The 144179-nt window shown below is 35.6% G+C and overlaps 11 protein-coding genes, 1 non-coding gene and 3 pseudogenes across 13 annotated transcripts; 8 read left to right on the top strand and 7 right to left on the bottom strand.

The window, feature by feature from the left end:
• Positions 1-16567: 16567 nt before the first annotated feature.
• Positions 16568-17758, top strand: LOC116135329 (annotated as a pseudogene).
• A 9767-nt stretch (positions 17759-27525) lies between these two features.
• Positions 27526-28615, top strand: LOC116137990 (LEAF RUST 10 DISEASE-RESISTANCE LOCUS RECEPTOR-LIKE PROTEIN KINASE-like 2.1). The gene has a single exon (XM_031423721.1). It carries the CDS (start codon positions 27959-27961, stop codon positions 28472-28474), a length of 516 nt encoding a protein of 171 aa, XP_031279581.1. The 5' UTR covers positions 27526-27958; the 3' UTR covers positions 28475-28615.
• Positions 28616-55477: 26862 nt separating this feature from the next.
• On the top strand, positions 55478-56445 carry LOC116135242 (LEAF RUST 10 DISEASE-RESISTANCE LOCUS RECEPTOR-LIKE PROTEIN KINASE-like 2.1). Its single transcript, XM_031420974.1, has 2 exons — positions 55478-56300; positions 56399-56445. The coding sequence occupies exons 1-2, from the start codon at positions 55478-55480 to the stop codon at positions 56443-56445; spliced, it is 870 nt and encodes a 289-aa protein (XP_031276834.1).
• A 3384-nt stretch (positions 56446-59829) lies between these two features.
• Positions 59830-61088, top strand: LOC116137086 (annotated as a pseudogene).
• A 7153-nt stretch (positions 61089-68241) lies between these two features.
• LOC116135143 lies at positions 68242-87162 on the top strand (annotated as a pseudogene).
• Positions 77208-77314, top strand: LOC116138263. The gene has a single exon (XR_004129275.1). It is a non-coding gene; the product is annotated as a small nucleolar RNA R71 (small nucleolar RNA).
• A 721-nt stretch (positions 87163-87883) lies between the features above and the next one.
• Positions 87884-90656, bottom strand: LOC116135061 (LEAF RUST 10 DISEASE-RESISTANCE LOCUS RECEPTOR-LIKE PROTEIN KINASE-like 1.2). The gene is given in 3 exon segments (XM_031420792.1): positions 87884-88863; positions 88949-89344; positions 89700-90656. Coding segments are annotated over 3 exon segments (2055 nt in total). The 5' UTR covers positions 90379-90656.
• A 1545-nt stretch (positions 90657-92201) lies between these two features.
• LOC116134972 (LEAF RUST 10 DISEASE-RESISTANCE LOCUS RECEPTOR-LIKE PROTEIN KINASE-like 2.1) lies at positions 92202-93095 on the bottom strand. Its single transcript, XM_031420696.1, has one exon. It carries the CDS (start codon positions 93093-93095, stop codon positions 92202-92204), a length of 894 nt encoding a protein of 297 aa, XP_031276556.1.
• A 2741-nt stretch (positions 93096-95836) lies between these two features.
• Positions 95837-96893, bottom strand: LOC116134883 (LEAF RUST 10 DISEASE-RESISTANCE LOCUS RECEPTOR-LIKE PROTEIN KINASE-like 2.7). Its single transcript, XM_031420598.1, has 2 exons — positions 96047-96893; positions 95837-95889 (listed from the first exon to the last, which is right to left on the bottom strand). The coding sequence occupies exons 1-2, from the start codon at positions 96891-96893 to the stop codon at positions 95837-95839; spliced, it is 900 nt and encodes a 299-aa protein (XP_031276458.1).
• Positions 96894-98035: 1142 nt separating this feature from the next.
• LOC116135971 (LEAF RUST 10 DISEASE-RESISTANCE LOCUS RECEPTOR-LIKE PROTEIN KINASE-like 2.4) lies at positions 98036-99801 on the bottom strand. The gene is made up of 2 exons (XM_031421714.1): positions 99606-99801; positions 98036-99185 (listed from the first exon to the last, which is right to left on the bottom strand). The coding sequence occupies exon 2, from the start codon at positions 98986-98988 to the stop codon at positions 98062-98064; it is 927 nt and encodes a 308-aa protein (XP_031277574.1). The 5' UTR covers positions 98989-99185; positions 99606-99801; the 3' UTR covers positions 98036-98061.
• Positions 99802-99984: 183 nt separating this feature from the next.
• LOC116134806 (LEAF RUST 10 DISEASE-RESISTANCE LOCUS RECEPTOR-LIKE PROTEIN KINASE-like 1.4) lies at positions 99985-100827 on the bottom strand. The gene has a single exon (XM_031420484.1). It carries the CDS (start codon positions 100825-100827, stop codon positions 99985-99987), a length of 843 nt encoding a protein of 280 aa, XP_031276344.1.
• Positions 100828-111693: 10866 nt separating this feature from the next.
• LOC116138077 lies at positions 111694-117213 on the top strand. The gene is made up of 6 exons (XM_031423836.1): positions 111694-112445; positions 112885-113096; positions 115248-115539; positions 115634-115719; positions 115794-115885; positions 116776-117213. Exons 1-6 carry the CDS (start codon positions 112158-112160, stop codon positions 117021-117023), a joined length of 1218 nt encoding a protein of 405 aa, XP_031279696.1. The 5' UTR covers positions 111694-112157; the 3' UTR covers positions 117024-117213.
• A 1633-nt stretch (positions 117214-118846) lies between these two features.
• LOC116136150 (kinesin-like protein NACK1) lies at positions 118847-123808 on the top strand. The gene is made up of 15 exons (XM_031421884.1): positions 118847-118983; positions 119280-119556; positions 119686-119772; positions 119864-119964; positions 120130-120246; positions 120370-120451; positions 120541-120608; positions 120698-120757; positions 120849-120973; positions 121133-121331; positions 121431-121541; positions 121635-121727; positions 121823-122776; positions 122874-123196; positions 123306-123808. Exons 2-15 carry the CDS (start codon positions 119316-119318, stop codon positions 123631-123633), a joined length of 2889 nt encoding a protein of 962 aa, XP_031277744.1. The 5' UTR covers positions 118847-118983; positions 119280-119315; the 3' UTR covers positions 123634-123808.
• A 794-nt stretch (positions 123809-124602) lies between these two features.
• On the bottom strand, positions 124603-125236 carry LOC116137667 (non-specific lipid-transfer protein 2-like). Its single transcript, XM_031423377.1, has one exon. The coding sequence runs from the start codon at positions 125191-125193 to the stop codon at positions 124912-124914; it is 282 nt and encodes a 93-aa protein (XP_031279237.1). The 5' UTR covers positions 125194-125236; the 3' UTR covers positions 124603-124911.
• Positions 125237-138496: 13260 nt separating this feature from the next.
• On the bottom strand, positions 138497-142745 carry LOC116136418 (L-Ala-D/L-amino acid epimerase). Of its 2 annotated transcripts, XM_031422204.1 has the most exons (7): positions 142240-142745; positions 141303-141413; positions 140906-141122; positions 140379-140712; positions 140181-140242; positions 139975-140047; positions 138497-139548 (listed from the first exon to the last, which is right to left on the bottom strand). In XM_031422204.1, coding segments are annotated over exons 1-7 (1248 nt in total). In that variant the 5' UTR covers positions 142690-142745; the 3' UTR covers positions 138497-139547. The 2 variants fall into 2 exon arrangements, with proteins under 2 accessions (XP_031278064.1, XP_031278013.1); XM_031422153.1 differs by lacking the exon at positions 138497-139548 and having other exon boundaries at positions 139751-140047.
• Between the last annotated feature and the right edge of the window lie 1434 nt (positions 142746-144179).

Genomic DNA, 144179 nt, shown 5'->3' with positions numbered 1-144179 from the left:
CAAAACCACCCCAACCTAACTTCATTACACTTACGTGAATAAATTTGTGCAAATTATCATCATTTTATTATATCTCTTACCCTTAATGAATAAATGACTTCTAACATCTTTGAAACTCATTGAAAATAATACCAATATATATCAAACTTTAATATGCCTATCCTTTCAAAGTCGAATTTTGATAGTTTTCCTTCTATGAGTGGAAACTTAATCTTTTTGAATTGTAAGTCACAAATATTTCTTGCAATTTTGTCATTTTGATTCAAGCAGAGACATGATAGAGATTAATTTAAATCTTGTTGGCAACATGTTTCATCCATATTTACAGGTTGTATTTTGTATAATTTATATTTTATTATTTAAATGATATCATAATGATAAGAGGACACGACTTTTTTCCCCCGCGCCAAGTTTGCCTTAGTGACACTTCCCATCCAAAAAAGTATAAAATACCACTTTCCCACCCGAGTTTCTATTCGTAATCTATAAATTACACTTCACTTTCTTAGACCGATGTTCAGTGCGTAGCTAGGAGCTAAGGTAAGAGGGTTTTGTTAGAGCGGAGGCTGTCACTAGTGGATTGAATGGTGGTGACTGATTGAATATGTCATCGGAATCAACCAAAAATCAAATAGAATAGGAAAATAGCTTTGTGGTAGCCAACAATCCGACAAGAAATTAGTGTCAGAATAAAATAGGTTTGTAGAAGAGGAGAGCAAGGTCAAATGGTGGTTACAATGAAAATTTTCACAGACAGAATTGGTCAAAATCAGCTTTAGGTAGTAACGAAATATTAACTTTTGATAGAAAAAGATATTTTGGAAACTTTAGGTGGGAAAAAGTTGTTCCTCTAATAATAATAATAATAAATATTTTATTATATTGTATTTTTAGTCAAACAATTAGTCGATAATTTTGTATATTAAATATATTTACAGGAAAGTATGTTTTTAAATATAAAGATTTAACAATAAATAAAAAACATTGAATAATATTTCTTATTAGCATGAAAGCCTAGGTTAAAGTTTTGCTTAGGCTAAAATGGTTATAAAATTACTTCAGGTGTAAGCCGGATAAACAAATAAATACAAAAAATACAAGGGGTTCAAATAAGCTTTCTGAAGATTTCGATATAGTCATAGAGGGGTGAGCAGGGTAGCGGATAGAAAACGGAACCGGGTAAGGACGGAACCAGAACCGGAACGGAACGGATCCTACCCCGAACGCTGCACTGTGCGGGTAGGTTCCGGTTCCAATTTTTGGAATCGCTACTGTGCGGTTCCGGTTCCGGTTCTTGCATGTGGGGAACCGGAACCAAACGGAAAACAAAAACCTGGTAAAAAGGGTAACCCTGTTTTGGAACCTGGTATGGGGGTACCCGGTTTGGAACCTGTTGGAACCTGTTTGGAACCTATTTTGGAACCTGTTTGGAACCTGTTTAGAGACACCTATTTTGGAACCTGGATATAATGAAATTTGTGATGTAATAATGGGGGAGTCTTCTATTATTACATATAAAAAAATTTAAAATAGAAAAAGTTAATTTTTAAATAACCTAATTAAATAAATATGAATACAATTATACTTATTACATATAAATTACACCATATAAAAGTCTTAATATATATAATACATTAATATTAAAGTTTTGATCAATTAAGTGAATAATGGAATTATGACCAATAAAGTGTTTTAATTTTAATGTATTAAAAGAATTATTTTTGAATAAAATAGTAATTTGATGAGTAACAATATATTTAGTTATTTACTCAATTATCAAGTTCTAAGTATATCTGTAAATATTAGTAATAATTAATTATATATGATAAATGGGTAAAACATAATAATTTAATTATTAGTAAAGATCATACTAATCAATTATAACATACATTATGTTAAATGATTACTTAAAAATTATAATTTTATAACATTACTTAATTGATTTATCGATAATTAATTATAGCAGTAATTAATTGATTACTACTTAATTAATTGACTAAGTTAAACATAAGTAAATAGTTCATTAATGACTTATAATTAGGAAATTTAATTAATTATAGATTACGTTATAGCATTTATAGTATAATTACTTACATCAATTATAACAGTTATTAAAACATTAGTTACACAACTTAATTAATGTTAAAATTTAATAATTATAATATTACATTAAAAATTTATAGTATCCATCTAATAGTAATTCACTATAACATACATGATAGTATGATTTATATAAGTAATTATAATTAGCAAATACATAATTACTTAATTGATTAGTACTTATATTAGAAATATTAGTAATTACTTAATTACTACATAAACATTAGATAATCCTTAATTAAAGATAAGAAAAGTAATTCTCAACATACCTTATAAACTTGTCATTATAAACATTAATTAAGCATTGCATGATACATTTAAATTACATTACTCAATTAAATTATAATTATTGATATTACATGATATATATATGATCTTTAATTATGTAAGCATACATAAGTAAATGATTACATAAGTAATTATGAATTTATAACATAAATATAAACATTAGTAATTTAATAATGTTTATATATTTAGTACATACTTAATTAAAACGATTAAAATATTAATTAATTATAACATTTACTTATACTTGATAATATATTATTTAATCAATATAACATAGCTAGTTATAAAATAGTATATTAGATCAAATGATGTGAAATTTAATTAATTTAAATATAAATATAGATTTATAGTATGATTACTAATTCATTATAAAACATAATTATACTAATTATAGTATATCAATAATTAATATAATCATACATAATAAATGCTTACTTAATGTGATTTGAGTTATGATATTAGGTTTAAACATTGCTAATATAATTACCTGCATAACATTAGCACAATACGTAATTAAATGATAAAGATTTAATAAATTATAACTTACCTTATAAACAATTTTATTATGAAACATTAGAACGCTACATTATAGTTAAATAATGACTCAATTAAATTAATATTTAGGTATATTACATATATTATGACACTCACTTAATTATAGCATTATTATAGTGTAACTGATACATAATTACTGATTAGTTATGATTTATAACAACATTTTAAACATTGAGTAATTTACGATATTATTACATTACTAATTAAACGTAATTAAAATTTAATTAATTATGAACCATTACTTTAATATTTGTAAATATGATACTAATGCAATTATAACATTCAATTATAAACATTAGTAGCTTATAATTAAATGATTTAAATTTAATTTAATTATAATATTAAATTCGAGTATTGTATAGTATGGATTACTTACTTCATTGATAACATACTTTATTATATTATAGTATGATCAAATATTAATTAAATACATAAGTAAATGATTCTTAATAGTGATTATGACATGTATATTATAAACATTAGTGAATTTAGAATTACACATACTTAATCAAATTATTATAACAGTATATTATAAACTTTATAGGCATGATTATTTAAGTAATTATACATTCTATTATAAAAATATTTAACATTATTAAATGATTAACAATTAAGTGTTGTCTAGAAGAGATTACAGGTTATGAGGTACATTGGACAAACTGATGAATAATGAAAATTGTAGGGGTTGGTATTTGTAAACTTAAGGTGTTTTTGTTATTTGTTTAAATAATAGGGGATAAATGATATTTACCGGGTACCTAGAAGACGAAAGCCTGCATTTTACGGTTCCGGTTCGATATGATTGAGAACCTGCACTGTGGGTTCTGATTACGCTATCCTTTTTTTTGGGGAACCTGTACTGTGCGCGTTCCGATCTGTTCCCCCAAAAATGTACAGGATACAGACCGCTCACCCTACTCTAGACAATAGCATGTTCCCTAAATTATTGCTATTGGGACAAAGCCCTCGAAATGCCCCAGTCAACACTCAAAGAGGGCTAGGTCAATGAGTTAACAGTCATCTCTCTTTGCCGCTATCTCCCCTATAAATTTTAGAGGAGTGTTCTTTTGTGGTTAAACTAATAACATTCATTGGCAGCAGGTAACCAATCTTTGAAATATTGATACTCCTCCTATCCAGTCTTTCCATGAACTTCACCAAATGAAGGCCATCTATTTCAATCTTCTTTCTTCCTTCACAATCACAAAAGCACTTTCTGGATCTTGATCGCATCCCTTCGTGTTTCTCTGCGGACGATTCTCGGTACTGACTTGCAGAACAACGTATACGGTGGAATCATAGGGGATATTGGTTATCCTTTCTGGGGGAAGACAGGGATCCGTTATTGCGGTCGTGAAGGGTTCAGCTCGGCTGTGAAGATGATCCAGTTCCAACTTGCGTTCTGGATATCAGAACAAAGGATTCAATGTTCAAGAAATCAATCTAATTCAACTATGACCATCTTTCGAAATGTTTCTTGTCCCTTTACTTGCTTCATGTATTTCAGGATAGACTTGCTTTCACACGAAAACTTCAACACACTCTATAGGTCAAGAAGTTAGGACCAAGCTTCGTTACTATGATTGCAGGCAATTGTCGCAATCAGAGAGAATAAGTCACTGTGTCATGAGAGGAGGAAATGAACGTGAGGAACAGGTTTTTACACATTGAGGGAAGGAATCTGCTGAAGAAACCATTAGCACACTGTAGGCAAGGTTACAGAGTCCTAATTGATTGAACTGATCAAACGAGAATCGTCTTGTAGCCGCGAGAACTGGGAGAGGCCTAAAGAGAATATTGATATGAAGTTTGAATGCAGACACAATGATAATGGTTCTGCATGTATGGATTCTGAGGGGTATGGGATCAAATCCGTCAAATTCCGACCCTTTTCTGTGCTTTTGCCGTGATGCGACCTCGCGATCGAACTCGTGCCGGAGGCAATTTTTCATTTTGGGTTTAGCAATTTTTTTTTACATCCCTTTTCGATTGGTCACTTGGTGCTTCCATCCTTCAGAATGACTGTGTGTTGAGGAGAAATATTTAGTGGTATTAGACTGGTAAGCAGGAGTCATGATTAGAGAGTCAAAACAAATGAATAGATCATCTTGGACTGAGTAAGTTAATGAGTTAAATAAATGAGGGTAGTGTGTTGATGAAGTCAAAGTCTATGAGACAATGACGCTGTAGCCAGGAGAATTGCCTTGATGGCTTTTTATTCCACCCGGCCTATAAACTAAGACACGTATTCACATGTGTTTAATATCCACGGCACCTTCTCATTGTCTCTTGAAAATTTGTACCCAACATCATTTAAGATTGGTACCTTTCCACTGGAGATAGCGTGCCAGACATTGTTAAATCAAGCAGGCATGTGTTTTGTACAACGCTGGAAAACCTTCTAGTCTCCTTTGAAATTTTACTCAATGATATTTACCTAATAGAATAATTCATGTCCAGTGTGTATCTCTGGGATCTCGCACAAAATGAACATACCATCTCATTCCACACTATCATTCTAATTGTCTTCTACAACTGATCCACCATGCCAACATCTGAATACTCCGATGAAGATGATTGGTGTCTGACATGCAGTCAGCCTTGTCAAATTCTCATGTGGGCTACTTGAATATTTGGTAGCCCTTCTGGGGGAACCATAGTGCCTTCCACCATGTTGAACAAGAATTCGAGCTCAAATGTCAGTTTTAAGTAGGATCCTATGTGGATATGAAAATGATATCGTTGAAAGAAGGAAAATAGATTGTTATTGAGAATGTAACAGGGGGGAGGAAAACAGAGTATTCTGATTTTCTTGAATTTCATAACACAAACGTTACATCCTGGAGAGCTAAAAGACATCTAGATATATTATAAAGACATCACTAAAGAGTTTACATAACATACTTGCAAGTATAAATCTGTTATGTATAGATGCTGTTAAGTTGTTAACTCTTCATAATTACAGTGGAATGATACAGGGACTGTAGCGGCCACCGGAAGAACACTAAAGGAATATTAGTATTGGTAATATATCTCCTCCAATTGTCTTTATGTTTTGTATCTAAAGTGCTTCACAGCATTTTCTATTAAATACAAAAATCTCAACGAAGAACAGTGATCATTACTTATTTCTTGTGACAGGAATTGGTGGCAATAATCCGAATAACCTCATCTGTCTACAATTTGTGACTTTTTCGTAAGGAAGAAAATCCCACATTTATTCCAAGATCCTTTTAAGCATCTGGCAAGAAGAGTCGATCAGAGATATTGAGGCCTTCATAAAGGAATACGGAACTTTAGCTCCCAAAAGTACAAACTATTCAGAAGTGTAAGAAGATGACCAACTCATTCAAAAGAAAAACTAGGCCAGGAGGTTATGGCGATGTGTACAAAGGAAGTTATCAGATGGTTCGTCGTGTTGCAGTAAAGCTCCTAAATAATCCAAGGGAATGGCCAAGAATTCATTAACGAAGTTGCAACATTAGCAAACTCCATGTTAATATTGTCACGTATTGGGTTTTTGTTAGAGGGTGACAAGAGAGCTCATCTATGAGTTCATGTCCAATGGATCACTTGAGAAATATCATATCAAGGGGAAGATCGAAGGCTTCAGATTTAGGATGTGAAAAAATGTTGAAATTGCATTAGGATAGCAGAGGTTAGAGTATTTGCATGTGGTTGTAACACAAGGATTTGCATTTTGACATAAAACCTCATAACATTCTTCTTGATGAAGATTTTGCCCTAGATCTTGATTTCGGTCTCGCAAACTGGCCTTAAAAAGGGGAGATGTATCAATGTTGGAGAGGCTCGAGGACAATTGGTATATTGCTCCGGAGTATTCAATAGGAACTTTGGAGAAGTTCACATAAGTCTGATGTCTAAGTTATGGAACGATGATTCTGGAGATGGTTGGAGGAAGGAAAAAATGAGCTAGATTAGGGTCTACGATGAAAAATTTTTCCACATTGGATTTACAGCAAGTGGAGCAGGCAACGAATTAAATGGCCTGGTGTTTGTAGCAGCGAGGGAAATGAAATTGCAAAGAGATGATATAGTTGGTTTGGTGTATACAAACTGACCAGGGATAGGCCATCCATGAGTAAGGTAATAGACAGGTTGCAGGGAAGCACTGAAGGTTACAAATTCCACCAGAGCCTTACCTTTCTCACCAGGACTAGCAATATATCTTGAAATGCGTGTCATGTATTCTTCAACTAATCCAACTCATGACATGATCCTGGAAAGCAAAATGTAGGTTTTTTGTGGTGTGTACGGTGACAGAAACTATTACTCTTCCGGTGGATGGCCATGGCATCCAAGCCATTGAGTAGTTTATATAATGACTTGTATATATTAGATTTGTATAAGCAGAAATTCTTAGTCATCCAAGGCCATCCCAAGCCATTGAGTAGTGACTGTATAATTAGATTTGTATAAGCAGAAATTCTTAGTCTTTACGTTTGATATTAATTATGTCAAGATCATGTTTAAGTGCAGATGAAAATTTGACGGTGATTCAAAATGGTCTGGTAGATTAATATCAGAACGTCTTGATTGAAGAATTTATAAAGATATGAATATATAAGATTATATAATATTTTTATTAATTGCTGCCTCAAAGTTAAACCATTGAACATATTCATATCTGGTAGTTACATTCAAGAAATAGAATCCCATTATAATGGTATCATAAAAGAGATAAATAGTTGGATTCTTTGTTAATTTAATTTGAAAGAAAATCACTTACCAGGATCTTTTAAAAAATGATTATCTAGACGGTGACTTTAGAAAATTTAATCAAACTCACCATAGAACTATTTAAAATACATCACAAACAACCCAAACTAACGTCATTACACTTACGTGAATAAATTTGTGCAAATTATCATCAAATTATTATTATATCTCTTACCATTATGAATAAATGACTTCTAACATCTTTGAAAACTCATTGAAATAATACCAAATATATATCAAACTATTATATGCTATCCTATTTCAAAGTCGAATTTTGATATTGTTTCCTCTCTAGAAGTGGAAACTTATCTTTTGAATTGTAAGTTCACAAAATTTCTTGCAATCTGTCATTTTGATTCAAGCAGAGACATGATAGAGATAATTTAAATTTTATGCAAATGTTTATCCATATTTCATTATATTGTATAATTTTATTTTTATTAAATTGATATCAGTAATGATAAGAGTACACGACTTTTCCCCCCCAAGGTTTGCCTTAATGACATTCTCCACAAAAGTATAAAATACCACTTTCCCACCGAGTTTATATTTCGTTAATATATAAAATACACTTCACTCTTAGCCGATGTTCAGTGAGTTATTAGGAGCCAAGGTAAGAAGGTTTGTAGAGCAGAGGCTAGTCACTAGTGGATTGAACTGGTGGCGATTGATTGAAAGTTTCACGGAATCAATCAAAAATCAACTAAGAATAGAAAACCATAGCTTTGTGGTAGCTAATAATCGACAGAAATTAGGTGTCAGAATAAGATAGGTTTTGTAGAGAGGAGAGCAAAGGTCAAATGGTGGTTACAATGAAAATTTTTACGGACAGAATTGGTCAAAATTAGCTTAGGTAGTAACGAAATATTAACTTTTGATAGAAAAGTGATATTTTGAAATTTTTTAGGTGGGAAAAAGTTGTTCCTCTAATAATAATAATAATAAATATTTTTATTATATTGTAATTTTTAGTCAATACAATTAGTTCGTCTAATTAATTTTATATTAAATATATTTACAGGAAAGTAGTTTTTAAATATAAAGATTTAACAATAAATAAAAAAAATGATTAATATTCTTTATTAAGCAGAAAGGCCTAGTGTAAAGTTTTTGCTTCAGGCTAAAATGTTTATAAAATTACTTCAGGACAGCGATATAAAAAATACAATAAATAATACAAGTGGGTATCAAATAAAGCTGTCTGAAGATTTCTAGACAATAGATAATTCCTTAAATTATTGCTATTTTAAGAACACACATAAATTGTCCCAGTCAACACTCAAAGAGGTCTAGGCAATAAAGTTGACAGTCATCTCTCTTTGCCCTCTCCTAAAATTTCAGAGGATGTTCCTTTTGTTTAAACTAATAACTTCATTGCGCAGGTAACCAAGTCATTTGAAATATTGATACTCTCCTAACCATCTTCCATGAAACTTTCACAAAATGAAAGGCCAATCTCTTCAATCTCTCATTCTTCCTTCACCATCACAGACTTCGTATCTTGATCGCCATCCTTCGTGTTTCTCTGCGGACGATTATCGGTACTCGACTTGCAGAACTATGTATTCCTGTGGAGTCATAACGGATATGATTATCCTTTCTGGGGAGACGACAGGTCTCCGTATTGTGGCCGTGAAGGATCCAGCTCGACTGTAAAGAAAATGAGTTCCCAACCTTACGTTCTGGATTGAAGGATTCACTGTTGCAAGGATCCATCGTAAACGTCAACTATGACCATCTTTCGAAATGTTCTTTTTCCCACTTCTTGCTCTCAATGTTTCGGGAAATGATTACTTTCAACAAAACATCTCAGTTACGGTCAGGAGTTGGAAACCTCAGCTTGTTCTATGATTGCAGTGGAAATTATCGCAATAGATGAGAATAAGTTCACTTGTCATGTAGAAGGAAATGAAGAGAGAACAGGGTTTTACACATTTGAGGGAAGGGATCTGGGAGAAATCTTAGCAACAACTGTAGCAGGTACAGAGTCCACATGTATTGGTGATCTAAACGAGAATCGCTTGTAGCCGGACGACTGGGAGAGGCCATAAATGAAGATATTGATATGAAGTATATGCAGACAAGAATCATGTTCTGCATGTATTGATCTGAAGGGGTATGCGGATCAAATCCGTCAAATTCCGATCCTTTCTGTGCTTTTGCCGTGACCGACCTCACGATCAAACCTGTGCTGGTATGCATTTCATTATCTCCTAGCAAATTTTTTCTATTACTCCATACTTTCTGATTGGTGATTGGTTTCATTTAGGCATATACTTTAACCTCATTTTTGTCTTTGTCGTTGGAAATAGAAGGGCAAGGACAACCCATTTGCTCAGACATAGTGTTGTAAGGAGAAATATTTTAGTGATATAGACTATAAGCAGCAAGTCAGTGATAAAAAGCCACAAAAGTGAATACATCATCATGACTAATGCGGTTAGCGTTTTGATGAAGAAATCAAAGTCTGCGAAAAGACCTGGCTAAGATCTGCTTTGATGGCTCTTTAGTCCGCCCGGCCTATAAAACTAATGCACCTATTCACATGTGTTTAATAAAAAATCCCATTGTTATGTAAGGGAACATAAATTCTAATGCTAGCTTATGAATATATAAAACAAGTAGTAAAGTATAAATAAATTGTCAAAATTAAATACAAAAATAAAGAATATCAGGAATTACGAGGTTCGGTATTAAAACCTAGTCCTCGGGTGCTGCAAAAGAAAAACCCATATCTCCAAACAATATTACAAATATTGGGAATATAGCAAATACCCAAAAAAGGGGAGATACAACAAAACTTGCAAACTAAAGGGTCCTTAAAGAAAGAACCCTAACAAAAGAAGTAAATGGAATTACAACTTGGGATGTTAATAACAATGATTGGGTCCTTATATAAGGCCCAAAAGTTTTTCACTTTTCAATACTAATCAATGTGGGACAAACAACCTTTTTTTGGCCTATTACATATAAGTCTAAACCTTTCTCTATATCATTTACCCCATGTGATTTGCTAAAAGCCATTTTTCAACAAATCTCCACCTTGGCGAATTAGCAAACCTCCAAAGTTTTGTATTCTGTCAAATTTTGAACACCTTCAAATGTGCCAAAAGCACAATCAAGTTGCAGGATGTTGATCAAGTTCAAACAGTTTCAACTTAATCATGTCACTACTTTCGTTAAGACATACAGGATTCCAGCAGTCCCAATCTTCTTAATGAGATTCTTCCTTCAGAAATAAATTTCCCGCACAAAGTGGTAACGAACATCTATAAGCTTGGTGCGAAAGTGGAATACTGGATTCTTTGCTAAGTGAATAGCACTCTGACTGTCAGAATAGATAGTGATTTCTTCTGACTAATTTCAATTCATCCAAGTAGCCTTGTAACCCAAATAGCTTCATCACAGCCTCTGTAACTGCCAGTATTTTGCCTCTATGGTAGACAAAGCAACTAAGACTGCAAAGAAGATTTCCAACTTACTGGAGCTCTAGTAAGAGTAAATACATATCCAGTAGTTGACCGACGCTTGTCCAAATCACCAGCGAATAATCAGAATCAACATAGCCAACAGCAAATTGACTAGATTTTCATCCCGCTCAAAAACCAACCAATTTTTACAGTACTATAATATACCGTAAAATCCACTTCACAGCTTGCCAATGTCCTTACCAGGATCATGCATATACCTGCTCACAATTCCAACTGCATGTGGAAATGTCGGGCCTAGTACACCACCTTGGATACATCAAGCTACAACCGCATTTGAATACGGAACTTTTGACATATACTCTCGTTCTTCATGCGTACTTGGAGATATGATGCACTAAGCTTTATATGAGGAGCAAGGGGAGTCACAAGTTTTGTACTTTCAGTTATGCCAAAACGTTGTAAGACCTTCTTTAGATACTGCTTTTGTGTCAAACAAACTTGCCATTTCCTATCTCTAATTATCTCCATACCGAGAATCTCTTGGCTTCCCCTAAATCCTTCATCTCAAATTCTTGATTTAGTTGAGCCTTTAACTTCTAATTTCTTCTACATTCTTTGAAGCAATCAAAATATCATCAACATATAAGAGTAGATAAATGAGAGTATCACCTTGTAGCCTTTGAAAATACACACAGTTGTCAAATTGCTTCTTGCTTACTCCTGACCCATCATAAACTTATCAAATCGCTTGTACCACTGCCTCGGAGATTGTTTCAAAACCAAAGCGATCTTTTCAGTTTACAAACCCAATCTTCCTCCTCAACTCCTAAACCCTCTGGCTGAGTCATAAGATTACTCTTCCAAATCACCTGTAGAAACGCGGTTTTACATCAAGTTGAACAAGTTCAAGATTCATCTGAGCAACCAAGGCCAACAAAATTCTAATGGAAGAATGCTTAACAACTGGAGAAAATACCTCATTGAAATCTATTCCTTCCTTCTGAGCGTAGCCTTTGCCACCAACCTTGCCTTGATCGGATGTCTTTCAAATTCGGAAATCCTTCTTCTTTGCATATACCCTTGCATCCAATTGCCTTCTTATTCTTTGTAATTGAACAACCTCCCAAGTTTCATCTTATGGAGAGACTGCATCTCTTCTTTCATGGCTTCCTCCACTACCATTTTCGGAACTGCTAGCACTTCATATAAGTGGAAGGAACTTCACCATCTTCAATTGGAGTGCATAGGCCACGTATCAACAAAACGAGCAGGCTTGCGAATTTTTCGTCTGGCCTATTAAGCAATGGATTCTTGTGTGACATTCTTGGGAAGAATCTCTTCTTCATCTCAATGAACTCCTCTATGATAGGAGTCCCATTTCCAGCTGGGCTAACTGATGTTGTTCAAACTCCACCTGTGCTTGAGTATGCTCCACCTGTTGCGGAGTAATGAAAACCTTCATCTGGCTTCCTGTTTTTTTCTAACATAGAAGACTCATCAAATGTCTATCCCTACTAAACAGTATTTTCTTGAACTTGAGACACAAAGACGGTATCCTTTCACACCTGAGGTAATCCCCATAAATAATGCTTTCTTGCTCTAGGATCTAACTTAGACTCTTTACATGATAATAAGCAGTGGAACCAAAACATGTAACGAATCATAATCAGAAAACAGGTTTCCAAACCATACCTCAATCGGCGTTTGCCTCAATTGCAGTTGATGGTAGACGATTAATGGAGTGACAACATATATAACTGCCTAGCACAAAACTCTTGTCCAACCCAAATTGGACAACATACACGAACTTCTCTAGTATAGTTCGATCATGCGTTCTGCCACCCATTCTGCTGTGGTGTATTTCTTACTGTAAAGTGACGTACTATTCCTTATCTTGGCAAACTTTCAAAAACGGATAACTACGATCCCCCACATTATCTGTACGTAGTGCTGATCTTTTGCCAGTTGAGTCTCAATCATCTTTTTCCATTTTAGGAAAACACCAAGTACGTTATCTTTAGTTTTTATCACATACACCCAAACTCTTCTGGAAAAATCATCTACAAAAGTGACAAAATAGTGCATTACCTCCCAAAGATGTGTTTGGTAGGTCCCCACATCAGAATGAACATAATCCAAAAACTCTTAGTATTATGATTGCGGTGCCGAATTTCACTTTGTCTGTTTTCCATAACAAATGCTCACAAAAATCCAGCTTATAGGTCTTTGCACTTTCAATAAGCCTTGATTCACCAAAAATAAGTAAAGCTTTTTTACCTGCATGCCCCAAACGCATATGCCAAGTTGAGCATTTCTAATCTGCGCCTACATGACTGCAGACGCTGTACGTTTCAATAACTGTACTACCATTATAGTAATACAAGTTTCTCGTGCCTTTCTACCAAGAGCCCTGAAGAAACTTTTAGAATTCCAATCTGCGATATTCATGTGAGCCTTTAGATCTCAAGGCTCCAAGAGATGAGGCTCTTTTTCAACTCGGGACATACCGAACATCTGTCAAGTTCTAGTGAGCCATCGAGTTCGATGACCATCATGATTCTTCAACCGAATTGAACCTATCCAGTGTTTACAAGCATCATCATTGCCCATTAAACAACTCACCATCAGTTCTTCAAATTAGAACCACTCCTTGTGGGGACACCTATGAGAGTAAACCTGAATCCATAATCCACTCATTTGATCCAAAGGTGGATGGTAGGCAACTGACAGAACAGATCATCTTTCCGCTCAAAACGTATGCAGAAGTAGCTTTGCCTCTTTCTTTGCAATTGGACAATCTTTCTTCCAGGCCTTTCTCACGACACAAAACACATTATCCCTATTGAGTTTTCCCTTTGAACGAGATCTTCCTCTTCTCTCCTTCTTACGACTTGATTTGACTCCGCCCTCTTGCTAAAAGAGTTCTGTTGACTCATCTCTATTCTCCTTCTGATCCTTCTTCCGAATTTCATGATTGGACAGAGCAGAACAAACTTCTTCAAAGCAATTTTCTTTCCCATGAAGAAGTGTAATACTAAGATTTCCAAATCATCTGGAAGAGATCAATTAACAACATAGCCTTATGCTCATCTTGAATGTTTCATCCAAATTTAACAAATCAGCAATTAATCTGTTAAATGTATCAATATGGCTACTGATATTGTACCGGTCTCAACTGAAGACGAAACAGTCTTCATCAAATAGAGCCGATTCTCATTACTTCTCTTCATGTATTGTTTTCCAGCGCCTCCATAACATTGGCAGACAAGTCTCTTCATGAATGGATATTTTTGCTCTCTACAAAGACATGAGCGAATCATCCACACGCTTTTACAGTTCACCTCACCAGTCTTTCTATAGACATCTTCTGGTTTTCCTCTCCAGAACGATATCTAGATCCTGCTGATACAAGCTATCTATTACCTCACTGCCACAAGCCAAAATTATTTTGGCCATCAAATTTTCAACATCAATTTTTGCATTTGAAAACCGTATCATCTTTGCTGGCGGATGGTGGTGGCCGCGGAGTGAATCCTCGAACGATGATGCCATTTATGCCTTACTCAATTGCTTGGTAAACAAATTCACAATAACCAAGCTCCACAAATTATTATATTCAATAGCTAACCAACAAATCAGCAATAGCCCTAGGGTAGTAAGTGCTGAAATGATAAATACGCACCAGGAAAATTCCCAGGAAACAATGGAGGGGTCACAAATGGTCCCACTTAAAATCCAGTCTCCTTAGACTTTATCGTCTTTTGACAGAATTTTCCTAGACAGCATTAACCATACAAATAGCTACTCACCGTCCAAACCTAGGCTCTGATACCAATTGTTAAGCAAGGAAACATAAATTCTAATGCTAGCTTATGAATATAATAATAACAAGAGTAAAGCATAATAAATTGCCAAATTATAATGCAAAAAAAAGAATACGGAATTAACAGAGTTCGGTATTAAAACCTACGTCTCGGGCGCTGCAAAAGAAAACTCCAATATCTCCAAACAAATATTACAAATATTAGGCAATACAAACAAATACCCAAAACAAGGAGAGTACAACAAAACTTGCAAACTAAAGGGTCCTTAAAGAAAGAACCCTAAACAAAAGAAGTATAATGGAATTACAACTTGGGATGTAATAACAATGATTTGGCTCTTATAATAGACCCAAAAGTTTTCTACTTTTCAATCTAATCAATGTGGGACAAAACTAACATTTTTTTGGCCTATTACATAAAGATCCTAAACCTTTCTCCATTATCATTTCCACCCATGTAACTTTGCTAAAAGCCATTTTTCAACGCCATATCACTTTTCTTCATTGTCTCCTTTGAAATTTCAACCAACATCATTTCAGATTGTGTACCTTCCAATTATAGGGTGCCACATATTGGTTTAAATCAAGCAAGGCATGTGTTTGTACACCGCTGGCAACCTTCTTAGTCTCCTTTGAAATTTTACTCAATATCATTACCCAATAGAATAATTCATAGGTCCCAAGTGTGTTATCTCCTGGGCATCTTGCACAAAATGAACAAACATCTCTTCCTACACTTATTCTAATTATCTTCTGCAACTGATCCCCATTCCAACACCTTAATTACTCCGATGAAGATGATTGGTGTCTTACATGCAGTCACCCTTCTCAAAATTCATGTGGGTTTATCCTATTGAATATTTGTATCCTTTCTGGGGAAACAATAGGCCTCCCCACCGCGGTGAACAAGAATTCGGGCTAAAATGTCGAGACAGTCTGGATGCTATAATAGAATTGCGCACTCAACCGTTTCAAGTAGGCATCAGTATGTTGGATATAGGAATGACATTTTGAAAGAAGAAAATAGAATTGTTATTGCAGATTACAGAGGAGAAAATAGAGTATTTTGATTTTCTTGAATTCATAACACAAACGTTACATCCTTTATGGAAATTAATTTTCGTGGAGATGCTGAAAGACATCTAGATATATTATAAGACATCACTAAAAGATTTTACATAAATTTACCTGCGATAATAAATGTACTTTTGCAAGGTATAAAACTGTTTAATATATATGTTGTTAACTTTATCATATTACATTGAATGATACAGGTACTGTAGTGACCATCGGAAGGAACATACGAGGAATGTTAGTATTGGAATATATCTCCTCCAGTTGTCTTTATGTTTGTATCTAAAGTACTTCACAGCATTTTCTATTCAAATATACAAAGTCTCAACAAAAGTAACAGCTGATTATTACTTATTTCTTGTGACAGGAATTGGTGCTGCAATAATCGGAATAATAATCATTTGTACAATTTTTTACTTTTCGTAAGGAAGAAAATCTCGTCATTTATGCAAGATGCTTTTAAGTAATCTAGCGAAGAGTGATCGAGATATTGAGGCCTTCATTAGAGATTTTGGACCTTACTCCCCCCAAGGTACAACTTTCAGAAGTGAAGAAGATGACCAACTCATTCAAAGATAAACTAGGCCAAGGAGGTTATGGCGGTGTGTACAAAAGGAAGTATCAGATGGTCATGTGTGCAGTTAAAGCTTCTGAATACATCAAAGGGAATGGCCAAGAATTCATTAACGAAGTTGCAACCATCAGGAAAACATCTATGTTAATATTGTCACGTTATTGGGTTTTGTTTAGAGGGTGACAAGAGAGCTCTTATCTATGAGTTCATGTGCAATGGATCACTTGAGAAATTCATATGCAACGAGGAAGATCTTAAGGCTACTCAGTTTTAGGATGGGAAAAAATGTTTGAAATTGCATTAGGAATAGCTCAGGGTTAGAGTATTGCATCGTGGGTTGTAACATAAGGATTTTGCATTTTGATATAAAACTCAAACATTCTTCTTGATAAAGATTTTTGTCCCAGATCTCTGATTTCGGTCTCGCAAAACTATGCCTTAAAAAGGAGAGGCATTGTATCAATGTTGGAGGCTCGAGGGAAATTGGGTATATTGCTCCGGAAGTATTCAATAGGAACTTTGAGAAGTTTCGCATAAGTCTGATGTCTATAGTTATGGAACGATGATTCTGGAGATGGTTGGAGGAAGGAAAAAAATTGTGGCTAGAGAGGGTCATACCGATGAAACATCTTTTCCACATTGGTACATGCAAGTGGAGCAGGGCAACGAATTAAATTGGCTGGTGTTGTAGCAGCAGAGGAAAATGAAATCAAGAAGAGATTATAGTTGGTTTGTGGTGTATACAAACTCGACCATGGGATAGGCCATCCATGAGTAAGGTAATAGACATGTTGCAGGGAAGCACTGAAGGCTTACAAATTCCACCAGAGCCTTACCTTTCTTCACCAGGACTAGCAAATATCTTCAAATGCGCCATGTATTCTTCAAATATATCAAATCATGACATGACCTTAGAAAACAAAATATGTAGGTTTCTTTTGTGGTGTGTACGGTGACAGAACTACTACTTTCCGGCTGGATGACCATGGCCATCCCAAGCCATTGAGTGTTTATATAATGACTTGTATATATTAGATTTGTATAAGCAGAAATTTCTAGTCATTACGTCCTGATATTAATATGTTAGACCATGTTTAATTATAGATGAAAATCTGATGGTGATTCAACATGGACTGATATGATTATATCAGAACGCCTTGACTGAAGAATTTTATAAAGATATGATATATAAGATTATATAATATTTTATAATTGCTGCCTCAAAGTTAAACCATCAATAGCACATTCATATCTTTGTAGTTACAGTAAAAAATTAGAATCCCATTATAATGGTATCAAAAAGAGATAGATAGCTGGATTCTATGTTAATTAAATTTGAAAGAAAATCACTTACCAGGATCCTTTAAAAATGATTATTTAGGGGTGACTTTGAAAATTTAATCAAACTTTACCAGAACTATTTAAATACATCACTAACCACCCAAACTCTAATTCACTTACATTAACGTAATAAATTTGTGCAAATTACATCAAATTATTATATATCTCTACCATAAGGATAAAGGACTTCTAACATCTTTGAAAACTCATGAAATAATAAGAATATATTATCAAACTATTAATATGCCTATGCCATTTCAAGTCGAATTTTGATATTGTTTCCTCTCTATGAAGTAGAAACTTAATCTTTTTGAATTGTAAGTTCACAAATTTATTTGCAATTCTTGTCATTTTGATTCAAGTAGAGACATGATAGAGATTAATTTAAATCTTTGTATGCAAAAGCAAATGTTTCATCATATTTCATATATTGATTATGTACCAAGGTTTGCCTCAATGATGTTTCCATCCAAAAAGTTTTAAAATACCACTTTTCCACCACCGTTTATATTTCGTATATCTAAAGTACACTTCACTTTCTCAGTCGATGTTCGGCGAGATACCAGGAGCCAAGGTAAGAAGGATTGTGATCGAAGGCTGGAGGATTAAATGTGGGTAACGATTGAATATTTGCTTCTTTTGTGTTTGTTCGGTTTTGTGGGACTGACTAATAGAATTTTTCGGTGGGTCTGATTCTACTAATAAGACCTTGTTGAAATAGAAGGATTATCTTTCTTAAAACCAGTAGGCTTGAGCGTGCTAGTCAGTGTGGGACTCCAACACTTTCCTTCCTATTCAAGTCATAGTTGGGTCATATATTTGAGGAAGGTAGTTAGTTATTGGCTCACTCTTTACAGCTGGTCAAACACTTAGCTCAACTGGGTCAACTCTAGTATTATGATATAATTTGAAGTGAGCTTGACTCACCCAATAAGAACTTGTTGAATGGGAGGATTACCTCTTTTTATAAATCAGTAGGCTGAGCGCACGGGACTTTAACATCAACCATTGTTAAAATTGTCAATCAAAATGAAAAGACAGTTACCCCTTTGAAAACGAATGAAAGTTGGCGGAGTTAGGGTTAGGGTTGTTAATGATATTTTTAAATAGTTATGGAATGAGTTTGAGTTAAAATGTTAAAATCCTAGTGATCTTTTCAGAAAGATTAAGGCTGGTGAGTGATTTTCCATTTAAATTTTAACAGTTTTCTCATTTAATTATAATATTTTTAATTGTTTTTTTCATATTTATAGATGAATAATTTATCAATTTATTATCTCTTCCCATTATAATTACGTGTCTTAGATTGCTTAATTTTAATCATTTAAATAAAAAAAGGCCCAGGTCAATAAAGTCAACAGTAATCTCTCTTGCTTTCTCCCCTGAAATTTAGTGGATGTTCCATTTTGATTAAAACAAATAAACTAGCAACTTCATTACGCAAGTAACCAAATCTTGAAATATTGATACTCCTCTAATCCATCTTTCCATGAACTTCCACAAAATGAAGGCCAATCTCTTCAATCTCTCATTCTTCCCTTCACCATCACAACCTTCGTATCTTGATCGCATCCCTCGTGTTTCTCTGCGGACGATTATCGGTACTCGACTTGCAGAACTATGTATTCCTGTGGAGTCATAGGGGATATTGATTATCTTCGGGAGACGATAGGTCTCCGTATTGCGGTCGTGAAGGATTCCAGCTCGACTGTCAAGATAATCAGTTCCAACCTTACGTTCTGGATTCAAAGGATTCAATGTTTCAAGAATCAATCGTAAACTACAACTAATGACCATCTTCGAAATGTTCTTTTTCCCTCTTCTTGCTCTCAGTTGTTTCGGGAAAGGATTGCTTTCAACGAAACACTTTTCAGTTACGGTCAAGAAGTTAGGAACCTCAGCTGTCTATGATTGCAGCGGAAATTTATCGCAATCAGATGAGAATAAGTCACTTGTCATGTAGAAGGAAATGAAGAGAGAACGGGTTTACACATTTGAGGGAGGGATCTGCTGAGAAATCTTAGCAACAACTGTAGCAAGGTTATCAGAGTCCCAATTGTATTTGATGATCTAAACGAGAATCCTGTAGCCGGACAACTGGGGGAGGCCATAAATGAAGATGTTGATATGAAGGATAAGCAGACAATGAATCATGTTCTGCATGTATTGATTCTGAAGGGTATGCGGATCAAATCCGTCAAATTCCGATCCTTTTCTGTGCTTTTGCCGTGACCGACCTCACGATCAAACTGTCCTGGTATGCATTTCATTATCTTCCTAGAAATTTTTTTCTATTAGTCCAACTCTGATGGTGATTGGTTTCATTTAGGCTATACATTTAAGTCATTTTTTGTCTTGTTGTTGGAAATAGAAGGGCAAGATAAACCATTTGCTCAGACATACTGTGTGTTAAGGAGAAATGTTTTAGTGATATTAGACCATAAGCAGTAAGTCATTTGATAAAAGTCAAAAAGTGAATACATCATCATGACTAATGAGGTTAGGTGTTGATGAAGAAATCAAGGCCTGCGAAAATGACCTTGGCTAGGAATCTGCCTTTTGATGGCTCTTTATTCCGCCCGGCCATAAAACAATGCACGTATTTACATGTGTTAATAAAAAATCCCATATCACTTTTCTTCATTGTCTCCTTTGAAATTTCAACCCAACATCATTTCCGATTGTGTCCCTTTCCATATAGGGTGCCACATATTTGTTAAATCAAGCAAGGCATGTGTGTTGTACACCGCTGGAAACCTTCTAGTCTCCTTTGAAATTTTACTCAATATTATTTACCTAATAGAGTAATTCATAGGTCCCAAGTGTGTTATCTCTGGTGCATCTTGCACAAAATGAACAACCATCTTTCCTACACTTCATTCTAATTATCTTCTGCAACTTGATCCCCATTCCAACACCTTAATTTCCCGGTGAAGATGATTGGTGTCTGACATGCAGTCACCCTTCTCAAATCTCATGTGGGTCTATCCTATTGAATATTTGTATCCTTTCTGGGGAAACAATAGGCCTCCCCACGCAGTGAACAGAATTCGGGCTAAAATGTCGAGACAGTCTGGATGCTATAATAGAATTTGCAACTCAACCGTTTAAGTAGGCATCAGTATGTTGGATATAGGAATGACATTTTTGAAAGAAGAAAATAGAAATGTTATTGCAGATCTACAGAGGAGAAAACAGAGTATTTCTGATTTTCTTGAATTTCATAACAAAAACTACATCCTTTTATGGAAATTAATTTCGTGGAGATGCTGAAAGACACTAGATATAAGACATGGCTAAAAGATTTTACATAAATTTTACCGCGATAATAAATGCTACTGTTGCAAGTATAAAACTGTATATATAGATGTCGTTAACTTTATCATATTACATTGAATGATACAGGTACTGCAGTGGCCATCGAAAGGAACACTATAAGGAATGTTAGTATTGGTAATATATCTCCTCCAATTGTCTATGTTTGTATCTAAAGTACTTCACAGCATTTCTATTCAAATATAAAAAGTCTCAACAGAAGAAGTAACAGCTGATTTATTACTTATTTCTTGTGACAGGAATAGTGCTGCAATAATCGGATAATCATCATTTGTACAATTTTTCACTTTTTCGTAAGGAAGAAAATCTCATCATTTATGCCAAGATTTTTTAAGAACCTAGCGAAGGTGATCGAGATATGGAGGCCTTCATTAGAGATTTTGGACCTTTACCTCCCAAAGGTACAACTTTTCAGAAGTGAAGAAGATGACCAACTCATTCAAAGATAACTAGGCCAAGGAGGTTATGGCGGTGGGTACAAAGGATGTTATCAGATGGCATCTTGTGCAGTAAAGCTCGAATACATCCAAAGGGAATGGCCAAGATTCATTAACGAAGTTGCAACCATCAGTAAACATCTCATGTTAATATTGTCACTATTGGGTTTTTGTTTAGAGGGTGACAAGAGAGCTCTTATCTATGAGTTCTGTGCAATGGATCACTTGAGAAAATTCATATGCAACGAGGAAGATCTAAAGGCTACTCAGTTTTTAGGATGGGAAAAAATGTTTGAAATTGCATTAGGAATAGCTCGAGGGTTAGAGTATTGCATCGTGGTTGTAACACAAGGATTTTGCATTTGATATAAAAACTCATAACATTCTTCTTGATAAGATTTTTGTCCCAAGATCTCTGATTTCGGTCTCGCAAAACTATGCCTTAAAAAGGAGAGCTTGTATCGATGTGGAGGCTCGAGGGACAATTGGGTATATTGCTCCGGAGTATTCAATAGGAACTTTGGAGAAGTTTCACATAAGTCTGATGTCTATAGTTAGGAACGATGATTTGGAGAGGTTGGAGGAAGGAAAAATTGAGGTAGAGAGGGTCATACCGATGAAACTCTTTTCCACATGGGGTTACAGCAGTGGAGCAGGGCAAACGAATTAAATTGGCCTGGTGTTTGTAGCAGCGAGGAAAATGAAATTGCAAAGAAGATGATTATAGTTGGTTTGTGGTGTATACCGACTCGGCCACGGATAGGCCATCCATGATAAGGTAATAGAATGTTGCAGGGAAGCACTGGAGCCTTACAAAATCACCAGAGCTTACCTATCTTCAACTTACCACTATGACATGATCCCGGAAAATAAAATGTGTAGGTTTCTTTGTGGTGTATACGGTGACAGAACTACTACTCTTCCAGCCCTGGATGGCCATGGCCATCCCAAGCCATTGAGTAGTTTTATAATGCTTGATATATATAGTTTTGTATATACAGAAATTCTCTAGTCATTACATCCTATATTAATTATGTCAAGGTCATGTTTAAAATGAAAATCTAACGGTGATTCATCATAGTCTTGATATGATTAATATAAGATGTCCTGACTAAAAAATTACTCTTTGTATAATGATATGAATATATAAGATATATAATATTTTATTAATTGCCGCCTCAAAGTTAAAACATTAATAACATATCACATCCTTGTAAATACATTTAAGGAATCAAAACCCATATATGGTATCATAAAAGAGATGGATCGTTAATTTAAATTTGAGAGAAAATCACTTACCAGGACTTTTAAAAAGGATTTTTAGACGGGGACTTTAGAAAATTAATCAAACTCACCATAGAACTATTAAAAACACATCACTAACCACCAAACTCTAACTCATTACACTTACGTAGATAAATTTGTGCAAATTATCATCAAATTATTATTATTATCTCTTACCATTAATGAATAAATGACTTTAACATCTTTGAAAACTCATTGAAAAATACCAATATATTATCAAACTATTAATATGCCTATCATTTCAAAGTCGAATTTTGATATTGTTCCTCTCTACGAAGTAGAAACTTGATCTTTTTGAATTGTAAGTTCATAATATTTCTTGCAATTCTGTCATTTTGTTCAAGAAGAGACATGATAGCGATTAATTTAAATCTTTGATGCAAAAGTTTCATCCATATTCACGTTGTATTATTGTATAATTTTATTTTTATATAATTTTAAATTGATATCATTAATGATAAGAGTACACGACTTTTTCCCACCCAAGGTTTGCCTTAATGACACTCTCATACAAAAAGTTCAAAATACCACTTTCCCACCAATGTTTATATTTCGTTAATACCCAAAATATACTTCATTCTCAGGCGAGTTTAGCGAGTTATCAGGAACTAAAGTAAAAAATTTTGTAGAGAGAGGAACGAGGTTTAAATGGTGGTGACAGTGAAAATTTTCATTGCCTGAATGATCGGAATCGGCCTTGAGTAGTAACTAATATTAACTTTCGATAAAAGTGGTATTTTGAAACTTTTTGAGTGGAAAAAGTCGTTTACTCAATAATAAAATAAATATTTTTATTTTATTGTATTTTTAGTCAATACAATTTAGTTCGTAATTAACTTTATATTAAATATATTTACAAGAAAGTATGTTTTAAATATAAAATTTAACAATATTAAAAACATGAATAATTTCTTTGTTAAGCATGAAAGGCCTAGTACAAGGTTTTGCTTTAGGCCTTAAATGTCGTTGGGCCGCACTGTTCTACTTGAAGCACACCCACCCTAATGAACAAATCCGCACGCCCATCCCCTCCCACCTATCGCAGATCCACATGGAACAACACCAAAGAACCAAACCCCAACTCATCGCAAAATTTAGCTCCAGTTTTCTCAAATCCATTGCTGGGTTGTTGGACTTGGATTTGCTTCTTTAGTGTTTATTTGGTTTGTGTGACTTGATTATAGAATTTGAGGTGGATCTAACTTCTCACCCAATAAAGTCTTTTTGAATAGAATGATTCACTTTTATAAACAGTAGACTTGAACGTGCTTAGCTGGTGTGAGAATCTAACTATTCCCTTCCTAGTCAAGCTCATAGTGTAGGTCATACCTGTTGATGAAGGTAATATTGGCTTAACTCCTCACTGACTGGTCAAACACTTAGCTCAATTGGACACAACTTTGGTACTATGATAGAATTTTGAGGTGGGTGACTCCTCACCCAATAAGACTTTGTTGAATAGGAGGAATACCCTCTCTTATAAACTAGTAGACTTGAATGCGCGGGATATCAACATCAACCATTGTTAAAATTGTCGATCAAAATGAAAAGACTAAGTTACCCCTTTGAAGACGAATGAAGTTTGATGGATTAGGGTTTAGGGTCGTTAATGATATATTTTAAATAGTTATGAACGAGTTTGATTAAAATTGCTAAACTAGTGATCTTTTCGAAAGATCAAGGGTGGTGAGTGATTTTCTCTCATTTAAATTTTAACAGTTTTCATTTATATAATTATTTTAATTATTTTTCATATCATGATGTAATAATTTATCATTTATATCTCTTCCTATTTATATATATATCAATTTATCTCCCTTCTAAATGGTAATTATACGTGTCTTAGAGCTTGATTTTTATCGTTTAAAATAAAAAAGGCCCAGGTCAATAAAGTCAACAGTAATCTCTCTTTTCTCTCTCCCTGAAATTTTAGTGGATGTTCCATTTTTGATTAAAACAAATTAAACTAGCAACTTCATTACGCAAGAACCAACTCATTGAAATATTGATACTCCTCCTAATCCATCTTTCCATGAACTTTCACAAAATGAGGCAATGTTTTCAGTCTCTCATTCTTCACTTCATCATCACAGCCTTCTGTATCTTGATCGCCATCCCTTTGTGTTCTCTGCGGATGATGATCGGTACTTGACTTGCAGAACTCCGTATTCTGTGGAGTCATAGGCGATAGATTATCCTTTCTGGGGAGACGATGGGTCTCCGTATTGCGGTCGTAAAGGATTCAGCTCGGCTGTCAAGATAATCAGTTCCCAACCTTACGTTCTGGATTCAAAGGATTCAATGTTTCAAGAATCAATCGTAAACTTCAACTAATGACCATCTTTCGAAAGTTCTTTTCCCCTCTTCTTGCTCTCAGTTATTGGGAAATGATTTCTTTCAACGAAACACTCTTCAGTACGGTCAAGAAGTTAGGAACCTCAGCTTGTTCTATGATTGCAGTGGAAATCTATCGCAATCAGATGAGAATAAGTTGATCACTTGTCATGTAGATGGAAATGAAGTGAGAACAGGGTTTACACATTGAGGGAAGGAAGCTACTGAGAATCTTAGCAACAATTGTAGCAAGGTTATCAGAGTCCCAATTGTATTAAATGATCTAGACGAGAATCGTCTTGTAGCGGACAACTGGAAGAGGCCTTAAATGAAGATGTTAATGTGAAGTACAATGCAGACAGTGAATCATGTTCTTCATGTATGAATTCTCAAGGGGTATGCGGATCAAATTCGTCAAATTCCACTCCTTTTCTATGCTTTGCCTGATCGACCTCACGATCAAACCTATCCTGGTATGCTCATCTTCTTAGCAATTTTTTTTTCATTACTCCATACTTTCTGGTCATTGGTTTCACTTAGGCATATACATTTAAGTCATTTTGTCTTCTTTTGTTGGTTACAGAAGGGAAGAAACAACCATTTACTCAGACTAAAGTTGTTTTTAGGAGAAACATTTAGTGGCATTAGACTCTGAGCAGTGAGTTTTAATAAACGAGTCAAAACATGAATACATTATCATGAGCAAAGAGGTTAGTGTTTTGATGACATCTTTCTTAGCTATCCGGGAAAATTCTTAAGTATGTCCCTTTCTTACATAAAACAAAAATAATCTCTTGTTTACGTAATTAGATTATAAGGTCCGCTTCTAGAAGGCAGAGTCTTTATTTGGATTCAGGATATATATATGTATGATGTCGGTGTGTGTGTCCAAACTTCCTTTTCTCGATATTAAATATTATTTATGCAAATGGTTTATGTTTTGGGTATCATGATAATGAATTCGTAACCCTAAAGGGTAGTCTGACGGTCAAAAAAGTTTGCTCCTTCATTAACTTACTGGGTTCGAACCTTGATGCCATCTATCATATACATTTATGATTTACCTTAGAACATTGAGTTATTGAGTATTCAATGGATTTAGGGATTAATTGAGATAACGCACAAACTGGCTTAGACACCCAGTTATTAAAAAAAAAAAAAAAAAAGATAATGTATTCATTTGTTTTCGCCAACATAGACATTATCTTAAAGCATGTGATCAAAATTTTCCTAGTTCTTCGATTTGTTTAATTTTTTACTATCGACCAAACCAAAATCAGATTCACTTGTTTTAAGTCTTAAGTTCAAACTTACAATTTGCATGTAGGTTAATCCCTCAATCCAAACGAGGCTTTACTGTTAATTTTTTATTTCCCCTGTTCTATATGATTTTGTAAATTCTGACTTGTTATTAAAGCACATTATTACAATTGCAAAGTTATATACATGTTACACAAGAAGTTTTTTATATAGATTTTGTAAAGTTCTAACTATGCCATTACCTTGCATGATACAGGGACTGCAAGAATATTTACCAACGGATTGAAGATTGGTATAGGTAATATATCTCCTCATATTACTTTTATTTTTATGTCTATAGTTTCCTATTCAAATAGGAAAATGCTAACTTTACTATCTTTTCTCACAAACATTCCTTTACAATCTCAATGTGACAGCTCGTAATTGGTCAGTTTCCAATGAGTCCTACTTGATAAATTACAGTTGACTAATTACAAACTATCAAATCAAGATTGTAAGAGAAAGTTTGTGAGAAATATTGTGGGGTGTAACATTACTTATTCAAATATAAAATCTTTTACGGAAAACATGTTCTAAAAGACACTGGCAGTAAAAATCTTTTTTTTTACCACCTGATTCATCACTTATTTCTTGTGACGGCCTTGAATAACAGTCACTTCACTTCGTACAATTATTTGCTTAGATAGAAGGAAGAAAATATCATCAATTATGTCCAAATCCCTTTTAAGAAATCTCACAAAGAAGGATCAAAATTTATCTATTGTTTTTACTGTTCAAAATATCAAAATTTCATCAGACTTTGCTTGCCTTTTCTATGTTCCTACTAGACTGACTCGGAACTAATTTCTTTTGACAGGCACTGCTCTTGCAATAATCGCAATAACCATCATCTGTGTAATTATCTGCTTATGCAGAAGGAACAAAATCTCATCTTTTATGCCAAAATCCCTTTTAAGGAATCTAACAAAGAACGATCAAGATATTGAGGCCTTCATAAGAGACTATGGAACTCTAGTTCCCAAAAGGTTCAACTTTTCAGACATTAAGAAGATGACCAACTCATTCAAACAAAAACTAGGCCAGGGAGGTTATGGTGGTGTCTACAAAGGCAAGTTATTGGATGGCCATCGTTGTAGCAGTGAAGCTCCTAAATACATCCGAAGGGAATGGCCAAGAATTCATCAACGAAGTTGCAAGCATTAGTAGAACATCTCATAATAATGTTGTCACACTATTGGGATTTTGTTTAGAGGGTGACAAGAGAGCTCTTATCTATAAATTCATGCCCAATGGATCACTTAAGAAGTTCATATACAATGAGCATAATCTTAAGGCTGGTCAATAATTAGGATGGGAAAAAATGTACAAAATTGCAGTTGGAGTTGCTAGAGGGCTAGAGTACTTGCATCGTGGTTGCAACACAAGGATTTTGCATTTTGATATAAAACCTCATAATATCCTTCTTGATGAAGGATTTTGTCCCAAGATCTCCGATTTTGGTCTTGCGAAACTATGCTTTAAAAAGGAGAGTATCGTATCGATGTTGGAGGCTAAAGGAACAATTGGGTATATTGCTCCAGAAGTATTTAGTAGAAACTTTGGAGAAGTTTCACCTAAGTCTAATGTCTACAGCTACGGAATGATTATTCTAGAGGTGGTTGGAGGAAGAGAAAATAAAGATGTTAGAGAGTTTAATACTAGTGAAAAATATTTTCCACATTGGATTTACAAGCATGTTGAGCAAGACAAAGAATTAAAATGGCATGGTGTGAATAGCAGCGAGGAAAATGAAATTGCAAAGAAGATGATTATTGTAGGTTTGTGGTGCATACAAATTCGCCCATTAGATAGGCCATCCATGAACAAGGTAGCATAAATGTTGCAAGGGAGCGTTGAAGCCTTGCATATTCCACCGGAGCCTTTCTTTTCTTCTCCTTCAAGACTACAGATATATTCTTCAACCACATCCATGTCCTAACAGAAATTAGTAATTATTTCCATGACCGAATTTAACTATTTTGTGGTGGCTTGTATATATTGACACAATTATCTATTTTCACATGCGAAAGAGAGAGATAACTACTGTTTCTTTCACCAGTACTGTAACTAACAAAGTTGTTTCAAACTTGAAACAATAAAGTTGTGTTGCAAGTACCTTGAAATTTGTTTGGTAGTTGGCTAAACATTATTTTCAACAAAATACTAGGAGAAGCCCTTCCACAGTTTCACAATACTACACGGTCTCTTTGGAATTGTTTTGTTCAATTTCTGGTGGGATGTTTAATGGTAAATAGTGATACCGACAATGTTAAAATAAAAGTAAATGAAATACATATATACCTCCTATGTCAGAATAGACGTAAACGATAATTGCCATTCGATTCATAGCATATAACTCATAATGTGCGCTATATCATTTTCTTCTTCCATGTATTTCAAAATGTAGTGAAATAGGATGAATTGTTTAGAATATATGATTTGACTAGAGTATGAATAAGTGGCTAATTGACGCCCCATTGATCAACGGGCCAACATACCAATATACCTAGGTATGTGTAATTCTCCCTTTTTTTTTTTTTTTTTTTTACTAGAACTGAGAATTTAAGATCACAAAACTCGTATCTAATATCATGCTCACTCTAATCAATCTCCATGCCCGTGCACAAAATGAACCACCACTTTCTTCAGTTCATCTTCAATATCTTCTATATCTTGATCGTCATCCCTACATCTTAGTGCGATGATGATGAGCAATACGTGGAATGCAGTAAGCCTTAATCCTTTCTGAGGTCAGAATAGGACTCAAAATTGCTGTCATGATCCATGGCTCGAGCTCAAATGTCAGGAAGATCAGCATACCACCATACAATTTGGATCTCAAGAGTTTAAAGTTTCAGAAATTGATTGTCCCCATCTAATAATGACCGTCTTTCGAGATGCTAAATTCCTAGATGGTTCTTGTTCAGAAGTATTTCCGGAATTCACTTTCGACCAAACTCTCTTTATGTCCGGTCAAGACGTTCGAAACCTCAGCTTCTTCTTTAATTGCATCTATGTGTCCTCTCCAGGGCAGATAACCCATATAGAAAATATAGCTGTGATCAATAAAGTAAAGAGTGGAAAGGCTTTTACACAGTAAACGAAATTGACGAAATTAGTCTTGAAAATCTTAACAAAACATGTAAAAATGTTACAAAAATCTCCATGTCATTGACTCCAATTACGATCATCTTGAGGCCAGACTCTTGAAAGACGCATTAAGTCTGAGTTTTGGAGTGCGGTATTATGCAGAAAGAGAATCATGTTCTGCATATGTGTTGATTCTAAAGAAATATGTGGATCTGATTTGTCAAATTCAGAGCCATTTGTGTTCCTTTGCCGTGATAAACCTCACACCGTCACACGCGAACATGTCCTTCCGGTATGCAAATATGCCACTCTTGAATTAGTCATATATTTGGGCTGTGGGTTGCTACTGTTACATTTGCAACTTCTAAATTTTCTCTTCTTTATTGTTGTAACTTCTACGACCCGCTAATAATTAATAATTCTCACAGAAGATCGGTGAGTCTACTGATTTGAACAAGTCAAAAGTCTTTGAAAGGGGCTAGGAACTTGCCTTCGATGGTTCAGTACTATTACTTCCCCTTATCAGAATTTAATAATGAACCATATTTTTCCATTTCTCTTATCTCTCAATGCACCTTCCAAAAAATGAACAACCATCTCTTCCTACACTTCATTTTAACTATCTTCTGCATCTTTGCCACAATCCCAACACATTACTCTGGTGAAGATGATCAGTACTTGTCATGCAGTTGCCCTTTCTCATGTGGGCCGATTTTAATGAATGTATCGTATCCTTTGTGGGGGAAAGACATGCCTCTCCGTTGTGGTCGACAAGAATTCGAGCTCCATTGTCAAGACAGTCTGCATCCTATAATCGAATCTGCAACGGTTGAAACTCAGCCTTTTCGAGGTTTAGGCATCAATAAACCTAATCAAACAATGACAATAGCAAAAAATGATATTAATTATGCGGACAGTGATTGTTTTGGTAGCCCGGAGTGCACCACTTTCAACCAGCTTCTTTTCAATTACAGTCCAAACGTTCGGACCTCAGTTTATTCTATTGTTGCACTATCGAATCGCCACCGGGTACAAATAATTATAGTTGTCAAACTAGGAAGTGAAGAGAGGATAGGTTTTTACACAGTTGAAGAGGAGCCAGACGACTTTCTAAATCTTACCAACACATGTAGTGAGGTTATTAAAGTCCCCATTCCATTGACTACTTCTGATTGGATTGGACAGCGTCAAAAAGGAGAATGGTTGAGAGAGGCTTTAGATCTGGGGTTTGATGTAAAGTATCAGGCAGAGAACGTACTCTGTTCCGAATGTCAATCTTCCCGTGGGATATGCAGATCTAATCAGTCAAACATATATGGAGCTATTTTTGCCTAATCAGTCAAACATATATGGAGCTATTTGTGTCTTTGTCGTGATAAATCTTACGCTCAAACCTGTCCTCGTGGAATGCATGCCCTTCTTTATTATATTTCTCTTCTTCTCATCATCTGACCCATATATTTAATGAACAATTTGTATTTGAGAGAATAGAAATTTTATTCAGCTTGAAAAATTATATAAGACGTTTATTACAGTTTATATATACAAGTAACCATGGTTGGCTAACCATAGTTAATTAACCACAACAACTAACTAACTATTTAACTAATTGACTAACTAACTAATTGATTAATTAACTAACTAAAACTGATTATACTAATAAGCCAATATCCCCCCTCAAGTTGATGGGTGATAAATGTCAAGCACCCCCAACTTGGATAGCAAATGATGATGAAGAGCGGAGGAAGCTGATTTAGTGAACAAATCGACTGCTGATCCTTAGTGGGGACATGAACAGGTTGCACTAGGCTTTCTTTAAGTTTGTTACGAACTATATGATAGTCGATGTTGATGTGTTTAGTTTGTTCATGGAAGATAGGGTTGTAAGCAATTTGGAGGGCAAACTTATTGTCACAGTCGAGAGGGATAGGTAGTTGAGTTGAAAAGCTAGAACACGAAGAAGTTGAGTAAGCCAAATCAGCTCACAAACAGTGGATGCCATAGCTCGGTACTCAACTTTAGAAGAGGACTTAGAAACTGTAGCTTGACGTTTTGATTTCCAAGATATCAAAGAATCCCCCAAGAAGATGCAAAAGCCAGTGACTGATTTGCAAGTCATGAAGCAAGATGCCTAATCAGAATCACAAAATGCTTTAAGATGAAAGGAACCATGAGCAGGAAATAATAGCCCCAAGCCTGGAGAACCTTTTACATATTTGACAATGCGCAAGGCAGCATGAAGATAAGAGTGCTTAGGCTTATGCATGAATTGGCTAAGTAAGTTTACACCAAAACTAATATATGGACGTGTGAGACACAAGTAGAGTAACTTGCCAACCAATCTTTGATAGACTGTAGGATCATCCAATGGTAAATCTTGCTGAGGTGAAACTTGTGTTGCTGGGAAGGCTTTATCAAAGTCCACAGTAGTGAACTTGAACTGTGGATTAAGAGGGACAGAAACTGGTTTGGCAGCAGCTAATCCAGAGTCTACAATTAACTCCAAAGCATATTTCCGTTTACAAAGGTAAATCCCCTTAGAAGAGCGAGCAACCTCAAAGCCTAAAAAGTATCTTAGAGAACCTAAATCTTTAAGTTTAAAGTAAGAATGCAGGAGAGCCTTAGTTTCCGCAATCAACACACTGTCACTGCCAGTGATGACTAGGTCATCAACATACACAAGAAGGAGTACAATCTGACTGTTATGTCTCTTAAAAAAGAAGGAATGATCTGCCAGAGATTGATGGAAACCATCAAACAATAAGGCATTGGTGAGCTTAGTGTTCCAGGCCTTGGAAGCTTGCTTCAAGCCATACAATGACTTATGGAGTTTGCACACTAAGGATTATTATAAGGATTGGAGAAGCCTTGTGGTATATGCATGTAAATGTCCTCTTGAAGGTCTCCTTGGAGGAATGCGTTGTGAACGTCTAGGTGAAATAATGGCCAGTTTTTCATAGAAGCAATGGCCAAAATCAGCCTTACAATCACCATCTTCACAACAGGAGAGAATGTCTCATCATAGTCGATTCCAGCTTGTTGTGTAAAACCTTTGGCCACCAACCTGACCTTATATCTAGGGGTGAGCACAGGTAACAGGTAGAATCGAAACAGGAACCAGAACCTACCCGGAACTGACACTGTGTGGGTAGGTTCTGATTCCATTTTTTTGGAACCGATACTATGCAGTTCCGATTCCGGTTCCAGTTCCTACATGTGGAGGAACCTAGAAAAAGAACTTGTAACGGGTACCTGGCTTGGAACCTGCAGCAGGTACCCTGTTTTGGAACTTGTTTTGGAACTTAGCCTGAAATGAAATATCTGTGAAGAATGGGGGGTCTAATAATTTTACATATAAAAAAATTAAAATGGAAAAAGTTATATTTTTAAATAACCTAATTAAATAAATATACAATTATACTTATTACATATAAACTACACAATATAAAAAACTTTAATATATTATAATATATTAATATTAAAGTTTTGATTAATTAAGTATATAATTGGAATTAAAACAAATTAAAAGTATTTTAATGTTATTAAAAGAATTATTTTTTAATAGAAGAATATATTTGATTAAATAATAATATAATATTTATTTATTTACTTCAATTATTAAGTTTTAAGTATATATGTAATAAATTAGTAATTAATTAATTATATAAAATAAATTGATAAACATTAATACATTACTAGTTAAATGATTACTTAATCAATTATAACATTACATTATAGTTAAATGATTACTTAATTAATTATAACATTCCATTATAAACATTAGTACAATACTTAATTAAACGATTAAAAATTTAATTAATTATAATATTACATTAAAGATTTATAGTATGATTACTTAATTCATTATAACATTACATTATAGTATGATCACATAATTAATTATAACATTACATAATGAAATGATTATTTAATTAATTATGACATTATATTATAAACATTAGTAATTTACTACATTAGTACAATACTTAATTAAATGATTAGAAATTTAATTAATCATAACATCACATTATATATTTATAGTATGATTACTTAATTAATTATAACATTACATTATAAATAAATGATTACTTAATTAATTATAACATTCTATTATAAACATTAGTACAATACTTAATTAAATGATTAGAAATTTGATTAATTATAATATTATATTAAAGATATATAGTATGATTACTTAATGCATTATAACATTATATTACTGTAAAACCCCATTCTAATTATATATATATTCTCTTTGGTTTTGTTTATAAGAAGGGGCTTTTCTATCAAATTTTAAAGTTTGGTTGCGGATGAAAACGAAGAAATGGAAACTGTTGGGTTTGCATGTAGCAAGGGCACAAAATCTGGAGGTTTTTGCAAGGAAAAGATGATGTGGCAGGGTTATATAGAATTAAGGGAATTTGGGGGGTTGTTGTGAAAAAAATATTGTTTTATATAAATTTGGGCTTCTCGCCCAAATGAAGAAGAAAAAAGTTGAGAGAAGGAAAAGAAGGGAGAGAGAAGCAAGGAAATGAGGGAGAGAAAGCGAGGTGGAGAAGAGAGGGATGATGCTTGAGGCAGCTGGGCATTTTGGGTTGAGCTGAAATTTTTGTGAGTGGATTTCCAAATACTTGTTTTAAAAACTCAATTTCATTTGCATGTCAAGTGATGAACTTCTATTAAAATGTTTGGTGCAAAAATTGTTAGTTAATTGTGATATTTGCTAAATCCATTTTGCATGTTTCCCCTGAATTAATTGTTGGATGATTTTGCACTAGATTTGGTTCTAAAGTATGTGATTACATGCTGCATGTTACATGTATATTTATGTACTGTTCACATGGAATTAAATGACAGTGAAAATGCTTGTAAGAGGTGTTGGTTGTGTTTGGTTGCCAGAATCTTTTTGTAAGCATGACATTTTGCTAGTTTATGCTGCTGCATGTTGAATTTGAGTTTAAATTAGCTATATGGTGTTTGGCTGGGTATATTTCTTTGTCTGATTGTGCTATGTTTTGAAATTTGGTTGTTTATGTGAAAATTTATGGTTATGGGGTTGCTTTACTATGACCGAATGCATAAAAAGAAGTAGGTGAAGTGAACATGAAATGGAGGTGGTTTATTTTGCTGCATGTGGCTTCTATTCATGATTTATTTGGGTTTTCAATTGTTATGTTTGTTGGTTGCATTTTTGGCCGATTAAAGCAAATGGAGGTTGGGATTACATGCGTTTTGTGGACTGCATTTTTGGCCAATTTATGCATGTAATGGTGGCTGGATTCATATGTGTTTATGGTTGCATTTTTGGTCGATTTATGCATGTGATTGTGGCTGGAATGTTGTTGAGAAAATATGCTCTTGACTTATATGTTACTTGAGATTATGCATGAGATAGTTGTGGTGCTACAACCACCCTACGAAGTACCCATCCCCTAGTTTGGGGCTCTGCCCATGCGATGCAGGATTCGCTGGGTATTGAGATATTCAGTCTTCAGGCTCTGCTCATGCGTATTGAGATATTTAGTGCTCTGCCTAGGCGTTGAGTTTGTCCGCTAGGTATTGAGATGGTTTTCTTCAGGCTTTGCCCGCGCGATGATAGATCTTGCCGGGTATTGATATATTTCTCCAAGCTTTGCCTGTGTGTGGGACGCCCACCAAGAATCGGGATTTTTTTTTCCCAGGGTACTAGTTGTGGCGAGAACATTCAGTATTAGTTTACTATTTCGGAGCAGGATATCAGTTTATAGTTTTCAAATACCGGCCTACAGTTTTCTATATCAGTTAATAGTTTCAGTAACAGTATCAGAATCAGCTTTCAGTTTTAGAATGTTCAAAATCAGATTCAGTTTTCAGTATCAGAACAGTTATGGATAATTTGCATTAGTTATATGAAACATTCGATGTTTGTAGCATAATTTATAGAAAAACATTGTTTTCAGAAGCATAAGCATTTATAGCTATACTTTAAGTTCTCATAAAAGAGTTTTTAGCATTTAGTGATAAGCTAGGATTCAAAAATTGTTTTTAGTTTAAATGATCAGATTATAGTACTTAGAACAATTAGAAACGAGTTATGCATGCATAGATGAATGATTAGTTGCTTCCATAACATGTTCATAGAATTATGTTGGTTTCAGAATTTCATAAGAACTATTGCATGCCATAACTATTGTTGAAGATATGTTTTGCAAACCCCTTTTTCCCCACTCACTGAGTATTTCAACTCACACCTTTTCAAAAAATGTTTTCCTCCCCCCCAAGGTTTACAAGGAGATCATGTCGAGCAGTGAGTCATTGCTCAAGGTTGTGCCACGCGTCGACGTCTTCTCATGTGTGTATTATGGTTTATATTCCAAAAATGGACTTCTGTTTTCTGTAATAGTCTTATGTTTTTGCTGTAATTACACAAGACTTGACACTTTGTTTCCAGATTTTTCATGGATTATGCATTTATGTTTTCCAAACTTCCTAAATATGTTTATGCACCTATTCATACTTGTATTTCTAATTACATTTTCGTACGGATTATTTATGCATAGTATATTAAGAAAAACAGGATTTCAGGTTTCACAGTTTTCCCACACGACACATCTCAGTATCCAAATCTTGTGGGACCGCCCAGATCCTATGGGATGAGGAAGGTAGGGATGGGTCGTGTCAATTACAGTATGATCATATAATTAATTATAGCATTACATAATGAAATAATTACTTAATTAATTATGACATTATATTATAAACATCAGTATTTACTACATTAGCAAAATACCTAATTAAATGATTAGAAATTTAATTAATTATAGCATTAAATTATAAATTTTTAGTATGATTACTTAATTAAATGATTGTTAGAGTCATGAAAGTGACTCTATTTTGATGATAAAAACACCCTTTTGTGCTTAAAGATCAATTTATATTGAGAAAATTAAGAGAAATTATGAATTTATGTATAAAAGTCATATTTTGAGATTTTCTTACTAATTTGGCATGTTTGGATTGAAATTTGAAATTGAGTAAGTTGATATTAAGATGTAATTTTATTTCTAGGGTTGATGTTGTCTCATTTATGTTGTTAAGGGGTCAAATTGTCATAAACACTTGGGGTTGATTTTATCATTTTTCAATATGCAAGGACCAAATGGATATTTGCCGCAATGTGTATAAATTGCAGGTGAAAGGTCGCACGAAGGAGGGAGCCGCCAAACCCAAAACCCTAGCCTCTTCATCAGACTTTGGTCATCGGTCAGCAACCCTTCATCTTCCAGGCCGGTGACCCTTCACCTTCTCACGTCGATCGGCCACCATCCACCGTCGTTCAACCCACGCCAGCAATGTTACGCTTCCCACCATCATGCCTCTTCATTTTCCAGTGACCTTGGAGCTTCTCCGACGTTAATCCAGCTTCTCCAAGTGCCGACCATCCTTCCCACGATCAGATCCACCTTCCTCCAAGCTACATTGCCGTCGTTTAGTCGCTATCTCGCCAAATCATCGTCGTGACCGTTCAGCTTCCTCATCGTTTTTCGTGCATTTTCTGGCGACGTCTCATCTTCCAACCAGCAGATCCATCATCTTCATCACCTAATCTATCTTCCCGTACCCTTGGATCTCCTATTCACAGATTGCAGCCGTGAGCCATCGTGACCTGCTGCTGGATTCTGGCGAGTTGCATCTGTTCGTCTTCCAGGAGTTCCCTTGGTCATTTTCATCCCTTCTTTGCTTCATCTCGTTGTCGGTTACGTCCTCTTCTCCATGAGCAGCTCTGTTCCCGATGTTCCAGCCTCCGTCGAACCCACCATGAGCTGCTGAGCTCTCGGTTGCCTGTTACGGTGTAGGCGAGATCAGGATTGACACTCACAGATCTTCTCGATAGTTCTCGACTAGTTGGATGAGCCTGAATGTTGGACATTTGATAAAGTTTCTTGTATTTAGATTATATTTGCTTTCGTTTTAATTTGTTTGCGATGCTTTAATATTATTCGGATACTTGACATGCTGAATTGAAAATGTCCATTGAGAACGTTGATATACAACTTTTTGCACTATCAAATGTTGGTTTGAGATTATTGGATGTTGATTATGACTTTAAATTGCTTCGGTACTGATTACAATCAAGTTGTATTAGCGTTTAATATCATTTCTACTAGGAATGCATTTGTTGTGTAATTGGTTGATTGGATGATACAAGTTGATAGGTTGTACTTGTTAGTGTTGTACCAACTAGTGGTGTTTAAGGGTTTAGCATTTTTCGGTTAGTTGATAATAGTTTAACCAAACGATCTGTAACTAAAACGACGGGGAGATAGGATAAATTATACCTAGATTGCCGGGAGATGTTTTTATTGATTTGCCTATCCTTGTAGGTTTAGGAAATCGAAGAGCGAAGAGAGGAATTGTGAGAGTTGGTCTTGAGTTGAACCGAATCCGTAGTGGCAACGCTTTTAATATTGTGTTTTAGTTAGCAATTTATTTGATGCTTTTAATTTCTTGCAATTAATTAGTTTCTTTAGTTTTAATCAATCAATATGCTAATTTCCCTTTCATTAACTCAAATATACATTAGGTCTGTAGTCTTTCTCCCTGTGGATTCAACCCTATTTATCACTAACTACGGTATTTAGGATTAATTTTGTGGCTGTAACGACCGGTTCGACAATGATTACTTAATTAATTATAACATTCTATTACAAACATTAGTACAATGCTTAATTAAATGATTAGAAATTTAATTAATTAAAATATTACATTATAATTAAATAATTACTTAATTAATAATAACATTACATTATATTATAATCACTTAATTAATTATAACATTACATAGTTAAATGATTACTTAATTAATTATAAATTTATAGTATTATATTATAAACATTAGTAATTTACTACATTAGTATATTACTTAATTAAATGATTAAAAATTTAATTAATTATAACATTACATTATAGATTTATAGTATGATTACTTAATTAATTATAATATTCCATTATAAACATTAGTACAATACTTAATTAAATTATTAGAAATTTAATTAATTATAATATTAAATTATAGATTTATAGTATGATTGTTTAATTAATTTAATTAATTGTTTGTGATTTGGTTTTGAATGAAGAATTTTATGTGAATTGTGATGAATCAATTGAATTCAAGTGTTGCCTAGAGATTGGAGGATTTATAAGTCACATTTGACACAAATGAATAGGTAATCAAAATTTTTTAGGGGTGTATTTGTAAAATTTTAGGGTATTTTTGTCAATTTTAAACTAATAGGGGGGTAATTAATTTTTTATAGGGTACCTGGGAAAGGAACCGGAACCTGCATTTTAGGTTCCGGTTCCAGTTCCGGTTCCTTTTTTTTGGAACCTGCACTATGCGGTTCCGGTTCCCTCAAAAAATGCAGGGTACCCGGAACTGCTCACCCCTACTTATATCTCTCTAGAGTTCCATCAGCATGATATTTGAGTTTGTAAACCCATTTGCACCCTATTGGAGTCTTTCCCAAGGGTAGAGGAATAAGGGACCAAGTACCATTTCTCTCCAGGGCCTGACGTTCTTGCTGCATGGCTGCAATTCAGTTAGGATCGTTGGATGCTTGAGTAAAGTAAGTAGGCTCAGAAAGAGCTGAAATACTGGACAAGCAGGTCTGATATGTTGGTGACAGATTGGCATATGTGAGATAATTGTGAATAGGGTATTTTAAGAGGCTAATCTGATTGGTGTTGGGCAAAGTAGTACACACAAAGTCAATGGTCCAAATGGGAGGCCTAGTAGGTCTGCTAGATCTCCATGATGGAGGTGTAGGAGATATATTCTGGACAGAGGAAGGTGCAGGAGGTGCAGGAGAGACTGAGGAGCTAGGTAAAGTTGAATCTATGTCAGGCAAATTATGATTAGTAATATGTGAAGTGGAGTATAAGGAAGGTTCTTCTTCCATAAACGTAGCATCAGAAATGTCAGCAGGAAAAGCAGTTTTAGGGGGTTGTTGTAATGAGAAAGGGAAAACATGCTCATGAAATAAAACATCTCTATTAACACAAACAGTTTGAGAAGCAAAATCATACATAATATAACCCTTTTTTGTGGATGAATACCTAAGGAAAACATAGGGTATTGATCTGGGAGCAAACTTGTCTTGAATAAGCAGATTGGAAGCATAGGCCAAGCAGCCAAAACTCTTAAATGATCCAAATTGGGCTTATGACCATAAAACTTCTCAAAAGGAGATAAGCCATGTAAAACTTTGGTAGGTAATCAATTGATTATATACACAATAGCTTTGACAACATATCCCAACAAGTAATCAGGGATGTGAGATTGAAATTTGAAGGCCTAGCGATGTTAAGAATGTGTCTGTGCTTGTGTTCTACCACTCCATTTTGCTGTGGAGTGTAGACACAAGTGCTTTGGTGTATAATCCTTAAGCTAGACAATAATTCATGACATTGATTATTGAAGAATTATGTGCCATTATCAGTTCTAACATACTGAGGAGTGTGATGATATTAGTTCTGAACCATTTGTAAAAAATTCTTCAAAGTCCGGAATACATCATACTTGAACTATAGCAAAAAAAGCTATGTGGTTCTAGTGAAGTCATCTACCACGATGAGAAAGAATAGTGCATTACCTTGAGTGGCAACCTAGTGAGGGCCTCAAACATCCAGATGCAACAGTTCAAAGGCATGAGATGTGGCTATGTTACTAGTAGGAAAGGGTAATCTAGTATGTTTGGCTAAAGGATAGGTTTCACAATAGAACTTGTGATGACTGTTAAAACCATGATGCGATTCCTGCAAAATTGATAAAGGAGCATGTCCTAATCTCCTATGCCAAAGAACAACATCCTTACTTTGAGACAATGTGTTTATTGAAGAAGCAGTAGCTACATTGAGAGATTTGCACGTCGTTTCTTTATTACAATCAGAAACATTGATTCCAAATTTTTACATAAAGCTGAAACAAAACCAGGAAAAAAAGAGTTGATTTTCAAGATTGGCATGCAGTGATATAGCCCCTGGTATTGCTTACCAATCCCCTTCAGTTTGCCACTCCAAAGAGCTTGGATCACACAAAAATCCGAATAAAATGTGACAGAATACTGATTATCAAAGGCTAACTTAGAAAGTGACAGCAAATTGTACTGAAAATCTGGTATGTATAGGACATTCTACAGTGACAAATTTTCTTGTAGGCTGACAGGACCAACATGTTGAATTGATGTTTTTGTTCCATTTGGGAGACTAACATAATCAGGTATAGATGATTTATTATCAACACAAGATGCAAAATTTCGAGTATTATGAGTCATATGGTCAGTGGGCCCCAAATCAAGAATCTAATCATCAATAACACCACAGTTTGAATATAGGGAAACAATTTTACCTGCCAGATTAGCTGATGGTGTTCCCAAGTTCTCCTTGCCCAGCAACTGATTACTGCTATTCGTAATTTCAGTCGAGTAATTTAAGTCAAACCTTAAGCAGACGTTAAGGCTAGAAATATAAACTTGATGGCATTCGTAATTTCAATTAATGCCACTCTGGCCCTCTGGTGTAGATTATTCTGATGGGTTCACCTTTCTTCGTCAAACCAACTGGTGTCTCCGTTTACGATATAAAATTTCTACCATCACATTCGTCTCTTTCTTAATGTTACTCTGTTAACTATTAATCATTGTTAACAGATGAAACCAGAGGATTTGCGGGAAATAATGCTTCTGTTTATTACTTTCTCACTCACTGTTCTACATCGATTCCTTGACAATTATATACTGCGGTAGCTAACTCAAGCAAAACAACTAACTAATCTTCAGATAACTCTAGCTGTAAACTAACTGTTTAAGCCAACTCTGCTAACTGTACCAATATACTGTAGTATTCTACTACTGCTTATTACAAATATGCATACATTGCTACACATATACAGATTATATTGCTAATAATCATCTTATCAGAATTTGACATAATATACAATCCATATCTTGCCGACTCTCTCTTATCTCTGCATCCAGTAAATTAAGTTAAACCTTAAGCATACGTCAAGGTTAGAAATACATACAACTTGATGGGAACTGATTTCTGCCATTCTTAGTTTCATAAATTAATGCAACTGTGGCCCTCTTTTGTTCGCTGTTTCGCCCGCCTTACCTATTTGATCACATTTTCTCCTGCGAAAGTCGAAGTCAACAGCCATCTTTCTCTATGTGTCGGATGTGGATTATTGTGATGGCTCGCCTTTCTTCGTCAAATCAATTAGTCTCCCCCTTTACATCATAAAATTTCCACCACCTCTTTCGTGTCTATTTCTTCTCAATTATGTTACTCTACCGTTAACTATGAATCATCTTATGAGAATTTGAGATAATATACCGACTCTCTCTTATCTCTGTATCCCCTCCATCGCTTCCCACAGAACCCCTTGTTCTTCACTACATGATTTTCATACTCTTCTGCATCTTGATCGCCATCCCTTCATCTTACTGTGAGGATGAGCTGTACGAGGCATGCAGTCAACTCTACCCTTTCTCATGCGGGTCGTTTGCATCGAATATATCGTATCCTTTCTGGGGAAAGGAAAGGCGGCCGGAGTATGGTAAAAAAGAATTCAAGCTCACTTGTATAGAAAATGTGGATACTATAATAGAATTTCCATCTCAATCGTTTCGAGTTTTAGGCATCAACACAACTGATCAAACAGTGACAATAAAATACTATCCCCCTTGGGACAGTAATCTTTGTCCTGAAAGACCCGCCGCGAGCGCTATTGTCAACCAATTTCTCTCCAATTACAGCTCAAACGTTCGAAACCTCAGTTTATTTTATAATTGCACTAAGGTATCGCTATCGGGTTCAAATACTTATACCTGTCAACAAGTAACAGAAAATGACGAAAGGAAGGGCTTTTATGTAAAACTTACGTTACATGAGTAACGTAAATAACGTTTTGATTTTCATCCGTTTTAAAGTTGATGGTCCACGTTCTTTGTTCAGTTTTCAAATGCTTCAGTTTCCAAGCGTTTGGGATTTATGGCAGCCATTAAACAATGCCATTATGAGCTTGATGGAAGCTTGGCTATGTATATTATTTTGGTCCTTAAGCTCAAGAACTCGAATATACTGAAAAATACACCATCAATAGAGTGTCTTGAGAGCTTAGAAGATCCAAAATACTGCTCGTGAGTTTGTTTCAATGGCTGGAGGTAATTCTTGATTCCTAGTTATAGTTTAAGAATATTATATTCTTTGTATTTCTGTTTAGATTACAGATGAAATGTCTTACAGTTGGTATCAGAGCCACTATAATACCTCTGCCTTGATGTTTTGCAAAAGAATTTGAATTTTTTTTTAAAATCAAAGTTTGTCTTTTAGCTGTTTTTTAATGAAAATAAATGTTATAAACATTAGGAAATTGATTTCTATCATTTCTGGGCTTTGAAACAATTATTTTGGAGTTTAAATAGTGGATTTCCACCCGGGTTTGGCTATTGGGTCGTTTTCGGGTCGGGTATCCGATTTAGATCCGATCAAAGGTTGAAGACACTATAGATGACATGTCATTTTTCCTTCAATTTTGAAAACGACATGTCGTTTTCTTGTCAATTAAAAAAAAAAAATTTGTTTAGATCTGGCACTGGGGACTTGAACCCGTGATTTCATGAAAAGATATCTGCTACTGGGCCAAACAAGCCACTTTACGTTTCTGTCATGTAATTGGTAAAATAGAATCTATACTTTCTAATTCTGCTCATTTTAATTATGCCATTATATTAATTTTGGTTTAATTATATGCATTTTTTGGATAAGTTAAATTGTGCAGAATCCTAAATTAATTATGCTCATATTTATCTTTCATGAATTGATTATATCTTTCTACTTGCAATTTTGAATGAGTTATATGGATAAAGGCATAATATTAAATGTTAGCATAATATTATAGTTTTCATATGCAAATTTTTTATGCTTATGAGAATATTTTGTGCATATATAACATATTAGTATTTGATTATGTAATCGTAATATTAAGCTAGTCTTTAGAGATTTAATGTCTAGTGATCCATATATTTTAATAATTGGAGAATAGCCACAGCATCTTTAATTAAATAAAATTATATATTATGATTAATTAGGATCACATAAAGAATATTAGACATTAATTGTAATTAATTATACTTAATATAATAATTTTTTTCCACAGGAATTTTTATATATTTATATTATTAATTAGGATAAAATATCAGTTATTCATAATTTACCCATAGGAATTATGAATTTAGTAAATAATTGATAGTTTTATCATAAAGTTTAATCATAAAGAATAAATGAATATGCTTGAATTAAAAAATTTAGCTCACAGGCAATTTTATGTCAGTAGATTCAATTTTTAAGCATGATTTACATTGGTAAAGTATGATATTTTGTTTAGGCCTCAGTTTTAACATAAGCATGTAATCTATAATTTTATGCAGTCGTACAACCTGCAAATTTCTCTGATATTCGTTTTGATATCCCTGAACTAGGGAGATAACTATAAGGTCTGGAAGGAGAGAGTTCTTCTTAATTTGGGGTGGATGGACATAGACTATGCTATTAGGAAAGACGAACCACCAACACTCACGATACTAGTACTGCAGCAGACATCACGCTTTATGAACGATGGGAGCGATCTAATCGTCTCAGTGATGTTCATTAAGACTAGAATCTCTGCTAGTATCCGTGGTTCTGTTGATCAGCATGAAAAGGTCAAAGACTTGCTAAAAGCCATTGATGATCAATTTGTCACTTCAGACAAGGCACTAGCAAGACCCTGATCATGAAGCTCTCATCCCTAAGGCTCACCGTGTGGAGAGGTGTGCGCGAGCACATCATGAAATGAGGGATATTGTGGCTCAATTGAGAAACTTGAGGTTGAAATGTCGGATTCCTTCCTGGTGCACTATCTTGACACCCTTCCACATCAATATGGACCCTTCAAAATCTCATACAACACACATAAGGATAAATGGTCAATTAATGAACTTATGACCATGTGTGTTCAGAGGAGGGAGACTGATGATGGAACAGGAGAAGTCAATGCTTGCAACGCATGGAAAGGGAAAATATCAAGCTGATAGAAAGGGAAAGGTAAAATGCCTCCCCAAAGTGGTATCAAGAAAGATTCCAAGTGTTTCTTTTGTAAAAGAAGGGACACATGAAGAAGGAATGCGCCAAATTTCAGAAATGGCTTGCGGACAAAGGTAATCCAACCTCATTTGTTTGTTATGAATCTAATATGGTTAATGTCAAATTAACACATGGTGGATTGATTCTGGATCAACAATCCACATTTCAAATTCCTTGCAGGGTTTGCAAAATCTAAGGAAGCCAGTGGGAGTGAGAAAGCATCTTATCAGGAAACAAGATGGGCTCGCATGTGGAAGCTGTAGGAACTTGCTATTTAATTTTAAGTAGTGGCTTTGTTTTAATGTTAGAAAAGGCCTTTATGTTCCAAGTTTTTCTAGAAACTTGATTTCAGTTTCAAGGCTTGTACCCTTTGGTATTCCTTTAATTTTTCAGATTCATCTTTCAATTATTTTATAAATCTGATTGTGTGGGAATGGTACTTTGTCTGATGGCTTTACTGCATTAATTTACAAAACAATGCACTTATGATTCAATGCATGTTCACATTGGCACTAAAAGATGTGTTATTAATGAGGACTCCTCAATTATGGCATCGGAGTTAGGACATATCTCATAGATAAAATTAAAAGATTAGTAAATGAAGGAGTACTTAATACTCTGGATTTTACTGATTTTAAGACTTGTTGGACTGCATAAAGGGAAAGCAGACCAACAGGTCAAAGAAAGGTGCCAATAGAAGTTCGGACATATTAGAGATCATACATACTGATATATGTAGTCAGACATGGACTCACACGGTCAGAAATATTTAATCTCTTTATAGATGATTACTCACGATATATGATCTCTACATGCTTCATAACAAGTACGAAGCATTAGATGCCTTTAAAATCTTTAGGCTGAAGTAGAGAAACAATGTGGTAAGCAAATTAAGATCGTAAGATCAGATAGAGGTGGAGAATATTATGGTAGATACACAAGGATGGACAAGCCCCGGACCATTTGCAAAGTTTCTTCAAGATATGGGATTGTTGCTAATACATCATGCCTGGTTCACAGACCAGAATGGTGTAGCAAAAAGAAGAAACCGAACATTGTTGGACATGGTGCGAAGTAGTTAGCAGCTCCAATCTTCCTAATCCTTGTGGGCTGAAACACTTAAGACGGCAGTGTATATATTGAACCGAGTTCCAACAAGGCTGTTCCTAAAACACCATTTGAATTATGGAAATGTTGGAAACCGAGTTTGCGACATATGCGCGTTTGGGGTGCCGTCTGAGGTGAGAATTTATAATCCACAGAGAGAAGCTGGACCCAAGGACCATTACTGGGTATTTCATTGGATATGCTGAAAGGTCTAACGGTTACAGATTTTATTGTCCATCTCATAGCACTGGATGTGGAATCAAGAAATGCAAAGTTTCTTGAAAATGACTTGATCAGTGGGAGCGATCAAACCATGAACATAGTTTCTGAGAATGATCATTCAGAATCTCAACCTCCACCTCAAGTGATAAATTGGTCATTGTTATAGCACCCCTTAAGTACAAACTGGTGTTTGAACAACCAATCATTGAAGTTCCACAAGCTGCTGCAAATTCCAGTAGATCAGTTAGTTCAAGAGTTGCCAAGAACTTTTGAACAACGAGTTGAACCACATACTTCTCGGATAAGTGGTACAACATTAAGAAGATCTACTAGACCAAGGAGATCAACAATTCCTATGATTATTGTGTATCTGCAAGAATCTGACAATAACATTGGAGCCGAAAATGATCCCGAGTTCTTTCACAAGGCATGAGTTGCAAAGAATCAGAATTATGGTACAATGCATGAAGGAAGAGATGAATTCTATGAAGAGTAATGGCGTCTGGGATCTTGTTGAGTGCACTATGGTGTAAAGCCATTGGATGTAAATGGGTCTTTAAGACAAAGAGGACTCATGGGCAACATTGAGAGATACAAGGCAAGACCGTTGCTAAGGGATTCACTCAGAAAGAGAATTGATTACATGGAGACTTTCTCTCCTGTATCTAAGAAAGATTCTTTGCGTGTGATTTTGCATAGTAGCCCATTTAACCTAGAGTTGCAACAAATGGAGTGAAAACGGCATTTCTCAATGGAGACCTAGAGGAGAAGGTTTATATGAACAACCTGAAGGATTTCCTCTAGTGATGGTGAGACCTTGGTTTGTAAGCTCAAGAAATCTATATACGGTCTAAAACAAGCATCCGCCAATGGTATTTTAAATTCCATGGGGTAATACTTCATTCGGTTTTGTTGAAAACCCCATGGATCATGTATATACCAGAAGGTTAGTGGAGTAGATAAGATATGCTTTCTTATTATATGTAGATGATATTTTGCTTGCAACCAATGATAAGGGTTTACTGCATGAGTTGAAACAATTCCTCTCTAAGAATTTTGATATGAAGGATATGGGTGATGCATTAGTCATTGGCATTAAGATCCATAGAGACAGATTCGAGGTATTTTGGGCCTGTCTCAAAAACCTATCAAAAGGTTTTAGAGAGATTTCGAATGAAAGATTGTTCACCAAGTGGGCTCCCATTGTGAAGGGCGATAAGTTCAATTTGAACCATGCCCAAAGAACGATTTTGAAAGGGAACAAATGAAGAACATTCCATATGCTTCTGTTGTTGGAAGCCTGAGTATGTCAGGTCTGTACAAGGCCTGACATTGCATTTATTGTTGGAATATGGGACAATATCAGAGTAATCCAGGTTTAGACCACTGGGAGCTGCAAAGAAAGTGATGAGGTACCTTCAAGGAACCAAAAACTACATGCTTATGTTATAGAGGACGGACAATCTGGAAGTAATCGGTTATTCAGTTCAGACTTGCTGGCTGTGTTGATTCACGCAATACACATCATGATGTTTTCATATGGCTGGTGGAGCTGTATCTTGGAGAAGTGTAAAGCAGTCCTTGACTGCTACTTCCACTATGGAAGCTGAGTTTGTTTCTTGTTTTGAGGCTACTTCACATGGTGTATGGTTAAAGAGTTTCATAGCTGGACTTAAAATTATAGATTCCATTTCTAAACCATTGAGAATATACTGCGATAATTCAGCTGTATTATGGCTAAGAACAATAAAAGTCGAAGTCGAAGTAAACACATTAACTTAAGTACTTAGCCATAAGAGAGCGTATAAGGAAAAGAAAGGGTCATTGAGCACATAAGTACTGAATTGATGATCGCTGATCCTTTGACCAAGGCATGCCACCATTGAAATTCAAGGATCATGTAGAGGAACTGGGACTTCATTCCACTAGTAGTTTATATATAAATGTTTGAATAAAACTCTTATTTACTGTGATGTTTTCTCATATTCATGTGCACCTTAATTTCATTTGAGAAAATCATCTGTAGGACCAAGAATAAACATAGGGTTTATCATAAGTAAGGTTGTCATATATAAAGTAAACTGAGAAATCAAATACATTGTAATACATGGAAGATAATACTCGTTTTATTTTGAGGACTTGTCACCATGATTCGTGTATTGTTTCTTAATGAAATAATGGTTAAAAATGTGGACCAAGTGGAAGAATGTAAAACTTAGTTACATGAGTAACGTAAATAACGTTTTGATTTTCATCAGTTTAAAGTTGATGGTCCACGTCTTTGTTCAGTTTTCAAATGCTTCAGTTTCCAAGCGTTTGGGATTTATGGCAGCCATTAAACATGTCATTATGAGCTTGATGGAAGCTTGGCTAGTATTATTTTGCCCTAAGCTCAAGAAACTCGATATACAGAAAAATACACATCAATAGAGTGTCTTGAGAGCTTAGAAGATCCAAATACTGCTCGTGAGTTTGTTTCAATGGCTGGAGGAATTTTGATTCCTGGTTATAGTTTAAGAATATATATTCTTTGTATTTCTGTTTAGATTACAGATGAAATGTCTTACATTTTACACAATTGATGAAGAGCCAAAGTATTTCCAAACTTACCGATACATGTAGCAATGCTACAAAGCCCCCATTCTATTCACTGTGCTTTCAATAAGAATAAGAATGAACCTAAAGAAGACCTGGGAGGCTGAGAGAAATTTTAGATATGGGGTTACAAGTGAAGTATGAGGCAGAGAACCGGCTCTGTTCTGCAGTCAATCTTCTCGTGGGATATGCGGATCTAATGATTCAAACTAGGGAATTGTTTGCTTTTGCCGTGACAAACCTTACCCTCAGCCTGTCCTAGTGGTATGCATGCTCTTCCCACGCTCTTCCTTACTGATATTTCTTTACGTTGCTATACTCTAATTTCTATTTGGTTTAACTATTGCAACATGTTTAATTAGTTTTAACCTTTTCAAAGCGGGGAAAGATGGAAGAACGCAGCATTTATTAATTAGGGACAGTTAGTGCTGGTTCTCTGGAGTGTGTGCTAGAAATTTCTTCGATATATTTTCAGTTTTCCCAAGGTTTAGGGGTCTAGATTACAAATGATTCAACTAATAAAGACATATACTACTAGATATTTTTGGATGTTATTTGATTTCTTCTCACAATAATTTTTTGAGAAATCTCTTAATTTTCGCCGTTGGTAGTTAGAAAGGATTAATCAAACTCAAATATTCATTTATAATAATTAGATGGATGGAATTCTGGATTAGAATATTTTAATTACACCAACTCATGAATTTCTTTTGTTTTTTTTTTTTTTTTTTTTTTTTTGTTAGACTAAAAAAAGTCTATGCAACTCTGGAATATCTATATTGTTTATAAATTGTGACAGGATGTTTGCCAAAAATATTTAATTTATGTAGGTGATGTCATGGACCATAATGTTGGATTAGAAATTTTCTATAGATATTTGGTTGTTTATTCGTTGTGAATTTTCTTTTCTTCAATTATTAACTTGTATATTATAATGTCTGTTTGTTTCCTGGGCCATAATCTAATTCACAATAATCAATTTTTTTGACGAGAAAAAGCATATCCACTGGCATTCATAATCATCTATCCAGTTGACTTGACTTTATGATTCCTTTGGTGAGCATCATAGAAGGTGAGCTTGGTGAATCTGAGTCAAACCTTAAGAGACGTTAAGGCTAGAAATATAAACTTGATGGCATTCGTAATTCAATTAATGCCACTCTGGCCCTCTGGTGTAGATTATTCTGATGGGTTACCTTTCTTCGTCAAACCAATAGTCTCGCCGTTTACGGATAAAATTTCCACCATCACATTCGTCTCTTTCTTAATGTTACTCTGTTAACTATTAATCATTGTTAACAGATGAAACCAGAGGATTTGCGGGAAATAATGCTTCTGTTTATTACTTTCTCACCACTGTTCTACATCGATTCCTTTACAATTATATACTGCGGTAGCTAACTCAAGCAAAACAACTAACTAATCTTCAGATAACTCTAGCTGAACTAACTGTTTAAGCTAACTCTGCTAACTGTACCAATAATACTGTGTATTCTACTACTGCCTATTACAAATATGCATACATTGCTACAACATATACAGATTATATTGCTAATAATCATCTTATCAGAATTTGACATAATATACATTGCTACATGATTTTCACGCTCTTCTGCATCTTGATCGCCATCCCTTCATCTTACTGTGAGGATGAGCTGTACGAGGCATGCAGTAACTCTACCCTTCTCATGTGGCGGGTCGACCGTATTGAATTTATCGTATCATTTCTGGGTAGACGAAATTGTACAACAGGGCTACAAAAAATTTGACTTTCCGACGGAAATGAATTACTAGGAAAATTCGATTTTAAGTCAACTCCCATTGGATTTAGGTCAACCCTTTATAAATATTTTTAAGACATGTTTCCAATCATGAAAGCTTCCATTCATTACAAAATTTTCTTGCCAAGCATTTCTCAAATCCTCTTGATGAGACTTTCTCTATCCTCCAAATTTCCTTCTCTTCTTCTTCAAAACCAGCATCGTAATCTCAATTATACGTACCAAGATATGTTCATGGATATATGAAGGATATTTCAAATGTTCTTCACATTCAACTGTGGAAATTTCACAGGGATGGTTACCCTTTCTGGGGTAACCACCAACCGGATATTGTGGGCATCCAGGCTTCAAGCTAGATTGCCAGGGAAAAAATCACAATAGAAATCATGTCTTTGAAGTATACAATCCTGATATCAACCTCGAATTCAACTCCTACACATCGCAAGAACGGATTTTTTGCGAACAACATTTGTCCTTCAAGCTTTTAATAGTTCCTTAAATGCCAGTCTCTTCAGTTACACAATCAACGATGGTTATGCCACCTTGTTATACGATTGCGATCCAACGGCCAAAGCTCATGAGAAACCAATGAGTTTTCTTGTCCAATAAACAACCACCCGCGGTGCTCTTTATTATGCCGACAAATTTTTCAAGTAATTATAAACCTGCAAGGGGATGCAATATCAGTCTCTTGATGCCGGTGTTGGCGATTTCTGTTCAAAGATATATGAATCTTTCTTTAACCGTTGAGAAGTTATAAAGGAAGGTTTCGAAGTTAGGTGGATTATGGAACAAGTGCATGCAAGAATTGTATAATTCAGGTGGGAAATGTGGATATAACTTGAGTCAGAAGGAATTAGCTGTTTTTGCCGCGATGATGAAGCTTACGCATGGACCTGTCCAAGTCCCCAACCGCCACCCTTTACAGCAGCATTCCTGCAACTCTCCTGGGATGATAATGGACAAGGTATGTTTCATTACTTCACTCTCTTTAATATGGATAAATAATATGAGGCATCATTTATATAGTATAATCTTACTAAGTTAAAGTATTTTTTTTGTTGTATATAGATGACAGCATATTTTTATCATTAATTTCTTTATACGTACTTATGGCATTGGTTACTTGGCTACATATTCTTGGGGTTTGGGAAAATAGCCACTTGATGGGTGTTTCTCGGAAAATAACCTTTCCGAAGTTTATTCAAATAGCCAAAATTATTGGAATTTGATTAAATACCCTGAGTAATGTTATGTTTACTCACGAACTTATTAACCACTTTACTCACCTTTGTTAAAATTACATATGGTACTCGTACTATGTTTATGATACCGTACTATGCTTATATTTACAAAGGTTAGTAAGATGGTTAGTAAGTTCGTGAGTAAGCATAACATTATTGAAATACCCTAGTTCAACTCTCACTAATGTTGTATGCTTTAGACTCTACTAACAAATCAGTAACATCTGTTTGTTTGAGGAACAATTTTGCCACTGAAAAATCAATGACCCTGTTTGTTTCACTCTTAAATTTTTTTTTTTTTTTTTTTTTTGTTATCCTATTTAAATTAAAAAATAGAATATGTATTTGTTTACTTATTGAGATCATTATTCTGAAAAATTAATACGAATCAAATAAGATTTTTTTCTATTGAAAATGAAAAGAGGAGGGGACTTGTTTTCTATTATCCTATTTTATTTAACTCAAAACATTTTTCAAATTCTATTCAAATAAAAACAATTACCTTTCACTCCTCCCAATTTGAAAATTACTCCACCCAAGACCACCACCGCTTGCCAGCAATCACCACCGGCCGTCGGCATCGAAACGATGCACGACCGGTCGTGCGTCGATCTGACTGTTAATGACGGCTAGATCTATCTACCCGTTGAAGACGACCATATTTTGGCCGTCATTATGGCCGTAGATTTGATCGTTTCTAGTCAGATCCACGGTGGATCTCGCAAAAATGGCCAGATTGGTGCACGATCGACCAGATCCAACTGATCGTGCATCGTTACGGTGACTGTTAGTTACCGTCCGGCGGTGGTGGCCAATGGCCGACAATGGCTTGGGTAGGTGAGGGTATTTTTGTTATTTTTTAAGCTTTTATTGTGAGGGTTGTTTAGCTAAATTAACGAAAATTGGGGATTAAAATAATCTAAATATTTTCAAAAAAATATATCAAACAACTTTTTAGCATTTTATTCAACTTTGATATAATTTTCAAATATTATACCAAACACATTTTTAGAATTCTATCCTATTTGATTTAATCAAACTTAACTTAACTTGAAATAGTTTTTCAGAATAACATTTTTCAAATAATCTATCAAACAAGCCCACTGTGTCCTGAATTGTTAGTAAGAATATAGCCCAAGGACGTTTGAAATTTGAATATTTACCTACCAATAATACTTTGCGTACTAACCGATTTTACTAACCAGTATACTAACCTAAAGCATAGTAGGGTACCATACGCATAGTACAGGTACCATATGTAATTTTAACAAAAGGTTAGTAAGATAGTTAGTACAATCCGTGAGTATGCATAGCATTACCCATTTACCTACACTAAGTAATTCCAAAGGTTAATACTTGTGGGGTATTGACGGGTTTTTGGTAGGAATAACCAGGTGAAAATATCTCACTTCAAAGGTTATTGCATATGTAGCTAAAAACCATTATAATTTGACTATTATACCCTTCAATTCAACTCTCACCAAAAGCAATTTTCAAACTTTTAGTTTTTAAAAGACTCTCATACACGAGTGTTGGGCATCGTCAAGCATTAATCCACACAATGTTTGTTTGAGAATTAGTGGTCAAGCACTATGGATGAAGGATTAGACTAATGATTTTTGACCTTTTGAAGTAGGTGACATTAGCCAATTCACTTCAACATTTGGCCAAACCCTTCCCCAAGTGGCTATATATTTGCGAAAAGTCCTACATACTTGGGTCAAATAGTTACAATCTTTCTGAGACATTTGTAATATTGGAAATATGTCAAGATTATTTGGAGTTGGACTATGAACAGATAAAGTTTGAGTGGAGACATTTAGAGTTGGGCCCAAACCCAGAAGCTAATTAATGAGCCCATGCAATAAGAAGTTCGTTAGATTGAGGCTACAGCTAGCGTGCAGAAAAATCTTGAATAGCTGTTTTAGCTTTCAAACACTCTAAAAGTCTTGAACGAGCAAGGGCTGGTCAAGACCAAGGAAATGCCGCAACTTGAAAATAGATCTTTGACCTTTCAAAGGCAGACAGCTAAAGGATTAATATTTTTCTTCTTAATTTTTTTTTTCAAAATCCTTTAATACATTTAAAATAGCTTTATTATTTGATTAATTCAAAATATTTTGGGAAGTTGATAAATTGTTTTAGTCGCACTATTTGCACACAAATCTCAATACACATCATTAGAATTTTTAAAATTATTTTTGTATTTTAATCATATTTTTATTCAATTAGACATAAAATATATTGATTTTATGTTTTAATTTTGAAATATATGAAATAGAAATCGAAATTTAATCAACTTCTAGTAAATGTATTCAGATAATGGATTTAATTAAAAGTAGATTTTTGGGTATAATATAAATAGAATAATGCTACAACCATAGAAGGTTGTACACCGAATCTGTGCACCGGATGACGTGACAAAATCCTAATCATTGATTTATTATCAGTTAAATAGTTAATATTAATCAACGGTAAAGATTTTGTCATGTCATTCGGTGTACAGATTCGGTGTGCAACCTTCGATGACTTTATCATTTTCGATATAAATAACCTCAACCTAGTTGTCATATCACAACATTTATTAATGTGGGGTTTTAGGTATAGTTTAGTGAAAGATTAAATTAGGGGACATGGAAATGAAGTGTTAATTAATTAAGAGGCTGCTGGTCTTTTCAACTACAATGCTTTGCTAGATTTAAAATGCTAGTTCTTAAGTTCAATTATATATAAATTTAACAAACCCTGTAAGCATGTATTTGCTGAAAAGGAATGTTTCACAAGGCACCTATTAAAAATGCAAAATTGTATATAAATAAAAATTCAATATAATGCAAATTTGACTTTTTATTAATATATGTGCTTTAAAACCAATTTCTTGCTGGTCGAGTGATTCGATAGGGATTCTTTAGGGTATTATTTAAAAAGTCATGAGTTCGAATCACTCTTCGGTTGCTAATAGGAGTGATTACTAGAGTTCTTATCCGAGTGGTAGTTCTAGAGTTTTAAAGGATTAGTTAAGGTACGCATAATATATACATATACCCTAAGAATTAGTTGAGATACGTGCAAATTAACCCAAACACTCTGGTTATCCAAAAAAAAAAAAAAATTATAGGAAAAATCCCTTTTTAAAATAATAATCTTCTCTTTCGATTTTCTATCTTACTCTGTTTTTTAATTAAATATTTAAATTTGAAATTGAAGGTGTTAGTCAATCCAGTAAATTAAGTTAAACCTTAAGCATACGTTAAGGTTAGAAATACATAAAACTTGATGGGACTGATTTCTGCCATTGGTAGTTTCATAAATTAATGCAACTGTGGCCCTCTTTTGTTCGCTGTTTCTCCCGCCTTTCCTATTTGATCACATTTTCTCCTGCGAAAGTCGAAGTCAACAGCCATCTCTTTCCATGTGTTGGATGTGGATTATTGTGATGGGCTTGCCTTTCTTCGTCAAATCAACTAGTCTCCCCCTTTACATTATACAATTTCCACCATCTCTTTCGTGTCTATTTCTTCTTAATTATGTTACTCTACCGTTAACTATGAATCATCTTATGAGAATTTGACATAATATACAACCCATATCTTACCGATTCTCTCTTATCTCTGCATCACCTCCATCGCTTCCCACAGAATGAACAATAATCTCTTCCCACCACTTGTTCTTCACTACATGATTTTCACACTCTTCTGCATCTTGATCGCCATCCCTTCATCTTACTGTGATGACGAGCGATACGAGGCATGCAGTCAACCCTACAATTTCTCATGTGGTAGGTCGTCGACTGTATTGAATTTGTCGTATCCTTTCTGGGTAGATGAATGGCTGCCGGAGTGTGGTAAAAATGAATTCAAGCTCACTTGTGAAGACGATCAGCATCCTATAATAAACTTTCCACCTCAAAAGTTTCGAGTTTTGCGCATCAACACAACTGATCAAACAGTGACACTAAGAAAAGATCCCCCTTGGGACGGTACTTCTTTGGACGACACTGTTTGTCCTGAAATACCCGCCGTGAGCGTTAATTTCAACCAATTTCTCTCCAATTACAGCCAAAACGTTCGAAACCTAAGTTTATTCTATGAATGCACTGATGAATCCCAACTGGGTTTACATAATTATAGTTGTAAACAAGGAGCGGAACATAGGAAAGGCTTCTACACAATTGATGACGGAAAATCAAAGGATTTTCCAAATCTTACCGATACTGTAACTTGTAGAAAGGTTGAAGAAGTCCCCATTCTATCCATTGATGCTCTCCATGAGACTGAATATTATGAGAACCTGGTTTGGCTAAGCGAGGTGTTATTGAAGGGGTTAGAAGTGAAGTATGAGGCAGAGAACGGACTCTGTTCTGCATGTAAATCTTCTGGTGGGATATGCGGATCTAATGACCTAAATCCGGGGAAATTTGCGTGCCTTTGCCGTGATAAATCTCACCCTCATACCTGTCGCGGTATGCATGCTCTTCCCACGCTCTTCCTTATTCATATTTCTTTACGTTGGATACACTCTAATTTCTCTTTGGTTAACTATTGCAACATGTTTAATTAGTTTTAACCTTTTCAAAGCTGGGAAAGATTGAAGAACTCAGCATTTAGCAATTAGTAATAACCAGTTAGTGCTGGTTCTCCTGGAGTGTGTGCTAGAAATTTCTTCGATATATTTTCAGTTTTCCCAAGGTTTAGGGATCTAGATTACTAAATGATTCAACTAATGGAAGACATATACTACTAGATATTTTTCTGGATGTTATTTTGATTTCTTCTTCACAATAATTTTTTGAGAAATCTCTTAATTTTCGCCGTTGGTAGTTAGAAAGGATTAATCAAACTCAAATATTCATTTATAATAGTTAGATGGATGGAATTCTGGATTAGAATATTTTAATTACACCAACTCATGAATTTCTCTTTTGTATTTTTGTTGGACTATAAAATAGTCTATGCAACTCTGGAATATCATAATATTGTTTTAATTAAGTTGTGACAGAACTCGTTTGCCAAAAATATTTAATTTATTTAGGTGATGTCATGGATCCATAATATTGGATTAGAAATTTATAACTGTTAGATGGACGGAATTCCGGATTAGATTAGTAAAGACCACTCTAGTATTTTAATCAAACTCAAATGTTTTCAACTTATGAATTTCTCTCTCTTTTTTTAGTTAAGACTATAAAATAGCCTATGCAACTCTGAAATATCATAATATTTTTTTAATTAGGAGAGATTATTTGGTGTCTTTAGTTAGATTGTGACATCGTTTGCTAAAAATATTTAATTTATTTAGGTGAGGTCATGAATCCATAATGTTGGATTATAAATTTTCTAAGATATTTGGTTGTTTATTTGTTTTAAATTTCATTTTCTTCAATTATTTAACTTGTATATTATAATGTCTGTTTTCTTATCTTATTTTGTTTTCCGGGTCATATTCTAATTCACAAATAATCCATTTTTTTACGAGAAAAAGCATATCCACTGGCCATTCATAATCATCTACTCTAGTTGACTTGACTTTATGATAAGGTGAGCTTGGTAGTCTGAGTCAACTATTCAAACTAGTCAAAGTCTCTGAGCGAAGGAGCTAGGAATTTGCCTTGGCTTTAATGGTTCAGTACTCCTGCCTCACATGCTCAATAAAGGGTTGGGTGTTTGTCAGCTTATGTTAGTTTGTAAGCTGAAATTTTAAGTAATTATCAATTGGATTAAAATAATTATAAGTGATTAATAAATAGTTAATGTGTGTTTAATAAAATATAATTTATAAGTATATTTTATTATAAAATAATTAAAAATTGTACTATATTAAATAAAGGTATATTATGAAACTTTAAAATTAAATAAGAATAATGCGGTAATATATTTGGTTAAACTAGAGTGCTTATAAAAAAAAAAAAAAAAAAAAAAAGAGTGTCTTCTCCCAATTTTTTTTTTTTTTCTTATAAACCCACTTTGTAAGCTCAAAAAAGTTATAAGCATAGAGATTAGCTTAATTTTAAAGTTTATAAGCTTAGTCAAACAACCTAAAAACTGTTCAAATCAAAATCATACAGTTGAGTTCTGTTTATCTTTCACCTATTTCATTTTTCCTCCATTTCCACACCTTTATCTCTTCTCCTCTTTTCCCATTTCTCAATTTTATTTCCTTCAATCTTCCATCCCAAATGGATTCTCCCAATTTCTTCATCAATGTATTTTTGTCTTTATCATCATCTTCTTCACCTTAGCCCACCGGACAGTCTCTGATTACTCAAAATTTGAGGCATGTTGTGAACCGAAAACTTGTGGCCGTACCTCACAATACCGTACCCTTTTTGGATTTCTGGTGAACAAGAATCTTACTGTGGCCCCCCTAACTTTGAGATCACCAGCAATGACCAGAAACCTGTACTCAACATTTCATATGAAGATTATATCATCAAAGATATCTTCTATGAAAACAGTTCTCTTCGTCTGGCAAACTCCGCAGCCTATGAGAACTCATGTCCAACTCCTCTTCACAACTTTACTCTTACCTGCACTCTGTTACTGTTAGTGTGAAGCGCAAAAACGATGTCGTTGAACCTCTTAGTGCAACGCTGTCGTTTTACGCAGTTGACTACAAAGGAAAAAATCCTGACCATTGAAATCATAGAGCATCTAACGGCCAGATTCACCTCTCCTCAAAACAGAATGAAATGCATTACTTACTCTGCTACAGAACGAGTTTTTTACATACTGTGGTTTTTTAGATCTTTTTGCTCTTAGTTAGGGTTTCCTCTGTATCTCATTCTCTGATTGTAATCTTGGGTGGTTGTTTGTAGTCACGTTTTAAAGGTTGTGTTTCCCTTGAGTCTTGAGGATCTGAGTATAGAATTCTCATAGGAAAGATTGCTGGTTATCGTGAGAGAGAGATTCACAGTGTATGGGTGATTGGGTGTTGGATCTGTTTGTATTTGTGTTGGATTAATCTTTAGTGCAGTGAGCCCTGAGTTTCTGGAGCTCAACGTGGATGTAGCTTATCCTATATTGGATAAGTGAACCATGAGTTTCTAGAGCTCAACGTGGATGTAGCTTATCCTATATTGGATAAGTGAACCATGGTAAAATCCGTTTTCTTGTTTCTTGATTTCCTTTACAGTTTTGATTGTGTGTTGAGTGTGGAATTGTGGATTGTTAGGCTGTTAGAATTGCAGATTTTCTCTACACACTCCATTCAATTCTGTTCCTAGTGATAAAGATTTTTTCTTCTGGTACAATTGCTCCGACAAGCCTCCTGAGGATGGTACATATTCTATAAGTTGTGGTAACGAGTATTCACACTACTATTCTTTTGCTGCTTTTCAAAGGGAAATGCTTGTGAATTATTCTCTCGAGGCGTGCCAGTCTTCTGTTTAGGCACCTCTGAATGTAGAAACCAGGCGCTAATTTGTGGCAGACGAATTATACTGAAATTTTGAAGATCGGGTTCGTCTTGAATTGGACTGCACGTAGTTGCAGCAATTGTGAGGCAAGTGGTGGGCGGTGTGGATTGATAATAATGAATTCGTTTGTTTTTGCAGAGATAAAACTCATCATAAAACATGCGATGACGGTAATTTTATAGGAAGTTTAATCATTTTTCTTGTTTCCTCTATTAATGTTCTTGATTACTAACCGAACCAGACCCAGATTAACTGATTATTTGCCTCGAGTGTTCTTCCTCTGTTAATGTACTGACTTCTAAAGTGGCCCAAATGCCAAACGCGCTTTCATAAAAAATCTTATTTAGTTGTCATTCAAATTGATAGCTGTTCTGTTCTAACTTTTTCTTCACTGCGAATGATTCAGGCAATTCTCTTAATTTGGGACGGAAGCTTGCCATGGGTAATACAGATTTATCTATTGTTTTCATCAGACTTTGCTTGCCTTTTCTATGTTCCAACTAGACTGACTCGGAACTAATTTCTTTTGACAGGCTTTGGTGCTGCATTACTTGGAATAACAATCACTTGTATAATTATCTGCTTATGCAGAAGGAAGAAAATCTCATCTTTTATGTCAAAATCCCTTTTAAGGAATCTAACAAAGAACCATCAAGATATTGAGGCCTTCATAAGAGATTATGGAACTCTAGTTCCCAAAAGGTACAACTTTTCAGACGTTAAGAAGATGACCAACTCGTTCAAAGAAAAACTAGGCCAGGGAGGTTATGGTGGTGTCTACAAAGGCAAGTTATCGGATGGTCATCTTGTAGCAGTGAAGCTCCTAAATACATCCAAAGGGAATGGCCAAGAATTCATTAATGAAGTTGCAAGCATTAGTAGAACATCTCATGTTAATGTTGTCACACTATTGGGATTTTGTTTAGAGGGTGACAAGAGAGCTCTTATCTATGAATTCATGCTCAATGGATCACTTGAGAAGTTCATAAACAACAAGCATAATCTTAAGGCTGGTCAGTATTTAGGATGGGAAAAAATGTACGAAATTGCAGTTGGAGTTGCTAGAGGGCTAGAGTACTTGCATCGTGGTTGCAACACAAGGATTTTGCATTTTGATATAAAACCTCATAATATCCTTCTTGATGAAGATTTTTGTCCCAAGATCTCTGATTTCGGTCTCGCGAAACTATGCCTTAACAAGGAGAGTATCGTATCGATGTTGGAGGCTAAAGGAACAATTGGGTATATTGCTCCATAAGTATTTAGTAGATTCTTTGGAGAAGTTTCACATAAATCTGATGTCTACAGCTACGGAATGATGATTCTAGAGGTGGTTGGAGGAAGAGAAAATCAAGATGATGGAGAGGTTAATACTAGTGAAAAGTATTTTCCACATTGGATTTACAAACATGTTGAGCAAGACAAAGAATTAAAATGGCATGGTGTGAATAGCAACGAGGAAAATGAAATTGCAAAGAAGATGATTATTGTAGGTTTGTGGTGCATACAAATTCGCCCATCGGATAGGCCATCCATGAACAAGGTAGTAGAAATGTTGCAAGGGAGCGTTGAAGCCTTGCATATTCCACCGGAGCCTTTCTTTTCTTCTCCTGCAAGACTGCCGATATATTCTTCAACCACATCCATGTCCTAACAAATTTGTGGTGGATTTGCAATTGTTAACGACCTTTCATTCCTGGTCTTTGGAACAAAATGGCATGTATATATTGACATATTTTTCTACTTTCACATACGAAAGAGAGAGATAACTACTGTTTCTTTCGCCAGTACTGCAACTAACAAAGTTGTGTCGAACTTTAAACAATAAAGTTGTGTTGCAAGTTCCTTGAAATTTGTTTGGTAGTTGGCTAAACATTATTTCAACAAAATAGTAGGAGAAGCCGTTCCACAGTTTCACAATATTACACGGTCTCTTTGGAATTGTTTTGCTCAATTTCTGGTGGCAAATTTAATGGTAAATGGTGATACCGACAATATTAAAATAAAAGTGAACTAAATACATATACAATAATGCTAGATGTATAAACAAATCACACAAAGATTTGTGTATAAACTGATATAGCACAAACTGAATAGAATAGTAAATACAAAAAGTCAAAATCATTATATTCACTCTTCTATTCATTTTGTGTCACATCAGTGTGTACACAAATCTTTGTAAGATTTGTTTGTACATATAGCATTACTCATATCACTCAAAACTTGAGTAAGGGGTAGTTGTTTTGGGGGTTTTCTAGACTTTGAAAGGGAGAACCCCTTTCTTTATCCTTATTTGGGATAACTACTTAAGCAAGATGAGAGCAAACGTTCATGTCCGATTTTGAAGAGGGGAGATCTGATAGAATCCTATCCCAATTTTTCTTTTGCTAGGCCTATAGTGACATTGACAACAGTGTATCGAACAAATGTAATTTGATCGTAGCTAAATGGATTTTTTTATCTCCATCCCATAGGTTTGTTTTTTTTTTTTTTTTCTAGACTTGATTGAAATGACAGATTCGTTGTATTCTCTGTTATACAGGAAGTATTTTTTTAGTGAAAAATTTTTTTAATGAAAAAAATATACCTCCTATTATAGAATAGCCGTTGTTGATAACAAAAAAGGTACCAACTACAAGGATCTGATTGATTGACCGTGTTGGAATCGAAACAGATGTGTGCATAATTAATTAAAATCAGCAATGAAATGTGAAACGAGTCAAAAGAAAATGGAAATGGCACAAAATATTTTTAAAGCGGTTCGGTGAGTTATTTCTCAAACCTACATCATCTATTTTCTATTGCTTTTCTTTGATGGAATACAAAATACGCTCTCTCACTCTCTAAAATCTCAACCCCTTTACACTGTTTCTTGGGGATATTTATACATAAATTTCGAAATGGTAAGTGAGATAAATCTGGGATTGCAATCATATCTTATATATATCCCGTAACTTCCATGATTGTGCGCCAAAATTGAGCTAAATGGATACTAGCAATATCTCCTCCAAGATATTAGGAGATCTAGGCTTATCTTTTGATCCGTCAAACAGTTGTTATGGCGAGCTTCGTTTGAATCGAGCTCTATCTTCTTGCGAGCTTTATGTTTCACGAGCTATGACATCTTTGAGTTTACAGCAAAATTCATGCACAATAGATGTGAATGATAATCGTCATTCAATTCATAGCGTATAACTCATAATGTGCGCTATAACATTTTCTTCTTCCATGTATTTCAAAATGTAGTGAAATAGGAGAAGTTGTTTAGGATATATGATATGACTTGAGAATCAACTAGTGGCTAATTGATGCCCAATTGGCCAACGGGCCAACATACCAATATAACTAGATGTGTGTAATTCTTTCTTTTATTTTTATCACCGCAAGTATCTGGGTCAGCTTGACTGCACATTAACTAATCTCCTAGGATTCTAAAACTCTTAACCAGGTAAAAGCTCCAGTGATCACTCCTATTAGTGTTTAGAGGGACTTAAACTCAAGAATTCATGAAACTTTTTTTTACTCTTTTACTGTCAGACCACCCGATGGTGGTGAACTCTACCTATTTTTTCTTGGTATTATTTTGCAATTTCTATGAAACTCCAAACTAACTAAATATTTAATTTAATACTTTGCTTAACACGTAGTTGGTTCTTCGGAATTTTTCTAGGATTTCTTTTCCATTGGATTTATTTGGACTTCTTTGATTCTATCTCTTGGTAAGCTTCACGTGGAAGGTTGCTTAGAGTCAACTTAAAACATTTCAAAATTCAAAGTCTACCAGAGAGAAGACAGGAATTAAAAATGGTGTCCAGGTAAGGAGGGGCGGAAACACGTTTTGGATGACCCGGGCCACCGAGTCAAAATATTTGGAAAATTTTCTTAAGGTAGGTCCGGTAGGATGTGTTTTAATCAAATTTATTGGAAAAAAAAAGTAATAAATTAGGATAAGTTACTAAAAGATTGAGTTTTTATGGGGTTTCACATTTCATGTGGCTTAATTATTTAAACAAAACTACCATCATAATCTTTAAATAATTAATGACTTATTATTTTTACAACTTCAATACAATAAGACAAAATCAATTTATTTTTATGTATAAATTAATATAAATATTTATTTATAGTCAATTTTGTATATCAATCTTTATTAAAATAATATTTTTTTAGTTCATTAATCCTAATTAAAAAAATCATTTTTTTTTCACATCATTCCTCATTGAAAAAGATTTCCCAATTCTAATTAAAAATAAATTTATTTTCTTATTATTATTTATTGCATAATAAAGTCATCTATAGGTGTCCACCGGTCCACCCCTTTCACTAGTATTATTCACATTTTTTTTTTAAATTATTATCATATACAACTACTGCTTTTATATTTAAAAAAATAAAAAATAAAAAATCCAAAGCTAAGACTCATTTTACACCCCTAAAAGCAGGATCATTCTTAATCTATTAATAAATGTTTCTTGTACCAACAATATTTGCATAAAGGTTTAAATGTTCATAAATATTATTAAAAAATAAATTTTCAACCCCAAAATAAATTCCTGATTTTACCCCTATAAGTGATTCTGTTTAATCTCACAAGACAGCATCGTTTCTGTCACAAGCGAGTGAGACACCGCCACCACTGCTATTAAGCTCCTCACTCAATACTATTATTGTAATCGTCACCACCACCTATTAAAAGAAGAACGAAGATGTAAAAGAGTTTGAGAAAAAACGAGATGATGTTCTTGTTGAATCATTTCGGTAAACTGATTAGAATACCTGTTAACGCAAGTAATATCATGCTAGAAACATAAGAAAGCGATCTAAAAGCTACGCGATCCGAAGCTTGTGATTTAATGTGCAAAGTTAAGATGGACACGAGCTAAAGTAGATATGATCGAAAATGATCTAAAGAGCATATGACTCAAAGGGCATGCGATTTGAAAGATGCGACCAGGAGGTAATGTGTCCCGGAAGCGACGCAAGAAAGTATCCATGCGATCAAAAGCATTATGTGACCTGAAAAAGGTTGATGATGATTCAGAGCTGATCTAGAAGGTGTCAGAGTTGGTCAACTACCCGGAGTGGTTTAGCTGACTTTTAACAATGTTTAATCTGACTAATTTTATATTAATTGTGAATGTATGACTATGTAATAATAGATTATAAATATCTCTGTAGATTAGAAATATAATTAATGCTCCGTGGAGTATGTCCATGATATATAGGATATGTCATATGCCTGTATATAACCTTTGTTTATGATTAATGAAAATGAGACAAGACAAGAAAAACAATTTGTTGATGTGTGATTTTGACACCAACAAAACGCACGTGTGAAATGCTGAACTGGCCTAGAAGACACACGTGAATGTATGAAATAATGAGAGTAAATGCAGTGAGAAAGGAGTTTTAAAATGGTTCGGATGCTAAGGAAGCAAGTCCTACGTCGACTGATGTTTGTATTAATGATAAGGGTCAGGTCGCGTTAGCTGATTGACTTAACAATGATAATACAAGGTATCAAATGTTGTATATTCTAGAGAGAGAGTAGCTAATCCCTCAAATGAGAGGACAGCTCCCAATTTATAGTAGGATGGATTAAGGTTATCATTACTGAATCTGTGAGTTAGTGGGATTATCCGTGCAAATCCTTCTTTATGTCACATTGCCCACCTTCTAGAGTGATTCATGCGATTTGCTACAGGGATTGGACACGTGGACATCTCCCAATGTTTCTTCAGTATGGCGCGCACCCACTGTACTGACAGAAGTGTGCTGCTTGCATCATCACATGATGCGGCTGTGCCAGGATATCAGCAGACTCTTCCCGAGGTCTAATCATTCGCACTTAATTGGGTGCCATGTCAACCCTATTTTCCCAAGCATAACAGAAGTCCCCTAGTTTTTAAGGTTTGAGAATCGAACCTTGGAAACTATAAATGCCTCGATTTGGTGTGTTTGAAGAGATGCTAGTCGCTATGACCTATTTGTAAGGGAGATCGGGACATTCTCAGGTACCTGAGGATTTGCGACCTCATGGCCAGCGACTTGGCCTCAGGTACTCGACGCTAGTGGTCACCTCGACTTGAGGGGATTCTCGACCTGTTCTCACTTAGCAACTTTTTGGGACGAATGGCCATGCTGCTTCGCAGCAGGCGTCACATCGCTTAGTGATTGTCGCGACCCGAACAATCAGGTCGCTTTACAATTGTCGCGAGGTAGGGTAAAACAATCAGGTCGCTTCGCGGCCGATGAGGTTCGAAGAGTCACGTCGCCTCACGACTAGTGACGAAGAGTGTTGCTGGTAACGACCTCTTTAGATATCTGTTGCATCTTTAGCAGTGAGCGCATTAAATGAAATGCTCTTTGTTCTAACATACGTGTCTTTTGCGCAATAAGTGCCAGCTATACGCATTAAATGTGAAACATACTGAAACAACATTCCTTATCAGGGCATTGAATGCGGCAGTGGGCGCATTAAATGCGAAAAAGGGGAAATCATGCCGTCACTTGAGCGTTTCAATGGGAGGGGATGACGGTCTGGTTTCCTGAGGCGTAATGGTCACTTTTCCTCGTTGATTCGTGACACGTGGTCGCGATCAATGGTCAGATGCACTTTCCGCTCAAACGTCGTTTGATTTCGGGCAGTCAAAGCGCCACTTCCCCCATTATAAAAACCCCAAACCTTCTTCAGGTGAAGCCACAACATTTTCATTTTCAGAGAACAAGAAACCTTTGCCGGTCTTGATCCCTTGCTTTTTCAGAGCGGCGTTCGTTCGATATTTGGAACAAAAGAGTCAATCCTTCTCATTATCAAGAGGTAAAGATGACTTCCTTTTTATTTTTAATGTCTTTAGCTTTTGATAGTCACTGTGCGATGGCTGTCCATCGGTAGCTCATCGGAGACGAAATGTTCTCCATCGAGTTGGAGTCGCTAAGGGCTCTAAGTATACTTGTTAGGGTTTTTATGGTTTTAAGGAGGAAAACTTTTCATCCACGTCATCATACGAAAATATACGAAGATTGAATGGTACACTTTTATCGCTTCTGCAGATTGTAAAATGGACCCCCCAACGACCAGAGCCGAGGAAGGGGCTAACTTGCCCGTAAAGGGTGCTCTCGTAGACCCCCCTCGAGAAATTTACTTGGCACCTACCGCTGACGAGTTGCGAAGGGTAGTTAGCCAATTCACTGTTAGGGTAGATGTCTTCCACGAGAGGGCATATACTGCTCGGGATCCACCACGTGGATTCGCTGTGATCTCCGAAGATATCTTTAAGGGTGGGGGATTGATTCCTTTCCACCTTTTCACCAGGTCGGTCCTTGATCACTTTGGGATCGCACCGATGCAGCTAACCCCGAACGCGTACATGATCGTCATTTCCATGTACATCGCGTGTCGGGAGAATAGATTGGGCGAGCTAACCATGGTTGAGCTCGGTTGCTTGTATGTCTTGAAAAGGAGCAAGGACAAAGATTCCTGATACTTGTCTAGACGAAACACAATATAGGCTGGGATACATAGCTATCCAAGCAATGCAGGAGCATACAACGCAAAGTTTTTCTTTTTCTGTTATGACGACATCAGCCTTTTTCAGGATCCGAGTAGGTTCTCTTTCCTTCTGAGCTCAGTTCGATTTTTGCTTTTTGCTAACGAGTCGTTTGCTTTCCTTGACAGTTAACAAAACGACCAGTCTAAACCTGCTTGCGAACCCGGACAAGATTGTAGCATTTGGCTTCTTGCTTAGGGAGAGACGCGACGCGAGGTTGCTCGTGACAACCGAGAACTTACGGAGGTACGGCTTTTTCAACGAATCCGCAGCGTTAGAGCCTCCACCGAGTAAGTTTCGACTATCCATTTGTTATTATATATATATATATATCCCCAGAAGCAAACCACCGGACCTGCTGGAGCTGATCCCAGTGATCCCTCAGTCGGAGCACAGGCGGGTGCTCTGGCTCGACCTGCTAAAGTTGCTCCACCAGCTGTTCACCCGAAGCAGAAGACAATGGCTTCGAGGCCTAAGAAGAGGCAGCAAATCCTGACTGAGGAGACGGAGTCTGAGGGGGAAAGTGTGGGCATTCAGCCCGAGAGGTCGCAGCCTTATCGAGCGTTTGGCTCAGAAGGGCCGTCTAGGGGCACAACCGGTATTTCCATCGGTCAGCCGTCTCGACTTGAGACTGAAGTCCCCGAGAGAAGGCCGGGCAAAAAACCCGCAGGTCAAGCTCCACCCACCGAGGGCGTCGGCACGCCCGTGCTAGAGTCAATGGCCCATCTTCCTGACCATCTGCAGCCGGTGGTCCTAACACTCCTGGAATGCGGACTTGCGGAGTCATTCGAGCAGTTTCTAACATCCAGTTCTGTAGAACTCCTGTCCACATCGTTCTAACTCTTTAGTCAGGTAAACAAGCCATCCTGGTCGGGGATCTTTATTCGCTTTAAGGGAAATATGCTAACTCTTTATCTCATCGTGCAGGCTTTGCTTTCCCTGTACATGTCCCAGCAGAAGGCTGGGCTGGGGTCTGCTGAGCAATTGGTCGAGCTGCGGGAGGAGAATGCTTGGCTCGTGTAGGAGTTGAGGCCGCATGAGCTGACAGAGATTCGTCCATTGCTCAGGCAGACTAGTTCATGTTTGAAAGGGACGCTACTCACCGCATAGTGGACTTCCAGAAGACCAAACTGGACAAGCGTGGCGAGGAGGTGAAGGAGCTCCAGCGGACTGTGGCTAGGCTTTCTAGGGAGGCTGGAGAGAAGGATCAAGCGCTGAAGAATTCCTCTGAACGAGCCATGCGGGCCGAATAGGAAAGGGCCAACCTATGGAAGGCTACTGAAAGGCAGCAAACAGAGCTCAAGGCCGTGCTTCACTTCGCTTAGGGCCGCGTTGCCTCGCTAACCGTAGAGATGGAAAGGCAGGAGGCGGAAACAGAGAACAGGGCTGTGGACTGGATGATCAAGTCCATTTTTGCTCTTTAGGCAAATAACCCTAAGATGGATATGTTCGATCTTCCTGGAGAGTATCGGGACAAACTAGCTACTTTGGCCCAGGTTGAGGCTAAGGAGACGGCTCAGGGGCCTGATCCGGAAGATCATTCGAAATATGTCCCCGAGGTGGTTGTGCCCAAACAGGAGGAACAGGAAGTCGGCAACCAACCTAGGAACATAGAGGTCGCTCCTTCGGGGCCTAGAAACGAGGATCAGTGATTCGTCCTTGTAGCCCTTATCCTACTTTATGTACCTCCCCTTTTTTTTATGATGAATAAAAGTCGCTTTTAGTAATATTTCAGAGTACATAGAAATTTTTAGTACCCTCTATTACATATGAGATCGCATAGTAGCTGCTTATAATTACACAAATAAGTCTATGCGAACATAATTATACATTTTATGCGAACAGAATTGCATATGTAAAGTGAACTAAATTACATTCGTTACAAAAGCTTGTGAAAAATAAAAGTTTTACAAGGAAACTGAGTTCGAAATTACTGATAATAAGGTCGCAGATGCTCGACGTTCCAAGCTCGCGGTACTATAGAACCATTCAGCCTTTTGAGGTGGTAAGTCCCCGGTCTTATCACTTTGGAGATACGGTATGGGCCCTCCCAGTTTGGTCACAAAACTCCGGCACTTGGTTCTCTAGTACCGAGAAGAACTTCCTTCAATATAAGGTCACCGACCTGGAAGTCTCTTCGTCTGACCTTAGAATCGAAGAATCTTTTCGCGGTTTGCTGATAGGCTGCTATTCTTAGAGAAGCCTTGCTGCAACGTTCTTCAACAATGTCCAGACTTGCGCGCATAGGCGCTTCGTTGTCTGCTTCATTGTAAAGGTTCCTTCGAAATGAATCGGTTCCTACCTCCACAGGGATCATTACTTCGCAACCATATGCTAGCGAAAATGGAGTTTCTGAGGTAGAGGTTCTCGGAGTTGTTCTGTACGCCTATAAGACTTTGGGAAGGTCGTTGGCCCAGTTTCCCTTGGCTGCGCCAAGTTTAGCCTTCAGAGTGTGCTTGATGGTTTTGTTGACAACTTCAACTTGACCATTTGCTTGCGGTCTCGCGACAGAGGCAAATTTTTTATGGATACCCAACTCGTCACAAAACTGCTTGAACTCTTTGTTGTCAAACTGTTTACCATTATCTGAGATGAGGGTATGAGGAATCCCGTAGCGGTGATGCGTGTTTCTTACAACATGCAAAACTAGCAAGTGCACTAGTCGCTCAAGTAATAAAATGATGGGTAGGATATCGTTCCCTCGAGGATTGTTAGCAAAGCACTAAGTTTCCTAATGTTATCAATTTGAAGCAATCGAATTCTTTGGATTGGTGGGAGCAAATTTTAATTAAAAACAACAATGAAATTAAGCAAAGAATTAAAACTTAATTAAGAAAGCAAAATGAAACACGGAATATCAATTCAAGTAAAACGGGTAGGGTTTTGACTTTGTTTGGATTTTTATGGGTTAAACCTAAAAATTACACTATATTCCCATTCATGCGCAATGGTTGTAAATCGAATTCACTAAAATGTTAACATACCCTCTCGGGCTATGTTTTCCTATTCATCCTTATTAACATTCCGCACCCAACAAATTGAAGGTTAATAATTCTAAACTCATTAGCATAAGAACCTAAATTGATTTCACTAATTCTTGAATCTATCTCTAGCATCCAATACTATAATGGTGATTACCCAAAAGCCTAACATAATTATTTCTCAATCTCATCATTTTCATCACATACAGCATTCAAATTCAGAGTAACACACAACCAAAGCTTATTCATGTGGAAATAACACAATCAAACACTTAACCCATTTAAAATCCAAACTACAATCAAAACCCTAACCCAAAATAGGTTAGTTATACTAATTAATAACACAAAACGAAAAACGGAAATAACAAGTTCAACATAATGAAAATGAATGAAAGAAAAGAAATCTCCCCAAAAGATGAATCCTTCAGTCAAAATCCGAATCTTCTCCCTTTAACAACCAAAAGCTCAAAGTTTTCTCTCAATTATGTAAAAATAGCTAACCCTAAAAGATGAAGACCCCTAGGAAAAGGCTAAGTTTTTCTTTTATACTTAGTCCAAATACCCCAGCCAAAACACGCACAACACGAAACTGTGCGTTTAACAAAACTGAATAAAATGACTGTCGCCGCGGCGAAGAATGAAGAAATCCAATATCGCCCCTGGCTTACTTCGCCGCGGCGAAGAGAATTCCTTCGCCGAGGCGAAGCTCCTTGAAAAGTTCTGAAATTACAGAACTGCCACTCTGCTTGCTTCTTCGTTCGATTCTTCGATTCTCGGTGCTCTTCCTTGGGAACAAGCTTTATCGTGCTTTATCCTGCTCCGGAACTCTCCTATCTTCTGAGATCCGCTAATTTCTGATCAAAACTATCCAATTTTGTCTTTATTTGCTCAAAATGTCCATTTTAACCTGAAACACGAAAAGTAAGTTAAGCAACAATTCAGTCAAAATGCACTAGAAGTACCTGAATCCGACAAAAAGATCTAATAAAAACTGTACAATTTACGGATTATCAACTACCCCCAAACTAAGGATGCTCGTCCCCGAGCATACAGTACAAAACTAACGAAACAAAGACACACAAAACAAAAACAAACAAAACACACAACAAAACTGAAAAACAAACCAACAAAACTCAAATTCCTAGTGAATTGCCTAGAATTGCACATGTCTCAAATTGTTAAAAATTATATCAGGAAATGTTCGACACTCCAAGAAGTTATAAGCTACATCGACTGTCTTCCTCAATCGGTCCACCAATAGGTGATCCCCACTTCAATCCACATTCTAACTTCCCGATATTTTATGCAAAATTGTAAAGTTTATCAAATGTGGCAGACTCCATAAGCCTAAATATCGAACTACTCTCCACTAATGGGACAACAACAGATGAAAATCAAAAGGTCTTTAAAGCTTGTCCGTTAGGCTCAGGTCATGGGCTCCATAAAAGGATAGGAAACAAAGTAAGAGAACTCGGTTGTCCTAAAGCAAACTAAAATCACATCGAAACCCACACCTTCTCAACACCAATGGACATGTTCACTAATTCACGCCTTCAAACCGTATCTTTAAAACTTTTGGATACCATAAATGCAGGGGGACTCGTTTAAGGTGTATGTGGCTTTGTTAAACCCGAGGTCGCCAAATACTGCTAGACAGTTTTTAAGGCGGGTTCGGTTTCCAACCGTATACCCTTAAACTAGGCAGCATTGGTTATTTTATTTATTTATTATTATTTTTTTTAACAACATCAATTGAATTGAATTGAGGTGACTACCTCTTTTGTTTTTATTCTTTTCTCTCACCCCCACATCATTCTTTGGTCTCTTCTTCATTTTTCTTCTCTCAACCCCAACTATTCTTTTGCTCATTTGTACACTCGTCTCGTTCTTTGTTTTGCGCTAGGACGCATTCTTCTAGGGTATGATAAGTGTTTAGGGCAAAGGATTGACAATTTTTGTTGTTTTCCAAGAAAAATAAAACAATTCATACGGCTCAAATGGGTGACTAGGAAATTTTCATTCATGGGTCGGCTAGAAAGGCTCAAACATTCCGAAAAATGCCTAAATCACTCCTCAACCATTTCTAATCCTAGAATTTCGCCTCAAGCATTTCTCAACTAGGTTCTAAAGTCCACCAACATTATCAAGACTTTACCTAATCGCATAAAATAATCTAAGCATGCTGAAAAATGAAAATGGTGGTTGAACCACTCAACAAACCTCAATCAGAATCCAGTCAAATAACTAAACTTGAAGCAATGCTTAACATTTCTCAACAATAAAAATCAACAATCCTATTCTCATCATTGATTTATACAACTCATCATCGGCAAAAACGAAACAACCAACAGAACAAAAACAAAAATAATTTTTTTTTTTCACAGTTTAAGGTGTACGTGGCGTTGTTAAACCCGAAGTCGCCAAGTACTGCTAGGCAGTTTTTAAGACGGTTACTGGTTTCCAGCCATATACCCTTAATTTTTTTTTTTTTTTTTTTTTTTTTTTTTTTTTTTTTTGTAGTTTAAGGTGTACGTGGCGTTGTTAAAAGTTCTAATTCATTAACCCTAATAAAATTTCCAGTTTCGCCGTGGCGACGTTCTTCGTTTAAACCCTAAAAAATCATAATGAAATTAATAAATTAGAACGACCAAAATTAAAATCAAAAAGTTAAAAACACTTGGGTTGCCTCCCAAGAAGCGCTGTTTATATCGGAAGCTTGACTCTCTCCCATCATTTAGGTTGGGATGTCCAGCCGATTGGGATAACTTGCACTCATCACCACCCCTCAATGTATGGCTTCAACCTCTGTCCATTAACCGTGAAAGTGCCATTTTCCTCATGTGTGACTTCCACTACTCCGATGCTGGATATTCGTAATATAATGGTCCGGACCATCTAGACTTAAGTTTTCCGGGGAAAAGCCTAAGTCTAGAGTTGAACAACAATACCTTATCCAACTTCAAAAGCCTTGACCCGATGTGCTTGTCGTCCACCTTTTTGTCTTCTCTTTATAATTCCGGCATTTTCATATGCTTCGAGACGAAACTCATCAAGTTCGTTCAAAGTCAGCATTCTCTCCTCTCCCGGGCTTTCAAATCCTGTTCAACTGCTTGACGGCCCAGTATGCCTTATGTTCAAGTTCTATCGGCAAGTGGCACGCTTTCCATAAACCAATCTGAATGGAGACTCCCAATTGGGGTTTTGAAGGCATTGCGATAAGCCCATAAAGCATCGTCCACCTTCCGTACCATCCTTCCTCGAGGCATTATTTTTTTTCCAAAATCCCCTTTAGTTCCTATTCGACAGTTCCACTTGCCCGCTTGTTTATGGATGGTAGGTGTTGCAACTCTATGTGTCACTCCATACTTACTCAGCAGTGCATCCATTTGCCTATTGCAAAAATGCGATCCTCCATCACTATGATTGCTCATGGTACCCCAAACCTTGAGAAAATATTCTTCATCACAAAATTAATCACCACCTTAGCAGCATTAGTTGGCAGTGCAACTGCCTCAACCCATTTCGACACATAATCCACCTACCAAGATATACGTGTTCCCAAAAGAATTGGGAGGACCCATGAAATCAATCCCCTAAACGTCAAAAATTTCAACCACCAGGTTGTTCACGGCATGTCATCTCTTTTTGAAATACTTCCCATCCGTTGACATTGGTCACACTCTTGAATCATCCGGAAGGAATCCTTAAAGAGGTTGGCCAATAAAACCCAATTGTAGCACCTTCACTGCTGTTCTAGCTCCCCCAAAATGGCCACCTACTTCTTTCTCATGACAATGCCTTAAAATGCTCTCCATTTCTTCCTTCGGGACGCATCTCTGTTCATTTGTCAGTACATGTCTGTACAGGAAGGGCTCTTCCCAAAGTAGTACTAAATCTGAGAAAAATTTTCTCTTCTGTTGATATGTCATACCACTTGGAGCACCCTTGATGACAATAATTTGCAAAATCCGCATACCATGGTGCTTTCTTCCTCTCTATCAGCTTCTTATCCGGGAATGTTTCTCTAATTGGCATTTCCTCCTCATTTCCCTTGATTGTTCTCTCAATTCTCGACAAGTGATCAGCTACCACATTTTCCGACCCCTTCTTGTCTCAAATTTCCAACTCAAACTCTTGAAGTAGTAAAATCCATCTTTCAACCGAGGTTTTGCTTCTTGCTTCGCCAGTAGGGTCTGAGTGCTGATGGTCCGTGTAACGATCACCTTCGCACCTAATAGTAAGAACAAAACTTGTCAAAAGCAAAACCACAGCTAATAATTCTTTTTCAGTGGTGGTGTAATTCAGTTGTGCATCAACGAGTGTCTTGCTAGCATACTGAAATCATGCAACACTTTATTTTTTCTCTGTCCTAATACTACCCATAAAGCAAAGTCACTAACATCACACATTAATTCGAAGGGCAGTCCCCAATTGGGAACTGCAATAATAGGTGTATTACTAGTAATTTTTTTAGGTTAGGAAAGCATGCATGCAATCATCATTAAAAAAAAACAACATCTTTATTCAATTTGCAAAGGGTTTAGAAATCTTAGAAAAATCTTTGATGAAGGCTCTGTAAAACCCCCATGCCCCAGAAACTTCGGACTGCCTTGACATTTGATGGTGGTGGGGTTCTCCAATCACTTCTGTCTTTGCTTGATCAACTTCAATCCCATCCTTGGAAATCCTATGCCCGAGCACTATTCCCTCTTGGCCCATGAAGTGACATTTCTCCCAATTCAGCACCAATTTGTTCCTTACATCGTTGCAAAACAAGAAAATATTTTCAGACAGTTATCAAATGAGAGCCAAAACTGAGAAGTCATCCATGAAGACTTCTATAAACCGTTCCACCATATCTCCAAAAATCGACACCATGCATCTTTGAAATGTTGCTGGAGCATGGCATAACCCAAATGTCATCCGTCGTAAGCAAGTGTCGTAGGGACAAGTGAAGGTCGTTTTCTCTTGATCCTCAGGAGCGATGGCAATTTGGTTTATATCCTGAATACCCATCCAGAAAACAATAGTAGGCATGTCCTGCACACCTCTCCAATATCTGACCAATGAAGGGTAATGGAAAATGATCCTTCCTTGTCGCCTCATTTAGTTTACGGTAATCGATGCATACTCTCCAGCCCATCACCGTCCTTGTTGGAATCAACTCATTACTCTTTTCTTCACTACCGTGATCCCTCCTTTCTTCGGACCACTATACGGGGCTCACCCATGGACTATCGAAAATCGGATAAATAATCCCCGCATCTAAGAGTTTCACGACCTCCTTTCTCACCACCTCCTTCATTGAAGGATTCAATCTCCGTTGTGGTTGTACCCTAGGCTTAATGTCTCCTCCATGAGAATCTTATGCATGCAAAATGATGGTGAGATACCTCTAATGTCCGAAATGGTCCATCCAATTGCCAGTCTATGTTCCCTCAACACTCTAATCACCCTCTCTTCCTCTAATGCATTCAAATCAGAACTAATAATCACTGGAAAAGTTTCTGAGTCTCCAGATAGACATATTTGAGGTGAGGTGGTAAAGGTTTCAGTTCAAGCCTTGGAGCTTCTTTATTTTCTTCCTTTGCCTTCTCCTTGTCAAAATCAAAATCCTCAAATTCTATATCTTGACTATCCTTAATCGGTTGAAGTGTTTCCAACATTCTAGCACAATCATTCTTGCTGATTCTTGTACCTCTACTGTTTTCGATTTGGCTATACACGCTTCTAGAGGTAATTCTGGGATGTTTTTCTTCATGGATTCCACCACAAGTTTATCCACCACATCCACACTAAAGCATGAATCCGCTTCAGACGGAAACTTCATTGCATCAAACATTGAAAGTTACTATTCATCTTGAACCCTCAACAGTAACTTTCCTTCCTGCACATCAATCAGTGCTCTCCCCTGGCTAAAAATGGTCGACCCAAAATGGAGGAATTTCCTTATCCTCTTCCATGTCCCACACCACAAGTCCGCTGGAAAAATTATCTTCCCCACCTTCACTAATACATCTTCAACTATCCACCTCGGGTGCTTTATTGACCTATCCGCTAGTTGCAATGACATTGTCGTTGGCTTCACTTCACCAATTCTCATCTCCTAAAACAGAAAAGGGCATCAATTAATACTACTCCTAGATCACATAAAACACGATCAAAAGTAATATCCCCTAATCACACAGAATAGTAAAACTCCCTGGATCTTTGAGCTTTGGGGGTATTTTTCTGGAGAATGGTGCTGCACTCTTCCGAAGCATCACCGTTTCCTCATCTTCTAACTTCCTTTTGTTCGAAAGGATTTCCTTAGGAACTTCGCATAACTCGGCATTTGCTAATGCATCTGCAAAAGAATGTTAATATGCAATTTTTTAAAAATTTCAATAAACTTTGAAAATTGCTTATCCTGATTCTTCTTCTTTAATCTCTGAGGAAAAGGCACGGTGGGGTTGTGTGGCTAATTCTGGTGTATCTCGGGGAATGCAATTTCTCCTTCTTCTTTTGCCTTTCTTCCTCTTTCTTTTCTCTTCCCCCAAACACCTGGTTTCTCTTCACAAACGATCTCTTCATCGATTCTCTCTTCAGAATCTTCCCTTCCGGTTGCTCAACCTCTTTGGTAAGTTTGTTCTACTTCTCCCAAAGCTGTCCCACTTCTCAAAATTATGGCATTTGCTTGTTCACGTGGGTTATTCACTGTATGGCTTGGTAGAGAACCCTACGGTCTATCATTCAGCTTCTCCCAATTGGCCCATCTGTACCTCAAGATTCCGAATGGACGCCCCTTGTTTTCTAAAGTTTGTCCTCGTCTCATTCTGAACCCTGTGGTCTCTTGCATGAATTTACCAAACATATCCTCCAACTTTGTCACTCTTTGATCTCCCGGTTGATTGGTCACCCCTGGTGGTTATTTGGAACTGGCCTTTGTTTCCATTGGTTATTTTGTTGATTCTGATTCCCCAAGCCAGATTTGGATGATTTCTCCACCCTGGGTTGTATGTGTTGGAGAATGGGTTGTTCGTGTCTTTGATTTCCTGCCAGTAATTCATTTGCTCCGTTGATGAAGATGATGGAGCAAATGGTTTTTCCAACTTGACACTCGCTGCTCACATGGTTTCCTGACAAAAATCACATTTTAGTTGAGGTGCTTGTATAAGTTTACCTGCATAGTTCCCAACTATTTTTGAAGTCATTGAGTTGGCTGAATGGCTGTGAGAGGCATTAACTTCATGAAGACCCGAAGATTTCCTCGTTGTGACTCTCCTCATTCGGTCTTTGAATTGTTGCTTGCCAAAACCTCAAGCAACTCATACGCCTCCTCTGGTGTCTTATTCTGCAAGGCCCCTCCTGAAGCTGCATCCACCATGGTTTGCACATTACCCATCAAACCATTGTAAAATGTTTGGACTTGAAGCCAAACTGGCAGACCATGATGTGGACACTTTCTCATTAACTCCTTGTATCTCTCCCAAGCCTCGTACAACGACTCGGCATCATCTTGGAGAAATGATGTGATATCATTTCCAATTTCGCTGACTTAGCTGGAGGAAAGAACTTGGTCAGGAATTTTGTGCTAGATCATTCCACGTTGTTATCGTTCCCGGTGGTAATGCCATTAACCACACCTTTGCTTTATTTCCCAATGAGAATGGGAACAACCGCAGCCTAATAGCATCATCCGACACTCCATTTGACTTGAAGGTGTCCAAATTTCTAGGAAATTTGCAATGTGCTGATTCATATCTTCCTTCAAATCACCGTTGAATCTAATCGACTGTTGGATCATCTGGATGATTGCCGCTTGATCTCGAAGTTGTTTGCTTGTACTGTAGGTCTAGTAATCTTGACCCACTTCCGTTCACTGTGGGAATTGAAAATTCCCTCATGTCCTGTTTTCTTGTTCAGCCATTTCTACAACAACTTCTTCAGATTCGCAGTAAGATTTTCTCTTTCTCTTCTCTCTCTGTTACGTCTTCTCATGGTCCTCTCAACCTCAAGGTCAACAGGAACCACTGGTTGACGTCTTGCTCTTCGCATAAACTGAACGACAATTGAAAGAAAGTGATATCACAACTCTAATTTTATTAAAAACAAAAATTAAAACTTCAATCTAGCTAAACTTAAGGAAAAACTTAATGTTAACTTAAAACAATCCCCGGCAACGGCGCCAAAAACGTGATGCGTGTTTCTTACAACATGCAAAACTAGCAAGTGCACTAGTCGCCTCAGTAATAAATGATGGGTAGGATATCGTTCCCTCGAGGATTGTTAGCAAAGCACTAAGTTTCCTAATGTTATCAATTGAAGCAATCGAATTCTTTGGATTGGTGGGAGCAAATTTTAATTAAAACAACAATGAAATTAAGCAAAGAATTAAAACTTAATTAAGAAAGCAAATGAAACACGGAATATCAATTCAAGTAAAACGGTAGGGTTTTGACTTTGTTTGGATTTTTATGGGTTAAACCTAAAAATTACACTATATTCCCTTCATGCGCAAGGGTTGTAAATCGAATTCACTAAAATGTTAACATACCCTCTCGGGCTATGTTTTCCTATTCATCTTTAACATTCCGCACCCAACAAATTGAAGGTTAATAATTCTAAATTCATTAAGCACAAGAATCCTAAATTGATTTCATTAATTCTTGAATCTATCTCTAGCATCCAATACTATAATGGTGATTACCCAAGAAGCCTAACATGAATTATTTCTCAATCTCATCATGTTCATCACATACAGCATTCAAATTCAGAGTAACACACAACCAAAGCTTATTCATGTGGAAATAACACAATCAAACACTTAACCCATTTAAAATCCAAACTACAATCAAAACCCTAACCCAAAATAGGTTAGTTCATAGCTAAATTAATAACACAAAAACGAAAAACGGAAATAAACAAGTTCAACATAATGAAAATGAGATGAAAGATAAGAAATCTCCCCAAAAGATGAATCCTTCAGTCAAAATCCGAATCTTCTCCCTTTAACAACCAAAAAGCTCAAAGTTTTTCTCTCAATTATGTAAAAATAGCTAACCCTAAAAAGATGAAGACCCCTGGGAAAAAGGCTAAGTTTTTCTTTTATACTTAGTCCAAATAACCCAGCCAAAACACGCACAACACGAAACTGTGCGTTTAACAAAACTGAATAAAATGATTGTCGCCGCGGCGAAGAATGAAGAAATCCAATATCGCCCCTGGCTTACTTCGCCGCGGCGAAGAGAATTCCTTCGCCGAGGCGAAGCTCCTTGAAAAGTTCTGAAATTACAGAACTGCCACTCTGCTTGCTTCTTCGTTCGATTCTTCGATTCTCGGTGCTCTTCCTTGGGAACAAGCTTTATCGTGCTTTATCCTGCTCCGGAACTCTCCTATCTTCTTAGATCCGCTAATTTCTGAGTCAAAACTATCCAATTTTGTCTTTATTTGCTCAAAATGTCCATTTTAACCTGAAACACGAAAAGTAAAGAATTAAGCAACAATTCAGGTCAATATGCACTAGAAAGTACCTGAAATCCGACAAAAAGATCTAATAAAAACTATATAATTTACGGATTATCAAGCGGCACACAATGTTCTTGAAGACGAAGTCCTTGAGCTTTCTGGTCGTGATCGCGGCTAATGGCTGGGCTTCGACCCATTTGGTGAAGTAATCTACCGCAACCACGGCATATTTTACTCCCCTTTTACCAACCGGCATAGGGCCGATGAGATCGATCCCCCACATAGAGAACAGCCAGGGGCTGGTCATAGTTGTCAGTTGGTGAGAGGGAGTTTATGGTATGTTCGCGAACCGCTGGCACTTGTCACACCTTTTAACAAAGTTGTAGGTGTCTTCTTGGATCAGGGGCCAGTAGTACCCTTGGCGAACAACTTTGTTGGTAAGAGATCGTGCGGCGGTGTGATTACCGCAGATCCCTTCATGTATCTCCCTCATAATATAATCTGCCTCTTCGCCATTTACACATCGGAAGAGAGGGGCGCTGAACCCTCGCCTATACAGTTGGTCTCCGATGAGAGTAAAACAAGCAGATCTTGTTTGGATGGTTCTTGCCTCGACCTTGTCATCAGGCAATGTCCTATCTTTGAGATATTGAATAATGGGGGTCATCCAGGAATTTGATTCTGTTACATTCACGGCCTGTTCGATTGGACTGATACTGGGGATCTCGATGAACCAAATAGGAATGCTCTTCAGTGCATCCGAGTCCAATGATGAGGCTATTCTTGCCAAGGCATCCACCATAGAATTGCTATCTCTGGGAATTTGAGTGATCGTGAAGTGCTTGAACGGCTCGAGTGCGGCCTTAGCTTTCTTCATATAATTGATCATGTTATCTTCCTTGGCTTAGTACTCTCTCAAAATCTGGTTAACGACCAGCATGGAGTCACTGTGGACACTGATCGCGGGTGCGCCCATTTCTCTGGCCAACCTTAGTCCAGCGAGCAGTGCTTCATACTCGGCCTCATTGTTGGTTGCTTTGAAATCAAACCGGAGAATGCCATGAATGCGAGCCCCTTCGGGACTCAATAAGAGAAGACCTACCCCGGTCCTCTTTTTGTTCGATGATCCATCGACGTAGAGGGTCTAGGTCGAGAGATTTTGAATAGTATCCTGGATGACTTCGTTGGGATGTTCCAACTTGTTCGCTGGATGATGCGAGAACTCTGATATGAAGTCGGCAACAACCTGCCCTTTAATAGTTGCTCTTGGTTTGTAATAGAGATCGAACTGACTGAGTTCCATGGCTCATTTGAGCAATTTACCCGACGCCTCTGGTTTTTGGAGGACCTGCCTGAGCGGGTAATTAGTCAATACATGAACTGTATGGGCATGGAAGTAAGGTCACAACTTTCAGGAAACGATCAGCAGGGCATAGGCTAATCGCTCCATTTTTGGATACCGCATCTCGGCATCCAATAGACGCTTGCTCATGTAATATACTGGCCATTGCGTTCTGTTCTCTTCCCGAACTAAGGCTACACTAACCGTGAACTGTGAGACGAACAGGTACAAAAGGAAGATCTCTTGTGGGAGAGGTTTGGACAGACGTGGTGGCTTCCCAAGGTGTTCCTTTATTCTCTGGAATGCCTGTTCGCACTCGGGAGTCCATTCGAACTTCTTATTGGCCCTGAGTACATTGAAGAATGGCAAACAGCGATCTGTTAACCTCGATATGAAGTGACTTAGCGCCACTATATGCCCGTTCAGGCTCATGACCTGTTTTTTGTTGGTCGGGCTCTTCATATCGAGGAGAGCTTGGATTTTTTCGGGGTTGATCTCAATTCCCCGCTGGTTAACCATGTACCCTAGAAACTTTCCCGAGGATACTCCAAATGAACATTTGAGGGGGTTCAGCTTCATTTGGTACTGCGGGAGGATGTCAAACATCTCAGCGAGATGTGCTACGTGATCTGAAGCGACATGTGACTTAACCAGCATGTCGTCTACATAGACCTCCATCAATTTGCCTATCTGTTTGGAGAACATTCGATTAACCAGTAGCTGGTAAGTTGCACCAGCGTTCTTGAGGCCAAAGGGCATAACTCTATAGCAGTACAGTCCCCGATCTGTAACAAAAGATGTATGCTTTTCGTCTGGTACGTACATCGAAATTTGATTGTATCTCAAGTACGCATCCATAAAACTCAATAGCTCGTGCCCCGAGGTGGCATCCACGAGCTGGTCAATCCTTGGCAAGGGAAAGCTATCTTTCGAACATGCCTTGTTGAGGTCGGTGTAGTCAATGTAGGTCTGCCATTTACCGTTGGGCTTCTTTACTAGAACTGGGTTGGTAACCCAGGTCAGATAGAGTGCTTCTCGGATGGATCCATTTTGGAGGAGGTTATCCACCTCAAGCTTCAAGGCAGCATACCACTCCGGATCCATCGCTCTCCTTTTTTGGCGAACTGGCTTGGCTTCACTATCGATGTTTAATGCATGACAAATAACATTCGGGCTGATCCCAACCATATCTGTGTGCGACCATGTGAACACATCGATGCTTTCCCTAAGGAAGCTGGTCAGTTCGGTAGCGAGCTGGGAATTGAGATTTTTACCGATCCTTAACACCCTGTTTGGTTCATTCTGGTCGACTAGTACTTCAGTCAGGTCCTCAACTAGCCCACTGGAAGGGCAGTCTTGAATACGAGGATCTATATTATCCTCGGCTGGGCCAGGCTGTGGCTTGATCCGACTGATCGCCATTGTCTGTCTGTGATTGCCACGCGAGATGCCTTTGCCTTTGCACGCCATCTGCACTGCTTTCACATAGCAGTCGCGAGATACGCGCTGAGACCCGCTAACTTCCTTGATCCCCATCGGGTGGGGAACTTCATCTTCAGATGGTATATTGAAGTGACTACCTTGAAGTGTCTTAGCATAGGTCGCCCCAGGATTCTATTAAAGGCGGATGGGCAATCCACTACCAAGAACTCAATTACCTTAGTCACCTCGTCGAAGCCACCCAGCGTGACTGGGAGTGAGATTGTTCCCTTGGGGAGCAGGTGGTCCCCTGTAAAGCCATATAAAGGGAACGAGACAGGCTTCAGGTCGACCACATCCAAATTCATTTTTTTCGAAAGTTGAAGCGAATAGGATGTTCACAGCACTTCTATTATCCACTAACATTCTCTGGACATTATGGCGCCATATGAGGGGCGTGATCACAAAGGCATCATCATGAGGATGATGCAGCTGGGCCGCATCTTTTTCGGAGAAGGAAATTTCCTCCTCTCGGCGAACCTTTTGTGGTCGTTGTGCCACGCTCATCGTTTTGATGGGGTTGTGATGTGCCTCGTGAGCATACCTTTCTTGGGCACCTCGCGAGTTCCTCGCAAAGTACGGTCCCTCGAAGATTAAATTGAGGGTGCACACTCCTTTCTGATCACGGCGTTTCTTACTTGGCTCCCTCTGATTTTTCTCATGTGAGGGAGCAGAGTCATCAATATACTCCTTGAAATGTCCCTGCTTGATGAGGCTTTCGATCGCCTGCTTGAGAGATCGGCATTCATCGGTATGGTGCCCATTGTCTCGATGATAGCGACAATATTTTTTACTATTCCTGGCCGATAGGGGATTCTTCATGGGCTCAGGTTCTCCGAGCAGGCTGGCCTCTTTTGATTTGTCAAGAATAGCCGATACAGATGCATTCAAGGGAGTATATTGGTTCCTATCGCGATTGCGACGAGGAACTGGGGCATAAGACTTTTTGGGCTCATAGAGCGGCTTCTTCCCTTTTCGCTGATCGTCGGGAGCCCATTTGCGATCAACTCTCATTCTTTCTTCCCGACCAGGCGCACTGCCTGGGGTACCGCGATCGCCGCGATCGCCGCGATGGAGTGCCGCTATAGAACTTTCAATACGGAGATACTTCTCCGCAAGATTGTAAAAACGGGTGAGGGAAACATCATCCTCAGCCTGTAGCTTTTTCCACAGGTCGGTCTGTGGATGAACTGCTGCAATGATGAGAGTCCGAATAGACTCCTCGGGAGTGTGAGCTATTTTGTTGAGTTCTCTGTGGAATCTGTCTATATATGATTGGAGGGATTCATCCCTCTCTTGCCTTATGTTGCTGAGGTAGCTCAAAGGCATTGAGAACTTTCTGTTCGCTTGGAAGTGTCTCAGGAACATCGTGCTCATCTGAGGCCACGAGCTGATCGATCCTGCTAGGAGCGACCTGAGCCACCTTTTGGCATGAGAGGTTAAGGTCAATGCCAAACATCGACATTTTGCCAAAAAAGGGAGACGCCGATACGACCTGCCCTTGCTCATTTTGCTAAGCTTTTAGTTGATCAAGAGCTCACTGCAGCTCTTCGATTTGAGGTAGTGGCGCTACCTGGGGATTACTTTCCGCAATGTGGGTGCGACCCTCACGATTACGGTTGAGGAATGACCATAGGTTGGATTCCCCCTTGCCTCTGCCGACAGTCCCGACCAATCTTAACACACGCTGGCTAGAGTCGTGTGATGGCGTTGCATTATTCGGGGAACTTTCGCGACCTCCGCGGTGGTGCAAACCGACCCGCGGAGTGTGGTAGCTTCCCTCACGATGATCAGGATCGATCTGGCGGTAATGAGAATTGCCCCGCCCAGCACTTTTGTAGGGGTTTTCACGTGACGTGGCGTGGGATGGCTCGGGTTGTACCCTTTCATCGAGTCTCAACGCCACAAGTATCTACTAGGGGTTTGGTAGGCATTCGCCGGGCCTTTTGAGCTTTTAGGCCCATTCGCCACTTGCTTACCCTTTCTTCAACGCGCTGCAATGCTCGCAGCACGGGCTATCGCCCTTTGCCGCGCTTTTGCATGACCTGCAGGTGTTTTTGGCGGTTACACAGCCTCATTCGACTTGGGCGGTACATCCTGGTCCAAACGGTCCAATCTCCGCGTAACCATTTGGAGAGTATTATTGAACCTCTCCAGGTAGCTTAGAACGGCAGGGTCAAGTTGTGAACTTGACAGGATGTTCCCCGCGGTAGTCTGCGGGGCTGAGGGTACCCTGGGGGAGGTATCCTCCTGCATTTGAGGGATCCCCTCAGTATTCTGGTTGGTTTTCTCAGGTTTAAATCGGTGAGCCATTTGTTGTTGTAGGGCCGATAGGTTAGAGATTCTCCCGATGAAGGACGAATGCTAAATCAAGCCCTCATTCTAGCGTCAAACTGTTGATGCGTGATTTTGACACCAGCGAAACGCACGTGTGAAATGCTGAATTGGCCCAGAAGACACATGTGAATGTATGAAATAATGAGAGTAAATGTAGTGAGAAAGGAGTTTTAAAGTGGTTCAGATGCTAAAGAAGCAAGTCTTACGTCCACTGATGTTTGTATTAATGATAAGGGTCAGGTCGCGTTGGTTGACTGACTTAACAATGATAATACAAGGTATCAAATGCTGTATATTCTAGAGAGAGAGTAGCTAATCCCTCAAATGAGAGGACAGCTCCCAATTTATAATGGGATGGATTAAGGTTATCATTACTGAGTCTGTGAGTTGGTGGGATTATCCGTGCAAATCCTTTTTTATGTCACATTGCCCACCTTCTAGAGTGATTCACGCGATTTGCTACAGGGATTGGACACGTGGACATCTCCCAACCTTCCTTCAGTCTGGCGCGCACCCACTATACTGATAGAAGTGTGCTGCTTACATCATCACGCGATGTGGCTGCGCCAAGATGTCAGCGGACTCTTCCCGAGGTCTGACCATTCGCACTTAACTGGGCGCCACGTCAGCCCTATTTTCCCAAGCATAACACAATTGAAACGGAAAACATTTAGAGAAGATTCTCTGGAAAAACTCGTCTCTGAGAATATCCTTGTATTCTTTCCTTTGAATTCTCCAGCTTGTAAACCAACAATACCGTATATCAAGTATATTTAATTGACATACTGCACATCATTGAGTCCACTTACGCTATTATCAAACCTGAGGGAAAATGTGTTCATCCCATCGACTAATTTTCCTTCATGTGCTTCCCTCATTTCCACAATTTTGTCCTCCTCTTTGTGGTTTTGTTTCCTTCAGTTTTTTCCTTCCGAATGGATCTCCAGAACTTCTTCCCATCTAAAACATTTCTTCGCAAATGTATTATTATAATGATCTTCACCACCTTAGCCCACCAGACAGTCTCTGATTACTCAAAACTTTAGGCCTGTGAACAGAAAACTTGTGGCAGTAACCTCAGAATAAGGGCTACTCTTGATGTAGTCTAAAGTTTTGAACTTAAATTTGTGAGATTTGTATGTATAGTCGACCCAGGGAAAACCAGGAACCTAGTAGCCCAAACATAAACTGTTCTTTCTCGATTCTTGGTGATGTGCAATAATTATAGTGTTCTAGCCTGATGTTTGTTACTTTTTCCTATAATAGAGAAACCATCTTCACTTATAGGATCATTGACAGATTGATTAAATAGTCTCCTAGAAACTAGTTTTAATTACAATTTTGCACAGAGTTTGTTATGTTCTAACTCTAAAGTCTAAACTACCCTGAATGCTTTTTGTTACAGGCAATGATTCGAACTTGTGACTAAAGTTCGCTATAGGTAATATATCTCTCCGAATTCTGATAATATTTTCATTTGGACCGATAGAGCTGGTGCATGGTATTAGTTGCTTAGATTTTCTAGCGATTGGTTACATAGTATTTCATAAAGGTGTAAATATTTTCCTTGCCACGTTGATTCATTGCTTATTTCTTCTTGCAGATGCTGTTATGTCAGCAAGTGGGATAACAGTCATATGTCTCATTATGTGCCATGCGATATCATCAATAATATCAACAACATTTTTCAGGAAGATGACGAAGAACGTTCAAGACATTGAAGACTTCATTAGAGATTATAGACCTGATTTGGCTCCCAAAAGTACAACTTTTCAGGTGTTAAGAAGATGACCAACTCAGTCAAAGAAAAACTAGGCCAAGGAGGTTAGGCTGGTGTCTACAAAGGCAAGTTATTGGATGATCCTCTTGTAGCAGTAAAACTCCTAAGTACATCCAAAGGTAATGGCCAAGAATTCATTAATGAAGTTGCAAGCATTAGTAGAACATCTCATATTAATATCGTCACACTATTGGGTTTTTGTTTAGAGGGTGACATTAGAGCTCTTATCTATGAGTTCATGCCCAATGGGTCACTTGAGAAATTCATATACAATAAGCATAATCTTAAGGCTGGTCAATGTTTAGAATGGGAAAAAAATGTACAAAATTACAATAGGAATAGCAATAGGATTAGAGTACTTGCATCGTGATTACAATACAAGGATTTTGCGTTTTGACATAAAACCTCATAACATTCTTCTTGACAAAGAATTTTGTCCCAAGATATTTGATTTCGGGCTTGCGAAACTATATCTTGAAAAGAAGAGTATCATATCAATATTGGAGGCCAAAGAGACAATTTGGTATTATCACTCTAGAAGTATTTAGTAGAGAGTTTAAAGAAGTTTTATATAAATATGATGTTTACAGTTATGAAATGATGATTCTAGAAATGGTTGGGGGAAGAAAAAAACCTTTGGTGCTGGAGTGGTTCATACTAGTGAAACATATTTTCCTCATTGGATTTACAAGCAAGTTGAGCAGGACAAAGAATTAAAACGGCATGGTCTTAATAGTAGCGTGGAAAATGACATAACAAAGAAGATGATTATTGTGGGTTTGTGGTGCATACAGAGTACAGACTGGCCCATCGGATAGGCCATCCATGAATAAGCTGCTAAACATGCTGCAAGAAAGCATTTGATGCATTACAAATTTTAACAGAGCCTTTCCTATCTTCTCCGCCAAGGCTACCGATATATTCTTCAACCACACCCATCTCGTGGCATAATCCCTACAAAATAATATGCAAAAATTAGTTTCCTTGAGAATAAAGTGACATTTGACAGAATTCTGTTGGCAGACATTTGAAAGAGAGATAGATAAACTAATGTATCTTTCACTGGTAGTGCAAGTAATTTTGTTAAACAATGAAGTTGCCTTCAAATTTCTTTGGTTGTTGGCCAAACATTGTTTCAACTAAATACTAGAAAAAGTTCTTCTACACTTTCACAATGATAAATGATCCTTTTAAAATTATTTTGTTCAATTTCTATGGGATATACTAAGAAAAAGAGGAATGAATAGTTTGATAAAATGTCAGTCAATTACTATGTTAAGTATGAGGAACAGAGTACATGAACAAAAACATGATCCATTGAAGTAAAAAAAAAAAAAAAACCTGCTTTCAAACACTTATTACTGTAGCTTTTGTCATCTCTACTGCAAAGGAAGGAAATGCAGAAACAAGAAAAGTTATGGCACAAGATTAGTTATAATTCTGATAATTATATAATATTAAAGTAAAAACTTATATATTATTACATAATACTAAAAACTTATGGCATATATTATTACATAATACTCAACTTTGATTACAAAGAATAAACATTATACTTACCCAAACACAGAGGTACAATCAAGAAGAGAAAAATGAATCAAAACAATCTGTTAATCAGGCCGTTGGTTAATAGAAAGGGAAAAAATACCCATTGACCCAGTAGTGATTACGTCAATTTATGCATTACAAATCCTACATATTTACATACATCCCATTCAAGAAACCAGCCAAAATGTAGTGAAATGGGAAGAATAAAGAAACTTATATTAAGTACTGGTATTAGGTGTTGTTTTTGAGCTGGTCCATTTGATTGTCACAGAATCTGGGGAAACTAATAATGAACCACTCTGCAACAATCCAATATCATCTGATGGAATGTCCATCTCCTCTGCTTTTTCTTTATAGTATCCATCACTCTTTATACCCTTTAGAGTCTCCAAGACATCGGCCATAGATGGTCTCATCTCCTTCTCACCTTGCAGGCACTGAAATGCTAACTCTGCTACTGCATTTATCATTTTTCTCACTTTGTAGTCTGAATCAAACCCGAGAGTTGGGTCGACAAGCTCGTGCAATGCCTTGTTTTGGATCTTGTTGATTGCCATATTCGATAAGTTAATCTCATGTCGATGTCTAGTGATGTCAACTGCTGGTTTGGATGAAATCAGCTCAACCAAGACTACTCCAAAGCTGAACACGTCACTCTTGTCCGTAAGCTGGTAGCATTGGTGATATTCTGGATCAACATAACCAGGAGTGCCTTGTGGAGCAGTCGAAACGTGGGTGACATTGGTTGGGAAGAGACGCGAAAGGCCAAAATCTGCAACCTTGACACAGAAATTGTTGTCAAGAAGAATGTTGTTGGTTTTCACATCACGGTGGATGATATCAGAAGCATGGAGATATGTCAATGCACTTGCAGTCTCTATGGCAATTTTCAGTCTAGTAGGCCAAGGGAGTGCACCCGGTTTGGCACGGGGACCATGTACATGATCAGCAACGGTGCCATTGGGGATGTAATCATATACAAGCAATAATTCACGGCTGTGGCGAGAGGTACACCCGTAGAGAGAGACAAGATTTTGGTGGCGCAACCGGGCTAGGATCTCAACTTCATTCATGAATTGTTCAACTCTCTTGTAATTGCTTTCATACAAACGCTTGACTGCTACAGAACGCCCATCTTGGAGTTTGCCTAGTAATGAGCATAAAAAAAGTTAATTTTCCATGAAATAATCCATTAATTGTCAATCAAAAAACAAAGGATATGTAGTTCTTACCATAATATACAGTGCCAAAGCCTCCATCACCAAGCTCTTTAGTAGAATCAAAATTATTAGTGGCCTCTTCAAGTTCATTATAGGTGAAGAGCTGAACTCCAGGGAAGTCATCTCCCTTCTCAAGATCTGCTACAGAAGAGGAATTAGAATAAACGCTGCGGGACACATAGGATGAGGGAGCTTGTTTCTTTTTATTGCGACGAACATAGAAAAGGCAAGCAACAGCCATTAAACCCATGCCTACGAAAGCTGCGCCGAAACCTGTTCAGGGAAGTAAGAAAAATAAGAAACTTCTGAATTGTAAATCTGATGAAATTTTGATATTTTGAACAGTAAAAACAGTATATAAATCTGTATTACCTATACCAAGCTTCCCTTTCCAATTAACAGGATTGCCTGAATCATTCACATTAAAGAAAAAGTTAGAAAAGAACAGCTATCATTTGAATAAAAACTAAATAAGAATTTTTATGAAAGCGCGTTTGGCATTTGGGCCACTCCAGAAGTCAATACTGTTATGTATAAAGTTCAGACAAAAATAGAATTCAGAACAGAGGAAACAGAGTAAGAACACTGAAGGAAAATAATCAGTTAATCTGGGTCTGGTTCGGTGAATAATCAAGAACATTAATAGAGGAAACAAGAGAAATGGATAAACTTCCTATAGAATTACCGTCATCGCATGTTTTATGATGAGTTTTATCTTTGCAAAAACAAACGAATTCAGAATTATCGAATCCACACCGCCCACCACTTGCCTCACAATTGCTGCAACTAAGTGCAGTCCAATTCAAGACGAACCCGATCTTCAAAATTTCAGTATAATTCATCTGCCACAAATTGGCGCCGGTTTCTACATTCAGAGGTGCGTAAACAGAAGACTGGCACGACTCAAGAGAATAATTCACAAGCATTTCCTTGTGAAAAGCAGCAAAAGAATAGTAGTGTGAATACTTCTTACCACAACTTATAGAATATGTACCATCCTCAGGAGGCTTATCGGAGCAATTGTACCAGAAGAAAAGATCTGTATCACTAGGAACAAAATTGAATGGAGTACGAGTAAGAGTAAGATTGTAAAAAGGAGTTGGACATGAGTTCTCATAGGCTGCAGAGTTTGCCAGACGAAGAGAACTGTTTTCATAGAAGATATCTTTGATGATATAATCTCCATATGAAATGTTGAGTACAGGTTTCTGGTCATTGCAGGTGATCTCAAAATTAGGGGAGCCACAGTAAGATTCTTGTTCTCCAGAAATCCAAAAAGGGTACCGTATTGTAAGGTTACTGCCACAAGTTTTCGGTTCACACGCCTCAAATTTTGATTTATCAGAGACTGTCTGGTGGGCTAAGGTGAAGAAGATGATGATAAAGACAAAAACACATTGATGAAGAAATGGTTTGAAGGTGAAGAAACAGGGAGGATCCATTTGGGATGGAAGATTGAAGCAAATAAAATTGAGAAATGGGTAAAGAGGAGAAGAGATAAAGGTGCCGAAATAGAGGGAAGCATGAAGGAAAATAGTGTGTAGTTGGTGTGGCTAGGTTGGAAACTTTGAGTTTATTAGTTGTTGAGCATTGCTTTTCTTGTTGTTGAATGTGACTTGAGTTTAAAAAACTATTTTCAGACACAAAGTGACAAACAAAGCAGATTGAAGAGAAAACAAAGTTTTTTGCAACTTCAATTAACAATTACGAAGGTGGGACAGAGTCAAAATTACTATAATATTGTTTTAAATGTTAACTGGATCAGAATTTAACTGAAGAAGAAGACAACATTACTCTGAATTCTGATACTGATTGCAACAATTATAATAAAGTTGAAATAGCCTTGCCCATGTTGAAATAATGATCTTTTGCGAAAGCTGGAATAGAATTTAGAGTGGGTAGGTGGGGGGCATTTGGGTACAAGGAATTAGTGATTCTGAATTAGTGGGCTACTTTGAGTGAGGCTTGGTTGGTTGAACGAAAGTGTGGAAAAAAGACAGAGCTTTTGGTTGGCTGTGCCTGTCCTCATATGCTTTTGGAAATATTATGAAAGGAAAAAATGTATATTGAAAACAATGAAAAGCAAACCTAATTACACTTCATATTAGGGTAAATTTTGAAGTGATTTACAGAGTTTTTAAGAAAACGTCAATGAAATCTGTCATGTGATAATGATCAAATCAAATACTAAATATTTACTCAAACGAAACCCATCAAAGAAAGATTCATTTTTCTGGCACAGAAATAGAAAATTCCAATTTGAGGTTAGGTTGAAGAAGACTTGGTCAGAGTGTGAGTTCAAACTTGAGAAGGAATATGTGGTCATCAAGCTAGGCAATAGGATAAGACCCCATTTGGAAAAATGAAATACGTGAAAGATGAACATAACTCAACTGTATGATTTTGATTTGAACATGTGAAGGAGGAGGAGTACTGAACGATTAAAGCCAAGGCAAATTCCTAGCTCCTTCGCTCATAGACTTTGACAGTTTGACTAGTTCAAATAGCTGACTCAGACTCACCAAGCTCACCTTCTATGAGGCTCACCGAAGGAATCATAAAGTCAAGTCAACTAGAGTAGATGATTATGAATGGTCAGTGGATATGCTTGTTCTCGTCAAAAAAATTGATTATTTGTGAATTAGAATATGGCCCAGGAAACAAACAGACATTATAATCTACAAGTTAAATAATTGAAGAAAAGAAAATTCACAACAAATAAACAACCAAATATCTTAGAAAATTTCTAATCCAACATTATGGATCCATGACATCACCTACATAAATTAAATATTTTTGGCAAACGAGTCCTGTCACAATTTAATTAAAACAATATTATGATATTCCAGAGTTGCATAGACTATTTTATAGTCTAACAAAAAAACAAAAGAGAAATTCATGAGTTGGTGTAATTAAAATATTCTAATCCAGAATTCCATCCAACTATTATAAATGAATATTTGAGTTTAATTAATCCTTTCTAACTACCAACGGCGAAAATTAAGAGATTTCTCAAAAAATTATTGTGAAGAAGAAATCAAAATAACATCCAGAAAAATATCTAGTAGTATATGTCTTCCATTAGTTGAATCATTTAGTAATCTAGATCCCTAAACCTTGGGAAAACTGAAAATATATCGAAGAAATTTCTAGCACACACTCCAGGAGAACCAGCACTACTGGTTATTACTAATTGCTAAATGCTGAGTTCTTTGATCTTTCCCAGCTTTGAAAAGGTTAAAACTAATTAAACATGTTGCAATAGTTAAACCAAAGAGAAATTAGAGTATATGCAACGTAAAGAAATATGAATAAGGAAGAGCGTGGGCAGAGCATGCATACCATTCATAACAGGACAGGTATGAGGGCAAGGTTTGTCACGGCAAAAGCACACAAATTCCCCTGAATTTGAATAATTAGATCCGCATATCCCAGCAGAAGATTGACATGCAGAACAGAGCCGGTTCTCTGCCTCATACTTCACTTGTAACCCCATATCTAAAATTTCTCTCAGCCATTCCAGGTCATTTTGAGGTTCATTCTTGTTCTTATCTAGAGCAGCAGTGAACAGAATGGGGACTTTTGTAACATTGCCACATGTATTGGTAAGATTTGGAAAATAGTCTGGCTCGTCATCAATTGTGTAAAAGCCTTTCCTATCTTCACTTCCTTGTTGACGACAAGTATAAGTATTTGAACCCGGTGGCGATTTATCAGTACAATTATAGAATAAACTGAGGTTTCGAACGTTTGAGCTGTAATTGGAGAGAAATCCGTTGAAATTAACGCTCACGGCGGGTCTTTCAGGACAAACAGTAAGGTCCCAGTTATGATCATATCTTAAAATTGTCACTGTTTGATCATTTGTGTTGATGTCCAAAACTCGAAACTTTTGAGATGGAAAGTTTATTATAGGATGCAGATCGTCTTCACAAGTGAGCTCGAATTCATTTTTACCACACTCCCGCCGCCTTCCGTCTCCCCAGAAAGGATACAATAAATTCAATACAACCGACCCACCACATGAGAAAGGGTGGGGGTTCCTGCATGCCTCGTACAGCTCATCATCACAGTAAGATGAAGGGATGGCGATCAAGATGCAGAAGAGTGTGAAAATCATGTAGTGAAGAGCAAGTGGTGGGAAGAGATTATTGTTCATTCTGTGGGAAGCGATGGAGGTGATGCAGAGATAAGAGAGAGTCGGTAAGATATGGGTTGTATATTATGTCAAATGCTCATAAGATGATTCATAGTTAACGGTAGAGTAACATAATTAAGAAGAAATAGACACGAAAGAGATGGTGGAAATTTTATAATGTAAAGGGGGAGACTAGTTGATTTGACGAAGAAAGGCAAGCCCATCACAATAATCCACATCCGACACATAGAAAAAGATGGCTGTTGACTTCGACTTTCGCAGGAGAAAATGTGATCAAATAGGAAAGGCGGGCGAAACAGCGAACAAAAGAGGGCCACAGTTACATTAATTTATGAAACTACGAATGGCAGAAATCAGTTCCAATCAAGTTCTATGTATTTCTAACCTTAACGTATGCTTAAGGTTTAACTTAATTTACTGGATTGACTAACACCTTCAATTTCAAATTTAAATATTTAATTAAAAAAAGAAGAAGACAGAAAATTGAAAGAGAAGATTATTATTTTAAAAACGGATATATATATATATATATATATATATATACACGTGGGTTGTTCGGATCAGTTTATGCATATCTCAACTAATTTTTTGGGACCCTGAAACTCGAATAGTCAACCCTATTAATAACCGAGAAGTGATTCAAATTCATAACCTTTTGAATAATACTTTCAAGAGTCCCTATCAAATCACTTGACTATCAAGGGATTGGCAAGAGCGCAGTCAAAGCACATATATTAATCCTAAGTCAAATTTGCATTATATTGAATTTTTATTTATATACAATTTTGCATTTTTAATAGGTGCCTGTGAAACATTCCTTTTCAGTAAACACATGCTTACAGGGTTTATTAAAATTATATATAATTGAACTTAAGAAATAGCATTTTTAATCTATCAAAGCATTGTAGTTGAAAAGACCCGCAGCCTCTTAATTAATTTAACACTTAATTTCCATGTCCCCCAATTTTTATATTTGTTCTTTCACTAAAACCTAAAACCCCACATTAATAAATGTTGTGATATGACAACTAGGCTGAGGTTATTTATATTATACCCAAAAATCTAGTTTTCCTTACATCCATTATGTAAATACATTTACTAGAAGTTGATTAAATTTCGATTTCTATTTCATATATTTCAAAATTAAAACATAAAATCAATATATTTATGTCTAATTGAATAAAAATATGATTAAAATACAAAAATAATTTTAAAAATTCTAATGATGTGTATTGAGATTTGTGTGCAAATAGTGCGACTAAAACAATTTATCAACTTCCCAAAATATTTTGAATTAATCAAATTATAAAGCTATTTTATATGTATTAAAGGATTTTTAAAAAAACAAATTAAGAAGAAAAATATTAATCCTTTAGCTGTCTGCCTTTGAAAGGTCAAAGGTCTACTTTCAAGTTGCGTCATTTCCTTGGTCTTGACCAGCCCTTGCTTGTTCAAGATTTTTTGAGTGTTTGAAAGCTAAATCAGCTGTTCAAGATTTTTCTGCATGCTAGCTGTAGCCTTAAATCTAACGAACTTCTTATTGCATGGGCTAATTAATTGGCTTCTGGGTTTGGGCCCAACTCTAAATGTCTCCACTCAAACTTTATCTGTTCATAGTCCAACTCCAAATAATCTTGACATATTTCCAATATTACAAATGTCTCAGAAAGATTCTAACTATTTGACCCAAGTATGTAGGACTTTTCGCAAATATATAGCCACTTGGGGAAGGGTTTGGCCAAATGTTGAAGTGAATTGGGTAATGTCATTGTCACCTACTTCAAAAGGTCAAAAATAATGAGTTAAGTTTAATTAAATCGAATAGGATAAGATTTTAAAAATGTGTTTGGTATAATATTTGAAAATTATATCAAAGTTGAATAAAATGTTAAAAAGTTGTTTGATATATTTTTTTAAAAATATTTAGATTATTTTAATCCCCAATTTTCGTTAATTTAGCTAAACAACCCTCACAATAAAAGCTTAAAAAATAACAAAAATACCCCCATCCACCTAAGCCATTGTTGGCCATTGGCCACTACCGCCGAACGGTAACTAACAGTCACCGTAACAATGCACGATCGGCTGGATCTGGTCAATCGTGCACCAATCTGGCCTTTTCTGCCAGATCCACCGTGGATCTGACTAGAAACAATTAAATCTACGGCCAAAATATGGTCGTCTTCAACGGCTAGATAGATCTAGTTGTCATTAACACTCAGATCGACACACGACCGGCCGTGCATCGTTTGGATGCCGACGACCGACGGTGATTGCTGGCAAGCGGTGGTGGTCTTGGGTGCAGTAATTTTCAAATTGGGAGGAGTGAAAGGTAATTGTTTTTATTTGAATAGAATTTGAAAAATGTTTTAAGTTGAATAAAATATGATAATAGAAAACAAGTCCCCTCCTCTTTTCATTTTCAATAGAAAAAAACTTATTTGATTCATATTAATTTTTCAGAATAATGATCCCAATTAGTAAACAAATACATATTCTATTTTTTAATTCCAATAGGATAACCAAAAAAAAAATTTTAAAGAGTGAAACAAACAGGGTCATTGATTTTTCAGTGGCAAAATTGTTCCTCAAACAAACAGATGTTACTGAGTTCTGTTAAGTAGAGTCTAAAGCATACAACATTAGTGAGACTTCAACTAGGGTATTTTAATCAAATTGCAATAACTTTTGGCTATATTTGCAATAAACTTCGGAAAGGTTATTTTCCGAGAAACACTCTATCAAGTGGCTATTTTCCCAAACCCCAAGAATATGTAAGCCAAGTAACCAATGCCTTAAGTACGTATAAAGAAATTAATGATAAAAATATGCTGTCATCTATATACAACAAAAAATGAATACTTTTAACTTAGTAAGATTTATATCTATATATAATGATGCCTCATATTATTTATCCAAAATATTAAAGAGAGTGAAGTAATGAAACATACCTTGTCCATTATCATCCGCAGGAGGAGTTGCAGGAAAATGCTGCTGGCTAAAGGGTGGCGGTTGGGGACTTGGACAGGTCCATGCGTAAGCTTCATCATCGCGGCAAAAACAGCTAAATTCCTTCTGACTCAAGTTATATCCACATTTCCCACCTGAATTAATACAATTCTTGCATTGCACTTGTTCCATAATCCACCTAACTTCGAAACCTTCCTTTATAACTTCATCAACGGTTAAAGAAAGATTCATATATCTTTGAACAGAAATCGCCAACACCGGCATCAAGAGACTGATATTGCATCCCCTTGCAGGTTTATAATTACTTGAAAAATTTGTCGGCATAATAAAGTAAGCACCGCGAGGGTGGTTGTTTATTGGACAAGAAAACTCATTGGGTTCTTCATGAGCTTTGGCCGTTGGATCGCAATCGTATAACAAGGTGGCATAACCATCGTTGATTGTGTAACTGAAGAGACTGGCATTTAAGGAACTATTAACAAAGCTTGAAGGACAAATGTTGTTCTGCAAAAAATCCGTTCTTGCGATGTGTAGGAGTTGAGATTCGAGGTTGATATCAAGGATTTGATACTTCAAAGACATGATTTCTATTGTGATTTTTTCTCCCTGGCAATCTAGCTTGAAGCCTGGATGCCCACAATATCCAGGTTTGTTGTTACCCCAGAAAGGGTAGCCAATCCCTGTGAAATTTCCACAGTTGAATGTGGAAGAACATTTGGAATATCCTTCATTATAGCCATGAACATATCTTGGTACGATTAATATTGAGATTACGATGCTGGTTTTGAAGAAGAAGAGAAGGAAAATTTGGAGGATAGAGAAAGTCATCATCAAGAGGATTTGAGAAATGCTTAGCAAAGAAAAGTTTTGTAAGTGAATGGAAGCTTTCATGATTGGAAACATGTGTTAAAAATATTTATAAAAGAGTTGACCTAAAATCCAATGGGAGTTGACTTAAAATCGAATTTTCCTAGTAATTCATTTCCGTCGGAAAGTCAAATTTTTTGTAGCCCTGTTGTACAATTTAAGGCTTCCTCATGTTACTTTAATTTTGGCAGAATACCTTGGAGGTGTGAGCCAATCGGTTGAGTGAATTTTCTGCAATGATCTTGCCCTGGTGGCTCTTAAAATATTGAATTTGGGAATTCCTTGATTGTTCAGTTTGCACTTTTGTATTTGACTATATCAATTGGTTCCGGACCCTATAAGCGTTGACAAACCCTTTACAGCATTTGGTCCATTGATTAATATATCAAATTAAGTAATTTTCTACCTTCAACAATTAATTAAGTATATCAATTTGCTAATATATATTCATTACGTAGTCATGAAAATAATAAAGAGTTTTCTTTATAATTATTTCTTGTAAAGAAGTTTGAATAGCAAATCTAATGAGAATTTATCATGAAATAGCTATGGTGGAAGAATTTACTGATGAGCTTGGAGGGGAATAAAGGAAAGGCTTTGGTGAGATTTGCAAGGCTTCAATGCTTCCATGTAACAGATCTATTACCATGTCCATGGATGGCTTATCTGATGGGCGAGTTTGTATACACCAAACCCACAATAATCATCTTCCTTGCAATTTCATTTTCCTCGCAGCTATATAAACCAGACCGTTTTAATTCTTTGCCCTGCTTGACATGCCAGTAAATCCAATATAGAAAATATATTTCACTAGTATGAACCACTCCAACAGCTTGATTTTTTTCTTCCTCAAACCATCTTCAAAATCATCATTCTGTAGTTTTAGACATCAAACTTTGGTGAAGCTTCTCCAAAGTTTTTACTAAATACTATTGGAGCAATATACCTAACTATTCCTCATTTTTAGCATGGTTTGGCAGCCTTTTGTTTCCCAGAAAGGATACGGTATATTCAATACAATCGATCCACATGAGAAAGCCTAGAATGAAAGGTCATTAAAAAATGCACATCAATTATAAATAGCTTCAAATATGTATTGAACCATTAATTCTATTCTCTAAACATTAAGTCATGACATGGATGTGTTTGAAGAATATATTGGTAGTCTTTCAGAAGAAGATAAGAAAGGCTCTGGTGGAATATGCAAGGCTTCAACGCTTCCTTGTAACATTTCTACTACCTTGTTCATGGATGGCCTATCCGATGGGCGAGTTTGTATGCACCATAAACCTACAATAATCATCTTCTTCGCAATTTCATTTTCCTCCGAGCTATTTACACCATGCCATTTTAATTCTTTGCCCTTCTCGACATGTTTGTAAATCCAATGCAGAAAATATGTTTCACTAGTATGAACCACTCCAACATCTTTATTTTTTCTTCCTCCAACCATCTCTAGAATCATCATTCTGTAACTATAGACATCAGACTTCTGTAAAACTTCTTCAACATTTTTATTGAATACTCCTGAAGCAATATGTCCAATAGGTCCTCTAGCCTCCAACATCGATACAATGCCCTCCTTGTTAAGACATAGTTTTGCAAGACTGAAATCAGATATCTTGGGACAAAAATCTTCATCAAAAAGAATATTACGAGGTTTTATGTCAAAATGCAAAATCCTTGTATTGCAACCACAATGAAAGTACTCTAGCCCTCTAGCTATTCCTAATGCAATTTCGTACAACTTTTCCCAGCCCAAGCACTGACTAGCCTTCAAATCATCTTCACTGTGTATGAATTTATCAAGTGACCCATTAGTCATGAACACATAGATAAGAGCTCTCTTGCTACCCTCTAAACAAAATCCCAGTAGTGTGACAACATTAACATGGGATGTTCTACTGATACTTACAACTTCGTTGATGAATTCTTGGCCATTTCCTTTGAATGTATTTAGGAGCTTCACTGCTACAAGATGTCCATTTGATAACTTCCCTTTGAAGACATCACCATGACCTCCTTGGCCCAGTTTATCTTTGAATAAATTGGTCATCCTCTTAACTTCTGAAAAGCTGTACCGTTTTGGAGCTAGAGGTCCACAATTTCTGATAAATGCCTCAATATCTTGATCATTCTTTCTAATTACCTTCCTGAAAAAGCCGGTTAATACAATTGACGAATTCGTTAATCTGAAACAGCGAATAATGACACAGATGACTGTTAATATTCCAATTCCTGCACATATAAAACCTGTCAAAAGAAAAGAAAGAAAAAGAATATCAGTGCTGAATATTCAGTGGACGAGAAAAGCTGTTGGCCTTTTTTATATTACAATTTTGCTATATACAGTGGAAGTTGAATGAAGAACGAGAAACTGATTAGTTTCACCACTTTTAGTTAAAAAAAATCTTTCTTTTTCTCAACATATTATCGCCTAGTCCCTTTAGGAGCCATGTCCCTATTATTTATTGAATTACTCGTTAAGAAAAAGCTAATTTGGCTCTGTGCAGAAACTTGATAATGAACATTCTTCAAATGATGCATATTGTTACTCATATATTAGCGGTAAACTTGATGATTTTGAGTACATTTGAACAAGAAATAGAGTGATGAAGAACTGGATGCAAAGGAAGAAGCAGCAATAAAAATTAGGAGAGTTTTTATTATTACCTATTATAAAAAACTTCAGATCCAATTTCGAACCATTGCCTGTACATATAATCGTTTACAGTAATGAAGAGTTAGAAGATAACAAGACCCTATAGATTGATAAGTCAATAGTTAGCCAATCCATATAATTTCAAGATGGGTGATAAAAAAATACAATGAATGAATCAAAACAATAACCATATCAATTATAGTATGAAAATTATGTAACCAAACAGGGTAATTAAGAATGAATTTATTACTTACTCTAAAAAGCTTGTGAACTGTTTACTGTTAAGCCCTTTCATTAGGCTATTTATTGTAGAGTTGAAAGAACATTAAATCAAAGAAATTTAGTACTTTCGCTACTACATGGAAATTTAGTACTCGAAAATTGGTAAAACTAATGAAGAAAAAGAACTGGATACTTACCAGAAGCGCAGGATTTTGGAAGAGCTTTATCACGGCAAAAGCACACAAAAGGATTCGAAGTTGAGTACACAGTTAAAGGATTCGAAGTTGAGCAATTAGATCCACACATTCCTCCAGAAGACTCACAAGGTTTACAGAAACGTGCAGTATACTCCACATCAAACCCTTTATTCAAAGCCTTTCCGAACTCCCCAGCCCGAAGATGATCCACTGAACTCCACGAAACGCGGACTCTGATATAATTATTACAAATACTGGTGAGGTTCGGAAGTTTTTCTCCCAACAGTTGGCCACTGAAGTAAAAAGCAATTCTCTCTCTACCTTCTACTTTACATCTAAACGAACTTGAATTCTGTAGAAGTGAGATCTTGCCACTGCAGTCATAAAACAATCTGAAGAAGTATCTAACGTTGTTTGGAGCTATATGAAAGAGAGCATGGCCTAAATTGGTTTCGGTGAATATTCCAGGACAAAAGTCATCCCAAAGATCATCTCGGGCGATGGTTATAATTCTCTCAGGGCTGTTGATTTTCAGGACTCGAAATTTTTGAGGTCCAGTCTCAATGAGAGAGTACTGATTGTGGTGACATTTGAGCTCGAATCCTTCTTTCCCACAGTACCGGTGCCTGGTGTTTCCCCAAAAGGGATAGCCAATGTTCTGTATTGTCGACCCACATGAATAGGACTGGCTGCAGGCCACAAACCGGTCATCATCATGGCGAAAAGATGCTGGAAGGACGATCAAGTTGCAGAAAATGGCGATAATAACGGAGTGGAGAAGGAGAATAAACTGTCGATAAAGTTGGCTGTACATTTTTTTGTAAGATTCGTTTATGGGATCAATGATGATTAATGAATAATACTTTTTCTATTTGATTATAAGTGTAATTATTTATTTAAAAAAAAATTAACTAACTAAGAGTTTTATTAAAATTTTCTCTCAAAGGTATAAGTAAATAACAATTTACCCTATACTATTAGTATTTTGTTCAAATTTTACTATATAGTAAGTGTAAAATATATTTAACTAGATGACAAAAACACTAATAAAACAATGACTATAAGAGGTAAATTGTTATTTCATATTCTTGAAAGAAAAAAATTTGTTATTTCATAATACCTCAAGGAGAAAATTGTAATAAACTCGCTAAATTATTAGTTATAATAAGATTTTTTTTTTTTTTTTATGACTGGAGGTGTCCGGGCCAGTTTACGTACATCTCAATTAATCTCTCAAGATTTTAGAACTACTGGCTGAGTAAGAACTTCAATAGCTACCCCTATTAACAACTGAGGAGTGACTAGAACTCAGGACTGGCCACTTGAGTAATACACCCAAGAGCAGACACGTAGCCATGTAGTGAGTTGTGGGTTCAAATGAACCCACTCAACTTTTCAAAAATTTCAGAAAAGTATTAATATTTTATAGAGTTTACAATTTTAACCCCATTTAACTTCATATTGACCCCACAAAATGAATTATTAATTAACACTTTCTAATTTTTTCTCTCTTCTTCATTTCCTCTCATATTATATTTTTACTAATAATTATTCTATAACATTTTAACAATGTTACGAAAAACTTATCTACAATATTTTAAAAATGTTATAGATTATAAATCTATAATAATCTATAGCATTTTAAGAATGTTATAAAAAAGTAAGGTATAACAGTTTAAGAATATTACGAAAAACTAATTTATAGTATTTACAAAGTGTTAACTAAAATTTACCTGTAACTACAAACAAGTGTTATAATATACTCAACACCAAAATTTAAATAACTATTAATAACATGCAAAAAGTGTTACCAAAGCCTCATTTTTTTAGTAACACGGGTTGTAATAGTATGCTAAAAAAAAAAAAAAATGCTACCCTTTATCTACAATAGCATTTTTCGCATGTTACCGTAGAATAATTTTATTGTAGTGGTTTCTTGATAAACACTCTAATAATGATTTTTTGACATTAAATGGAATTGGTGCTCCTACTGAAAAGTTGGTTCAAACAAAGAAGAACATGATATATCTTTTGATTTATTTACTTGTGAAATTAGCATTGGTATTACCCATTGCAACAACAAGTGTTGAAAAAGCTAGCATTTTCTACGATGAAAATTATGAAAAATCGAATGAGAGATCAAATAAATGATTGTCTCATTACATATATTGAGAGAGAGAGAGAGAGAGAGAGAGATTTGATGGAATTGTCAATGAAACAATTATGCAACGTTTTCGGAATATGAAAAATCATCGAGAACAATTGTAAATTTGATATTTTGATAGATATAACTTTTAAAAGTATATTTTTTATGTTTATTACTTCATTATATATTTTATTATAAATTTATTAACTTTGATGTTTTGAATCCACAAACTCAGAATCTTGGTTACGTCCTTGTCTAAAAATCTCTATCGAATTACTCGACCACTCTGAGGTAATTTTGTAATAAGATCTTAAACATTTTATGGGATATGATGGTAAAAGAACTCAATTTATATTACTATGTGAGTGTATATAATTAATTTAAGATATATTAATTTCGGTTTTAAAATTTAACATCTAAGAATATAATTAACATTTAATTCCTACCATCTGAAGAAATGATTAGCATTTAATAAGTACTTTTAACATTGTTTTAATTTTGGAAAATTGAAGATTTTAAAGTTGAAGAACCTCACTTTTGACCTGCTTTTACTTGAATAAAATTATTCCACCGCTAAGTTTCCCTGTAATTTCGGGATCCTTTTGTGAATCTGGTAACTATTTGTTGACAACTCCTTAAAAATATCGAAAGCAATTATGAAGACTTGAAAAAAGCACTTCTTAATTAGGATCTTACAACTTTTCTCACCAACCGCCTTTACNGTACATCTCAACTAATCTCTCAAGATTTTAGAACTACTGGCTGAGTAAGAACTTCAATAACTACCCTTATTAACAACTGAGGAGTGACTAGAACTCAGGACTGGCCTCTTGAGTAATACACCCAAGAGCAGGCACGTAGCCACGTAGTGAGTTGTGGGTTCAAATGAACCCACTCAACTTTTCAAAAATTTCAAAAAAGTATTAATATTTTATAGAGTTTACAATTTTAACCCCAATTAACTTCATATTGACCCCCAAAATGAATTATTAATTAACACTTTTTAAATTTTTCTCTCTTCTTCATTTCCTCTCATATTATATTTTTACTAATAATTATTCTATAATATTTTAACAATGTTACGAAAAACTTATCTACAACATTTTAAAAATGTTATAGATTATAAATCTATAACATTTTAAGAATGTTATAAAAAAGTAAGGTATAACAGTTTAAGAATATTACAAAAAAATAATTTATAGTATTTACAAAGTGTTAACTAAAATTTACCTGTAACTACAAATAAGTGTTATAATATACTCAACACTAAAATTTAAATAACTATTAATAACATGCAAAAAGTGTTACCAAAGGCTCATTTTTTTAGTAACATGGGTTGTAATAGTATGCTAAAAAAAAAATGCTACCCTTTATCTACAATAGCATTTTTCGCATGTTACCGTAGAACAATTTTATTATAGTGGTTTCTTGATAAGCACTCTAATAATGATTTTTTGACATTAAATAGAATTGATGCTCCTACTGAAAAGTTGGTTCAAACAAAGAAGAACATGGTATATCTTTTGATTTATTTACTTGTGAAATTAGCATTGGTATTACCCATTGCAACAACAAGTGTTGAAAAAGCTAGCATTTTCTGCGATAAAGATTATGAAAAATCGATTATAAAATCGAATGAGAGATCAAATAAATGATTGTCTCATTACATATATTGAGAGAGAGAGAGAGAGAGAGAGAGAGAGAGAGAGATTTGATGGAATTGTCAATGAAACAATTATGCAACGTTTTCGGAATATGAAAAATCATCGAGGATAATTGTAAATTTGATATATATAACTTTTAAAAGTATATTTTTTATGTTTATTACTTTATTATATATTTTATTATAAATTTATCAACTTTGATGTTTTAAACCCATTAACTCAGAATCTTGGTTACGTCCTTGCTTAAGAATCTCTATCGAATTACTCGACCACTCTGAGGTAGTTTTATAATAAGATCTTAAACATTTTATGGGATAGGATGATAAAAGAACTCAATTTATATTACTATGTGAGTGTATATAATTAATTTAAGATATATTAATTTCGGTTTTAAAATTTAACATCTAAGAATATAATTAACATTTAATTCCTACCATCTGAAGAAATGATTCGCATTTAATAAGTACTTTTAACATTGTTTTAATTTTGGAAAATTGAAGATTTTAAAGTTGAAGAACCTCACTTTTGACCTGCTTTTACTTGAATAAAATTATTTCCACTGCTAAGTTTCCCTGTAATTTCGGGATCCTTTTGTGAATCTGGTAACTATTTTGTTGACAACTCCTTAAAAATATCGAAAGCAATTATGAAGACTTGAAAAAAGCACTTCTTAATTAGGATCTTACAACTTTTCTCACCAACCGCTTGGCATTATCAGTTTTCTGTATAAACGCCGGGGGGCTGGGTTGGGGTTGTCGGGGAGGGTGTCAAATCCTTTACTTGAATTTTCAAACCGCGTTTGGATGTTTGCTCTCAAAGAAAGGAATGAAGAAAATTATTACAATAAGAATTCCAAAGAGAAACGTGATCATGAAAGTGAAGAATGTGAATCAATAAAAGAACCAAGACAATATTAGTTGCGACATAGAAAAGATATATGTAGACAAATTACCAATAATTATTGGTGGAAATTACAAACATTGACCAATTGTTTATTACAATTCTACCCTTGTTAATTTCTAATGATACCTGTCAGAGTTTGAAGAAGAAGAGGCTGCCAGAGTATGCCAAAAAGAGATTTGATTTGAGCAAAAAGTGTTTTTTCTGTATATTGTGTCTTTTGTATGCTTGTACATTGTTCAATTCATACAAAAAGTGTAAGTGTAAGAATGAAAATACAACCCTGTAATAAAGTCCTAATCACATACATTTAGGACGATTGATTGAAACATAATTTCTGGAATCAGGTACAATCATAGAATTATGTGATCAAGGTGTAATCACAGTATTCTATTCCAACAATATTCAAACTATTAGGAAATTAAACTGTCAGGACTCATGGTAAATAGAATTTTTTTTTTTTTTTTTTTTTTTTTTTTTTTTTTTTTTTTAGGGTAATCCGTATTATCATTAAAAGAAAGAAATAATATATAGAAAGATCATAAAAAAAACTAACAATCCTACTTTGAGACAAGCTCTAAGAAAGGAACAAAAACACAAACCTAATAGACTGAGAACCTAATCTCCTCTTGTTTGTTTATCTTAAGCATGCGAATGATAAAAGACAAGAAGAGAGGAGTAAGCAAAGGAACACAAAGGCAAAGACATTCTACCACAAGACATACCATGATATAGGATTCAAAAAACCTTAAACAAGATTAAGAACAATAATACACAATATCATTCCTACCTCAGGACTAGCCTTGGGTTAGGAAAACTCATATTCGTCACATATTGGTTTTGAAGATAGTCATAAATAATCCCCAAATCTCTGCAAGTCTTCTATTGGCCATGGAAGATTTCATTTTATTGAGGTCCATAACCCTATCTCTCATCATGTTCCAAATGTGGTTGTGAATTGTCCAAGCATCTGTAAAATCCCCTTTAAAAAATCTGTTGTTCCTATCCTTCCAAACGAAATAGACCGTAGCACCCAGGTCTTATAAATAAGTAAATATTATTCTAACTAAAAAATAGACCTAATATGATTTTGTTTAGTAGAAACATGAACGATGTGATATGTGATTTTAATTTCAAATGGTAACAATCTGTGAACAGTTTTCTCAGAAATAGGGTGACATGTGGAGGTGTTAGCATTGTATCAGGGCCATCTCCTATGGCTAAGTTATAGTAGTCCATTGAAGACTAAGCAATTTATGTCACTGTTTTAACATCTAACGTAAGTTATTGAACAATTCACTAAAATCCGTGTTGATCTCTGTAACCTTCAACATGAATTCAGATACTAGGAGGGTAACTTCTAAATATCTCTCTGTATTTTGTTACATTGATAATGCTGATCTCATGTATAATTTTGTATTTTATTTTCATTACAGGAGGTTGAAACTACAAATCCACAAGGTGTAGTTGAGAGAAAGGTGGAAACCGTTAATTATGTGTCTTCAGCGGGGCAAGGCCAACAGGTGAAGAGTGTGGAGGTGGTTCACCAGCCCCATCCCCAGAAGAGTCCCAACACCAGTGGTGGTGTCTTGGCGGGTGCCGCTGCCGCCGCGGAATCCACTCTCCAATCTGCCAAGGAAGCGATCTCAAGATAAATACTAAATGCTTAACCTTCCCATGTGATTGTCGTTTTGGTTGTTGATAAGGTCCCGTATATTTTCATTTATAGAAATTATTCCTTTTGAATTTTTATTTTATTTTATTTATATATTCCTTCACTTATCTTTAAGTTTTCGGTCCCGATGTTAATCAAATATCACCGAAAATTTAATATTGAGTTTACTTCAGAGTTATATACTTTTAAATTATATGTAATTCATTGAGGATTAATTATATAGAAAACATTGGATTAAAATGTATGAGACTAATAATGTCCAACTGAAATCATTCTCTAAGTCATTAAATTTGTTGTTCTCTCATTAAAATTATTATTATTATTATTATTATTATTTTTAACCGGAATGTTTGGACCAACTTGCGCGCATGTTAACTAATCCTTGGGGTTCATTGAATACCTTACATAAAGGACCAGGTAAACTACAATATTATTATGGTAGGTAACTCCAAGGTTTGAACCCATGAAATTAAGAAATGAAGCAAATATTCTAAACTGCTAAGTCAGCCCCTTGGTAAGGGTGTTCAAAAAAACGCAGAAACCGAGCCAAACCAATTTTCCCATTATCCGAAAAACCAATTCGGTTTTGGTTCAAGGAAATACATAATCTGGGAATTTAGTTCCGTTACCGGTTTAAAGAAATTTTAAAACCAGTTTTCACTTTTAAAATTAAAAAACCCTAAATCCCCAAATCTTTTTCTCTTTACTCTTCGCCCTTTACGCATTTCTCCTCTTTTTTTTTCACACAAACACATACATTTCTCCTTAGTCCTCACCGATTTTCACTTTTCTCTTCCCTCTCAAAATAAAAAATAAGTTAAATTAGAGAAAGAAAAAAAAAGTTTAAAGGGAAATCCGGTTCAAAACCGGTTAACGAGAAACTGGTTTTCTCCTTAATTAGTTCAGTTTCGGTTGAGGAAAATTCCTGAACCGAAAAACCGGTTTAGTTCAGAAAATTTGTAAACTGGTTATGAACACCCTTACTCCTTGGGGTTTAAAATTGTTTTTCTTGTTACGCTATAGAAATTATACTATTAGTATCTCTATTTCATGATCCAATCTCTACTAACTACTAAATTAATCTTGCTAAATTAATTAACATAAACGACGTGATATATGATTTTAATTAAAAATAATAATAATAATCAAATATTTATTTATGCATGTGTTATGATTTTTCAAATATCATACAAGCACAAACGCTATATATTTCCATGGGAAATTTGTGATTTTATGAATAGTGAATTATATTCCACAAATATTACCATTCAGTGAATGGTAATATTTGTGGAATATATAATGAATTATTTTAGTTCATGCGTTGAAGATTTATTCATGAAGCAATTAATTGTGTATCCGATTAATTAAACAACTGAAAATTGTTGCTTTGGGATGTCAATGCCACTTGTTTTTTTTAATCTTTTACTAAGTTACTCTAACAAACATATATATTGGATTTTCACTCATCATTAAGGATTATTAGAATTTGAAAATATATAAATAATATAATCAATTTTTTTTTTTTATTAATTCATAAGATGTTGGAGAAAATCAAATATTAGTAAGCATGATATTTTGGGTTATTATCCATCCTGGGCTTTGTGTTTTAGTTAGAGACATCCAAAGGTATAAAATATATGGGCTCATAATACACAACCCAAATCATTAAAATTGTTTTATTCTTTTATCTTAATTTTTCAACATAAAAATTGAGCTTAAAAGAAAATAAATTGTTTTGGCTCAATTATTTTCCTGTTGGATAACATTTTATGCATAGGAAGAAGTTTGGCACGTCAGATAATTTTAGAAAATCAGCAGGATTCAAATTTATTTTGATAGTAATAATAATAATATTTGTTAGGTGCCACAATGGCAAATGATATCACTAATTTTTTATCTTTCTTCATATTTTAGAAAATTCTTAATTAGCCCCTATCTTTTGGGTCTTTATGCCCTAAAGTATTGGATGGAGAATTTTTTTGACTTATTAGTGTGCCCTTTATAAAATTGTTCTTTAATTAAGTCTGGAATATTCTAATCAGATGTTGACTTAACTGATATTGATCATATTAATCTTACTAAAAACTAAAGTTTATGAATTTAAAAGAAATTAAAATGTCAGTACATAAGAACAATTAAATCTTTGAGTGCATTGAATAATATATTAATAACGCTTTTGTATCATATAGTAATATATTTAAATATTTCAAAATTAGATGTGATTTTTTAATATTGAATTTCAAGTTTAGAGTCTATAACTCATATTATATAGTAGTTTATATGTAATTAATCGAGAATTGATTATTTACAAGACAAATGGCCTAAGTTTCATGAAAACGGTAGCTCTTCCATCCCGTCGTCTTTTCCAAGTCATTGAAATTAGGAAGGAGTTATTTATTTAAATCCTCTTTAAAAAAAAAGTTTGAACAAACAAATTTGGCATGAAATTCACATTATTTAATATTATGTGAGCTCACATGTCACATTACTTTGATATGACATGTAGAAAGTATAATCTTGTTCTTGAAATTATTGTTCTCTAAGTCATATTTTCCAAAATTCCTAATTTGGCCTTATCTTTTGGGCCTGGATGCCCCCAAACAATTTGATAGAGAATATTTTAACTTATTAGTGTGTCACTTGGAATTATTCTTGAATTAAACTTTGGAATATGCTAATTGGATTAGGATGTTACATTTACCCTTACAATAGATAGAGAAATTCCAAAAACACACAAACAGCTCATACACCAAAACTTTCAATCGCATCTATCAATTCTCAATCTTTGGGCACAATTTTTAACCATTAACAAATGTCCTTATCTTCCTTTTGTGTCCAAAATGGCCAAAATTTAATTGGGCCACCAGGCCCACTCATTTTTCTACCGCTAACTAGCTTGGTGGGTTCCATCTTGATTTGGACTTTGGACTTACCTTAATTTCCCTTTCTAAGACCAATTTCATTTGAAAAACCAATGGGAATTTTTCTTAATTAGGTTGATTAATGAGTAATATTGATTAGATTTGATACAATCACATCATTAAGAAAAAATTTGGTTGAGATATTCTTATCACATAGCATTAATATGTCTTATTTTATGCACCTTTATCTGACTTTACCTAATTGTGATTTTATAATTATAGAAGAATAGAATAAAGTTACCATATAGTTTAAATTATTATATTTATAAATAATAGATTAGTTTTAAGTCAAAGGCTGAACAGTGATCAAGTCAGCTTTTAGGGTCAAATTAATTTATTTGGTAAAATATAAATATCATATGCATTCAAAGCTGTAACCTAACTGTATTTTTTATGTTTTTGGAAACAAATGAGTCTGCATTAGTTGTGTTCAACTATTCAAGTCAAATAGTCAACTAATCCAATTCATTTTTCAAAACATTATATGCTAAAGCTTGTGGTTTTGTTTCATCATATAATAAACAAATAAATATATTTAATCTCCTAAACCAAAACAATACTTATTTATGTCTCAAACATCTACCATAAGTTTGAGTAACATCGGTTATTAAATAGTTAAGGATAACCACTGAAGGATATATCCGATCATTAACTAATAGAAATGACCACTAGAGGATATATCCGATCGGTAACTAATAGAAATGATCACTAGAGGATATACTCGATCATTAACTTCAGGTTTAAAAGATTAGTCATGTTAATGCGGTCAGTCAAAAAAAAAAAAAAAAAAAATCCAAAAATCACTTATCGGTCAAAACTAGATAAGGATTAGCTTAGCCAGCCCATTGATTGGGCATTGACTTAACATGATAAGATGATAATATATATTTAATAAATTAGGGGATTGAAATTGTCTTTATTTTTTGTTTTATGCCTAGATGGGATGGCTCCTAAAAGAAATTAAATTTAAAAAAAAAAAAAAATGAACTGTCAAAAATTGCAGGCTCTAAACTAGAAACAGAAAATGAATGGGAAGTTGGGTCCAAATGGTGAAGCATTCTCAAATAATTGCCAGCTTTCATTAGATGCTTTATAGCGCTTTATATATATATATAAAGGCTAAAGGCAATCACTCTAAGCCATGCTTTGTGAGTTGTGCTCATGGAGGGGTCTAAATTTGTCTTGGACCTACAAAAATCTTCTTTGATTTTATCTTAATTGACAAAATAAAAATGATCATTTATTATGATTTCCTCAAAATTCTAAAATATATTCTGTACGATTTTTTCTCAAAATTTTAAAATATATTCTGTACGATTTTACGTAACAATAAAATAATCAAATAGTTAGAGTTAGTTGGATAATCAGATCTACTATTTGTTCTTATTATATTTGGGATCGTTTAGAATTCGAGATCTTTATAGACACTTACATTACCCAATTCCATTATTTAGAATCAAGCTTTATTTAATTTCAACTCATGTTAAGATATATCAAATTAATCACATTGTTTGTGATAAATAATAAATTATCGTATGATGTGTATATCTATTATTTTCTTTTTTTTCATCTATCCTGAAGATTTTGATTAAAAAAAAAAAATGATGCCACCAATTTTCTTAGTATCATTACAATTCTACCAATATAATTAATGGTTTGCAAATTTTAACTGTAGAAAATGAACAAATTTTAACTATATTTTTTTTTTCCCGCGGCGGGGGTAGGTAATGTATTTATAACTAATGGCAAATAACTCATGTTAATTAAAATAAAATAATAAGAAAAAAAAAAAAAAAGAGAAATTACTTTATTGTAGCATCAATGAGTTGTTGTTGATCATTGATCAACTTTATCGCACGTGACTTACCTACTCTTTTACGCACGTGTGATTTCCTTGTACATTTTCCTTCGTCAATATTTCTACCAAAGTACCAATCACATCACCTTACAAAACTTTCCTTCTTCGTTTCATTTTCCCTAAAATTTGATTGGCTTGCTTCAGTTTTGGATAAAATCCTAAAATAAAATCTTATCAATTTTAAAACATTTTTTTTTTTATAACTTTAAAAAATAAAAAATGCTATGCCTTAATGGTATTATTTTTGAAGTTCCATATAAAAGATATATCATATACTTTTTATAAATATAAAATTTTATATTTGTTTTCTTATTATCCATATGGAATTAGATTCCTATTTATCTTTAAAAAAAAAAAAAATTGACATGTAGATGGATTAGAATCCTCTGTGTAGAGCAGTAAAATCCTTAGTATAAGCCAATTAAGTAATAAAATAATGACAATAATTAGATGAATATTAATAATAATAAATAAATAATCAGTAAGTTGTTTAATAATAATTCATTTTAAAAGTACAGTCTGGTTCACTCTTCCTCTTTCTCCCACATTTCTTTCTTCACACAATTCTCATTCTCCCTTCATTCATCCAATTCAAAATCCTCTCTCTCTCACTCTTTCTCTTCAGTTGATCTCATCATTTCATTGGGAATCATTGTTTCTATTTCCTTTGTTTCTAGATTGAGATTGAAATTAGATGAACAATTTCGTAAATTAAAATCGAATTTAATATTTCTCTTTCTGTTTGTTTCCTGAGAAAGTGTGAGAAATCGCAGGAAAATTAGATAAGATTTGGAGTTTTTTTTTTTTTTTTTTTCTTCTTTTTTGTGTAGTTTTGAATCTGGTTGATTTCATAGAGTTTGTATTTTCACTTAAGTAAAACGAAAGATTTGTAGAAGAATATAGAGGAAAGGGTAAGATATATTGTTGTTGTTGTACTTTCCTCCGTTTTCTGGAGAACCAAACAACTCCGGAGAGGAAGTATGTTGGGGACTAATTTACAGTTCGGGCGTGTACGTGGCGAGGATCGGTTTTACATACCTGTGAAGGCAAGAAAGAATCAGAACCAAAAGCAGAAACAACAAACAGTGGCAAAAAGTGATGTAAAAGAGAGTCAATCACCGAAGAACACCAAAGATAGTGTTGTGAAGCCTTCCATTTCAAGTGACGTTACAGTTTCTGTTCCTGAACCGTCTGTAGTCTCTGTTAGTAACCTTGATAGATTCTTGAAATTCACCACGCCTTCCGTCCCGGCTCAGTACTTATCTAAGGTTGATTTTTATTTTGTTTTGTTTTATTTATAAATTGCTGATTGTTTTATATATATGCTAATTTAATTACTGAGAAAGTGTAGTAAAGAGAGAGAAGGTTCCAAGTTCATTTGAAGAATGCAGTGGTGGAGATAAATTATTTGATTAATTGTTTTTCTTTATATGTAGACATTAAAAATGTAAAACTCTGTTTAGCCAGGCATAATGTGATGAGTTGGCTTAACTAATCCGAGTTTAGGGTTATACAGAGATATATTTTGTTGGTAGTTGTAAGCATTGAAGTTGTAGAAAGTGTGAGGCTGGCTTGCAATTTTTACTCTTCTTGTTATTTTCCTCTGTTTGTATCCCTGCGTTTTGGCAACCAAGTTGAATAGTTATTGATTTTCTATGTTTACAGTTTCTGGATCTTTAGTAAATTGTGTTTTTTGTGCTCATGTAGACCACAGTGAGAAGTTGGAGAACTTGTGATGTAGAGTTTCAGCCTTACTTCACATTGGGTGATCTGTGGGAGTCTTTTAAGGAATGGAGTGTGTATGGGGCCGGAGTTCCTTTGGTACTTGATCGGAGTGATTGTGTTATTCAATACTATGTCCCTTATCTATCAGGAATCCAATTATACGGTGAATCTACTCAGTCAGCCGCTAAGTCAAGGTATTAGTCTAATCTATGCTGATTTATACATTTTCAGCCAATATGGACGTCAACCATATGGATATGTTCTGTTTAGGTGTCAGTTGCAACTACTTTTCTTATACTTCCTTTTTGATATTTCCTGTCATTATAATGTGTTTGGTCTTCGTAATATGTGTAAGGAAAGTATGGTTATGACTACGTTTTTGGACCTCGTACTCGTGATGAGTAATGGTCTTATTTCTTGTAATACTTAATCACCTGCTATGTCCTTTTTTTTAATACCATTTGTCCTGCTTCTTATCTCTCCTGCTCTAGTGCTTGCGTAATGGAAGAATTATATTGGTTTCCATTTTTAATTATTTTCCTAGGTGAGGACTTGTTCCATTTTCTAATTGTTTTATTGAAATATTGCATTATGATCTTGGATTAAAAGGTAAATGTATTTTTAAAACATAATTCTTTATACTACTGTGCATAATGCTGCCATTCTTCATGGAACCATTTGGTTAATTGTGTGTGCTGAATAGATTGATTTCATGTTAATCTCCATTTGGTCAAAAAACAAAATTTGCAATTAATTTAAATCAGTTTCCATATGTTGTGTAGTTTAGGAAACGTCATTCGAATTAGCCATGTTTCACAAAGTGTAGCTGTCTGAGTTGTGACTTATATGAACTCAAATGCCTTCTTTATTTATTTATTTATTTTTTTTTCTTATGTTAATCCATTCCTTGATTTACTAGTTAATTTTGGAGTTAGTTCTTCATGCAATCACTGTCTGTGGTTGCGTTGAGTTCAGTCGAGGTGCTTTCCAAGTTATGATTTGCGACCAAATTCATTGTCATAGAGAATTACTTCTCAGGGTCCCCAATTTTATGTTTGAAGAAGAATGCTTAATAGATTAGTTTTCAGTTTCTACCTGAAGGGTGAGGGTTGAGAAAAATATCTTTTATTACTTGTAATGGTGAGAATTTTTGCAAATTATATTCTAGTTAAAAGGTATAGGAAAATGAAGTACTATAAAATTTTGAATATGGATATTGTGATCAAAGCTTTCCAACACCGAAAGCATAGTTCCTTGCTTCTTGGTTAGGTCAAATAAATTAGAATGATTTTACTTATATATAAGAGTCTACTGGATAATGTTTTCTAATATTTGAGTTGGCAAAATGAAGACTCTATCATGACACCGGTGAGCTTTTGAGTTTTGGAGGCTAGTGCATATATCAAGTATTAATTTTGTGCTAGATATAATAAATTGTTGGATCTGGATAGTTGGCAAGCTATTGCTGTTGTTATTGGATGAGATTTGATACTTAGTTGGCCAAGCTACTTCTCCTTTCAGGAATCCTGTTGAGAATTTGGACACTTAGCTTGTGGAGATAGGAGAAATTGAATAATAGCTCTCTTTGTGACCTTAAATTATTATGTTGTTGGCATTGGAGCTATCTTAGAGTGCAAAAGTATAGATTCCCTGAGTGACATATAAGTATAGAAGTGACATATAAGTATAGATGCCCTGAATGACTTACACGTGCAATCGATCCTTCTTTTTGTCTTCTCCTTTTGGTAGGTAAAGTGATTGGAACTTATTCTCTTGCTGTTAATGAAGATGTTTATTGTAGGAAAGTGTTCGATCTTGAAATTTAAACTTTTTTTTCTTTCCATAGCCACGGATGTTAATAAATGCTTTGGTGATTTAGTTTTCTTTTTCCGTTCCCCTAATGCTATGGATTTACAAAAGAAGTGGAGGAATAGTTGGAATAATCGATATTACATGATTATGCATATTTCAAAGTTACTGGTGGGCAGTAGAATATTTCCTTATGTTTTCATAGTTTTACTTTGAATAATTGCTTACTGAGCTATGGTAGGGGTGAAAGAATGGTTTTTATTTTATTATATCAAACCTGCTATTAAAAGAATGGTTTTTTTTTATTATATCAAACCTGCTATTATATTTGTTTTGATTGTGTTGTCCTTGTAATCCTGTAAATAAGGATATCTTATGATTCTTAATACTTGACGAAGTATCTTCAATCGTGATGGTTTACTAAATTCATATTAAAGTAATCAAGTTCCACATAATACTTGATAAATAGGTTTCATTTTTATAGTGTATGCCAGAGCTTATAGGCTAACCAAATTTGACTTTGATTATATGGCCAGGCAAGCTGTAGAGGACAGTGATGGTGAGTACTACAGGGACTCAAGTAGTGATGGAAGTAGTGATTATGAATTTGAAAAAGGCTTGAAATTTTCGAATGTGCAGCAGGGTCCCTATAATCTAATAAATGATGTCCCTTCTAGAATAGGCAGTTTGTCAATAAGTGATGAAAACAGCGCAATGCAAGAAGGCTTTTCTAGTGATGATGGAGAAACTGGGAGTTCTCGAGGCCGCCTTTTGTTTGAATATCTTGAGCAGGATACTCCTTATAGCCGTGAACCATTAGCTGACAAGGCAAGTTGTCTGCTTATTTCTTTATTATTTGGTAAATTTTTGTCTGACCTCTGTATTACTTGCCTCATTTCATTTGTCGTATTATTTGTGACAGATATCAGATCTAGCATGCCAATTCCCTGGGCTGAAGACATTAAAAAGTTGTGATTTGCTACCTGTCAGTTGGATAGCTGTGGCATGGTAGGATTAGTGTGATCAATATGATTATTTGCTGTACATAACAGATGGATTTATTTCCTCTGGACTTTTTGTAGGTATCCTATATACAGAATACCTACAGGACCAACTTTGAAAGACTTGGATGCTTGCTTTCTGACATACCATTCCCTTTCCACGCCTTTGAGAGGTAATTTCGACATGAAATTTTTATGGTTGATAGGAATGCTATTTTTGTGTCAAAGCTTTTAACTCCCAGGCCATATTTCTTACCCACAATGCCTTGGCCTAATAGCTATGTATGAACCTGAACTTCTCACAAAACCAACTAAACAAAATAAAAGAACAGAAAATGAGAAGGTAAACTGAACTAATTACCTTGGCCTCAGCCGATGAAATTCAGACAAAAAATTTAGCAAACGATATCGTAGTGGTAATTTATGTACCCTTGATCATTTCATTGTCAGTGCGGTATAGCTTGACAAACTTGCTTCTATATTCAATATAGACGATATTTACCTAATTATTGGTGCCATTTATTATTGAATTACACCTTACATATTGTACCATATGCATTGAGATATGTATTGTAGCATGTTATATATCAAATTGAATTTTAGGAAGTATGTATCTCAACAATTGACATGGGGATTTATCCATAATATGATTATTTTTGGTAGCTATTCATAAATGATTTGAGGTTTTGAACTTTCTATGTTGGCAAATTGTCAGTTCTTCAGAGGAAGGAAGAACTTGATTTTACTCTTTTGAGCCTGATGGTTTGCTGTCTTGCCCCTGACGTTTTTATTGTAGACATTGGGAAGCTGCAAAATTCTAATTACAGTTTTCCCATTCTTTGGCATTTAATTACTTAGTGGCTATTCAAATACCCTTTAATTTAAAACTTTAGAAAGTTCAGCATGTGCATGTCTCTGTTTAGTCAATGAGCTTGTTACATGAAAATCAAGTGGAGACTCATCTTGCTTTCTGTTGTGATATAATATGATGTATTAGATTATTTACTTTGTTATGATTTGTTTTCTATTTTTTTTCAAATTGAACTCTTACCTGTTTTAACAGGAAACGGAAGTAACCAGGCTCCAGTCATGATCAATCCTAGTGAACCTGACGATGTCCCAAAGATTTCCATACCTATATTTGGAATGGCTTCGTATAAATTCAAAGGATCAATGTGGACACAAAATGGAGTAATTGAGCATCAATTAGCTAATTCCCTCATGCAGGCTGCAGAAAACTGGCTGAGACTACTTCATGTCAACCACCCAGATTTCCAGTTCTTTGCTTCACACGGAATGTACCACAGGTGATAATGAGACTTAGTAATTGCATGGAATATTTATTCACTGTGAAACAATTAAAGAAAAAAAAAATTCCATGCTTAATAAGTCGGCAAACTGAGATTAAGTGCCTTATAAGTTTTGATGATTATGATGGCATGATTTTTGCGGGAGTTTATATGGTTTGGATTTCCTGTTACATGCGAGAGAAACTGAAAGTAAAGGTTTGGATTTCCTGTTACATGCGAGAGAAACTGAAAGTAAAAGTGAATGTTCACAAGTTCAAAACATTATAAAGAAGTGAATACCCAAAAAAAAAAAAAAAAAAAAGAAAAAGAAAAAGAAAAGAAATTATTATAAGAGTGGAAGTTCATGGCATCGGAGGAAGCCACTTAAATTTTACAGTAGTTGGAAGAAGTAGATAAGCAAGAAAACAAAGACGAAAGAGATTTGAGACAAGCAAAAACGGATAGAGTCTGCCAATTTGAATAATTTCCTTTGCTTGTTGGACTTTAGATTTTGAATATTAATGTCATGATGAGAGAAAAAAAAAATAGTTACATTTATAGGTGTCCTTGGGATTTTGATTTCTATGTATATTAGTGCAGTTATTCCCTTTGATGTACTAACTTTTGTGATGTTTAATAGTTAATAACAGAAGAAAAGAAACTTGTAAACTATTTGGCTGTTTACAATCACATTTTTTATGGCATATGGCTTGTTCCTTTGGCTACATATTTTTTGGGTTTTGATTCTTAAACTTTATTTATCTATTAACAAGCTTCTCAAAGATTGTAGGTTCAGTTTCAAACTTAGAACCTGAGTTACAGGAAAAAAAAAATCATTGGTTGGGTTGAAATAAGAATATTGCACATTTTATGTAATTATTAAGATGATTACATAATCATCTAATGCTACTTTTATTTGAACAACAAAAAAGTCATAAAGAATAATTTGATACAAAATTATAAATCAGTGTGCATGTTTCTCCTTTTGTATTTGATTAAATCTTAATAAAATTAAGATATTCAATATCTTTCACTCAACTTATGACAATTGACTAGTGAATGTAATATATACATTATGCATGTACTAGAATTCAATGACTAACTTTAAAGGGTTGGTTTAACGATTAAGGAGATTTGTTCCTTTCAATGAGTTTTTAGGTTCAAATCGTTGGGATCACCTATAACATTATAATTTACTTGGTCTTTAAGGTATTCAATACACTCGGAGAATTAGTTGAGATACGTGCAAGCTAATTTGGATACCTTAGTTACAAAAAAAAAAAAAAAAAAAAAAAAAAAAATTTCAGTGGCCTAGGATTTAAACTTTCTTTTTTCCTTCTAAAAAGAACTATTGAACATATTGGTAGTTTAAATTATTATATATATGGTGTTATGTACCTTACCTATTTTATTATATTGAAACAAAATCTCATTCCAATAAAATTAAGGAAAAATATTTTATTTGGTTTTTAATATAAAAGGACTACAATGTTTTTAAAAATGAATTTATTTCAATAAAAAAAAAAAATCCTAGTACTTTTATACTCAATTACTGGCCGAAATTCAATTGTTGAGAAGCCCAAGCCCTTGGAAGCAATTTATTCTTTTCTTCTTTTTGTCTTTTGTCGGCATTAATCAATGAATTAAGAACAAATCCGTTAAAACTTCAAACTGGGACCCGCTTTCTCCGCGATAAAATGACGAAACGTAAGCAAATCCGAGAAAACCAAAGAAATCTCCCGAGAAATTAAAAACTAGCCGTTGGTAACCTAAATTCAAATCCCATTGGTCACACACACTCATAAACAGCTTTTCATTTCATTTCATAAAGACAAAATCGAAGCCCCCCTTTTCATCTTCTCTCTCTGTTTCACGCTCCATTATTGATTCCATTCCTCTTTCCCTGTGCTTGTTTGGTTGCTTACAAGCTCACTGTTCAGATCTGAACCTCACCCAGATCGCTATTTCACTCGATTCTTTATGTGAGTACGAAAGTTTACATTTTTATTTAGTTAGTTTCGTATGAAAATTTGATTATATTAATTTACTTTCCTTTTAGAAGAAAATGGGAAATGGATATTAAGTTGAATCTAATTTCTTTCCTTTTACATATCAAATTTAGATTTTGTTGCTGTAAAACATTCCATTTATGATCAAAATCTTTGTTTATGAATTTTCCTTTTAGAGAATTTATCTGTCAGTCATGTCTAACAATTTGATTGTTCTTCAATTTTGGAAACTTAATTTTGATTTTAGAAACTTGATTTTGATTACGCAGCTCTTTTTAAGTACATAATTTAAAGTAGGGAAGAAGATGACGGTGAGAACTCCAGGAACCCCAGCTTCAAAGATAGAGAAGGCGACACCAGTGTCGACGCCTGGGGGACCAAAAGCTAGGGAAGAGAAGATTGTAGTTACTGTAAGGTTAAGGCCTCTTAACAAAAGGGAGCAGTTAGCCAAAGATCAAGTGGCTTGGGAGTGTGTTGATGATCACACTATTGTGCATAAACCATCGCCTCAAGAACGCGTGCCCCAACCGGCTTCTTTTACATTTGGTGAGTTTTTTGGCACTAACATAGAGATTCGGTAACGTCACCGGGATATTGTTTTTTAGAATAGCTTGATCTTACCGGGATTTTTGCATTCGGTTAATTTTATTGATTGATATTTTTTTGGTCTTGCAGATAAAGTATTTGGGCCTTCCTGTTTAACTGAAACTGTATATGAAGGAGTAAAGAATGTTGCTTTGTCTGCTTTGATGGGCATTAATGGTGATGAGCTGGATAACCTTATTTCATTATTTGAACGTGTTGTTTAGTTGGTTCTTACCAAATTAATTTATGTGCTTTTGGGTTATTGCAGCTACCATATTTGCATATGGGCAAACCAGCAGTGGGAAGACATATACCATGAGAGGAATAACAGAGAAAGCTGTTAATGACATTTACAACCATATAATGAATGTAAGATTTGTTACAATATAATATTGTTTTTTTCACCTAATTTGGTTGATAGAAGATGAAGATAGGCTTTTTAAAATCTGATATAATAATGTGATTGGATTGCATCAATAGAAGGTTGTGTGGTCCGTAAGTTGATCATGTTTTATTTTTTGGGTTAAAATCCAGACCCCGGAGAGAGATTTTACAATCAAGATTTCTGGACTAGAAATCTACAATGAGAATGTCAGGGACTTGTTAAATTCAGAATCTGGCCGCAATCTCAAGCTTCTAGACGATCCAGAGGTACTGCTTCTATAATTTTTTTTTTTACTTGTACTAATGAAGTGCTTCTGCTTGTAACTTTTATTTTCCCTTTTCCTGCTTATTCCTCTCATTCATTGTATTTTTTGCAATCTTTGTTTATAGAAAGGCACTGTGGTTGAGAAGTTGGTGGAGGAAAGAGTAAATAACGATCAGCACTTAAGGCATCTGATCAGTATTTGTGAAGGTAATTTGGTGAAGCTATAATTTGATTTGAATCATCTGTCGGCTCCAGAATTTGCTAAATAGTTGACTAATTGTTATTGTATATTGTAGCCCAAAGGCAAGTTGGTGAAACTGCCCTAAATGATACTAGCTCTCGGTCACACCAAATACTAAGGCTGGTAAGCTTTATGTATTGTTATTTCTGTTATTACATGAAGATCACAATTTTCCAAGAATAACTTATGTGAGGTTAATGGATTGTATGCAGACTATAGAAAGTACTCTCCGAGAAAATTCAGATTGTGTGAGATCTTTTGTTGCAAGCTTGGTAAGAAATCATGAAATCTTGAACTTTATAATATACTATTGTTTGATTATGATCTCTTCTGATCAATTACTGTTGGATCAATGACTTGCAGAACTTTGTGGATTTAGCCGGAAGTGAACGAGCCTCACAGACACAAACAGATGGCGCTAGGCTCAGGGAAGGCTGCCATATTAACCTCAGTTTAATGACTCTGACTACTGTAATCAGAAAGCTCAGGTCAGAATCTCCCATTGAAATTTTTTATTCCTCTAGTTGATAAAAATTGAGTGATGGTAATGGAATGAGAATTTTTCTAAATTGCAGTGACACTGATATTATTTTTTTGAAGCAATTAATTGAGTTTCCTTTTTGTTGGTGAACTGTTTCTATCTGCAGTGTTGGAAAAAGAAGTGGCCATATCCCCTATCGAGACTCGAAGCTTACTCGTATATTACAACACTCTCTTGGTGGGAATGCACGTACTGCCATCATATGCACTTTAAGTCCAGCTCTAAGCCATTTTGAGCAATCTCGAAATACTCTGTTTTTTGCCACCCGAGCAAAGGAAGTGACTAATAATGCACGTGTGAACATGGTATTAATTCAATATTCTTTCCTTGTTTTAGTATTTCCAAAGAATTGCAAATAAAGCCTTTCGTATTAACTTAACCTTTTTTGTTGAAAATTTTATTAGGTTGTTTCGGACAAGCAGCTAGTGAAACATTTGCAGAAAGAAGTAGCAAGACTTGAAGCAGAGCTGCGCACACCTGATCCATCAAGGGAAAAAGATCTGAAAATTCAGCAGGTAAAATTGCCATGCTGGTTTGGCCTTGATTCAGTACTAAAATAGTAACAAATTTTAATACTTGAGTTCTTATTGTGTTATTATCATGTCTAGATGGAGATGGAAATGGAAGAACTAAGACGCCAAAGAGATATGGCGCAATCTCAGGTGGATGAGTTACGTAAAAAGCTTCAGGAAGACCAGCAGGTTTCTCTCTCCCTCTCTCTGTGTGTCTCAGACTCTCTCCCCTTCTCCTGTTCAATTGCAATTTACTCATTCATTTTTGTATAATAATGATTCAGACTTTAAACCCAGTAGAGTTGCCCTGCCCATCAGTGAAGAAGTGTCTCTCTTACTCTGATGCATTGTCACCAAAACTTGATGGCAAAGAGCTTGGCCGTGGTGAGAGAACAAGGAAAGCGATATTAAGGCAGTCCATGAGGCAATCATCAGCTGCTCCTTTCACTCTAATGCATGAGATCCGCAAGCTTGAACACCTTCAGGAACAGCTAGGAGAAGAAGCCAACCGAGCTCTTGAAGTGCTTCAAAAGGAAGTAGCTTGTCACAGACTGGGTAATCAAGATGCAGCCGAGACAATTGCGAAACTGCAAGCAGAAATAAGGGAAATGCGTTCTGTTCGATCAGATCCAAAAGAAGTTGAAGTTGGAAGTGTAATTGCTCCTAATAAAAGTGTTAGTGCTAACCTCAAAGAAGAAATAACAAGACTTCATTCACAGGGCAGCACCATTGCAGATCTTGAGGAGCAACTGGAAAATGTTCAGAAGTCTATAGATAAATTAGTAATGTCTCTTCCAAGCAATAATATTCAACAATCTGACAGTGAAGTGATTCCCAAAGCTAAGAACCAATCAAAGAAGAAAAAATTACTTCCTCTAGCTGCAAGTAATGTTGTCAATCGGCAAAATTTTATAAAATCTCCTTGCTCTCCTCTATCAACATCTCGGCAAATTTTGGATTCTGAGATTGAAAATAGAGCTCCAGAGAATGATGACATGGTATCCTGTGAGACCCTGCAAGAATATGAGAAAGAGACTCCCACAAAGAGTGAGGAAGGTGGAGATGTATCATCAAAGGAAGGCACTCCAGGTTATCAGCGTTCAGTTAATATGAAGAAAATGCAGAAGATGTTTCAGAATGCAGCTGAGGAGAATGTAAGAAGCATAAGAGCATATGTAACAGAACTAAAAGAACGTGTGGCAAAACTGCAATACCAAAAACAGCTACTTGTTTGCCAGGTATGTAATTGCTTTCTTGTAAACATCAATTATATTTCAATTTATTCTTACATTTTCATTCCATATACTTAAAGAACTGCACTTGTGATGCCTCTAGGTGCTTGAGATGGAAGCAAATGAAGCAGCTGGATATAATTTGGAGGATGAAGAGAATACAATTGAGCCACAGGAACCCCAAGTTGCATGGCATATAACTTTTAAGGAGCAAAGACAGCTTATAATTGAGTTATGGGATGTTTGCTTTGTCTCCATCATTCATAGGACACAGTTTTATTTGTTATTCAAGGGAGATCCGGCTGATCAAATATACATGGAAGTGGAGCTTAGGCGCCTGACTTGGTTGCAGCAGCATTTGTCAGAACTAGGAAATGCAAGCCCAGCTCATGTGGGAGGCGAACACACCATCTCTCTTGCATCAAGGTATGATCTTTGCTTGATGGAAAAATTATTGGAGAAGGAATATCCAGATTTCTTTTGGATGTTCAACATAATCAGAAATTTTATTAACTATTTTGTTCTAACTTTACAGTATTAGAGCATTGAGGCGTGAAAGGGAGTTCCTAGCCAAGAGGTTGACCTCGCGTTTGACTGAGGAGGAGAGAGATTCATTGTATATTAAATGGAATGTCCCGCTTGAAGGGAAACAGAGAAAGCTGCAGTTTGTAAACAAGCTTTGGACAGATCCTCATGATGCCAAGCATATACAGGAGAGTGCTGAGATAGTGGCAAAGCTTGTAGGATTTTGTGAAGGTGGCAACATGCCTAAGGAGATGTTTGAGCTCAATTTTGCTTTACCAACAGATAAGAGGCCATGGATTATGGGCTGGAACCCTATTTCAAACTTTCTACATTTGTGAGAAACTACATTTTGTTTTCTCCGTTTTGTAAGTATTTCCCATTTTGTACATGTAAATGAATTCGGAGGTCTTTCTCCGAATTTCTATTTCTTTTCGTCAAGGCGTGACTGATGGGAACATTAGTTCTTTTTGTAATCTTCAAATTTCAATAATAGAATTCAATTCATTTGTTTTTTCATCTGAAATCTTGTAATCTATTCTCCTAGCTTCTGAGGTTCGTGCTTGTGGGAACTTTACTAATATGCTTCGTGTTTAACTCTGTGCATTATTATTCTTCCTCTATAACATTGGGAATTCATTCATGTTCATAAAAACCTCATATTGGTCACAATATGTTAACCAAGTAATTTATTCTTGAGCTAATAAGGAATCCTTCATTCTCCCTGAAAAGAGTTAGATGTTATGAAATAACTGGATTATGATGCTGACTGTACCTAGTTCAGATGTGACATTGTTAAATGTTGGTTCGAAATCTGTTGCCAGAATGCAGTTTTATGCTTTTATCAATCATCTGACCAATCTTTTCATCAGTTAGAAGCATTGATGCTCATGTGCAAATTGCAACAGATTAATCAGGCCAGGTGTCTCCAAACTTAGCATTAACATATACGGATATAATTCTTTAGATCTATTATAGTTAAATAATAAGTAGTGATCTTGAAACCATAGCAAGGATCTGATAGTAATCATTCTTGATCAGCGAAAGAGTTGCGGAAAATGGCTGTTTGACTTTGATGCAATTCTTTCAGGATTACATAGTACCTGTTCATCAGCATTTGAGACTTCTTTAGATGAGCAAGGCAGTTAAGGATGCTTCTTGGTGTTTCGTTTTTCACTGCTATGTGTCTTATATGAGCATTTGAGACTCTATTATGTTACTGCATCACTTGCTCATATGTGAGTGGAGTATGAAAATCCATAGGTGCTTGTCTATTCAGTCTTTCAGATTCGAGACATAACAAGAGATACTAGAGACGACACTGATAATTAAATTTCATTATAAATACTGCCATTGCAACAACTGCTAGTATACAACAGAACCACACCAAAGACTGACACTGGTGACATGAGACACCATGACTCAAAACATAATGAGAATAACCACAAATGCCTCTACTACACTTAGATGTACCACCACACCAGACTTACAATACTAATAATAATATTTTATCTTAATTTCTCTCCAATATTCTCTTCTCTTAAGATTATGTAACAAGGTGCATGCAGCAGAGAGAAATGCAAAGAAAAGACCTTCAAAGGTTACAAACGGTAATAAATCTAACACTTCGGGAAGGGAGTGCCACAAGTGCTGGCAACCTTCCTTGCATTTGGAGTGTTGACAAACTTCCTCAGGTTCGGGTTCTTGAGGTACTGGCAAAGACAAGGTTTCTGCTCCTTGATCTTGCTGCAGCATAGTTTAGATGGTGGAGTTTTAGATGTGATGGCACTCACACAAGAGCTCAGTTGTGTTGGGCTGCATGTCACTGCCTTTGAAACCTGTGCTTCAGCCATTAGTATCAGCACTAGAAGAGTGCAAATTGCTGCATTTGATGCCTTCATTTTCACTTAAGTTTGGATGGTCAGATGCTTTTGTGTGTTTGTGTTTGTGTTTGTGTGAGTGGTGTCATTTGGCTTGGTTTCCATGCTAATTTATAGGTGGGAAATTGGTGAAAATCAAGAAACTACAAAAGAAAAAGCAAGAGGGAATGACATTTTCGTATCATTACACTATTGTTTGGGCTGGTAAACAAAGTAAAAGCAATTGTAAAAACCTGGAGTTTGGCCCCANTTTAGATGGTGGAGTTTTAGATGTGATGGCACTCACACAAGAGCTCAGTTGTGTTGGGCTGCATGTCACTGCCTTTGAAACCTGTGCTTCAGCCATTAGTATCAGCACTAGAAGAGTGCAAATTGCTGCATTTGATGCCTTCATTTTCACTTAAGTTTGGATGGTTAGATGCTCTTGTGTGTTTGTGTTTGTGTGAGTGGTGTCATTTGGCTTGGTTTCCATGCTAATTTATAGGTGGGAAATTGGTGAAAATCAAGAAACTACAAAAGAAAAAGCAAGAGTGGATGACATTTTCATATCATTACACTATTGTTTGGGCTGGTAAACAAAGTAAAAGCAATTGTAAAAACCTGGAGTTTGGCCCCACGGATTCGGCGCATCGTTATTAGGAAAGGGAAGTAAATTGTCCCTTTGACTACAAATTGCACAAGCTACCATTCAAGTTAATAAAATTTTTTATTCAATGACATCAAATTCATTTCTTACTTCTTTGTATATCAAATGAAACTTGGAAAATTCCGCAAGTTTGAGTCTTTGTTTTGCAGTAAACAGATAAATAGAAACTCCAGAATTTTGGGGTCAAAATTAAGTTTTTTTATTAGAAAGGTTCTGAAATTTATATATATATTTAATTGCAGGCTACTTGATTTGTCAAATGCACGCTAGCATCATAACAACAATGGTGCTATAAGCAATTACTCAAAAGCTTATCATAACAAGTGTGCACTCAAATAATTTGCTTCGATTGCTTTTTCTTCTATCTCATATCATGATAATGTGATCACTAAATTAACTTAATAACAATTATCTCTCAGCAAGCCTGCTAAATCCACCATGATTAGCTTGAGATTAACAATTATTAATTACGGTAACCCAAATTAAGCATTAAAATGAATGACCAAAGCAGGAAAGTGGAGTAAACACCACATCTCTATCACCAAGTATTGGAGAGAAAATAATTGGATCATCCCCTTTTGATTGCAGTGCATGAAACTGTGGTGCCCACTTTGACACACTGTGTTGCTTTCGGTGATATTGCATTACACAACTACACATGTTCTCATCAATAATTTGACCTGCATTTTTTAGATTTATATGATCATCATTGTAATCACTTATGCTCATGATATGTCTTTGTAGAGTTTTAACATTGAACTCCTGTATGTAAGTATATGTCTAGTGGTGAAATGAGCAAAGGATAAGGAAGAAATCTTTTGATACATTGAAATTCCTCAATGATGTGATGCGTCGTAATGTGTGATTTGTATGTACGACATGATTTGACAAGTACATATGCACCTGTTCCACCGAAAACTTTCTTTCGACTTTAAATTGGATTCCATGTTAACAAGAAAAGAAGGTGACACATTCCAGGATTGCAAGTTCAGGAATTTGGCAATGGTTGTGAGAGAGACTAATCGATTTCAATTTTCTGAACAATGACAAAATTGATTTCATTGCATTACTATAGAATTTACATTTTTGTTTACTTTATAAAAGAGTATGCTCCATATGCTCTTTTGGCTTTGCAGGCGCCTGTCCGCTAAGCTTTCAATTTAATTGACATGCATGCACATGCAGCATCTATCTCTGAGCTTATCACATCAAGACAAAGCAAATCGGTGAAATTTCTTGAGAGAGAGAATCTTCTTTCTTAACATCTATCTGTAAAACATATTCATATTCCAATATTCATTGATAATACAATCAATTACAATATAAATCTATTCCTAGAATATATGCGAAAGTAAATGACAAACCTCTGGCCATAGCAATTGTTGTGTCTCCTTCTCCTTTATAAATACGAGATCTTCCACTGACTGCAATATTTTGGAGTGATGGTTTTGAAACTTAAAATAAAAAAAATTGCATTAATGGGGACATGAAAGTCTCTTTCTTATGCAGTTGTCTTTCCATCAAAGACAACTGCTCAAGAGACACAACCGTATGACCACATCAACAGGGACCAAAATGTAATTATATGAGAAGTAGGACCATATTGTAAAAAGTCTAACATTCCCCACTTGGTCCAAACTTGTATAATATAATCCAAACACAAGAGATGTACATGTGGTATGTGCAATTAGAAAGGGGAAATTACATGAATCATAGCGGTAAGTCCCTTTTAAACAAGTATTACTTCCATGTATTACAATGCAATTTACTCTTTCTAAATAACGCTTAAATGTGGAATACCACTTTTGAACAAACCTCAAATGTTTGTTCTAGGTCCTCTAGAATGTTTGTTTGTCTCCAACCAAAATGTATAACAACTTAAAGAGAAACAAACTAAATTACAAAGTTTCAGACAATGAAAGTATTACCTCTCATAGTGACAAAGGGGACATAGTCCCATTGAACAACATGATCCTTGAACGTCTTTGGTGGCATGCCTTTCGTTAGAGGATCAGCAATCATCTGCTCAGTATGTATGTGTTTCAATGAGCACTTATTTGGCTTTAACGTGCTCCTTATTGCTAAGACTTAATGTGAGGTGTTTACTTCGACTTCCACTCTTATTATTCTTAACAAAGAATACAGTAGCTGAATGTCACAATATAATTTATTGGCCTAGAGATAGACTCAACAACTCCAAGCCCAGAAATGAAACTTCTCAACCAAATACCCTGTGTAGTTGCCTCAAACAGGAAACAAACTCAGCTTCCATGATAGAAGTGGCAACTAAGATTGTTTGGCACTTCTCCAAGATATAGCACCTCCGGGGAGCATAAAAACATATCCGAATGTTGATTTTCGAGAATCAACGCATCCAGCGAAGTCTGAGTCTGAATATCCGACGACCTTAAAATGTCGGAACGTTTATAAGTAAGCATGAAACCTTAGTCCCTTGAAGATACCTCATGACCTTTTGCAGCTCTCCAATGATCAAACCGGATTACTTTGATATCTTCCTAACATGCAACTGCAAAAGCGATGTCAGGTCTAGTACAGACTTGAGCATACATTAGGTCCAACAGCTGAAGCATAAGAATAGTTTTCATTTGTTCCTTTCAATCTCAAGTGTAAGACATTGGTTCAAATTGAACTTGTCACCCTTAACAATGGGTGCAACACTGGGTGAACAATCTTTCATCCTAAATCTCTCAAGAATTTTATTAATATAGGCTTCTTAAGATAGTCCCAAAACATGTCGAGACTATCCCTATGAATCTTAATGCCAATGACATAAGACGCCTCACCCATATCCTTCATACTAAAATGTGTGAGAGAGAAATTGTTTCACCTCATGTAGCAAACCCAAATCATTGGTTGCAAGGAGAATATCATCTACATATAACACAAGAAAGATGATTCTACTCCCACTGACCTTGTGGTATATACACTGATCCAGACATTCTCTACAAAACCAAATGAAGAGATAACAGTGTGAAATCTAAATACCACTGTCAGGAGGCTTGTTTAAGTCCATAAATGGATCTTAAGCTTGCAAAACAAATGCCACCATCACTTGAAATGAACCATCGGGCTGTTTCATATAAACCTCTTCCTCCAAATCTCCATTGAGAAAGCTGTTTTAACTCCATTTGATGTAAATCTAAATTGAAATGGGCAACTAATGCCATTATGATACGAAGAATCCTTTTTAGAAACTGGAGAAAATGTTTCTTTGAATCTATTCCTTCCTTTTGCGTGAACCCTGGCAACAAGTCTAGCCTTGTATCTCTCAATGTTGCCAATGAATCCTTTTTGGTTTTATACCCATTTACAACCAATAGGTTTCTTTCCAGTAAGCAAGTCAACAAGGTCCCAAACTTTATTATCCGCCATAGAATTCATCTCGTCAATCATGGCATTTACCACAATTCGATTTCTGCTGTTCATAGCTTGTAAAAACGTGTCTGGATCATCCTCAATACCTATATCACAGTCAGACTCTTGCATATACACTTCATAATCAGTAGGAATTGCTGATTTCTTTGTTCTAGTAGATCTCCTTAATGGATCAACAGTCTCTTGAGACTGTTGCACAACTGGTTGTTCCACTTGTATTGGAGGTTGTTCAAAATGTCTTCTAAAACAATCGCATCAGAATGTGGATTTTGATGTGAGTGGTTCCTCATTATTCACCCTGTTGGATGAACAACCAATCTTTTACTTGATGTAGGAGCATTGTCTGAACATCAATTTTCTCAGAGACTGAGTCTCTGATTTGATCACTCCCATTGACACATCATTTTCAAGAATTTGGCATTTCTTGATTCAACAATTCTACTGGAATGGTTAGGACAATAAAACTATATCCCTTGGATTTTTCTGCATATCCAATAAAATATGCACTAATAGTCCTAGGATCTAACTTCCGTTCTTGTGGATTATAAACTCTAACCTCAACTGGGCAACCCCAGATGCGTAAAGACTTAAACTTGGTTTCCAACCTTTCCATAATTCGAATGGCGTTTTGGGAACCGCCTTAGTTGGAACTCGGTTTAATATTACGCTGCAGTTTTAAGAGCTTCAATCCACAAGAATGAGAAGTTTGGAGTTACTCAGCATACTCCGTACCATATCCATTAATGTTCTATTTCTCCGTTCTGCTACACCATTCTGAGATAGTGTGCCAGGCAAGGTGTACTGAGCCACAATACTTGCTCTTGAAGAAATTTAGCAAATGGACCAAGTGCTTGTCCTATACCAGTGTATCTACCATAATATTCACCACCTCTATAGATCTCACGATCTTAATTTGTTTTCCACATTGTTTCTGTAAAACCCCATTCCTTATTTTAGTTAGATCATGAATTGTATTTAGTTAATTAATTCTTTTTATTTTATTTTATTTATTTTATTTATTATTTTATTTATTTGATTTTTGGTATTGTGGAAGATAGGGGTATTTCTGTCAGTTTTTAAAGTTCGTTAAGGGGTGAAATCGAAGAAATAAATCCTGATGGGTTTGCATGTATCAAGAGGGAAAAATTTGGACATTTTTGCTAGGGAAAGCTTATGTGGCGGTGGTTAAACTGAAATTTAGAGAAAATGGGGGGCAGAAAAATTTTAGAAAGCTGTTTTTATTTAAAGGAAGAAACTGGGCAATTCGCCCAAAGGAAGAAGGAGAAAACGAGAGAGAAGAAAGAAAAGAAGAAGAGAGAGGAGAGAAAGGAGAGAAAGAAAAAAAAAAAAAAAGGGAGAAGAGAAGAAAGAGTGGTTTGGCCGAGAGATAGAGTGAGAGAGGGAGAGAGAACAAAGAGAAAGGGAAAGTATATATATAGTTTTTAAGTTGTGAACAGTGCATCATCAAATCGTGATCTGGAGCTCATTTGCCGTCCGATCGTTCTGATTTTCGGATATGTTGTTCATGAACACAGCTCTACATTGAACGGTGGAGATCCAATCCAAGCACTGTAATAGGCAGCCAATTATAGGATAGAAGTGTGAGTGGCAAAAATCAAACCCTTTTCTCCATATTTCAAGCGTGCATGTGTGATTTGTTGAGTTTTGTTCTAAGATATGAAAGATTTTACATGTTGGAGATACATTGCATCCAAATGCTTGAATTCATGTCTGCATGGTGAAGTTGTTTTCCATATTATTGTTTGATGTAAGTTCTGAGTTAATTACAAAGTTTACTAAATATTGCTTTTTCCAGCTTCGTTGAGCCTTATGAGAATTGTTTGATTGTGGTTGAGTGCTGAAATTTTGGTTTCAGGGTGGAGATAGTTTGGTTGAAGGAAGTTTAGTTGAGGGAACAATTGAAATGTCCGAAATTTCTTTTTACTTTGAAATTACCCGTGCAACCTATACTCCTAAGTTTCATGTATTCTGCTTATATGATGGTTTTAAGTGATGCCAGTTAACAAAAGAAAGATAGGTTTCTCTGAAAAACCACATGTCAATTTGGGTGGATAATGGTTAGCACTTGTGTTATATTATATAGAATTAATGTGTTGTTGAAATTGAAAACTTACAGATCTGATTGTTGGATGGCGTGTTGAGTTATGCATGTGAGGTTTTATATATATAATGTGGTAATAACTTCTCGGTAAAAAGGAAAAATGGGGTGCTGTCAGTTTTAAAAGTATATTTTAAAAACTTGCATTTTACCCCCTATTTTCCATGAGACTCAATGTTGGCATGTCTTATCCTATAGGAAAATATTCATCATATTATTAATATTGCTTTTGGGTTTAATTATAATTATAATGTGTATATGAGTTTGGACTTTTAAAAGTGATATTGTTTATGATTTATAAGCACATACGTGATATACTTGACTTACATGTTACTTGAGATTATGATGATTGTTGTGGTGCTAAAACCACCCTACGAAGTACCCATCCCCCAGAGATACATATTTGGCTCTGCCCGAGCGATGCAGGATTCCGCCGGGTATGACAGTTTCAGATTTTGGCTCTGCGCATGCGTATGACAGATTTTATTGGCTCTGCTGGGCGTTGAGTGGTCCGCCAGGTATGACAGTTTTGAGGCTTGCCCGCGCGATGATAGACCTTGTCGGTATGACAGGTACGTCCCTCGCTCTGCCTGCGTGTGGGAGCCCACCAGGTATGACAGATTTCCCAGGGTACTAGTTGTGGTGAGAGTTTTAATAATAAATGTTGAGGTTTTATACGAATCCGATACAGTTAAAGGAAGTAAGTCAGAGTACAGTTTATTGAGTGCAGGATGATTAGAAATAAATTATATATGTATGCGAGAACGGGGTGGTTGTTCTATTGCATATTCATAAAGTTACTTATTGCCATGATCTGCTTGAAAATTGTGTTATGTTAGCATTATTCTTTTTTTTAAGAACTTTTATAAACCTCCCCCTTTTCCCCACTCACTGAGTATTTCAGCTCACCCTTTTTAAATGTTTCCCCCCCCCCCACCAGGACCTTCCGGAGATCGTGCCGAGCAGTGAGCCTCCGCTCAGGGTTGTGCCACGCGTTGACATCTTTAGGGGTTTTATATTTAGTCGCATTGTAAATTTGGACTTTCGTTTCAAGAACTATGTTTTCCATCATGTATTTCTTTTGTTTCATATTTTGGAATGTGTAGTATAAGTGGAAACCTGATACCAAAAGTGTCCCTAACCTCTTTTCTTGTAAAACGAAAGATATGCATGTCTTTTTTTGAGATGTTGGAGATGGAATTACTATGATGTTATTCAAGAAAAGTATGTCTTTAAACAGGTTTCGCAGTTTTTCTACATGGCACGTCTGGGTATCGAGTCTGTGGGAGCGCCCGGATCCTACGGGATGAGGAAATTCGGGACGGGTTGTGTCAGTTTCTCTACTTCTGCTTTATATATTTTAAAGCATCCAATGCTTCATCCTTGTGATAAAGCATATAGAGATACATATATCGTGAGTAATCATCAATAAAGGTGATGAAATATTTCTGACCACTAGAGCTCATGTCAGGGCAACAATACTGTGTGTATGTTTCTAAAAGTTCAGAACTCTTCCTGGCACCCTTCTTGGATTTGTTAGTCTGCTTTCCTTTAATGCAGTCTACACAAGTATCAAAGTCAGTAAAGTCAAGAGTTTCAAGAACTCCAGCATTTACCAACCTTTTAATCCTATCAATGGAGATGTGTCCTATCTCCTATGCCACAAAAAAAGAAGAGTTTTCATACATAATAGTACGTTTCATACCAGTGTTAGCATGTGAAGTCATAAGACTATAAGGAACAGTATCACTAAATGAATTTTAAACAAAACATAATCAAACCACCATTTCCAACAATGATGAGTTCTTAATTAAATTAAAAGAACTACCATAAAAATTGAAAGAGTATCCACATGGTAAAGTTTAGAAACTGAAATAAATTCCTAGAAAAACTAGGAATATAAAAGGTTCGTTCCAAATCCAAAACATAATTAGTACTTAAAATAAGTCTAAAAGTTCCAACAGCTTCAACACGTGAAGGCATCTTGTTTCCTGATAGATGCTGCATTCACTTCTTAATGGCTTCCTTTGATCCAGAAAACCTGTATGGTATTGAAACATGGATTGTAGAACCAGAATCAATCCACCAATCATTATGTGAAACACAAATCATATTAGATTCATAACACACAAGAGATGAGAGGTTACTTTTCTGTCAAGCCAGGCTTTTTTCTTAGGACAATCCTTCTTCATGTGTCCGTCTTTTACAGAAGAAACACTTGATATTGTCCTTATTACCTTTGCTCATAACCTCATGCAGCTTGCCTTTTCCCTTCCATTTTTATTCTTGTTTGAAGTGTAGACATTTCCTGTCAGAGTGCGGTTTCATTCACTTCCTGAAGCAGTCTCTCCTCCTCCTGAACACACATGTCAAAAGCTCATTGATTGACCATTTATCCTTCTGTGTGTTATAAGATATCTTGAAAGGAGTGAGTATAATGGACGAGAGAGAGTTCATGACATAATGCACCAGGAAAACATCATAATCACCATCTGAAGGGATTTCAACTGAGCAGCTATGTCCCTCATTTTATAATATGCTCACAGACTCCTTTAATACCAGTCAACTTCATGGATGTCAATCTACTCATAGGAGCTTCCTAATGCCTTGTCTGATGTTTCAAACTGTGCATGAATTGCCTCCATAAGATCCTTGACATTTTCACACTCCGATATCGACCCACGGATACTACTCGTAATGTGAGATTTGATGAACATCATGCTTAAACGGTTAGATCGCTCCCACCGTTCATACAAGCAATCTCAGCTTGAGAGCTATATCTGTAGGTGTTGGTGGCTCTTCCTACGAAGGCATAGTCAAGATCTATGCACCCTAAATGAAGGAGGATAACCTCTCCAGATTTGTAGTTATCACCATTTAAATTAGGAACCTTATCCTCAACCATCATCAAAGTTTGACAACTGTAGGTAATTCATAGACATGTTACTAAATGAATTATGAGGCACAAACCATCAATAACAATTATAAGTTTACCAATGTAAAACAAATAATAAATCATAAATGAATCGACATATCATAAAAATCTCCCTGTGGGTAAAGACATTACAATTATGATTCATTATCCGTTAATGATGAAACTAGAAATTATTAATATTTCATAATACCGTGGGCTAATTAAGAAATAAGAATAATTTCTATTTCTCCTAATATAATCAAAATATAACATTCCTGTGGGTAAAATGATTATACTAATATGATTAACTATAAAACTATATTAACCTTAATATGATCATAATAATTTCTTAATGCATATATTATCATAATTTAGATGCTGCGACTACTCTAAATTATCAAAAATATATACGATCATAAAACATCAAATAATTTATAACATCAATTGTATAATAAAAACAAATCAATGCAAGAAAAATACATATTTATGCATAACAAAGTAATATAACATAAAAAACCATCATACAAGCTGTACCGACTTCCACGCGCCACCGTGACTAAAGGACGCGCCCCACGCGTCGCCAGAAGGCAGCACACATCTCACCGCCCTCACGCGCCTCCACGGTCCTTTCACGCGCTTGCACAAGCCTACACGCGCCCAAACACGCACCCTCACGCGCCTGACGCAAGCTCTTCAGCGCCTACACGCGCGGGTCTTGACCAGGGTCGGGTTGACCCATTTTGACCGGGTCGGTTGACCCGATTTGTCCATGGACCGGTTTGTTGACCGGTCTGGACCGTGACCGATTCATTGTCAGTTTGACCGTTGACCGGTCATTGACGGTCTGGACGTTGACGGGTCGGGTTGACTAACGGGTTTGGGCTGGGTTGACCGGGTCATTTGACCCGGTTTGACTTTTGACTTAACCGGGTCAGTTTGACCGTTTATCCTATTAGGTCGGTTCTTCTTGACCCGGTTTTCTGCAACTTTTACCCAATTTTTTTTCAGATTTCAACAGCCGTTTCCGGCCATTTTTCCGACGTTTTCGATGGAAACTTAAATGGGACATAAACATATACAGTGAATCCCAAAGACAATTTTGTCCTAAATCGATGCCATAAATGGTTCCGAAAACACCCAACAATAATTTCTATCCAAAACTTTAAACTAGCATAACTTGCATCCAGAACTCCGTTTTGACAAATAATATACCGTTGGAAAGCTTTTTCAACAAGGATTCCAATGACATCAAAATCGAAAACAGTTCTATTTATAATAAAGTATGCTTGATTTACAGTAGGGTTTTAATGAAAAAAATCCTAATTTTATGCAATTTTTCAGATTTGCAACAAACAACTTCATGCTAGGCAGAGATTCAAATAAAGCTCTGATACCAAATGTAAAACATATCATATTCAATATCATATTGATAATACAATCAATTACAATATAAAATCTATTCCTGGAATATATGCAGAAGTAAATGACAAACCTCCGGCCATAACAATTGTTGTTTGTTCTCCTTGCTCCTTATAAATTACGAGATCTCCACTGACTGCATATTTTGGAGTGATGGTTTTGAAACTTAAATAAAAAAAAATGCATCAATGGGACCTGTAAAGTCTCTTTCTTATGCAGTTGTCTTTCCATCAAAGACAACTGCTCAAGAGACAACCGTAGACCACATCAACAGGGACCAAAATGTAATTATATGAGAAGTATAGGACCATATTGAAAAAGTCTAACACTATCCTGTCGGTTAATCCAGCCTCCATAGCTTAATTTGAACCTTCAACAACCTCAAATGAAGCCTTTCTACTACTGATCAATTATGATTCACATATATAAACCACAAACATTAAAGAAAAGATCCCTGATACATTCTATTTATATATAAAAAAGATGAAGTGTTTGATATCCGTTTTTGGGGTCTTTTGAATAAAATGATGATTTCTTCATAAAGCCAAACAGTTAGTTCTGTGATTTATTCTTATAAGGTATGAAATTCAAGTACTCTCATGAACACTGTTTCCCTTTTCAAGATTGTAAGGTTGACGGAGAACTCCAGTTTCTAACTCAATTTTCAAAGCAAAGTCAAGAAATTCTGAATATAAAAAGAAAAAAAATCTGCCAGTTCTTTGTTCTTACCAACTCTATATAGTTTAAGTTTTTTTTTTTTTTTTAAAAATAATAATTTTAATCATCTTTAATATATCAGATTTGAAGGAACTGCATAACCCTGTTCAATAATCAATCCATTTGACCATGCACGCCTAAGTATAAAAATATAATTGAAGTATTGCATATTGTGATGCTAATATACCATGTAAATCAAGTGATTTAAGTCAGCCTCAATGAATCTTTATCAGTCTTATCTTTCTGGGATTCTCTGGTCGAATTTTTTAGTCAAAATTAGAGTGCTTGATATCATGATGCGGGCCGAAAAATAAATTAACTTTTAATCTTCACGCTTACTTGTTCCGTAATGTTCTATAATTGATAACTTAACCCTAAGACTTGTGCTTTATTATTAGTATAGTGGCATCACAATTATTAGCAAATTTTTAACTGCATTCTGCTATTCTTTACCTCCTGTCCTTCCTACCACTCCTCTGTACTGGCATTTCCCCCATTGATGGTCCAGTAAAGTTTCTATTTATAGTTTTAGAATTGCAAGAAAATCTTTGTTGCGGCGACAAACCAATCATCTGATGTTAGTAAATCACAGAGGTTAATTTTATTTGACCAACTCATTATAAGATGTATGTAAAGAATAATACTATACATTCAAAGTCCTTTTACAAAGATATGTATACAAAAAACGAGTGAAAGAGTGATTATGAAAGTCAACTCGGTAATCAAAGATGAATGATTCATCAATTAAAAGATAATACCACACCACTTTTATATATATCTTTATAAGATGATTTCATATGAGTAGTATAATTCGTACGTAAATCACACAAGACTGACATAATATATCTTGATTGGTTGGTCGCACATAAGATGAATATACTGAATTCTACCTAGATTCTATAAAAGTAAAATATTACATTTCGGATTATAAATGTAATGTACTATAGTATTATTATTTTTCTCTTTTTATAATTACATCTATTTCTTTTGGTGGCAAATCACAAGACAAATATTTTTCTAGATTCTGCCTAGTTTGGTTCAAAATGAATAAGCTAATAAATTACCCTGAATGAGATCTGCAGGGTAAAATCCAGAAAGTGTTGCATAGACAGTGAAGTGGCTTGTTGTATTATATTATTATTTATAATGTACTATTGATCTTTATCTTTTGCATGATTAGGGTTTAATTACAAAAAGTAAGTGGTGAAATGGTGAATGTACCAATAAAATAACTTTTCTTATTCAAGATAAAACATTAGGATTCTATCACCACCAACTAGTCCACCGTGTTGGATCTTAGATCTGACTTTATATATTTTATTTTCCTTGCTTTTGTTTGTTCTTTTATAACAAAAAGCATGTGATGGCTAATTTGGATTTTGCGTTCCCAAATGAGAAGGTTTTGAGCCACTTGACCTTGCAAAGTTTAACAAATTAGTATCACTAACTTCACATTTTTGAGCATTTTTCTTAGTTAGAATTAGGGGTGAAATCGAGTCGAGTCGAGTCGAATATCTAGGTACTCAAACTCGACTCGGTTGCTACAGTACCAAATTTGAATTCGAGACTTTGAGTTCGAGCCTGATAAATTGAGTTTGAATTCAAACTTGATACCTAAAAGTCGAATTCGAGCTCAGTTAATCAAGTTTTAGTCAAGCTTTTTGACAGTGATCGAACTCAACTCGTAGGATTATTTGAGCTACTCGAACTTGAACTCGACTCAACTAATGCCAAGTTGAATTCAAGCCAAAGCCGAGCCGAGCTCGAGCGACTCGACTCGACTCGGTTTTCACCCCTAGTTAGAACTTAGAAGACCAAATTTTGTCCCACTCTTACAGTTTAGCCTACGAAGGGGATTCATCTAATTTAGAAACTAAATAATACCAAAAATGAAAAAAAAAAATCTAATAAATTTACAAAACTATATAGAATGAGAAATTCTGTACTTTATCCTATATTTAGTCAAATGCTTAGGACAGAATCATAGAACAAATACTAGTGTTATAATATATGAGGTATCCATACAAGGATTTTCCAATACGAATAAGATGCAAACTCCCAATATTAATAGCAGAAAAATAATTAAATCACTAATATTACATGCCATTGGTAGGTTGGAACATCCGAATGAAGAGAGTGCGACATCATACTAGTAACACACTTAAATAAATATTATGAAACATCATAAGGTATCATTTGTCAAGGACTAGCAACATACATAGAGTCTGCCCTTCCAAGTTCCCCATTTCATTGCCAGGATTAAGCATCTTGGCACAATGGAAGAACCTAAATACTGAAAGGAAGAGATAGGACTACTTCATCCACATCCAAGAGTCAATAAAGAACAATACCGATTCAAGAAGTACTGTAAACTGTCTATAAAAGAAGAGAAATTCCAATTTATTGGTTTTACGGATGCTAGTTTGACCATTGAGGAAACTACGGTCTAAGACATTTCATCAGTTTTGGAGAACATGTCAACGTTCTCTGGAGATGTAAATGGAGAAATGACGGAATTTTCAACACTCAAAATTTGCCAATTTAGTTACATTTCCAGCACAAGTCAACTTCATTATAGAGGAAAAAAGAAAGAATCAATACAATTGATTCAAGAAGATTGACCAAGTATTGTTTCCCTTAATCACCAGGCTGCAGAAATTTGTTAATCAAAGGCATTATTGTTGCCAGCAAGGCTAGGAAAGCCTCTTGCTTAATGATTGGAAGAGGTCCAGCATAAATGATAGAAGACAATTTACATCAAAAGTTAAAAGACAGTTTTCATCTAAGAGTTGATAGAGATTAAATAAGATAAAAACATGAAAACAGAATTATTCAGGAAAAAAATGGTATACAGATACTTCTAAACCAATCTTGATAATTAGATTGGGAAACTCAACAGACAACACTATCTCCACTACAAAACATGGAAGAATATATTTTTTTCCAAAATTATAATTTAAGTTGCAATAATGGCACTGTAACTCTTACCGGCAAACACAAAGCAAGCAAGGACTTTTGATGCTCCACTCATTCACTTGTTCACAAACCCCACAAAAATCAGAGGCCTGCATTCTTATTAACCACGAGCATGGTATACGAACCAAAAAAATCAGATTGACTGATGGACGGCTTAGAGTTCCAGAACTATGGAAGCAACCAAGTTTTCTGCAGATAATTTGGTATTGTCAGCGTTTGCTAGATTTATATTCTCAACATGCTCATCACACTATCAAAATTCATTAAAGATTTGGACCAATTTGATGAAAAAGAGGAGAGAAATAGAGTTTATTATGCACAAAAATATTAGTTTACTGATTGAGTAGCTTCAAATATCTAACAATGTAATAATATATAATATGTACCACAAGTACTGAAGACATTGATCAAGGTTTAATCTACAAATTTTGTCACATACTAAAGTTTTTGGAACTTGATATGTCAAACTATAGATCAAATAGCTAGTTACAAGTGAAACAAGTAGACAATGCCATAGTCAACAACAACTCCAGAACTTCTTTAACAGAGATGCCAAAGCACACCAGACGCTAGAAGAAATAGAAAGAGCTCTTAGGTAGTAAACCAAGGACTTACCATGCAAGATTGTCCCAATGAAGGAATCCACCATGACCTCTTGCATTCGCAAACTTGTAAACAGCACCAGAGACTAGCCAAAAATAATCAAGGGATTATTAAACTGTTGAATTATGTAAACATGATGTACATAGATATCACATAATATTTTTCAGATTAAACCAAGTCAGATGCATTGTGAAGTTCAGAGGTTATGCTGAGGATACCTTCATAACCCTCAAGAACTGGATCTTCAGCCAGAAGTAGAGGTGTATCAAGGTCAATGAATCTGTACGGAATACACACTATTTAGAACTTGAAAAATAAATTTATAGAGAAGATGACCAACTTAAATTGGAACTGGTACATAAATGTTCAAGTTTATGTAAACAATTGTTTCAACCAAAAAGGATCATGATACTTACTTGAAACAGCCAAGGCCAGCAGCAAGATGGCCAGCAAAGCCCATGGCTAGTCTAGTTTCAACCATACCACCAATCATTAAGTCCAACCCAGATGCCCGGGCCTCTTCAATAATTTCAAGGGCCCCAAGGACCCCAACTTTTGCAAGCTTAATGTTAATGACATCTGCAAGATTTCCTTTTATTATTTTTTTAACATCATGCAAACCCCGACAGCTCTCATCGGCTGCAACAGATACCCCATACTTGTCTTTGGCTATATGACTAACAAGACCAAGACCTTCCCAGTCATCTCTATGCACTGGCTGCTCAAAGAGAACTGGAATCACTCCCATTTCTGTATGAAAGAATATAGTTCAAAGTAAGCCCCAATAATCATACGCACTCAGCACTTAAAAGTTTTGAAATGTAATGAATTATTAAATTTATATAGGAAAGAATTACAAAGATTTCAATATCAGATCACGCACAAGCCAATAGTTCTCTGCTTTGTGATCATTTCTGTTCACAGCAGGCATGCCACATTTTACCATATAATTTTTCAAGAACTTCAATAGCTTCATTGGGTTTGTAACCCTCATTGGCATCCAAGATGAATGAACAATCAGGATGGACTGCACGTATCGCTTGTAGAACTTCTATGTCTGCCTTCAGATTCTTTCCCACCTTAAGCTTCAAAGTAGTGAATCCTTGTTTGAGGTACTTTGAAGCTAATTCAGCTGCTTCAGCTGGGGAAACAATAGGAATCTGCAAACATAAAATAGGTGAGGCAACTACAGGATGTTTCTACTTTTCCTTGTTCTACCACTAAGTATACATATATCTTGAGTGCAGTTTAATCACCAAACCCCCTATTTTGTACCTATTTCTACAAGATAAGTTTACGCAAAGGGATAATTACAGTGAGTATGTGGAAAAAGAACTTACTGTTATATCAGTGGTTATATTATTTGTAGCTCCACCAAAGAGTCTCCACAAAGGCATGCTGATGCTATTAGCAACTGCATCAATCAATGCCATCTCGACAGCTGCCCTAACCTTCAATTGCGAGAACAATTTGATAAGAACAGTCAATAAGACTTCTTTTTTTATAGAGATGGAGGTGTCAAACTGAATAAAGAAAAACCACAAATTTCCATTGAACTTTGTATAACTAGGGTAAGATTTTCCCAGCCATTAAATGTCTTGTAAGACTTGTATCAATACAGGAATCTGTGACTGGATAACAAAATTGTTGAAAGCAAAATAAGGCATAAACTCTTCACAGAATTAAACATGAAAAGTCCATCATAGAGGATAACAATTGTTTTCGAAAGAACCATATGGAGTATCTAGAAGAGTACCTCATGAATGTACACTGGAGCATAGCTCCTTTAAGCCAGACCACAATGTGGTCACTCCAATCAATTCAATTGTGCAAACTTTGTACTTCAATTTCATCAAAGAACAAATCTTTCTTTTGCCACCAGTAACAATACATCTGAAAGTCAATCATTTAAAGTGACCCAAGTCCCAACAGAGCAAGTGATTCAATAAACATTCTTGAAATTGGTAAAAAGAAAAGAAAAGATGAAAGCACAAGTTTCGAATCCTGTGCTTTCTTTTGTTTGGATTTACTAGAGATTCAATAACTCAAGCAAGAGATGTACTAATTATGATGCGCTTTAAATTCTCTCAAGTACTAACTCACAATTCAAACAAAACCAACCAAGCAGCCAAATTTTATTCAAATACAAACACCAGACACCCTAAAAACAATCACCAAACCTTAAAAAAACCAAACCTTCCAACAACCTTACAAAGAAATCAATAACTAAATCAAACCTAAATTCGAAAAACACTAAAAATCTCAAGAAACACTCACAGAAGCAAACTGATGACCAGGAAGAAGAGTAGCAATCTTCTCAAAAACCAAACCCAGAGCCATGGCTGGACTCTTCTTCAAAACCTCACAAGCCTCACCGGCTTTCACCATAGCAGTCTCCTGATCCTCAGCTGTCACATGAGGCAAAATAGGAGCCTCACCCCACCCAACACACCCATTATTGAACTCTATTCTAATGGCCACGTTCTCCACTTTGTCAAGCCTTGAAGAGGCTATGGTAAAAGGAGCAATTAAGGGCACATTCAACGGTCTGGTCTCTGCTTTCTGAACATTAACAGTGAAGGTTTTAGTCAAAGTTTTGAAGCCAAAGCTTGTAGATTGTGTTGGTGGAGCTGATGATGATGATGATGAAGATGATGATATTGCCATTTTGCAAATGGGTTTGTGGGGGCTTGAAGTTTGAGGGAGGAAGAATCCAAGTGAGATCATTTGGCCTTCAGGGTTTTGATTTGATTGGATTCTGAGTGAATAAAGAAAGTGTTTAGAAGATGTCATTGTTTTCGTTGTCGCTGTTTCAAGTGTTTTAATTTGGGTTTGGGAGTTGCCGAGTCAACTGTTGCTTCGGGGTTTTTGTTTTTTAAAATAAAACTGTTTTTGTTTCTTCCTATGTTGGGCGCATGTGTCTGATTTTAATTCTTTATTGAGTTAGTGAGTTACAAATATATATTATAACAAAATACCCCTAAATTTTATAAAATAACAAAAACTCTTACTGTTATGAGATAGTTGATATTACTAAATTACCCTTATACTGTTATTTTAATACTTAAAACATAAGAAAAAAGAGATTTATGTTTTACACAAAATTATAGGGAGATTTTTGTTGTTTTATTTTATCCTACCTTGAGGGGATTAATATGACTAACTCTTAGTCTATTTGTTTCATATGTTATTTTATTTGGATATTTAGATTGTTAGATGTAGTTCTGATGTAGTAAATATAGAAGGGTTTTTAATAAATAACCATATTTGTGGGAGCTTTTAGTGATTAACCAAAATTCTAATGCTTATACCAATTACCATTTTTGCATAATTTCCCACGCCGCTCATATATAATGAATCGTTACATTTGTTACTATCACTTTCAAATATATGTGCTCCCAAACCCACAACGGAAGACTACCTTTTCAAATTTCCAATATGAATGAAAAAATTGACGTTGTTCTAACAAAAGGCAATGTAAGAAGCAATACCATTACAATCCTTGATGTCGTAAGACACTCCATTGATCGCATCCTTAAATTTCATAGCTATTCGGATAGTATTTTTTCTACGGCCAATACATAGACGATCGCTCAACAATTCAACCAATCCATCATACGTCATATCAGGATGGATTTTAAGCATTTTATGTTTTCCTTCAACATAACTCATTATGTTATCGTTCATAGTTGTTCATTGTCCTCCGTACCCAACCAAAACAACTGCATGTGCCATTTTAAACTACCATGCGATATAAATACAGGAGATATAAGAAAATTTGAATGACAAAAAATTCAAAAAAAAAAAATTGAATTGCCTGATTTTTCATACTATTAGCGTGAAATCTCTGCATTAGTGTAAAAAATCACACTATAAGGGACTTTGCCATGAACAATTCCCCAAAACTTCACACCAACTAAAATTTTCATCTCAACTGTTGAGTTTTTTTTTTTTTTTTTTTTTTTTTTTTTTTTCTATACATGATTTCCCAAATAATGCATCACAAAATCTACTTTATTACCACAACATAACTAACATTACACTATTTATTCACTCATAAATCTTAAAATAATACTTACATTACAAAAAAAAAAAAAAAAAAAAGACACAATTGTTCTAAGTTAAATCTATAAAAAATATTCAAATCTACAAATTTAAAGTCAAGATCGATCTTAACACCTGGATATACTGACTGATCTGACTTTATTTCATGTTTT

The sequence above is a fragment of the Pistacia vera genome, unplaced genomic scaffold (assembly GCF_008641045.1).
Source record: "Pistacia vera cultivar Batoury unplaced genomic scaffold, PisVer_v2 Contig1002, whole genome shotgun sequence".
Taxonomy (NCBI): Eukaryota; Viridiplantae; Streptophyta; class Magnoliopsida; order Sapindales; family Anacardiaceae; genus Pistacia; species Pistacia vera.
This window is presented reverse-complemented; position numbering and strand designations above follow the sequence as displayed.

Bases quoted from the DNA above. Each gene is read 5' to 3' on its own strand.
- LOC116138077 (XM_031423836.1), top strand. From the start codon at position 112,158: ATGTTGGGGACTAATTTACAGTTCGGGCGTGTACGTGGCGAGGATCGG. The intron at 115,720-115,793 runs GTAGGATTAGTG...GACTTTTTGTAG, and splicing joins AGTTGGATAGCTGTGGCATG to GTATCCTATATACAGAATAC. The intron at 115,886-116,775 runs GTAATTTCGACA...CTGTTTTAACAG, and splicing joins CCTTTCCACGCCTTTGAGAG to GAAACGGAAGTAACCAGGCT.
- LOC116137990 (XM_031423721.1), top strand. From the start codon at position 27,959: ATGTACAAAATTGCAGTTGGAGTTGCTAGAGGGCTAGAGTACTTGCAT.
- LOC116135242 (XM_031420974.1), top strand. From the start codon at position 55,478: ATGAACAATAATCTCTTCCCACCACTTGTTCTTCACTACATGATTTTC. The intron at 56,301-56,398 runs GTATGCATGCTC...ATGTTTAATTAG, and splicing joins TCACCCTCATACCTGTCGCG to TTTTAACCTTTTCAAAGCTG.
- LOC116134972 (XM_031420696.1), bottom strand. From the start codon at position 93,095: ATGAACAATAATCTCTTCCCACCACTTGCTCTTCACTACATGATTTTC.
- LOC116136418 (XM_031422153.1), bottom strand. From the start codon at position 142,689: ATGATCTCACTTGGATTCTTCCTCCCTCAAACTTCAAGCCCCCACAAA. The intron at 140,713-140,905 runs GTAAAATGTGGC...TCTTTCATACAG, and splicing joins AGTTCTTGAAAAATTATATG to AAATGGGAGTGATTCCAGTT. The intron at 140,048-140,180 runs GTATCCTCAGCA...ATTTTTGGCTAG, and splicing joins AGTTCTTGAGGGTTATGAAG to TCTCTGGTGCTGTTTACAAG.
- LOC116137667 (XM_031423377.1), bottom strand. From the start codon at position 125,193: ATGAAGGCATCAAATGCAGCAATTTGCACTCTTCTAGTGCTGATACTA.
- LOC116134883 (XM_031420598.1), bottom strand. From the start codon at position 96,893: ATGACTTTCTCTATCCTCCAAATTTTCCTTCTCTTCTTCTTCAAAACC. The intron at 95,890-96,046 runs GTATGTTTCATT...TACGTACTTAAG, and splicing joins TGCGGATGATAATGGACAAG to GCATTGGTTACTTGGCTTAC.
- LOC116134806 (XM_031420484.1), bottom strand. From the start codon at position 100,827: ATGTACAGCCAACTTTATCGACAGTTTATTCTCCTTCTCCACTCCGTT.
- LOC116136150 (XM_031421884.1), top strand. From the start codon at position 119,316: ATGACGGTGAGAACTCCAGGAACCCCAGCTTCAAAGATAGAGAAGGCG. The intron at 119,557-119,685 runs GTGAGTTTTTTG...TTGGTCTTGCAG, and splicing joins ACCGGCTTCTTTTACATTTG to ATAAAGTATTTGGGCCTTCC. The intron at 119,965-120,129 runs GTAAGATTTGTT...GTTAAAATCCAG, and splicing joins TTTACAACCATATAATGAAT to ACCCCGGAGAGAGATTTTAC.
- LOC116135971 (XM_031421714.1), bottom strand. From the start codon at position 98,988: ATGACCAATTTATTCAAAGATAAACTGGGCCAAGGAGGTCATGGTGAT.